This window comes from Myotis myotis, unplaced genomic scaffold (assembly GCF_014108235.1).
Source record: "Myotis myotis isolate mMyoMyo1 unplaced genomic scaffold, mMyoMyo1.p scaffold_m19_p_3, whole genome shotgun sequence".
In the NCBI taxonomy this organism is placed as follows: Eukaryota; Metazoa; Chordata; class Mammalia; order Chiroptera; family Vespertilionidae; genus Myotis; species Myotis myotis.
This window is the reverse complement of record NW_023416335.1, coordinates 182,017,561-182,139,469: the sequence shown is the minus strand read 5'-3', so window position 1 is coordinate 182,139,469 and position 121,909 is coordinate 182,017,561. Positions and strand designations below refer to the sequence as shown.

Genomic DNA, 121,909 nt, shown 5'->3' with positions numbered 1-121,909 from the left:
CATTGCTGTATGCATCGGAGGTCCTAAAATGGTTGGGATAGTGCAATTCTCGGTGGGTGTTACTGTTTGTTTTGAATGGGTGTTTGTGAGAAAGTGTCTCACAGGCTGTGTGTTATGCAGTCATTCCCACAAGGAAATAAAACTTGGGCCTAAAAAGTCAATATTTTGGAGATAATTACATATGGCAGGAGATTCTGTTGTGTTTTCTTGTTTTACACCCTTCTTTGGACTTTCCCTCTCTCTGGAGCAAAGGTAGGGTGTGGAAACTTGTGAAGAAGGTCCAAGGAGTTTAGTCAACCAGCCCGATTTAGTGCTCATGTGATTGAAAAATCGTCGACCTCCCTCTAATTTTTCCCCCTAAAGGAAAATAACCAGTAGCCAGCCCAGTCTCATCACTCTTTTTCTGGAACTACTAGTTGAGATTTGGGTTTGTATTCTTGCTTTCATGTCACTCTCCAGGCTGTGTTAAGTTTTCCTCAGTATAAGACATTGCTTCCAATTGGCACATACTATCTGGCCACAGCTTTTAAGGCCAGAGGTCGATCCCTGACCGAAAGTGAAGTAATGCAAAGTTGTCCCCCTCACGCCTAAGACAAAAAGATGAGCTGGACAGATTAGATTCCTTGCTTGATACTTTGAAATCGACCATCTGAGAATTGGAGACAATTAGCTGTAGGGCCAAGCAGAAGATTTCACCTGAGAGGTTCATAAAGGCTTCTTGCAAGATGACAAAGAAGTGGACAGAGGGATTGAATGGCAGAGGACAGAAGGAAGTGGAGAAGCCTGAGACAGAGAGATGGAATTGAGGGAGTGGACCCAGTCTTGTCCTGAGACCTGATAATTCTTCTTCTTCTAGATTACAGTCCAGATGTACCCTTTCAATATCACTCCCATCCTTCCAGTCCCTTCCCCTGGTGTTTACAGTGGTTATCTCTGGAGCCAGACAGACTTTAAATGAATGATTTGGGGGTAATTCATTTGAATCTTGACTTCAATGTTCTTAACTGTAAAATAAGTACAGTTAAGATCATTATTTCAGATTTTATATTATTCTTAATGTACTTAAAGCTTTTTACAACCTCACCAACCTCCTTGATCACACTTTATTACTCAAAGAGAACACATAGCAAATATTCAACAATTTATCAATCAAGATGAAGTAACTGAAGTTGATTTTCATGCAGCATCCCTTAGTAGGGAAACAGCCACCTTTCTGGATTATTACCATCCCCTTATTGAACTAAAAACAGCCTACTCACTGTAGCCCAGCAATGAGTTGCTGTTGTTATCCTAAAAACTAATAGGTTGGACCTCATATTACTGGAATTACATTTTATGATCTACTTAGAACTGAAATTTCTTCCTAAGGTGACATTAAGTCTAGAAGACACACTTACAGATTATTGTGATTGCAAGAATCTTTCTCTTTATGCCACCCATTCTAAGGGCCTGTGTTTGTCATCTCTGTGCATTGCATTAATATGTTATATGAAATTCATAACACAATACTCTTCTTTAAGGCAGCAAGTGAAGATAAAATGTGAATATGTACATGCCTGTATGTGTGTGTGTGGGGGGGGGTCACACACATGTACTGAGGGATTGGAGGATAGATTGTAACCTGTGAAAGAGGGTTAGCAGTATCCTTTGATGGATTTAAACAGTTGAGGATTCTGTTTTTGCCTACAAAGAGTTGATGAACATTTGGATATCTGAAAGAAAGAGATTAAGAATTTTTTAAAATTGATTTTTGCTTAGTTAGTGTTGGAATAAAGCCCCAACTACTCTGAGCCAAAGAGCAAAATATCTAGATATGGAAGAGCTGGTCTGAATCCATCTGGCTCCAATATTTTAAAGGTCAACAGCCTTTCACTTAATAATAACTGATCTTCTGTATAAGTAGTATATACTGTAGTCCTTTCTAAAAGAAAAAAGGGAATAAAACAACATTAAGCAATGTTGTACTGTTGCTGTATATAACCAAAGAATCTTTTGATGTAGTGGGAAGATTAAGTGATAGAAATAATGGTCTGAAAACAAAGCTCTCTGTCATTAATATGTAGTGTATAATTAGAGATGGTCTTCAATGGTTGGTGGCACTCAAGTCACAGAGGGCGTTCTTCTTACAGCCAATTAATGTAGCCAATGATGGATCCCTTGATCACTGTCAATTTGGAAAGAGGGAATAGGTGTCCATAGTGTTAATAGCTAAGGGAAATTTGCTACTGCCCACATAAAAGGAAATAATTTTAACACTATGTAATAGATATAGATGAATATATTGATGATGACAATGCTTGCAGAAAAAAAAATGAGAAGGTGGAAAGGGTAAATAATCATCACAGATAATATTTACCTTCTTCCCATATCATGAACCATCAATATGGAACCTACCAAACTGGTCACATTTACATACTATGATCATTTGGAAATATGAATTCAAATTCAGTAGAATAATGTGCAACTGACTCAATAGCTAATTCAAATGTGGAAAAAAGAAAACTTTGCATCTTTGTGAAAACATTTCCCCTAGATCACATTATTTCTGATTAAACCAGAAAACAAAATAGCATTCAGAGTCCCTGTTTATATCTTCTCAGTTAAGATCCAGTTCATTTAACCATGTGTCCTTTACACTGGAATTAAGACAGTTTATTCAATGACATTGAGAGGCTTGTTTTAGCAATTCAAGATAAGGTGATGTCAGGAGGGATAGGAAGCCTGTGAATGTCACCTTCAGTATTTTATGGTTCTGTATTATGCATAATAAAGAGAAACCAGGGTGGTAACTTAGGCAGATCAGTGATTCCTAAACTTGGCTAACTATGAAACTCACCTGGAGGCACTTGCTAGAAATAAAGAATCTGCCCTTTCATGGTAGTTTGAGACAGGTGAACCTAATACTTGAGAAAAGCTGTTGTAAATGATGTGTAGTTACTAAAGAAAAAATTAAATCTAAGTGACAGGGTATATCCTCATGCTACTGTGTCTTATGCTACGAGGCTAAGACTAGAAGATGGCATTTAACTTTGGATAATGGGTCAATAAATGAATTAGCATAGCACTATAGATCCCAGAACTCCAAAGAATGTAGTACAATATAAGGGATAAAAGATCAATTGGAAGACAACCATAGAATTGATTGATAAACCTTGGGGGGAAGTCTAGACATCCAGCTATTTAATTAGATCTGTAACAAAATTTATTGCTATAGCTGTTGCACTTAATGAAAATTTCCATGAAGCCTATATATAAAATGATTGATGTGCATGACTGTGGCAAATGTGAAACAAAATTGTCAAAGCAGGGTAGGTAGTGTCTCAGCAATGGCTGCTGACTTATAGCTATTGATCAGTCCTGGTTGATAGCCAATGGCATCATAAGTGAGAGAATAATCATCCTCTTTAATCAAGAAAACAAAAGAGTAATTTATTATATAATATCAAGCCAATATATTTTTCACAGTAGGATAAACACAATATAGAAAGTGAAGAGAATAACCCATAGTTCTAGGTAAATGACTAGTTGTGAAAATAATCAATGGAAATTAACTATGTCTATTAGAGTCTTCTGGGGCTAGGTACTTGTGTTACATGCCAAGGACACAAAGACAAATGAGACATGGTCCCAGATCTCAAGTATGAATTACTAAAAAGGGTCTTCTGGTATCTAATCTAGACCTAAATTAACTTTTAAATTGATCATAAGTAGTAGCCTAAAAATAGAGGACATACAGTCCTTTAAGAGAATCCTTCTCTCTCAATGATATCAGTAGCCTTGTTATTTTCATACAAAGTTTTGTGCATTTACTGCTTTTAATAAATATTAAGGAATTAAAAATTATAAAATTTGATTTGATTAAGGCTGGCCTTTTATAGATATAAACCTGCTTAGTAAAAAGTTATTTCAAGATGAGTAATTTCTATATTCAATTGATCATACATACATATGACATAGCAAATGATTAAACAATTTAAAAAATCATCCCTGACTTTATTCATTCAATTTAGTCTTGTAAATAAATACTTAGCCTATTTAGGTGATTAATACTTATAAAGGGACCTGCTACTACTATGACGAAAGAATGGAAAATATGTTTCTCAGTTTTGTGTAATTAGATATGTGTCTGCTGACGTTACTTGTATGCAGTATAATTTACAAATAGCATGCGGGATTATTCTATGGCTAAATCCCCATTTCTCAGTGAAAATGAAGTATAACAAGCATAATGTAAATTCAGCCTTGTAAAACATTGCACATCAGAAATACTTTGAAGAGATTGGTGGAAATCTTAGAAAGTATTTTCAAGATCAAATTAATAGTTACTGATTCTGTTCTGCTTACCTTTCTGGAAACAATAAGAGGATTTTTCTCCAAATTAAGTATTATATATAGCAAAAATGGTGACAATTTAAGCTGAATATCAGAGAACACTTTTGTCCATCTTGTGGAACTTATTTTAGGTAAACATCAAGCCTCTATATTCAGGCAAATGCCCGCTTATTCGGGATAGACAGTATTACAGGTTTTCCAAGAGTGGATACATGGTGCAATACACTGAACACAAGACCTAAGGGAAAGGAGCATAAGCTCTCCTTTGCAATCAATCATAATTCTTCAAAATTGTACAGTGCATGAGATCTTCATATGCCAATCAAGGGTATACTAGATGGGCACAGAATTGTAGTAGAAAGCTTTGGCTGCTAGCATGATAGTGAAGGTGACTTTTAGTATTTTAGAATTTATTAATTTACATTTAAGAAAACATAAGATCAATATCCCATCAATTTTTAATGCATTTTTAACATGCACGTTATAATGAGAAAACATTTTTGATATACTTTCTACATAAACATTAAATTAGAGCAGGAGCAAATAGATACACGTGTGACATCACTGGACTGAAGCACATTTATCTCCTGTTCAACTAAGGCCTATCTATTTTCCTGAATCTTGAATAATGTGAAAGTTTAGGGCTCAGGATCATAACCACGCCTAATGATGAATTGAACCATAGAAAGCTTTTGCTGGCCTGCCGCTGAAGGATTGGACCTAATTATTCTGAACTTCAGTCTGAAAAAGGCACACGATAACTGATATCTTACTAATGCTCTCCTTACTAGACAGAGAAACATGGCAACTTGAGTATAATTTTTCAAATATTCAAACTCCTTTCATGAGCTTCCTAGTGGAGGCTTTGGCTTTACGGAGCTTCTATAAATGTGATAATTTCTTGGTGACAGGAATCAATTTAGATAAAAAACAAAAAAGACTGCTAAAGGAAACACCAGTGTTTCTAATGTTAATGAATACAGAAGATATTCTCACATGGTGGACAATGAATTTGAATGTTTCATTTTCTAGCTGTTTAGAAAACTTGTCCTTTTATTCTCTTCCAGTAACATCTGGGGACATCAACAAAAAAGGAAAATACAGTCTTACAAAATGAGTAAAATAATACTGAATACTCATTGTAACTTCTATGCCTGAGAGATATTTTAACACTTAAAACAGCTTACATGTTTTTATACAACTTTAAAGGTAAAGTGGCTTAATCATTAAAAAACATTAGTAATGAACATATTAGGCAGTTAAAAACACAAACTAGGAAAAAGTCACTAGAGGAAATAAAATATTCATTGGTAAAGTGACATTGTTACTAGTTACAAAGTTCTATAACATAACAAAGTAAGTTTTATAAAAATGTGTAAAAGTTTATGATAACATTTTGCAAAGGCCAAGCTGATGATCCATCGAGTAGGTTATGACCATGTTATTTTAAATAAGTGTTAGCATTTTATGACATCCCTTCACATGTCTGCACGAACAAAAGAAGCAAATACTCCATCTTCCCGAGCCAAGAGGCTTTCTGGAGTGTCATATTCTAAAATATTTCCTCTCTTCATCACAATGACTAGGTCTGCCGTCAGAATAGTGTGAACCCGATGCTGTGAGTGAAAAGAATACAGGTATTTGTTACAAATTTTGGGGCACAAGTGGCAGCAATGTATATGAATACTTCACCAATTATTCAGGGACATTTATTTACCTTGGGGTGAATTGTTAAAATACTGGCCAGTATGGCTGTGTCTTGTATGGGATGTATTAAATTGATTGCAGCTAATATAGTAGTTTCACCCATTTTCATGGAAGGATAGTTTCTATAAGTAGGCTAATAAATGTTTTGTCAAATAATTAAATAAGAAGAGCCATCATGAACCAATTGAGTTATAGCTTAGACCAAAATTATCTCTTGTGTGGAATCAACTACATCTGTGGGCTAACACACAATTGGAAGAACTCTGGAAAGTGGTCAATTCTGGGAAGACAATATGGAAAAGTCCATTCTGGCAAGCAGTATTAGAATGGATTATTCAGGATTTCAGACATGCCATCTCTTAGTCTTTTGAGATCACTGCCATCACTTGTTCTGTCTTTCCACATGGCGCCCTTTGGCGAGAAGCTTACGTGTTAGTAATTAATAATAATAAAAGCTACCACTTATTGAGCATATATTACACATTCAGTGCTCTACACACATACTTGTTAATCATCAGAACATTCCTCAAGTATGGGTGTTATCGCTCTTTACTTTTTAGGGCAGACCATTGGAGTTCATAAAGATAAAGCAAAATCAGGCGATCACAAAGGCGTTAGCAGCAGAACCAGCATCAAAACCGGGTTTAATTTCAAAGTGTGAGATATTTCCAACCGGCCACCAAACTGCTTCCTAGGGAGTATCTGGTGGGCTGTTCGGCTGCCACTGTTAGCATATGGTTAAGAGCACAGGTTCTGAAGGTAGAGTCGGCTTATATTTTGGTTTCACCACCTGTTAGTTGCACAATCTTGAGTAACAAACTTGATTTTTGTATGTCTCAAGTTTCCTATCTATGAAATGAATAATAGTACCTGACTCAGAGAATGGTGGTGAGGACCAAATGGGACAATTCATGAAAAAAAATTCAGCACTGTGTCTGACACATACAAGCAAAAAATAAATATCAGCAACTGTTATTTTTTATTTTTAGGATTTACAAGGGAATAATCTCTGCAGTAAGCCTTTCCACTATTCTTGCTTAGTAAGTGCTATCCAATAGAAATATAATGTGGGCTACAAATGTGAGACCCACGTAATTTTAAATTTCTTGGAGCCACATTTTAAAGGAACAAATAGGTAAAATATACTTTAATTATATACTTGAACCCAATATAGTCAAAATATTATTTTAACATGTAACCAATATGAAAATTATGAATGAGGTATCTTACATTTTTCTGTTAGTACTGTTTTTGAAATCCAGTGAATATTTCACACTTATAACAACTCTCAGTTTAAAATACTCATATTTCAGATGCTCAATGGCCACATGTGGCTAGGTGCTACCATGTTGGACCTGGATCATGCAGGTCAAAACATCAGCATGTTGATGGGAGTGCTAAACCTAGAAATACCATCTGTTTAGCTGCTACATGGGCTTCCAAAGTGCCTTCTCCTAACAATCCAAAGGCCAACCTAAAGCTGTCTCCAGGGGCAAAGGCCTATCTTCTGCCCTGGACCACTTAGATGGGGGAGTCTCAAGGTTCATACGTTCAGAAAATCTAGGAGACTTACAGCTAGAGGGGAAAGGAAACACGTATATGAAGTGTGATAAAGATGGCTTAGAACATGCATCACTATTTTCAACATCCATAGACAAACCTATCATTCACTGAATATCGGTAGCTAATGATATAACTTAGGGAATATCACTAATTGGAAGATAATGTTTATTTATCTTTGTGAAAGGAACAGAGACATTTTCATACTCACACATTTAGAAAAAAATACACTTAATACTGTTTAATATATGCTGTCCATTTTCCCTCCAAAAAAATTTAGTTCTTCAATAACCATATTACAGATGTTAAGGAAAGAATTTGGCTGTTTCCTCTTTTTTTCTTCTTCTTCCTTTTTTTTTTTTAAGAGTTTGACTTCTACATCCATAATAGAATATTATAAACATTGCCTTGATATTCTAAAATAATGTTTATTTTTCTAATGAAAACATTAAAAAACTTGGCCAATGAAAATAAATATATCTGGTTTTTAGTCTATTAATCCAAAAAATTGTTTGCTTGACAAAGTGTGGTGTCCATTGCAATAGCATTAAAATTTTCAAAATGCTCCACAGAAATTAATCTAATTAAGAGTGAAGCATGAGTCACTTTCATAAATAATGCCATGCACTCTTTTGGTGCATGAGGGCTTCTTTATAGAAGCCAGAGAAAGTTATCTTAAGCTGTTCATAATTTTCATTGGCAGAAGACAAAATTAACAGAACAATTTTTAGCAGGGGAGGAAAAATAGTTACTTGTAATAGAGCTGAGGATCATTCTACAAGGGGTCCCCCACAAGTGGGTCATGCTCTGTCTCCTATGAGTCTGTTAAGAGGAGTTGGTCCCACAGTAATTTGTTCTCCCCATAGTTTTCTGAGTGTCCAGCGGAGAGAACTCTAAGTATGAGTGTCCGGTGGAGAGAACTCTAAGTATCCTGGTAGCCACCTCCACACTAGTGGTCTTGAAATGAAGAATGAATGAAAGATATATAAGCACATAAAAAGAATTCAGTGAATGTAGCAGATCAGAAATGAAGTAAGAACATTTTTTCATTTTTTTTTTTTTTGGTGGAAAATACAAATGATGCTCAAGTAATCTTCCGGGTGTAGATTAAAAGGAACCATCTAACAATACCATGCTTCATGCCAAATAGAGAAAACTCGCCTTTTGAGTAGGCACGAGTCTGTTTTTCCCTCTTTATCTGCCCATCTAGAGAGAACAGGAAGTGCTTTCTCCTATCGCTCCACTGAGAAAATTATTGAAAATATTATGGAATCTTTTTTCAAGTTAGCCAATTCTCTCACCATTGAATTGTTCACACTTTTAGTGTGAATGAATTAACCAGGCAACTTCTTCAGAGCAGGAGGAACCTTGAATTTACTGGGGGAGTGAGAGAAAATGGTTGTTTTTTTTACTGAGGCCTTGTTTGAAGAAGATGGGCCCTGACAGGGAGTCATTTCCTGCCACCTTGAAAATGCCATGCTTCCAAGGGTGCTCTTTCTCCCATGCAGCATTCACAAAGAGGGCAGCCTAAGCAGGCACTCCATGCATAGATCAGCAGTTAAACTTAAGTAATTATTTAAATTAATGCATCTTCAGGAACATGCATGGTATTTTTAAGGACACGTACAGAACGTCTCTCAAGGACTAGGGAAACGGGTCCTTAAGACAGAGGTAAGTATGGTTCTCGGAGTTTTTGTAGACACTCTCTCTTGCATGTTCACATTTCAATACATATACATGTCCCTCATTCAAACTGAACATAACAGAAGGACCTGGTTGGGCTGATTACTGGGACAGTACCCTGTAGTGAGTTCCCTCACCACATTCTCCCCTTGGAATCACTGGGTTAGCCTTGCCTGACTGAGGGGATGCTGCTAGGATAGCTACCAGAGAATGGGATACTTGGCAGTAGCTCGTGATGGTCTACTTGTTGGTCATCACCAAAGTGGAAAAGAGGCCATTCTTGTTGGCAAGCAATTCTGGAACCGTACCACACTCCACTAAAATACCCTCAGAAAAGACTAAGACAAGGCCTGCGTCCAAAATAGAAGATACACGATGCTGGAGAGAAAGAAAAGTGGAAGGAAGAAAGAGAATCAGCAAGAGAGAAAATGTCCAGGTGATTGATTCATTTACAAAATAGTTTGTGTTAAACATGAAGCTTAAATATAAGCAAGGATCTACCCATCTGCAGAGAAGAGAGAAAACCATGGTCTATTGTGAGGAAGTTATAACATGGATTATAAAGAGCTTAGCAATTCTTCAATTTGGTTGGTGCTCAGAGAAAATATTGTCTCAGCTGTGAGGTATCTTATGGCCTTCTTTAAAAAAAAAATCCCCAAAAACACAACAGTTAAGAATAGAGACCTAAAAATAAGGTGTAAATAGTAGCAGAACTGGCAATCAAAGTTAAGAATTTTGCTTCTGAAACTGCTCATCAGACCATCAAATTGTGGAAAAGAGAATTATTCCATATGAACTACCACTGTATCTAGTGAAAAAGCACAGGCCGTGACCTGCTGGAACCTAGATTTGGGATGCTCTGGCATTGTAACTTAGGGTTGGTGGGTATATCAGACAAGCTAGAAATAACAATGCAAAGGTTTTCAGAGCATAGCAGGTTGTCTGTTTCTTTTTTTTTTTTTTTGTAAAGATACAGAAACATTAGCAGAGAAACACATAATTCAATATAAGCATATTTTAATTGCTGAAAAATAATGATTATTGAATCCTGGAATGAAAACCAAAGAAGAATAAATCAACTCCATCTCCCATACTTACAGCTATTGTAACAACGGTGCGGTCTGCAAAAGCTGTCATTACCACTTTCTGTAAAATGTTTTCCTGCCAAAAAATAAACAAATTAATTCTGAATTTTTTCTGGACTACTTCCTCTCACTATGATATTTGGTCCCCAAGAACAATGCTTCCACAAAGCCCAAACTCTCTAGGAACTCCCACTCCTAAGTCTGTTGCAGAAGATATAACAGGGAGCAGTCCCCGAGAGCAACTTCATGCCAGTGTCTTCAAAATGCAAATAAAACTCATCTGATCAATGAGAATGACTGATCGGTTTACGACCAAGGAACTGAAAGAGGAAAAGGAAAGCAATTGAGCATGGAAATGCTCACTTGAGTTACCCCACAAGTGGTATGTGTTCAATCCCTGGCCTAGGTGGTTGGATGTCGTCCTGTGCACAGAAGGGTTGCTAGTTTGATTTTGGGTTAGAGCGCATGCTTGGATTAAGGGCTCAGTCCCTGGAAGGGGGCATTCAGGAGGCAGTCGTTCAATGTTTTTCTCTCACACTGATGTTTTTTTTCTCCCTCTCTCCTTCTCTCTCTCTAAAAACCTATTTAAAATGTTTGCTTTTAAAAATAGTTTGTATTCAAAATTAATAAAACCTTAGAAAGGTGTTACCCTTTGGGCCAGAAAAAGGAAAAATAAAACACATGCTCCAAATTTGAAATTCGTTCCATAAAGGAATATTCCAGGAAGGGAACATTTTTATTTCCACCCCAAACTGCTTTTATCTTTATATATTAAACGATGTTTTGGTTAAAAATTCTACCTGTCACCTAGAGGTAAGCTTGATTACCTAACTTAGTCTTAATGTGAAGAAGTTCTGTCTTACAATCTTTATTGCCAGTTTATTCTCATTCACATTCTCTCTCTGTTTCCCTCATCTCTATTGAGGCAATATTATCCTGTTAATAATCTCAATATTGTAAAACCTAAGTAATTAATACTAATTTTGATGTAATTATGCTTATTTAGTGAAATGGCTTGATTAGAAACTACTTTATTGCTTTAAATTATGTTAACTTTGAGAAAATATACTGTAACTTTGTGTAGCTACTTTAATTGATTAATCTTACTTAATAGAAAGAAATGATGTCAAATTAGCATTTCCATAGATAATTGGCTCCTAATCTTGTTTCACTTTTCAGGGTAGTTTTACCCAATCTAAGCAAGAAAATAACATGAGGCTGTGGATGTTTTTTATTTTTGTTCTTTCTGATGCCAAACTTTTAATATTAAGTTAATTTTTATAAAAACATTGATTGCTAGATCATTCAGTTTGTGATTTAATGTGGATTTTTTTCCACTTAATCACAGCCTTCTAGAAAGATCTTTTTTGTATATAATTGACATTTTAAAATAACTTCTTTCTAAAGTCACATTGTTAGTATAAACACATTGAGAAGATCATTATCAATTATAGCCCTTAAGAATTCTAGTGAATCTTTCTTCAAATTACTTTAAGAAATTAATGATTGGCTTTGGTCATTAATAGATTATATTAACTAGAGATTTGTATATTTCGTCTTTGAACTTTCATCATAATACTTGAATATAGTACAGTATGCTCATCTACTGAGACCTAGAATTTTACTACTTTGAGAATTTAACAAAAAGTAATGGCAAATTTATTTTGTGTTTATTGGCAATAGGAGCACCCTTAAAATTAGCATCCGTGTCTCTTATTATAATTCTCCATGTGCTTTTATCATCTGGTCAAGCAGATAAATGAAATGACACTCAAAATAATAGGACTGAGGATTCAGAACCTAATCAGTAGAAAATTGTAATTTTCATGTGCCTTTCTTCAAGTCATCAATTTAAAAAGCTTAGATAGTGCACTCACTGTGGCCATGTCGATGGAAGCTGTCGCTTCATCCATGATGAGAATGCTGCTCTTACGGACAAAGGCTCTAGCAAGGCAAAACAGCTGCCTTTGTCCAACACTAAAATTCTCCCCACCTTCAGTGACAATTGCATCTAAATCAGAGGAACAAGCAAGGATTTAATTGAAGAAATGCTACTATCATATTCCTTGGGTAAGGTAGTGAAACAGGGGTTATATCCTATAATAGCAAGCTGGATTTTACTTTGTACCACTGCAAGGATTTCATTTGTGAAAAGTGAAAAGAAATTTTACATTGGATAAACGAATATAACCCTGGGCTACCCTATTTTTGTTAATAGATGATGTTACCTTCATATAGTAGGATATAAAATACTGTTAAACATTTTGAAGAGTGGAAAACCTTGGAGATTATTTAATTATACAATATAATAATCTAAGGAGATTATATATACAAGAGGCTAATATGCAAAGTGTCCCCTCGGGAGTTCGACCAGGAGAACGGGAGTTCTATCACTCGCTATGATGTGCACTGACCACTAGGGGGTGGTGTGGAACATGGCAGGTGACCAGTGGTGGCAGGGCACTGAGGCAGTGAGGGAAGGAGAGGGCGGGGAGGCGAGGAGGTGGGGAACCTGATCAGCCCTTATCGCCAGCCAGGCCTAGGGACCTTACTTGTGCACAAATTTCATGCACTGGGCCTCTAGTTCAATATAATTATTTAAGGCCCAGAGAGTTGAAGTGGCTTGCCCGAGATCACATAGCTTAATTGTAGTAGAACTTGACAAGAATATTCTCAACTCCATATCCATTTAAGTTCCATTATACCATCCAATTAAATGGTAAGCTTCAAGTGCATAAGGTCTGGGTTTGCTTTTGTTCATCAATATATCCCCAGCAGTTACCATGGTACCTGACATGGTAGCTGAATAAAACACTGTTGCATGGATAGATGAATGTTATAGACTCTTTATTTTTACCATCCACATTTCATAAAATGGACTGTTGTGGGTTTATAAGAAATTCTTTTTCCAAAGTATCCGTTTTATTGCAATTCAAACATTTTTTAGTAGAGTGAGTTGTGTATGTGTGTGTGTGTGGCGGGGGGTGGGGGAGTGTCGGGGTGTCAATTTCCACTGATATATTCTTGTTGCATCAAATTCTTTTAATTTCTCATGCTTGGAGACTATATATTTATTCTCCAAATTTTAATTTACATAACAAACAAAGAAGAAGCCGGAGATAATGAATGCCCTTCACCAGAGTTGGCCTGAACCTGATATTTATCAAGCATTTGATGTATTCTTTATTAAATCAATGTGCATAAACAACATTCAATTAAATAGTGTAAATAAAATCCCATTGCTTACGCTGTACCACAACCCCCAAACACTCTACAGCTTTCATATTGGTGAAGAAAACTATAAAAAATATGTAATTGCTTGTCTTTCTGACTATAAATGGCGAAGAGGCTGGTCTCTAAATACCAAGAGAGAAGGGTCTATAAAGCATTATCAATTTCTCAAGTAGACTTTCTGGGCTCTCCAGTGGAGACATCAAAGATTATGGGAAAGTTCATCCAGACCCGTGGAATTACTACCACTGTCTGGCACTGGCAAGGTCAACAAAATATCCTTAAAGACATGCTGTCTCAATTTTTGTTTGCAGGATCCCTTTTCCTTGGGACATAGAATCATAAAAAGGTATTGGTTTTTTTTTTACTAGGTCCTCCTTCCCAAATGGACTACCAATAAATATAGTTTTATGTTGTAGGTTGATTTCATTAAAATGCAATGCCAAAACTACACAATCAATTTGGCAACTATATATTATGTATTAAAATTAGAATATCAACCATTATCTTTCCAATTTCTTTCTTAAATGAGTTCAGATTTTAAGAAAGTACAAGTCCAAAACTATAGATGTTTATATTTATGAATTAAATACTCTATTGTGAACTCTCCATTGTTCCATTAATCATGTTGTTCTTTCATTATCCACACTGTTGTTTTGTTTTGTCGTCAGTTATTTGCCAGAATTGTACTACCTCTGGGGCCAAATTTACATAAGTGGTTGAGTACATGTTTCATCCTTTTCACAAGTGGCTAAAACTGATATTGTAACAGTGTAATAGGAAATAGTGTCTTTAAAAAATATGCTATATAAATAAAAGGAATATGCCCTCTTGGCAGCAAAGAAAATGGCAGCCAATGTGGAGAAATGCCTGCTCCTAAATGACACCAAGCACTCTTTCAACCTAACAGTCTCTTCAGTCCTCTTACCCATTTGCTGAGGGTAAGTGATTTGGTAGATCATGTGAACAGAATGACCACCAGGAAATATTCTGGTTGAAGTGGCCTGTGCCCACCAGTGGTGAAAAGGCAATAAATGTATTAATTAGAATACTATGGAATGTTCACATGGAACAGAATGTTATAAGGTTCTTCCTCTTGTGCCACCATGAAAAAATCATTAGATTTTGAAGTGTTCTAATGACCTTTAGAAGATTACTTTAAATATAAGGAGATTGACACTAGAATTATGTAATTTCTAGCATAAATTGTAGATAGAGGTATGTAGTATTAATTGCATATTTTAAAATATAAATGTATAATTTAGAAAATTTACCTAGACCTCCTGGTAGAGATTTGACCATATTCTTCAACTGTGCAATTTCCAGAGCTTCCCAGAGTCTGTCATCTGTGCATTTGCATTCTGGATCTAAATTAAATCTGTAGGGAGAAAAATCAGTTAATCAGTCAATAAATAAAAATAAACACTTGTATATGTTTGTGTATTGTTGTTACCTTAAATGTAAGTTCTATTTGTTTTGGTTGCAGCTGTATCCCCAGTATATACAACAGTGCTTAGGAAAGAGCAGGCATTCAACTTATATTTAATAAATGAATGAATGACCTTAATGTTATGACAAATGACTTTTGATGATATAATTATTAAGTTTATATATATGTATATATGATATAATAAAACTCATTATTTGAATTCATCCACTTTCATATTATGTTTCATGTAACCTGAACAGTGTCTAGCAAAACAGTCCTACAGAAATTATGCTAAATACACAAATCTATGGGGAGCATATAAATCTATTAGCTTTCTCAACTCATTGTGATGTACCAAGCACAAGAGTAGTAGTATATTTACTGAGAATAAATATATTCAGAGATATAAATTTACTATGGTATTGCTAAATACATTGATACATCCAGAACTTTAAATTAAACTAATGTTACAGATGAATATTGAGCAATCTTACATACATTTTCTCTTCAAGACAAGGAGTAATTAGAAAAAGGAAGTGACAAATTACTTCTTTGTAATTAAATAAATGGAGAAGGAAAGCAAGAGAGAACATAGGATAGATGAAATGAGAGATATAATCTTGTGGATGATGCCATGGCAAACTTTGGAGTCAGACAAACTTTGTTTGGAATCACAGTTCTACCACTTACTACTAAGTGCATAAACTTGGTATATACAGCTTCTCAGGTCCAAAATACTCATCTGTGAAATAGGGCTGATCATATACAGGGTGGGGCAAAAGTAGGTTTATAGTTGTTCGTATGGAAAATAATATGATAATTAATAAATGATAATACAAGAACAAACTCTGTATTTCTTGTACTCATAGTTGTAAACCTACTTTTGCCCCACACTGTCTATATTGGAACAATATTTTGAGGATTTAATGAGACAACATATTTAAAGTGCTTAGCAGATAGTAGATAGATAGATACATCTCCTCCCATGCCCCTGGGAGGGAAAACACAAACCAGGAATAAAGAAGATTGTAGCAGCTTCTTAAAAGCAATTTTGGCTGAAAAAAAAATTGTGAGGGATGAGGGGTCAGGGGCGGGAATCAGGGTACTAACCAAACTGAATATCTGCTAAGGTCCGGTCAGACACACAAGAGATAGGGAGGTTATTTGTAGGGTGGAAGACCTAAGACTTGTCTACCAAGAATCACTGCCTCCAAGTCCAGAAGAAAAAGTGACATTTATATAATCAAATAGAAAGAGAACTAGAGACACAAAAGATTGGCTTCTATAGACTAATTTAACAACTCTAGGGTTCTCTAACCCAAATTGTTGGACAGATATTTGATTATAGTATATTGATAATATCATTTCTTACCTACCTGAAAAATAATTCTAAGAAAAACTCTCCTATGAGCCAAAGGGTAAATCCTGAGGCACACAGTTTTCTGTTGAATATGTAACCTACCTAATAGAACCACTAAATAGTATTGGATCTTGCAGAATGATTGAAAGTCTAGAACGTAGTGTATGCAGTGGTAGTTTTGAAATGTCTATCCCATCAATGACAATCTTTCCTGTTAAAGAGAAACAAAAATGACACACATTTATTAAAACCACAAGGAAAATAATATTTATTAGCTTTAAAAATTGAAAGTACTTTCCTGGTTCAGGGTTGAAATTCCTAAAAATTCCTTTATCCTGGTTCCCTGCTTTATTTTCTTTCATAGGACATTCTATATACATTTATTGATCTTTTTTAGTGTCTTCCTCTCCCAACTAGAATATAAACTCTTTGAAGACAGGGATTTTTGCCTGTCTTTTTTTCTTACTCCTGTATTGACTGGACAGTTCAGTGTATTACAAATAAAAAATTAAAATCTATGACATAGATATCACATTTTAACGAATATCTCCATAGTGTGCATAGACTTATAGAGGCTTGTGCAATCATGCTGTCCTTTCCTCAGACTTGATAGATTTATCTTATCATGTCACTTTGCACAAAAACAATATGGCCCTATAAGAGGCACGTGCCTCTCATGAAGCATGGCAACTGGAGTCCCTTTTCCAGTTGGCTTTAGATTAAAAAGCAGGAAATGTGGTTAGCTTAAATTTTCCTTCAGAAATATTATCTATTAAAATCTTATAGTCTAATGATATTTAAAAGGGAATACGTCATTGATAGTCCATATAGGCCTGAAATGATGTTTCATAATCTAATACATTCAGTCATAACCATAATTTTTTAATGAAAAGTGTCAATCATCTTCGGATCATATAATTGACTTACACTGAAAAGCCCAACAGAAAATCTTTAAAGTATCTGTGTATTATTACTAGCCATGGAAAGAGCAAACTGCTAACCCAGGGGCAGATACCTAACTTGTTTCTGAATCTAAACCCCAAATAGATAGCAATTACTACAGCTCAACTTTGTGTTCATAAACTGACCTCTTTATCTCAGAGAGCTGTTGTGTAGATTAAATTAACTAATATAAACTGCCAAGTACAATAAAAATGTGAAGTACTATCATCATTATCATAATCATTACAGACAATTATAGTAAGCTCACTCTGGGGGTGATAGTAGAACACATTGCTGGATCCTCTTTCATTCAAGATGGTTTATGTGCTGGCCTATTTATAGGCCACTTGATAGACTAAATAATGTGACATATTTTTTCTAAAGTAAAGATTAAATTATTTCTGTGTATCATATTATAAATAATTTTGTGGGTGAATAAATATTTTTGTATATTGTCAACATGGGCTTGGCACCTTATAGCAAAGATTGACTCCTCACAACATGTTCAACATTATTAAACAAGGTTATGAAGAAGACGATGATAAAAGTCTTGCACCAAAATGAAAAATGCAGGTTACTTTATCTCCTTGTATTTTTTCCTTTGACGGAAATAGATTTATTTTTAGTCTGAGGGAAACAAAAGTCTTTCCCTCTCCCCCTTCCTCTTGAAATGCCACCTCCGTCTATTGCTATTCAAAATGGGTGGACTTGTGTTCATTTTGTCAGCTTACTAGAATTTTTTAACAACTATATCTAGAACTGAATTTGGAGTTAATAGTTTTATTTTTCCAATTGTACATTTTTTTTCTTCACTTCTGGGCTGTTTAGCTGGGATACATGCCTCAAAACATGGGCACAAAGTCCTTATAAATGTTTGGTTTTTATTTCTGTAGGATTAGGTAAATTGATGTTGCATTTTTTAAGGGAAAGGACCACCTACCCAATAAAAAAATTTAGAAACTCACCATCAAATATATCAACCATTCTGAAGAAAGCCAGGGATAATGATGACTTCCCACTGCCAGTGCGACCACATATGCCCACCTAAAAAAGCAACTGTCACTCAGAGAGAGAGAACTCAGACAAATAATAGAAAATGGGAAAAAGTATTTTTAACTCAGACAAGATACCACAGTGAAACTGCAATTCTATTGTAGTACTTACATTAATACTATCATTCTCCTTTATGAGTGATCATTATTTAAATAAAAACATGGAGTCCTCAGCAAATCTTCAGTAATTCCATTCCAACTCTTTTTTATTTATGTGTAATTGTGTTGTTTTTCTTTGTGGCTTAATTTTTGCAATGGTTATATGTTGGTCTAATATATTTTTTTCTTGTGATGATTTTTATAACAAAAAGTAGAATGAGTCCATTTTTTTCTGCATACTTGCTCTCTTTAAAACAACTAAAACAAATCATGTGGGACTAGAGCTAATACAAATTTAAAAGTTCTCAAGGAGATGTCTGATATGGCTATGAGCCAGAGGCAGAAAACATGAAAAACACACCTATTGTTGACTTTCCTGATCTCATGGAAGACTAATGAATGGCAGGCAATATGACTGAGAGAACATATATTTTATCCTGACCCTAACTCTCCTTTTTTTAATGTAGATAATTTGACATGTAAAGTGTAGATAATATAATGTGAGCTAAGTGAGAATATACTTTGCTGGAATGTCTAAAGAGCTTAGGTAGTAACGGAGTGTCCATCAGAGGGTTTGTAAATCAAATGTCAGTGAATTCCATACCTTTTGGCCAGGTTTGATGTAAGCTTTGACATGTTTAAGAACAGGTTTCAGATTATTTTCATATCTGACACACAGATCATGAATCTTGATCTCCCCTTCCTGTGGCCAATGCTCTGGGACTTGAGAAGGATCTGGGGGGTACAGGAAGAGAGAGGGCGAGGGAGAGGGAAAGAGAGAGGAAGAGAGACAGAGAGGGAGAGACATACACATTTATACATATGAAAATATTTTTTTTCTAAATTTGAAGTAATACTGAATGGAGGGAGTTAATGGGGGGATATCTATAATACTTTCAACAATAAAGAATAAATTTAAAAAATAAAATAAAGTAATACTGAGCCAAATTTTGTGGATTTTCAAAATTAAAATTAAAATTGAGTAAAGGCTTCTGGATTAAGAACTTTTAAAACAGTTGTTTTTTTATTTGTTTGTCTTTGGAGCAACTGTGTCTCTTCAGCATTCCATTATTCATTCTATTCAAGATAATTCATCTGTGAATTTATTCATTTGTTCACTCCACTGTTCATCAAACACTTGAGTGCTTAAAATGTGAGGGTTGTTGTGTAAGGTGTTGGAAATATGGAGATGAAAGACATGCCTCCAGGTGCTCACTGTATCCAAGTAACTCAGCATCTACAGTACTGCATGGAGAGACCCATGAGGGAGGCCAACTCAAGATGTTATGGGAGCACAGAGGATGCCATCCCATTCAGGAGGGTTTCAAGAAGAGATATGATGGGGAAATGTGTTTTAAATATATATATAGAGAGAGGAGAACAAATATTAAAAGAAAACATAGCCTGTTGGCATGACCAGAGTAAAAGGTGTATGGATGGATGATGAGAGATGAGTTGAGCTGGGTGAGCAAGGGTTGCCTAATGAAGGGCCTAGTGGTCTATATGGCTAAGTTATCTAGATTTTGACCTTAAAGACCTGGATAGCTATTGGAGGATTTGGGCCAAAAAATGCATTTTAAGCATGAGGTTTGCATTCAAGAAAGGTTATTTCCTGACAATTCCAGCAAAGCTAAGAATCTCAGTCAGAATATTAAGATCCAGTTTCTTTACATCTCAGTTAATAAGGTCTTGAAAAAGAAAATAGGATCGTGCATGCTTTGGGTTGGTAATTAATATAAGTCAAAATATTTGTATGATTCTCTTTAAATATTACTAAACAATATCTATTGAACTCTGGCTGTATCCAAGACATTTTGGGCCTAAAAAAGTCTTATTTTGTCAGGAGTACCTAATCAAGCAAAGTCAAGCTGAGAGGCAATTCTCTGGACACTGAAGTGGGAAACAAAAGCAAAAGTAACAATGTGTCTGATACACAATATTTGAATAGAATACATATTTAAATGAATCAGAATAATATTTCAAACAATACCCATGGTGCCTTCATAGTTCTCAGACTCCATAGTCAAGAAACTGTTCACTTTCTTCACTGCCCCCATCTGGACCTCCAGGTCAGCCAAGTTCCTCACAACCCAATTCAAATAGTTGGTTATCTATGTTAGATGACAAAAAAATTATCATATTTAAAATAAATTATCAATTTTTTCAATCACTGGATGTTTGGAAATAGAATGACTTGGACAGTTAGTGTTCATCATGTGGCACAATTCATAAGTGGTACAGGAGATCAGAGACCAGAGAGGATGCCATGGAATAAACTTGTCAAAGAAGGTGTCTGTTCTTCTTCAAGGGTCCTCAAATGTCTCTGTTTTGTGAAGTCCTGATTTCCATACACAATGGATAGTGATATGTACCTCTGTTTGTATTTACCTAATTTATGTTCACATTCACTTTAGTGTCCCTAAATGGGTTTTGAGCAACTCAGGACAGGGATCCCAAGGAGCCTTGGGGATGGGTTTGAGGAGGTTCTAAAACTTGGTTCACAATATCAGAAATAAATCCATGCTGTCCTAAAACTCTGGTTTAGGTCCAAATCTGCTAATATTTTCAAGATGTCATCTTTTTGTGAATTTCAATGTTATCCTCTAATATCCATGAATAAGAGTTGATAACAGCTATGGAAAGTACCTCCAACACTGCACAAAAAGAGAGATTTTCATCTGTACCTACCGTAAGTGCATACAGAAGACCTAAGCCCACCATACCAGAATTGGAAGACATGCTAATGCATGCAATAGATGCAGTGAGGACAATGCAAGCTCCCAAATAATCCTAAAAAGAAGAAAGACAAAAATGTTAAAATATTTTCCCAAGTTCTTAAACCAAAGGTCTCAGTCAATTTAGGTGATCACCAAGAGAATATGTATCACTCTGATGTGTCATGTTAAGAGAAGGCTACCTAAGTTACAAAAGAATTGCAACTCACAATATTTGGGCTGAAATGGGAATGATTCAATGTTTTCATTATATCCATGCAGATATGGGTTCAGAGAAGTTAAATAGCTTCCCAGAAGTTAAGCTGCTATTTTTACCACTATTATCTCCAGCAATAGTAATAATGCTAAGTACATTATAAAGGTTCAGTAATTCTTTATAGAATAGATGCCCAAAGAAATTCATCCCTTCATAAATCTTTCACTGAATTTTTATATGAGCCAAATATCTTCTAAATAGACTTCTGAATTTTTAAAGACTCTTATATAAATTATTTAATTCTCCACCAATCCCTTTTCCAGACTTTAATAGTTGAACATGTAAAAACATGAATATGGTGGGAAGTTCAATACAAAGTGTTATGATATTTCAATCCCCCATTTTGAACTGTAATACGATTGTCTCCTAAAATGCTTTGCTATGCATAAGTTTTAGGGGTTTTTTGCTTTCTTAAAGTGAAAAGCACTTTTACTTTAAGCCATGAACTACATCATTTAGTTCAAAATTATCCTTAATTTTTTACTATTTCAATTGTGGAGGAAATATTCATGAAACTCTGTGTTCCTTGTTATAAAGAATAGATATGAATAGGACTAAAATAGAACAAGGCCACATTTGAGATACTAAACAACAAAATAATTATTGACTCCAGGCCTAATATAAATATAAAGGAAATGAAAAACATTATGCACTCAATCTCTTTCTCTATCCCTGTTAAATTTAGTTTACTATGGAATGTTTATATCCTGGATTTTTCCATTATATAGAACTAAATCATAGATTCAATTAGATAATAATTTTAACTATTTTCCACTGAATTAAAATGGTACTTCTGAAAACAGGTAGGTAGCCTTATCCTGGCAATAGATTCAGCAAGAGAAGTGAAAATAGATGAAGGAAGGAAAGGGGAAAGGCTGATCAATAGATTAGTCAATGGATACTGTCTGGCCTCTTCCACATGGCTAAGGTTTTCAAAACTACTTGTAAAGGTTTCAATATGATAATCAGACATTATTGTTCTAATTATTAGTCCAGTAAATAACATATGCCCAAATGTACACATAAAGATAATGTGTAGAGATGTTTTTGACACTTTAACAATAGGCATAGCTTTTTGAAATACATGCATTTATAGCAGTTTTTTTTCAGAGGAAAGACCAACATATGAGAGATTAAAAGCTAATAAGTCTGCAGCTTAGTGTCTATAACAAAATTATTGTATTTATCAAAAAATATTCCTTATCTTTTTTTTCAGAAAGTGCTATTCATGTTGTATTTTAGTTATACCGATTAGATACTTCCCTGCCCATTTCTAGATTATTATCACTGCCCAAACATTTTCATTTATGGAGATTTTTATAGGCACTTGATAAGAATTTTACCTTGATCAGCATAAGAAAGGAAGCTTCTTTGTATACAATATTTACCCAAAAATTTCAGAGCAAAATCACTAAATTTTGATCACCTCTCTTCAAATAGCACAGGAGTATAAAAGTGTGAAATTGATAGACAATGCAAGAACTTATGTTAGCTTTCTATTTTCTACTTCTTTACCATTAAACTTATCAAGTTTAACGAATTACCAAGTGACCCTATCATTATACCTCCTCTTCTCTCTTCAAAAATATGTCAACAGTAAAATGGCTTAAAGGCAATAAATTGAAAAAAGGTAAGCAGATGGTCTGAATAACTCACATATAGGAGAGCAAACACTTAGGAATCACTAGCAGCATTTATTCTACTGCTAAGGCCTTACTCATCCTAACCAATCAATTCAACGGAAAACACACCTGTGGTCAAAACAGTACAATGGAATGAAAAATTCAATTTAGGAAATAGAAGTTACTACCTATGTGAATTACCTACTGTCAATGAGGGCCAAATCACAGAACATTTTATCTGTGTAGTGATAAATCACAACTTCCATTGAGTTTGTGAATTTGACACTCTCCTCCAGAAGGGAAGACTGATTCCCATGTCAAAAGGGAGGCCTCTTGCCCAACTGGCATGGCTCAGTGGTTGAGCATTGACCTATGAATCAGGAGAGGAGGTCCCGTGCTCGGCATGCCTGGGGTGCAGGCTCAATCCCCAGTGGGGGACGTGCAGGAGGTAGCCAGTCAATGATTCTCTCTCATCACTGATGTTTCTATCTCTTTCCCTTTCCCTTCTTCTCTTTGAAATCAATAAAAACACATTTTTTAAAAAGGGAGGCCTCTTGTCAGATTTCTAGTCATTCCATGACATCTACCTACATATAGATTATAGTAAAAATTTTAATTTTCTATAAAACAGACTTGTAAATAATTAATAGCCACATAATAGCTTTCCTTCATGTGGAAGTCTATGATACCATTGAGAGGGAGAATATATTAGGGTCTCCCAATTACAAGATAAGGGCACACCTGTGTATCATGGAGTTAGGAAAACACGAAGAGGCTCTGTGCTGTTTCACACAATATACTCTGTGCAAGCTCACTCTGAAGACTATTTTCCCTTTAGCCTGTTGATTCTGAAGGCTTTTTTTTGGCTTCCTGATATGAATTTTCTTTTATCCTAACGCCACACAGCAAGACAAAGCCTTGGAAAGACAGCCTTTAGATAGAGTTACACAATTTTTGCAAATGGAAACACCGATGCCAAAGAACTGGAACTGTTTAGTGCAGAGGGATGAAGAGAAAACGCTGTGCTGAACCAAAGAACGTAAGCGGCATTCAAAGGTTAGGACGTAGTGACACACTCCACACAACTGTGGCCCACTTCCCTTGGCACCCAGAAGAAAAACACTCCCTTCTGTTGCCAAAGCAACCTGGGTGGTCACAGTCTAGCTACTTTCTCTCCCGCCAAATTATTTTATTCTTTCTGACTCTTGTCCGTTATTGATTTGAGTGTGTTTTGACCTTTTCTTTTTCCAATTCAAAAGGAATAAATCTTCAATAGGGAAAACTATTTACTCAGAGAAAGGGAGTAACGTGTGATCATCTTAACTCTTACTTAAGACCAGGAAAGAAGTGAAAGCCATGTGTTAAAAGATGAATAAATAAGTTAGATTGTAATAAAAACTTGTATGCGGCTCAGGGGTCTTCCCAAATTCAACAAAAGGTGTTTTTCCCCTGCTTTCCCCCCTTCCTTCTCCTTGAGATGTTCTGTCCATCGAATTCAAGTGGCATCGCTTTGGAAAGTTAGAATAGGGAGTGAAGAGAAGCCAACGAGAAAATTAGCCACAGAAGCTTAACAAGTTTTCTCCATCAAGGTGATGGGTGCATGAATTAGAGTTAGTGCAAGCCCCACATCTGTGTCTGGAAATCTTGCTTGCCTCTTCTCATTCATGCCCAATGTCTCAACCCTCTTCGTATCATTTTAGTTGTGTTTCTGCTCTGGAAACTCCCAGAATCTTTGCTATAAGCAGACATTTTTTTGTTAATTTACTGAGTAATATGGCAAAAGGGTTGGTGTTAATTCTGTGGAGAAGAGCAATGCAGTCTCATTGGGCCAAATAAAAATTTTCATTACTTATTCTTGACAATGACTTACAAGGCAGCATGTGCAGAGCTGTGGGGTTCAGAGGGCAGTTCACGCCTTGGTCTCTAAGGTCTTGTACCCCAAAATTCATATTTCTGACACAAGATTCATTTATTTCAAACTGAAATGGTGCCTCCAATTATATGGACATGTCCACAGGAGCACAGTAGTCATGAGGTTACTTATATGTGAACAATTGGGAGGCATGTTATTTCCTAATGGGAGTCATCCACTTAATTTATTCAGCCCTCCTACTGTGGCACATGTTCTTGGATTGTAGCGTTTGTATTCAAGCAACCATTTTAATAGTCTAATATTCCAGCTATTCTAGTTCTAATGAAAACTCTCAATGTACTCAGAAGCACAGGAAAAGAGTGAACCTGACAGGTTTTAAGTTGTAAACCTGGAATTGTCTGGAGGTGTGCGGCACGCACACAAACTTATTGACACATATATACAATTGATAAAGAAGACAAATGACTCACAAGGGACTTTGGACTTCTGTCAGCTGATATGCCTGAAACTTTGCAATAAATCAACAACTTTCTTACCAAAATTTACCTTTACTCATTAGAAATAGAAGCAATTTTTTTTGGTACTGGTGTAAAGGAGAGTTCTGGTAATGAGACTAGACAGCAAATCTTGAAAATATTGCAATACACAGAAAACAAAGAAAAGACCAAGAACAAAGGTATCATCAGGTAATAGAATAAACGGCAGATTGTGCACTTCCTATTGAACTATCAGCACTTTCTTCAGGTTTCTACAAGTAGAGCTAGAATTCCTTTATATTCAGGTAGGTCAGACTGCCTTTTCCTGTTGGGGTTAAAATAGTGGGTTGTGATTCAAACTAAACTAACTCATTCGGAATCTGGCTGCTGTTCCTTTCTATTTTCTGCTGACTTCCCTTTCTTGGCAGTCTAAAGGCTCTAATATCTTATATTCTGGCTATGAGAGCAGAACATATGGTTTGCTTGAAGATTCTTGTTAAACACTTGTCCATTAACCTGACAGTAGGAAGTGCTAAAGAGCAGAAACAGCAGTCAAATCAGACCCTCACCTCAAGTCCAAAGCAAACATACTTGCCCCCTAAAAAAATATTTGATCTTCAAGTTTAGGAAAACCACATACAAAGGTAACTATTAACATTTTTCCTTATGAATTTGGGGTCTTCTTTCATTAAGCTATTTCATCATTAATTCTGTTATTCAGATATGAGTTATGTTCCTTAAGAGAAAACAGATTTAAGTAAACAAATACAGAGGTTTTAAATAAAGATTTAGGTTCTGGCCCAGATTTAGAAATAGTGTTTTGGTTTTGTTATAAATTCTAACCAACACGTTATATGTCTTGATGAAGACATTTTGCCCAGCCCCCACAGCTACCTGGAAGGAATTTTTTATCACCAACTAATGCTTCTATCTAAAAAATGTGAAATAAAATTGTGTTATGTTCTGAATAGTTTCTATATAATCACTAATATACTGGCAAAGAATTTCTGTAAGTTAGTAAGAAATCATGACAGCTACATCTTATGGTGGTAGGGGGTAGGGGAATAGGAGAGGTCCTAGATTCCATATCAATCTATACCCACCCATCAACAACTCAGATTTTAACTTGGGTTCTTTCATTTCAACCTTATCAAATTCCCTTTACCATCTGCCCTCTCTGGTCTGTTGAGTTTTGAAAGAAAGCGTGCATATGATAGGGATGCTCACTCAGCCGAAGTGAGATTCTTACGATAGCACAGATAAACCTCCTTTTTCTTTTTACAAACTAATATATAATTATTATTTTTAAAAGACTACAGACAACTCATCATTACCACTAAAGTAGCTCATCTGTACTGCAGATACACAGACTAGTCTGCAAACTAAGGCTGACCCTTGAACATCACAGGGCTTAGGGGCACCAACTCTCCACACCGTGGTAAAACTGCATATAGCTTTTGACTGCCCAAAAACTTCACTACTAATAGCCTACTGTTGACTGGAGGAAGCCTTGCTGATAACATAAAGTCAAGTAACACATATTTTGTATATGCATTATATACTATACTCTTATAGTAAAGTAAGTTAAAGAAAAGAAAATGCAATTAAGAAAATCATTCGGAAGAGAAAACACACTCATAGCACTTATTTTTAAAAATTCGCACATAGTGGATCCATGCAGTTCAAGTGCGTGTTGTTCAAGAGTCAAATGTACATTCTTTTCCCTTCTTTTTTTTTTGGTCATTTTCCCCCTTTATTTCTTAATTCAATCTTTATTGTTGAAAGTATTACATATGTTCCCTTTTCCCCCCATTTGATCCTCTTTTCCCTTCTAAAAGTTGTGTCTCTTCTATTTCCTACTCCATACTCCAGCTGGTTGGCCTATGAATCACTCACCAGAGCAGGTACTGTTTCTGTTCATTTATTCATCCATCCACCCATTCATCTAAAAGACTTTTGTTGACTGCATTTGCTAGTCACTGAACTATGGGTTTTATTGAAATAATCCTAATATCCCCATGAAGAACTTATTCCTATTTTATAGATGAGGAACTGGGACTCAAATAAATGGATTAACTTGCCAGATCAAGTCTGTAAATGCCAGTGCCTGTGCCTGTTCTCCTACTTCATACAACACAAGGAGGCAAGAGAGGATTAATTGCAGTTTTTTACATTTTGTGCTAACGTGATCCTCTATAGACTTAAAACATAAAAAGTCGCCATCTCTTCCAGGCCTGTCAAGCTGAATGAAGGAAATGAGTACATTTGTTCGCTTGTCAAATTTGCTCTTTTGGAAAAAAATTGTAGTTATACAAACATTTGCCACTCCATTAACTTATGTAATCTAGAGACTAATGAACACAGAATGAGTTTTTGCTTTGGGGCCTATTTGTCTTGCCATTAGCTAAAAAATTATGACACATTTTCTTTGCAACATAAACAAACCTGAGTTATTTTTAAAATCCAGAAAATGTGAAGTTAGTGCTGAATCTCAGTGGCAGACTAATTTTTACAACTGCCTCCCTCTTTGCATCAGGCCTCTTCTCTGTTTGGTTTCCATTTCGAAATCATGAAATGAACGTACCGTTCTGACCTCTAGCCATCTGTTGGCGGCTGAGAGAAATAAGTAGGCAATGTTGTTTGTGTCCGTCAGTTCCAGCATACGTTGCTTAAATCTGGTTTCATGCCTGCAGAAAACAAGAATATTATCACGGTAGCCACACATCAGGAGAAATAATAAAAAACAGAAAAACCAGTCACACTTACTACTACACTATTGACTCAACAGAGTGACAAACCAATGGGATGAAATGACTAGTAAATGACTCCTACTTCAAAATCAAGGCCAGCTGCTACTGCTCTGGGGTATTCTCAGTAGAGATGGTGTGGTCCAGTTTCCTTCATTTCTCAGACCTTTGCTATGAAAAGGAATCTTTCTGATCACAAAGTGCTATTAATAATCATTTCATAAATTTCCACATCATTATTGTAGCCAAGGTATAAACAAAGTTGCAAGGGCATTACACAAATTAGAATAAGTTGTACAAAAACGCAAAATGCTCTACCTATTTTTATTGCATTTATTTCACATATATATATATAAAATTTATTTCAGAGAAGGAGAGGGAGAGAGATATATTTCTATCATTGATCAGCTTCCTCCTGCAAGCCCCCTACTGGGGATCAAGCCCACAATCCAGGCATGTGTCCTGACCCTGTGACCTGGCCTCCTGGTTCATAGGTTGATGCTCAACCACTAAGCCACACCAGCTGGGCTGTTTTACTTTTCCAAATGGCACAGTTAGAATTGGGTGGGAGGTGCTGGATGAGAACCAGACAAGATGGAAATCTATGCACTGTAGCAAGTAAATATATATACCTTAATTTCTCTTTTTGCCTGGTGTTTCTGGGAACCAAAAAATGAAAGTGGAATGACATGAAAAAGAAATAGGGTCTTTGGAGATGGATGATGTTCTTAGAAGAATTATATGATTTAAATAAGATATCTTATGCCTCAAAGTTCTAAACTATTTGTAAGGATGGTCATTGTGTGGAAGGAAGCCTTACCCTGTGGTAATTATAGGGTTCTATGACACATACAATTTAGATATTAATCCCTGACCAAATTAAGGTCATTCTTGGTGAACAGCATAATCAGACCAAATTCTGTATAACTTGTATTATTAAGGAAAATAAAAATCTTATCCATATGATCATATGAGCTACTCTCACAGCAGCTCAGGCTACATGGTAAGAAATCTTTTCTAAATCACAAAAATAGTCTCTTTTCATTTTTAAATTATTTCCCCTGAATAACAGAAACAACGGAAAGCTGGATAATATAATCAAAATAACTGATTTGAAGGTTGGAGAAAATGCCAAAACAAAATGTGGTTTATTCACTCTCTGGGTCCATGGCTGATCTTACATAGATCTCCTGTCTACACATTGTGTTTGCAAGGAATGGTCAAATTTTATCTGACAGCCCGGCAGTGATTTCTGATTGATAAAAGACTGCCTGCATCAAGTCCCCCCCATCGTTCAGATCAATTTGTAAAACTTTATAATAAACCATCACTCTGTCAAAGAATGAAGAAGTCTGGGTGGGGTGTTCACTTGGCCTGTGAAACCATCCATACAGGCCAATATAAAGCAGATACTTGATACCTGTCCAACTGACCTGATCACTCCAACATGCCAAACCAGATAAATCAGATAATTGAGTCAGACAGTAACATCTGATCTAAAATAATCAAAGGATTCTGCAATCAGAGCCAAATAATTACCTCACTTTAAGTTATGTAGCCTTGACCCAAATGCCAGGCACAGAGGACCTGTGCTGAACAGCAATACACTGGGACAGGACCAAGCTGTACTAGGAACACACCTACCCTCGTGATGACCCTTTTAGAGATGAGTAGAGTGAATATGTAAAAGATAGGATGGTTCATAGGATCATAGAATTTACTGAGATAGTGAATATGAACTGTAAAGAGATCTACCCACAGAAAGGCCATTTTTTCTATACTTGCAATGGTAGGCAGATTTCCACCCATTTATTCAGAAACATTTAGCAAGCACCAACAGATTAGAATATACATATGAACAAGACATGACTTCGGCCCTTGGGGAATCCACTGTTTGTGGAGGAGGTAAGGCATTCACAAGTAAGGATGGTGCAACACAGAAGCTAGTGATAAGGGTCCTACGTACAAAATGCTACATGAACATAAAAGAAGACGATGCTTTACACTGTCCAGAGGATCGGGGCACCAGGGAATGGGGTGGCGGGTGGGAGAGAAGAATTAAGCAAGGTTTCACGGAGGACTGCAAGGATGGTTTGAGTGAGGTTTTAAGGGATGAGCTGAGTTTTTCAGGTGAACAAGGGAGGAAAAAGCATTGGAAGTAGAGGGGACAACAAGGTCAAAAGCAAAGAAATAAAAAAGCCCTCAAAGTTCTCAGGGGCTCGAGGGAGGGTGCTCTCCGTAGAGCACTGTGGTGACAGAGAGATTAGAAGTGGGACCAGTTGGACCAACGCCAGTGGACTACATTTGCGATGAACATCAAACACTTCATTCTGACAGTGTTTTGTCTGGGGCTCTTCTCTTCCTTTAGTGCGGGGACATTGTTTCAGATACACTCTTAAAGAGTTTGTAAATGGACTTGGCAACAGTCTGAAGCAGCAGTGAGAGGGGAGGGGTGGAAATGCAGTGAACATTCTTTCTGTGTGTTTCTATTTGGCAAGAAACCCTCTGTTTTCCTAATGGAAACTTTGACACACTCAGTCTGTATCTTTTCATCCACATCCAGCTCATCTTCTGAACATTCTTAGACCTTTATTCTGTCAGACAAAAAATAATAGGAAAGGTCACTGAAATCTCAGTCTAATTTAACTGTGATACGTTCGTGGTGAAACTTCTTGAGGGAGTTGACTGCTGCATGTGAGTACACCACGAACTCTGAACGCAGGGGAGGCAAAGCAGTCTAATCAGTAAAGGCTAACTTTCCAAAGGAGCTGAAGGCTCTGGGGACTCTGGGGAGCTTGAAAAAAAGGAAGAAATGGATGGAAAAGAATGTGTTTGACTCTTCGCCACAAGTACCAAACACCAAGATCCTACAAATGTGTTCATGCTAACAGGACCATCCCCACATTTTTAAAACTCCCTTTGGTTTAACAGTGCTGATATCTGTGGTATTCCGTATTTACTTTTAAAATGAACACTGCACGTTCCGAATCTGGACGAACAGGACGCAGGTACTTTTACACAAAAGTTAGGTTGTTCTTTGTTTTTGCCAGTCATAACTTCAGCCTTGAAGGTTAACAGGTACTATGTTTTGTTCTTCTAACAGCTACCTGGGATTTCCTCATGTAGAATTAGGAATAGTCATGCTAAATTCTGCTTGTGTATCTAGTGAAGAAGGTATATGAAAAATCTAAGCCTTGCCTCTTGGTCAAGTTTTTCTTTCATGCTAAACTTTTAAGATGCTTTACCTGATTCTAGTTCTCATCCCTCTCAGACAATAACCCCACCTTGTTCTTCAGGGAGAAAATAGAGGCTGTTATATGTTGAACTCATCAACTTCTTGCTGATCCACCTAGCATCTTGCCGATCCACCTAGCATCTTGCCTGAATCCAGTCACTGCTTGCCCCTGCCTACCATGTGATCCGACCCATTTTCTTTGTGATATTTATCTGTGGTGGAAATGAGAGGCTATTGTAGTCTTTATATCTCCACAGTAAGAGCAGTACCTTGCATGTATTCAATACTCAAAAATAAATGAACTCAAAAGGACTTATTAGGTGAAAAATGTAATCTTTAATATGGTGTACTTATGAGCACCATTGGTCAATGCTGGCTACTATTAGTATATACATTTTGTCTTAATATAGACATTCAACATCAATAAATAATTTTGCCATCTCCAATAAAAGTGATTGCACACTCTGATGGGAAAAATATACTGAAAAACAACTGCAAAAATATGAATGCTCAATGATGAAACCTATTTACCGTATGTGGAAATTCTGTGGTATATGTTGTGGATGATTGTATGTTTATATTCCACTTTTGGACTAATATATATGTATTTCTTAGGTTAGAAAAATCTCTGATTGAAGTCAATACACATTTTCATTTAAGGTTGCAGAAAGATATAATACTTTTAGATGTCAATTTTCTAGATTAAATGATGCCACCACCCTCTTTTATGACTTACTTGAACAGGAAAAACAGGGACAAGTTTTTTTTGAGTGTTAAGTAAACACTCTTGATCAAAAGCTTGGATTATTACTCTGTTTACCAAACATTAAAAGAAACTGATTAAGCCCAGCCGATCGATGATTCTCTCTAATCATTAATATTCCTATCTTTCTCTCTCTCTCCCTTCTGCTCTCTAAAATTAATAAAAACATATTTCTAAAAAGAAATTAAGTCCTAAATAACTCTGATATCATATTTCTTTTATTATTACTAACTAATACACTTATTTTAACATTTTTGTTGGGTGCTTCTTTACTAACCACTGATTAATGCTTTACATGCATTATATCAGTTAGTTTAATGATCCTAAGAAACTAGCCTGGTCTAAATCACACAGCCAGTATCTCTCCAATGTGGTGCTTTATTCTTTCTTTATTCTTGTTAAATTTCAGATGCTTAAACTAACTCTGATCATTTATTGCTTCATTTTCTTCTAGTATAAGACAAGCATCATGCACACAGTGGACATCCAAAAAGTGGTAGCAAGCATTAGTTATTTGTAGATAAATATTTGTGATGATGTGGTCTTTTTTTATCTGTGAGACTTAAAATCAATTAACAAAATGAAAACACTCACCTAAATGCCCGAATGGTGGTGAGTCCTTCAGCTGTTTCTGAGAAGTGGCAAAGCAGAGGAAGCTGGGTACTATCATCAAGTTCCTGGAGGTCCCTAGAACAGAGAGAAGTGCAAAAATAAACTTCACATGTCTTCAGGATCAAAGACCACCATACCATGTTCATTCTAAATTAAGGTTATTATCTGTCATTGTAACTATTTTCCTCTAGCGCCCAATTAACAAAAATTTCAGCAGCTTACAGTCTAAAGAGGAAGAGAAAAATGGGTATATAATGAATATGGGTCCAAGCTAAATGTAATGTGTTGTACAAAAATATCAGCTTTGTATAACAGCTAAAGTAAACTTCTATGGGAACACAGAGGAATGAGCAATTAATCTATACAGAGGAGATGGGTAATTTTTTTAGAAGGTTGAATTTAGGCCAAACCTCAAGCATAAGGAGGGTTTTTAACCAAACAGACAAGAGAAGAAAAGAGCAAGCACAGAAGACTAAAGAACCTGGCAAGTTCAATCTGGCTGGTGCCCAGAATCCTTTGGGGGTATTGTAGTGGGAAAAGGCTGTATAAAAAAAAAATGGGTGAGATTAGAGTATAGGGGAGCCTGGGTAGGCTGGAAAAATCACTGATGACTAGAAATAAAGTGATCAGAGCTGTACTTAAGCAACAGAAGTTGGGAGACAAGTGAAGGATGAGAGACAATGAGTGAGTTAGGTAGTCTATATAAGAGATGTTTTAAAGTTCTAAATTAGTGTAATGCTGGTTAGGTTTAAAATGGGGGAGCCCTATAAGTCAATCTACTAGTCTATATACTGAGTGGCCAGATTATTAGGACCACCCCATCAGTACAATGAAGTGAATAGTTATGCAAATAATAACAATAATAAAATCTTGAGAGTATTTGCTTAGGAAGTTTTCAATATTCAGTATTTTTGGAAGTGTCAATGAAGTACTGATGGGGTAGTCATAATAATCTGTCTGGTCATAATAATCTGGCCACTCAGTATATGTATGTATGTATGTATACACACACACACACACACACACTCTAGAGGCGTGGTGCATGAATTCATGCACCAGTGGGGGTCCCTCGGTCTGGCCTGTGGGATGGGACTAGAACCGGCTCTCCGACATCCCCCAAGGGGTCCTGGATTGCGAGAGGGTGCAGGCCAGGCCGAGGGACCCCACCAGTGCACAATCGGGGCCGGGGAGGACAAGGGAGGTTGGCCAGCTGGAGAGGGACCGTGGGAGGGCTCCAGGGCATGTCTGGCCCATCTTGTTCAGTCCCGATTGGTCAGACCCCAGCAGCAAGCTAACTTACCAGTCAGAGCATCTGCCCCTTGGTGGTCAGTGCATGTCATAGCAACTGGTCGACCAGTCAACTGTCCACCCCCTGGTGGTCAGTGCATGTCATAGAGAAAAACTGAGTGACCTTAGCATATCATTAGCATATTATGCTTTGATTGGTTGAATGGCCGACCAGATGACCCAGATGACTGGACACTCAGCATATTAGGCTTTTTATATATATATATATATATATATATATATATATATATATATATATATATGGCATTCAATGAATGCTTGGTGGACAAATGACTGAATTAGACCCTTTTCATAATGATGAACAATCATGACAACTTTTCTTTAAACCACATAAGCTAGCATATCTACAAGATAAGCTGAGTTATACCACATGTTTCAAAACATTCCTGTCTTTTCTTTTCAGTCTTTTTTTCTGCACTTCTCTAGGTCTTTGGGGTGGAGAGAAGTAGAGTAGAAGCATTGACATTCACCTGCCAGAGTCAACTGAACTGATTACACTATTACACAATCTTTGACAATCAATGCACGCCATTCTGGGCTCTCTGTTTAGTCCCACAAACAAATGCAAAGTCTTTTTTGAGTTTCTAAAATGGATTTGCTCACTTTAGAAAGTGCAGATGAAGGGAAAGGAAGGAAGAGGGGAGGAGAATGAATAAAAAGGAATGTAAATAATCTGCTATTTTTAAACATAAAACTAAGTGGCTATTTGTAATTTTGACACAAGCAACAGGTGGTCACTACATTGAGGTTAGTAGTGAAGTAAAAAACTAGGAAAGAGGAACTTTTGTTTATAGGACTACATTTTGTGAATAAAGGTGAGAGTACAGTTTGGTCTTGTCATCTTGTAGGCAGTAAACACAGAGCTAACTAAACATTAGGTCTTTGATTTTAGACATTCAAAATGTTGTAGTATTTCCTGTAGTGCATCCCCCATTTGAATTATCCTTGGTGTTTACAAAACAGTCTGTTATGCTGCCTGAGCTATTCAACATGGGTGAGTCCTGCAGAACCTCAGCACCTAGGAGGGTCTTTTTTATCTGTGAGACTTAAAAATCATGGTCATATTTGCTATCTTTCAGAGGATTTCAAATAAGAGTGGTTTATAATCCATTATCAGTGTTAATTCTTTAAAAGTGATCATCCTTTCTATATTTTAGTCACTACCAATGCTAACAGATTATTACCACTTATAATGAATAGAATTTGCAATTCAAATGAATGGACTAGGACCATTTGCCTAGACTCTATACTCAATTTGTATTGCTAAGGGGTGAAAAATAAGTATGTGACTAAAGTTAAGTTACGACTGTTTACTTTAGTGGTGAGAAAGCAAGGATAGATTTGGAAACAGCTAGCAGAAATGAAGTAACTAAACGTTTTTGCCCCTCCATCAAAGTGGCATGAACAACAACACCAGGGACAAAAGGAAGGGTGAATTTGATGACTAGCCTCTCCCTTTTGGTCTGAATTTGCTATAAGAAAAGGGGATGAGGTTGGAACTGAAAAAAACCCCTCTAGATTTAATACAGATCTCTAACATTTGAAGGACCCTAATTCATACCCTTCAGGGAGAAACTATATAGTTTTTAAATTAAGAAATGTTGTATGATGTTTTCAGAGGTTCCCAACTACAATCTTGCCTTTTCTTATCTTTCCTGATTTCTTCTTATACTTCCCTGCCTCAAGTCCTACAAAATATGTTTAGTTTACTGAACAAACTTGTTTTCCTTCCTATTTCAGCACTTAATATGCTGTGTCTTCCCCCAAAAACTGTTTCATAACAGTTTCTTGTCATGCTGATCTCTTCATCGGCCCCATGGCTCACACAATTATTTGCAACACAGTAAATGCTTAATAAATGTTGAAATAATCTGATTACTGCAATGATATAACATTTACTGAACTATTTATAGCAGGGCTTCAAAGTTAAACTGGACATTTCAAAACAACTGGTACTACATTTCATTTCACCATTCAATATCTCAGCAAATGACTAATTGCATATTAACAGAATAATTTAAAATCCTTGGTTATCATTTATTTGGCTGGATATTCAAATGCATCTATATATATAAAAGCCTAATATGCAAATTTTCCCCTCAGGAGTTCGACCAGGAGACCAGGAGTTCAATCACTCACTATGATGTGCGCTGACCACCAGGGGTGGCACAGAACGAAAGAAGGCCCCAGCCAGCAACTGGCAGCCAGGGAAGGGAGGCCCTGGCCGGCAGCCAAAAGAAAGGCTCTGGCCAGCAACCAGAAGGCCCCAACAGCCCTGATCGCTGGCCAGGCCTAGGGACTTTACCCATGCACGAATTTTGTGCACCGGGCCTCTAGTGTTAAATGATCTAATCTGAAAATTTCCAATCTCTTAAAGTTACAGCATTCAAGATTATCTAGTTGTATAGACATCAATCTGTTTTATATCTTTAATCTTTTTTTTTATTTGTACTGTATTGTTTTACAGAAAATATTTTAAGCATTTTTAAATCTTTTACCTTTTTCACCATTTGGGAATATAATAATATTAACTCACTTATTCTTTGGGACTATGTTGGATTTTGTAAGGTTTTTTGGCAATGTCATGTTCAGTAAAAGGACCATGAAATAAAAAATTTGACAGTCTGTGGACTCAAAATTTAATAGATCAATCCAGATGTTAATATATGTCCAGGGCTATGTAAGACTCAGACAACCCATTACAGAAACAATTATAATATATCTCCAATGTCAGGATAGGCTTCATCATGCTAAAAATAGGTTTCATTTCTAAATTCCATACCTTATCTTGAAAAACACTACAGTAAATCTGGATCACAATACGTCAAATATATAGGCTTTTGAAGATGAATAGAACATTGGTTAACTTACTTAGAGGCCACTCGGAAGTATTTCTGGATAAAATAAAAGGCAACTCCAAGAGGCACAATAGCAGCCAGGAACACCCGGGTAGCATAAGAAATCATGCCAATGGCAGACAGGCAGAGCAGCGTTGAGCGAGTGAGAGATTCCAAAGTTGGAGGGATGTGCTATTATGAAGGTAGGTTGAAAGAAAAATGTTTTAGCTCAAATAGGCATTAGTTATAATGCAACATATTCATTTTATATTGTGATGTTATTCAGTTAATTATGAAAGTAGCATATAAACATTTTCATTGTAAGCAATTCTTCACTCCAACTCTACTTACTTCCCATAGTTTAGTATATTTATCCATATATCTATCTACTTGTCATTGGTCAGTTATTATCTACCTACTACCTATCTACCTACCTACTTACCTACCCATTTATCTTGTGGACTTTATATAAAAAGCACTATACTATACATCTTATTTGTCCATGTACTTTTTAGTCAGCTGCATGCATCAAGCATTCTTTCTCTAAATTGAGGGTAATTCAGGTGTTCCTAAGGCCATTCTGGAAAATCTGAAGAGGCAAGGGCTGAATTTGGTGGATTCTTTCTCTACCATCCTAAGGGGTCTGTTCTTGGAGTTATGTAAGCTGAGTTTGAGGTCTTTAATTTCAGGACAAACTTCTAGAGGCCTAAGAACCTAAGACTAAACTGATTATCCTGGAATTTTCCTAAACTACCACACCATCTAAAGCTTCTCTCATTCAAGAGCCCATCTAATAAAAGTAAAGGACATCTAAGACAGCTTGGCTTTGTATTCTTTACTTCTGGGAGACACTCCACACTAACTCAACTTTTACAAACTCTACTGTGAATAACGATACAACATTGATCAAAATCATTCCTTTTTATACTAAAGAGTTTAAATGTTAGTTTATCCTCTGCTATTTCTATTTATTTCATGCTGGTTCTCTAAGTATTCCCTTCTATATGCATAAATTGTTTTCAATTAAAGTTTTCCTTAAAGATTTTATTCTAGAAATCATCTAGGTATATAATATTGATATAAATGCAAATAGATTTTCAATTAAGTGTTATAAATCCTCTATTGTTGAGAGGAATTATGGTTTATCTCAAAATGTTACTTAGCTTACACTAAAAAAATTTATTCTTGAACTTGGAACTAACTCAGGCACTCACCTGATCAATGATATTTGTATCAGCTGAAAAGCGATTGAGAATCAGTCCCAGGGGTGTGGTGTCAAAGAACCTAGGTGATAAACAGATTGAAATGTATGACAATACAAAACTATTTGGAGCCTGAGCATTGTGAATAATAGACAGACATCTTGGAGTCATGAAAATGAAAAGGTCCCTATTCATTTGTTCAAGGACTGAAAAAAACCTTTAAGATTTCACATTTCACTTAAATTAAAAATGCATGTATATTTTTATATGATAGTAAAAAATAATTCCTTTTTACCTTATTGGTCCAAGGATTATCTTATTGAGGAGATTGTGGTGAAGATTTTTGGCAGCTGTGAGGCCCATCCATTCTACAGTAAGAGATGTAACAAGGCAGAGGAAAATACCTGCTCCACAGAGTATGCTAAATCTAGCCACATAGTAGGTCTAAGAAGCAACCAACACACAAAAACACATGAAATTATCAACTGAGGTTTTTTTTTTCTTACTAGAACACCAATATCAAAGTCAGACAGTATTGTCAACTTCATTATCTTTCATCAATTTAGACAGTTGAAGGAGTGCAATTTTTGAGACTTGGGGCAAATCCCCACCATAATCCTAAGGCCGAGTTCCCACTTGCTTCTTTCATTCTTTTTCAAAGTTTGCCTAAGGACAGATGACGTGTCTGTTTTCAGGTGTGAAATATCCTTGGATTTCTATACTGCAGTGTTCATTCTCTCTATCCCTAATCTCAGAAGGAACAGCTAATTCACTGGTATGGGTGGTTAATATCAAATAACATCAGAAAAACAACAGCACAGTCCCATATGTATGTTACACACACACACACACACACACACACACACACACACACACACACATTATCTATATATATAAAAGCCTAAGTGACCGTTACGACCGAACGACCGGTTGACCAGTCGCTATGACACGCACTGACCACCAGGGGGCAGACACTCAACACAGGAGCTGCCCCCTAGTGGTCAGTGCACTCCCACAGCCACCCTCCTGTGGCCAGCCAACCTCCCATGGTCCCTCCCTGTATTCCTCCCTTTGGCTAGCAGGCCCCGATTGGCCTGGCCCCAATCAGGACTGGGCAAGAGAGCCCCTACTGGCCCTGATCACTGACTAGGCCTACAGACCCCACCTGTGCATGATTTCTCTAGTGTGTATATAATTCCTTTGAATCTAAATCCAAACATCATCTTTAAATGTTTCTTATTATAACTTTAAAAATAAAAGTGATGATAATAGATCCTACTTTGACAGGTCCTGTTCTAATTAACTTAGGGAATCACTACAACAGTCCTATAACATTTGGGCTATTAGTATCTAACTAGATAAAAAGGTATCACTGTTCATCTCAACCTTTCCTGGATGACTTAAACACAGAACCCACTGTACCTGACCGGCTTTCCCAGTGCTGTTGTTTATAGTGTACTCCGATGTCCACATGGCCAGCCAGTAGTCTATAGCTACGATGACTGAATGCTTCAAAAGCTTAGAGAAAATCATCAGAAAGAGCAAGAAGAATCCTCCAGAAGTGAGGTAGCACCAACAGGTTTTCCATGGCATTTTAGTCCTGAGCCTCATTACTGTGGACATGTTGTCATCCTCATCTTCCTCCTCTTCTTCCTCTGCAGACAAAACACTTGTTTAAACCTCAGATAGGCAATGGGTAGATAGAATTTGTATTATCCCATAATAAAGCATATAAAAATCTCCCTCAGCCAGTTTGGCTCAGCAGACAGAGCATCGGCCTGCTGGCTGACTAAAGGGTCCCGGGTTCGATTTCGTCCAAAGGCACATGCCCAGGTTGTGGGCTCAATCCCCAGTAGGGGGCGTGCAGGAGGCAGCCAATCAATGACTATCTCTCACCATTGATGTTTCAATCTCTCTCTCCCTCTCCCTTCCTTTCTGAAATTAATAAAAAATATATATATTTAAAAAAAATCTCCCCCAAAGTTATAGAAATACAAGTATTAGGCTGAGAACATTTAAATGCTTTTGGCAGGAAAAACCTTATTTCAGCTCTCTCTCACACAGCACAAATGTACTGAGACTCACTATGGGAAATTCCTCAAGATGCCTGTTGATTGATTACATACAACTTTTCTTCACTCCTACTCTTTTCATTTTCACTATTCTGTATTTGATTTGGCTCTTTCCCCCCTGCAAAGAGGCTTATTCCTCAGTGGCACACTCATGCGTCAATTGCCAAAGTAAAACACTCCCATCCTATTATCCATATGAATATTTCAAATGTAAGGGAAAAAAAAAATTTACCTTCATCTTCATCCTCCATCTGGGCTTTGGCCTCTCTCGAATACATGGCTCTTCGGAGAGTTTTTCTCTCTAAGGTTGTTTGGTCAGCTTCCATATCCTACAGGAAACATCAGGCTGTCACTCAAGGAGCTCACAGCCACAGGAAGGTTTTGACTTGCCAATCAGTGACCCACAGTACCAATCGTTAATTATCTTTACCATGTGGGCTCTGCTCTCTCTAGAGGTCCCTAACTCCTTCCATAGGAGCAGTGTGGGGCAATGCCTGAGGTTTATAGGGGATGCTTCAGAGTTAAAGGCACAGAACAGGACGCCTGGAAAGGTAGTAACAGCATGATGGAGCTGACCCCAGGGACAGGGACACTTGCTTTGTTTTTATATCACTTTCAGATATTCCCTGTAGTTTCACTAACTGAAGGTTTACCTATGTTAACATATATCTTCCTTAAAAATACATGTTGTTCTAGCCCCACCGGTGTAGCTCAGTGGTTGAGCTTTGACTTATGAACCAGGAGGTCCGAGTTTGATTCCCTATCAGGGCACATGCCCAGGTTGCTGGATCAATCCCCAGTAGGGGGCGTGCAGGAGGCAGCCAAACAATGATTCTCTCTCGTCATTGATATTTCTCTCACTTCCTCTCCCTGAAATCAATAAAAATATGTTTTAAAAAGTACATGTCATTCTAGACTGGCTAAAGCACTACCTTTCCTACACTGTTATTGTGAATTATTGAATCAGAATGAGTTTCCTTAGCATCTAAGACAGCTGCACAAAAGATAGAGCGTTCAACAGGAATTAAAGGAACATAGGCAATTTTTAAGGAAATGGGAAATGAGGGTGCTTAGGTGCCTAGCAGTTTAGGAGAAAAACCCAAGAGGGGGAGATATGCAGAAAGATCAAAATCAAACTGAATTTTTAAGGGTTGCTCCAGACTAGCCTCAAGAAAGGAAGAGCGTTTCATTTTCTCCACTCGTCTGCTTCCAACACCCTTGTCCCGCTGGCTTCGGAACTGGAGTAGCATTGTGTTACACTGTGGATTAAATGAGCTTCTGCCCGACATTCTGGGAAACTAACCATGTCCCCGGTTTCTGTGGGGAAATGCATTCTGAGTTCCAAACAACTGACCCACAAACTTTTGCAATCTATGGTAATTTAAGGGTTTCCTGTATATGCTGAGACACACACACACACACACACACACACACACACACACACACACACACAAATCAGCTTCCTACATCAATAAACCAACAAACCTTTGAAGTGATCAGTCTCTAGGTAGCGATTTTGGTTTGGGGTTTACTTATTTATTTAGCCTCATACGACACCTGTGATTTAGGAGACCTGCTATTCTAGATGGCTCTCTTGCTTCCAGAGTCTTGGTTAAAAAAAAAAAAAAAGTGAAAGTGTTTCCTGAACAATTTTTATTTTCCAGAGACAATTTGACATCAGCTTTTTATTTTGTATGATGATATGAAAACCAACACTTGGACATGAGATCAGATAAAAACACAAACTTCAAGAGGACCCAATACTTTGGGAATAGTGTAATGAAAAAATTGAACCTGCACATTGAAAAATAGAAGATTTGGGTCTTGTTCAACCTCCACACAATGTGAGCAAGAAATTTAACATCTCATAGACATTTAAAAAAAATCTTTAAGATCATGTTTCTTATTAGAAAATGCTCATATTAAGTTCATTACAGGCTAACATTTTTTAATAGTGTTGATATTTGGATCAGGTAGTAAATATGAATTTAGATTCATTTATCCAATTAATATCATTGAATGCCTTTTATGGGTCAGCTCAAGATGAGGGCTGGGGGCTAGGGGAGGAAACATCAAATAATGCCAATTATTTAATCTTAATCACATGATGAAGATAATGGTTGATGTCATCCAAGCTAGAATTTTAAATAATATTTAAATTAGCTAAAAAAGGTCTTTTCCTTCTCTTTATTGTAGTTTTCATTGCTATTTCTTTTAACACTAGTGACCAAGTGCACAGATTCATGAACATTGAAAGGAAATTAATTAGAAGGTGGCCGGTGGGGTGGAACTGGGCGAGAAGGGCCAGATACGCCCTGGAGCCAACCTCCCATGATCCCTCCCCGGCCAGCCTCACCTGGGGTGACACCATGGCTGGAAGGGCATCTACGGAGTAAGTGGGGTCCCACCGGCAGGTGGAGGCCCTCAGCCTGGCCTGTGGGGATCGGGCCGAAACTGGCTCTCCAACATCCCCCAAGGGGTTCCGGAGTGCGAGAGGGCACTCTGCAAAGTTGCTATCGTACAGGTGTGGAACACAAACACAAGTGTGCAGTAAAAAAGATTCAGGGCCCACATTGCCCCAGCAACAACATAACCGACGGCCAAAGGTAGGATTGCACGACCCTGTGAGGAATCAGGCTCCCTCCTCTCTGGTTTCAGGGTGTGTCACCTGAGAACTGCCACTGCCAAGTCACTGCAGCTCAGCAGCTCCTGCATTGACCGTTGGCCCCCTGGTAGTCAGTGCACATCATAGCTACCAGTCGGGCTGACACAGGATATTAGCCTTTTATATATATAGATATTCTTTTCAGTTTACCCCCTTAACCCTTAAACTGGCAGTTCTGCCTAATGTTCTGAGACTGGATGTTTTGGGGGGTCCTTTAATTTCACCTTCCTTCTCTGCTTGCTCGATCTGTTCTGGCTGTAGGCCAGCCTTTCTCAGCCTTGGCACTATCACCATTGGGGCCCAGTAACTCTTTGTTGTGAGGATTGGCCTATGTGATGTAGATGGTTAGCACCGCCCCTGTCTTCTACCAACTAGATGCCAGTAACACCTGCCCGCCCAGATGCAGCAACAAAAATGTCTCTAGATGTTGCCAAATGTCTCCTAAAAGGCAAAATCTGCCCTGGTTGAAAACCAGTGCTCCAGGCACACACCCTGTCCTGCCACGTAACAAATTAAACAAGAAGCTGTTTTAGAAACACTTCCCCAAGGTGTTCTCCTGGTCTTGTCCCACAGTGTGACTCTCCCTGGCTGCAGATGAATTCAGGTGTCTGCCCTTCCCCAGGTGGCATACCCTCCCTCCATTTCCAGATGAGGACTCTGAGCAGGTGCATGGTTCATTTTGGCTTCTATTGGCCACCAGTCCACCTCACAGCTGTCCACACCCTAACTTGTTCCATATCTCCCTCCACTGATTTAGAAGCTTGTAATGTGTCTTTAATTATAGAGCTATGCTATCTCAAGTGGTCATTTCATTTCTAAATACAACTTAACAGACTTTCTTTCTGGCTTGCTTAACAGTATTACCACAAAATCAAGCCAAGAGCTCTCTCTCTCTCTTTCCAGATCTTCTTTCCAAAGTAAACCATAAATGATCCTACTCCTTAAGCTTACATCATATTCTTTTCTTCCTGGCATCTGAAAAATTATCATTTGAAGCTATCCCAAGTAAATTCATAATCAAGCTTCTCACAGTATAATTCCTATGCTGGCACTTGCCAGTTGTACCTTGTAATTTTTTTTTGCAAATGTCTTTCAATTATTCTATGATTTGTCCTATTCTACTTAAGGATATTTACATATATCATTTCTTCCTTTTGATATTTTTGGCAAATCCACAGACACGGCAATCTCAGCATCTGACTTTTTGGTTTCCTTTCTCTATTGAAACATAGGTCCTTTTATTCCTTTATAAAATAATACGTTTTAATTTCTTGATATTCTCAGAAATTTGCTGATATAGATTTCATTTTATAATGTTCATTCCTGGCTAGAGGTACAAAATTCTGGACATTGCTTAGGCCCAACTCAAAAGATAAGAATTAAAAAATTCACTAATTCAATTTATAATTTCGCCTTTCAATCACAATTATTCTTTTTAAATGATACTCAATCTGATTTTCAATTCTGTTATTACCTTGTTCAATGTTATATTTATGTCATACATAACGTTATACTCAAATTATTATATATGGACCTAAGTTAAGTCAAATTAGGACCACTTGTTATACTGTACAACTGTGAGCAAGTTACTTAGCCTCTCTGAGCTTCTTTTCCCATCTGTAAAGGTGAGATGGTATTTTTTTCCCACTAATTTCTCACTCTATTTTTTTTCTGATTTCTAGAATTTTGTGCTAGTTAAATGAGATCATGTAAAAGGGGCTTTGTGGTCTTTAAAAGCTATACAAATGTAAAATTTTATTGTTATTTCTTTCTGATCACCTTCCTTCACTCCCAACTCAACCCTATCCAATACGTGCTTTACAACTTCACCCACAGCTCACAGATATTCCTTTTTCCAAAGGTATCTTGGATTTTGTTTTGCCCATGACCCTCCACTTAAAGGTAGTGAATGAAAATATTCTCACATTACAGGTAAGAAAAGTAAGATATACATAACTAACATAAGGTTATATCATGCTTCAGCAAATAGTTTAAGCTTTAATCACACACATAATTGTAACATGGTTCAAATTCCAATAAAAATTTTCTAAAAACCTGTCAAAAGATATCATTAGAATTTTATAGTTTCAAAGTAGCCCATTTGTTAATACATATAAATATGCAGTTACTTTCAAATGAGGATTTCAAATGAGGACCATTATCAAATATTAGACATTAAATGTAAGTACTTCTTTAAAATATTTTTAGTAATTATACAGTACATTTCTCACTCTTCTGAACTGGACTCTGAACACTTCCAAACTGTGAACAATTACCTTTTCTAATTCTTGATCTTGCCGGTTCATAAGTGTTTTCCAGTGTTCATAAAGCTCGACATCTTTGGTTTGAATGTCCTTCAAAGTCCCTTCTCTTAGGACACTTCCATCTTTCATGGCTATGATCTAAGGAAAGCACATATTAGCACAAAAAGCCTTAACTGGCCAGAGGAATCACCTTGATCTCAGAAAGCACTTCTTAGGGTCCCTGTTTATTAAAAGAACTATCATATCAAAATTAATGACACTTCCTCTGAACTCTCACCCAGTCAGCATGTGTGAGATACTGCAGTTTGTGAGTCACAAGAACGAGCGTCCTCTTGTCATCTTGGAGAAATTTCAAAATCCCTTCCTGCATTAAGTGATCACTCAAGTGAATGTCCAGGGCAGAGAATGGATCGTCCTACAACCAGTAAAACAGGGAGAAGGTAAAAATTTCTATACCCTTTATGTAACTTAATTCCTCTAGAAAGTAGAAATACAAATAAACAAAAGACAAATTATCCCTCAAATATAATTTTAAAAACAGACCCCATATAACTTTAAATTGTCAGAAAAAATAAATTAAAATGAAGCTTTTATTTTTTATGTTGGACGTTTAACCTACAGAACTGTAAGATAATACATTTGTATTTTTTAAGCCATTAATTATGGCAATTTGTTATACCAGTGAAAGGAAACTTATACACTGATCAAGAAGAAAAGTGCTGCCTTAAAGATAAGCAATCTGTCCTCAGAGAGAGTCATCAAGTGGAACAACAAATCAATGTTTCTCTCTCCCTCTCTCCTTTCTCTCTCTCTCTCTCTCTCTCTCTCTCTCTCTCTCTCTCTCTCTCTCTCTCCCCCCCAAAATCAATAAATAAAATTTAAATAAAGAAGCTATTAGAGATTATGCAAAATAAACCTATAATGAATGGCTAGGAACACACAATAAGTTGACCCTATGACTTGTGTTCCGTGGTTCTACAGCTGAGATAAGTAAGGGTCTATAAATTGAAGGCAGTGAAAGGAACTAGGATAGAATACAATACCAGAAGACCTTGGTTTCTCAGATTTCCAAGTTACCTGGTCCTCAGGTGGCTCAGTCATTAACTGATCCCAAAGTTCAAGAAGTCATTTCTAGTTGGGGGTTCATTCATTATGAAAAAGATTTACAATTACACAAATTACTGCCAGAACCTGCTATGGCTTTTAGAGTGTTGGCTGGAGACTGGTATTCTTAGGGAGATTAACCTGAAGTGAATTTATACTATGTCCAAATTCTACTCCCATCCCCAGTAATGGGTCCAACTTAGTGGGAAACTCCAAAACCAACCTATATTTTGAAGAGGCTCTCAAGATGGGTGAAGTGAAAACTTTAAAGGAGGTCTGGAAACCAGGTTTATAAATAGTTAATAATTGTGCAGAAGGAAAAGGCAGGGAAGGATGCATTTACATAGTCTTCTGGTCTCTGACATACATTATCTATTTGTAAACTAAGCTACTTCGACTTCCTCCTGCTGGAGGAATCAAACAAGAACAAATGCATAATCAATATAATCACCTAATTTTATTTGTGGATCCACAGGTAGAACCAACTTAATAACCCTGGATATACATGATAAACATTCATGAAGCTTTTTTAAGACAGAGACTCTAGACCAGCCCTTACAGATTATGATTGAATGGGTCTAGCGGTGGTAATAAGATCTTTATAGTTTTAGGAAGTTTCACAGACAAATTTGAGTTTCCTGAGCTGTACACCACTGGAATGGAGTGCCATGCTTATATCCACCAGGAATGTATTTTCCAGACCTTTCCTTGTCAGAAAATATAAACAAGACCTATGATTCTGTCCAGTTGATCCAGCACCATTCACACTCCCTCATTAATCATCCTCGTGGTTCAGAAACTCATATAAGCAACCATGTGGGCACCTCAGTCTCTTGGACATCAATATAGGGTCCCCATGTCTCAACCTTACATATTGATCTGATTTGTACTGTGACGATTTGTTTCTCTTAATTTTCTATGATTTCACAAGTTAAATCATCTTTTCTTAAATTATTTGACTTATCCTTTAAAGACTCATTTCCAGAGGGAAACAATGAATAGAAATATAAGTAAAGGCCATATTCTCACCAAGAAGACAATGTTGGTATTTTGATAGAGAGCTCGTGCCACACAGATTCTTTGCCTCTGACCCCCACTCAGGTTGATGCCCTAGGGAAGAAATATCCATAAATATCCACCTTTTCATTAGTAAATGTTCTGCTGGATAAAAATTCCTTAAGTACAAAAAAACTCTTAAAATAATGGTAACTTACTAATTAAATTGTAATTAGAAAAAAATTTCTTTAAAAATCTTAAAATAATGGTAATTTACTAATTAAATTGTGATAACATTGATGAGATAAAATGAAAACTGTCTAGTGGCCAATACCTGAATTATATTAAGGTAATTCCTGACTGATAACATTAAGCCCCCTTTCATTCCGATACAGAGCTCTCCTGTACAAAAGCATTATTAACCAAAACACTGATGAGTGTTGAAGACCACAGAAAATTCCTTTTTTTTTTCTTCTCATTTTGTGAATTGTGTCTGTAGTGTACTGGTAAATTTGATATTATAAGTTTTATTCAACAGAACTATGCAGCAATATGCTTTTCTAGTCAAGTGTTGATTATAACATGTTTAAAACCTAGTACAGTAAGTCCTCACTTAACATAGTCCACAGGTTCTTGGAACCATGACAAAATGACAGACTAATTGATGTAAACAAGAGTTAAGTTCCAAAAGCATCTCAATGGCCCAAGCCAGTTTGGCTCAATGGATAGAGCATTGGCCTGCGAACTGAAGGGTCCTGGGTTCGATTTCGGTCAAGGGCACATGCCCGGGTTGTGGGCTTAATCCCCAGTAGGGGGCATGCAAGAGACAGCCGATCCATGATTTTCTCTCATCATTGATGTTTCTATCTCCCTCTCCCTTCCTCTCTGAAATTAATAAAAATATATTAAAAACAAAAACAAAAGCATCTCAATGTTATAACAAAATGACAATGAATGAAATGATGCTGAACAAAATGACAAAATGACATTATTTGAAGGCCTGCTATGTTTATTGAGCCCTTGATATATGTCAGACTTGTGTGAATGGCTTTACATTCCTTATTTCTTTTATTCCTCACAGTAATTCCAATGTGTAGTATTGTTCTCATTTTACACACATAAAAACTAAGGCTCTGAGAAGTTAAGTTCATGCTCTTCAATACTAAACCATAGTGCAATAAATACTCATTACGAATGCAGACTATAGCTCTTTCCCTGCCACTGCAGAGTTGCATAGAGGCAGAGGGCTTGGTGTGTTCAAGATATAGCTCCCCCCATAACCCACTGCCATGGCTGAGGAAGGTATTGCTGCCTGAGGAGTAATGGGTGTTAATAGTTAATACTGCTTTAAAAAAAAATACTGCTTTACAAGGAGTGCTGAAGACCACCCTTATCCAGGATGGCCTAGCAAACAGAATTCACTGCAAAGCTGGCACAGCCTGAGACAAATGCCACCTTTGCGTGCTTGCATCTAACTGTGATGAGCCTAAGAATGTCAAGTTGGTGGAGGCCATTTGTGCTGAACACTAAATCAACCTAGTTACGATTGACAGCAACAAGCAACTAGGATAATGGATAGACCTCTGCAAAATCCACAAAGAGGGGAGAACCCATAATGTGGTTGGTTTCAGTTGTGTGGTGGTTGAGGACTACGGCAAAGAGTCTCAGGCCAAGGATGTCATTGAGCAGTACTTCAAATGCAAGAAATGAACAAATAAACTTGACTTTTTTATTTAAAAAATGCAGACTACAGAGTCAGACTAACTCCAGCTGCACCACGGACTCTGTGATTGGGCGAGCTCTTTAACCTCTCTCAGCCTTTGTTAGCTCAGCTTCAATATGCAGGTAGCATATAAAATCTTTTGCACAATACTTGATGCCTATAACAATTTTAGCCAACATTGTTATAAAGATTACATAAAGGTATAAATATTGTTCATTTGGTCAGAATAGTAAAACATCAATGAAAAACATGTTTACACATACTCAAAAAAAGAACACTTTAACAAGAGTAAATCAATGTTGACAAGAGTAGAAGAAGTTGTCGAAAGCAATCTCAGTTTCCAAATCACTTTAAAGTAAACTTCAAGAAAGTAAAAATACATTTGATCAAAGGCAGGAACTGCTCTATTTTCCTTGCGAACTCTCGAAGTGGCCAGCACAATGTTAAGTATATGGTGGTTATACAATAAACACTTAAGAGAGAGTGAAATCAAAGAGCTCCTGTATTCCTGATTCTGGAACTTGTCACTAGGGCAACATACAAATTTTAACCTCTCAGATTTTATTATGCTCCATTAAAGATTACAGGAAACCAAAAGACTTTTCTAGATTTTTTTTCATCATTTAATTAAACTATACATAGCTCACCCTCTCTCCAATTTCAGTTTGGTCTCCAAATGGTAGTAAGTCAATATCTGGCTGAAGAGAACAGGCATCTGTGACGGCTTTATACCTTTAGGAGAAATGATGTTGAATTTTTAGAACACTATTAATATGCTGCCCAGAAACTAAGTCCCAAGTTCAATATCTTGGAAGCTGAAATGGGCCATTTATTGAGCATGTGGGTACATTAGCCTCTCTCTACTATAAGTATGTGGATATAGAGATAAATAGGTGTTGGTTCTCACTCTTACAAAGCTAGTAAGTGGAGAACAAGACTGATACAGAAACATATAATAAAAATGTACCTTGTTAGGTGCTCCTGGAATACATAGGAGGAAATGACTCACCATTATGAGAAGTTAGTGACATCTTTGCAGAGGAAGCAAGGTGTAAATAATATCCAGCAAGATGAGTCATAATTTGTCAAGATATGAGAGAAAGGAAGCTTAAAAAACTGTACAAAGATGAATGAGTTTACGGTGCATATGACAGACAACAGGAGGCTCACGAGGACTAAATCATAGGTTTTGGGTGGGTGTCTGTGCTTAGTAATCATACATGCTGAAGGAAGAGCAAACGGAAGATGAAGATTGACAGTATTCAAATTTATCTAAGGCTGGGACTAGAGCTCGAATGGATTGGAAGTATAGGGAAGCACAGAGTTTGAAAGTGTTGGAAAAAATACCAGTGGTTTCATTTTCTCAATCATCTAGTCTTAAAATGTTCAAGTCATTCTTGATTCTTCCCCCTTCTTCTCCCTGTTCATATCTGACCATTCTTTTTCTAGAATGATTTTCTGTCAACCACCACTTTTCTAGTCACCCCCAGATGTAGGCAACAAATACTACATGCTTGGGTAATTATTCTAACAATCATCTAAATGTTTCATTGCTCTTAATTCAGATTCATCCCACGTATCTGTCATTACACTGCCAGATTAATATCACATTCACCTTATTATTTCCCTTTCTAAAACGTGCTGTGCCTCCTTAGAATGCACACAATTACATCCAATTGTATTTCAGGGCTTACCACTACCTTGTCTCAGCCTTCCTTTACAATCTAGTTTCCCACTGTCATTATTCCCTAATTCCTTTCTGTCTGGTCCGTTCCCAGGCCCCAAACAGACCCCATGCCATTTAGGTTCTTCCTCCCACCTATCTATTTCCTCTCCCCGCCCCCTTCCTCATGCTTCTCCCCTGACCTAATTCTCCTTAACTTTCAAGACCCAGCTTTGGGGTCTTAAGACACCCTTGTGAGAGTGGCTTAAGGAAAAGGTCATAGCTTTGAACACTCCAGTGATATTAAAAGATCCCACAGTCTCCCTCTTCTTTCCAAAGTCAACATTCTTTCTGTTGCTCAGTTGGGTTTTTCCTTTTGCTTACCAATAACCTCACCACCACCACCACCCCTCCCCACCGCACATACATACACACTGCATTTTCGGCTGTTTAATTCTGGTGTACAAATTGTTCTCGGTAAATGTACATAATGGCCTGAAACTTCCAATGAGACTTCTCTTAAAAGAGTTGAATCAAAAGATCTGGCGATGCCAAGCCAGTGTGGCTCAGTGGTTGAGGCCACAGTTTGATTCCTGGGTTGCAGGCTCAATCTCCAGAGTGGGGAGTGCAGGAGGCAGCCAATCAATGATTCTCTGTCATCATTGATGTTTCTATCTCTCTCTCCCTTCCTCTCTAAAATGAATAAAATAAAAATAAATAAATAAATAAATAAATAAATAATACCTGGTGATGCGGTTGGAAGGAGGTCAAGCAGAGAGGAAAGGAACTCCCTGTGCAAAGATTCCAGACACCGTGGACCAAATATAAGGGTTCGAAATAGTTGCTCATTTTAGTTCTAGATTTTATACATTCAAAATTACCTCTGTTTGTTGAAAGGACTTCCAAAGGTAATATTTTCTTCTACTGTTGCATTTAATAACCAAGGCTTTTGAGCTGCATAAGCCACAGAATATCTGCTCCTACTGGAAAATGGAAAAGAAAAACAATACAACAAAATCACGCAAGGCTGCTATACTGTATGTGTATTTTAGTGTAAGCAAGTGAAATAAAGGCCAATAAAATATCGCAAAAACAGAAATGGAAAACTCCTAAAAGAGAACATTTTAATAACCACCAACTTTATTAATGAATAGTTAAAGATTCCACTTGAATTCAAGGGACTAGATTTTTATCAAAATGTCACACAATGTGTGAAATTTGATTTTGTAATGAAAAAAAAGTGTTTTAAAGTAGAAATTATTAATTAAAAATTTATTTTTTAAAATGAATATAGTTTTTAAAATAAAGATAAATAACAGTTCACTTTCTCACAGCCACAGATATTTTAATTTGTATTAAAAGCACTTTACATAACTATACATTTTATATGTAGACCTTAAAATGTGAATTGATACTATAATTATAGTGTGTGTTTGTGGCTTAATCACATTAACACATTTAAGGCAATAGATAATACATATTTCAAAGCAAAGAATACTATCTTAAGGAGTCCATTTCAATATTGAAATACATATTTCAATACATACTGAAATAGTGTATTTTTTAAAAATGATAACCCTCTCATTTTTAAAAATGATAACCCTTTTTTTTGGCTTGCATATTCTACCAGATCTATATCTCAGAATTTAATTTGCAATAATTAGGAAAATGCATGTGAGTTGAAGGTAAAGAAGATGATGGGATTGGGGCAGGGAAGGGGTCACTCGTCCACAGTTAGTTCATGATCTGTAAGTACTAATAAAGAAATTAAGGTTAAAAGAGAGTAAGGTTAAGAAAAAGAGTAGTTAGATATGCTCAGGGATTATCCGGAAACATTATGTCTAGGAGTTTAGAAGACATAATATACATATGCTAAAGGTCTTTTAGATAACCATATATGCAGTAAAACAGTGGTTCCCAACTACTGACATGTCTGCTTCCCCTTCCCTCAAGTCTTCTAAGTGATTTTTTTCTTTTTGAAATACCTGAAGCACTTGGCTCTCTATCTCTAGCTTATTCACAGATTTCAACACTGTTTAACTCATAAACAATATACATATTAATTCTTGAATTTTTACTGAATGTAGTGGGTGACATTGGTTAATAAAGTTATATAGGTTTCAGATGTACAATTCTATAATACATCATCTGTATAGTGCATTGTGTGTTCATCGTCTAAAGTCAAGTCTCCTTCCGTGACAATTTATCACTCCCCCTTTACTCTATTCTACTCTCCCCATCCCTCTTTGCCATTTTATGAAATCCCAAACCCAGTTTGCTAAGAACAGAGAGTTTCAGCCAAAGTTGAGACATATGTGACTCACTGAAGGAAAACAGTGGACACAATGGACCATTTTGGCAAATTAATTCTTTCAGCAGCCTGCAAATGTTGGGAACCACTGCTATTGGAAATATTCCAGCGCATTTTAATAAATAACTTTATACATCACCAGAATGAACAAAATGAATAGGAGCAAGAGATTATCAAGTAAAGTCCGAGGAAAGAAGTTATTCTTATTAAATGGAGATTAAAATAGAAATAATACCTTCTGGTTGCTTCAAAAGAAGGTTCAGATTCATTTACACTGCAAGTATGGCAAACAATGTTCATTAATTATGAAATATAAATACAGAATGACTGTCTGCACATATCAAGTAAGAGATCAAATAAACATTGGACACATAAAATAGTTACATTTCCCAAATGGTTTTTTATATTAGTTTCAAAGACAAATAAGATAAATAATATTTTTAATGTCTTAATTGGTTAGAAAATAATTACTTACTTAGCTTCCAAAAGATGGATACCATTGTTCTTTTCATACAAAATTTGGATTCATACAATGACCTGGGTTCTAGCCCCAATTCTGCTCCAACTAGTTGTATAAATTTAGGTAATTTCTCTAGAATAGTTTTCTAGTCTGCATAAGAATTCAATATCTCCGAGGCTTCCTCATCTTTAAAATTTCAAATTTAATCTATTTAAATTCCTAATTAGTTACCCTAAGGCCACCAATCTGGGGAAGAGTATTACATACATAGTATGTGCACTTGAGAACTACCTGCAGTTCAGAGTTACTGGAGCACAATGGTGAAGGTGGGTAGAGTGGCAGGATATGAGTTTAAAAAGTTAATTGGGAACCAGGTCATGAAAGATCCTGATGTAGTATGCAAAGGTCTTTAGAATATTACTTTTTTATATAATAAAATAAATTATAACACATAAATAATCCGATTTGCATCTCAAAAAGGTAAATCTTGCAATGGTGTGAAGAAAGGTGACGGAGTTATATTAGAGTGAGTAGTTCACATAAATGGTAACTACTTAAACTAGGAATATTAAAACACACATAGAAATGTCAAGGACAGACATAAGAAAAGTGATTGGTTGCATTTTGCAGGCAACAGAGAGAGAGAAAAGAATTTAGGTTGAATCTTTGAGTTCTGTCTTGGGCGTCCACCAACTGATTTCAGGGGTGGGGACACCCCCCTACCAAGGTACAGGAGAAGCAGGTTTTGGAGATATGAGATATGTGAGCTTGCTTTGGATGTGTTGAATTTGCAGCTTCTATAAGGCTTTTTATAGCTGCTGTTCAGTCTTCAAAAGAAAGATCTTGGTCAGAAATGATATGTTATTAGTATTTTCAAAGTAGCTGAAGTCAAGAAAATAATTTAAGGGCTAAGAAATGAAGAGGATCCTACAGTAGACTGCAGAAAAACTGAAGAATCAGAATGTTTTTCCCATCTTTCATCTACATTTCTATTGCAGATCCTGGTTTTTTGACACATTAATCTTGGCTTATCCTTAAAATGTAAGTTCAAGTATCATTCATTTATTCATCCTCCTATTATTTTTTCTCATAAAACCATGCACATATTTTTCTTGGCCTTCATAAAAATCGAACCAAATAATTAATTATGGAAGTATTTTCTTATTTCCTCAGGGCCTTTGCTGGCAAACAGTAAACTTTATGAAAATAGGGACTGGCTTCCCTTGTTCAGTTATTTACCTCCAACAACTAATACAGTGATTTGCATGTTATAGTTGTGCCATACATATTTTTAATAAACGAATAAATGAAAGTGTCATGGAAATCAAGACACCAGTTGGTTTCAAGGAGTGATCAATGGTGAATAGTTTCAAAAGCTTTGGAGAAGTTAGGTAGGACTGAGAACAAAGCACTTAGGCAGGCCTTGGTGAGAACTTTTCAGCCAGACTGCAATGCACGGAGTAAAAGGAAAGTGAGAAAGTTAAGTATGGGCAGATTCCTCTCTTAAAAAGAGAAATGCCCATTATTTGAGAGATCAGCAAGACCTTTTTTTTTTTTTTTTTTTTTAAAGAGCATAATGAAATAGCAAGAAATTAAAGACATATAAGAAAGAAGGGTTAATTTATGTAGTAGTGTCCTGAATTAGACAAGACAGCATATAGTGGATCTTCATTTCTGAAGACTTCTCCTTGCAGGATTTATGTATATTTTCCTTTAAGTGTAAAAGTTAAATATCATATACTAGTTTCAGAGGAAGAAAGAAAAGGTAGATATATATCCGTTTGCTGGTAGTCATCTCACAAAAACAAATAAAAATTACCCTGTTCTTTCACTAACATTTTCCAGGAATAATGACATAGTCCTTAACTTCTAGAGATCACCTGCTCTAACTCTTTCTCATAGCACATGTTTAATCAAATTCAGTTGTGGGAGGTTATTTTTATATCATCCAAAATAGAGTTAGCTATTAATTCCAACATCAGTTCATATTTGATTACATGAAAATCACTGGGTACACATCCAGACTCATCTTCCACCATTCAGTGTGGTAGTTACCATCACTGAAGGCAACAAGAGAAAGCAAAGAGGTCAGATGGAAAATCCTCTTCTGAAAAAATGGCATACGATTTCACTTCTGCACGCAGAATTTGTGTGTATTTTTCTTCAGGAGTATAAGTTAAACCTGGTGTTCTAGCCACTTCCAAGTATCATGGTTGATACCTTATGAAATGGAAATAGTGACTTTTACAAGCCTAAAACAGAAATAGTATTTGGAAGAAGGAGAGCTAGATGTGGACACAACAATGCTATGTTCTCTCTGATCCAGAAAAGCTGACACCATGTTTCATCATTCCCTCATGCCAGGTCAAGTCACATCCAAAGGAGTAACTCCTCAATTCAGGAGTCTTAGAATAATTGATCCATGATGACAAAGCTGATTAATGGAGACATAAGAAGGTGGAACATCAGGACAGATGGGGTCTGATAATAGGCTGGCTGATGGCATGGCGAGTGGAAAGGGAAAAGAAAGGGAAAGCAGAGATAAATGATGGTTCCACTTCACATGATTACCACCACTGTTATACATTCTGGACTCCCTCACGGGAACCATCCATCAGTTAAAGCTTGAGTTCTAGCTCCTACGACACAGGTAGGAAACCATTGTTTATCATGACATTTAGGAAAGGACAACTGGCAGGCAGAATATTTGCTCTGAAACAAGCAAAGAGCACACCTCGATACAGGAGTAAGAACCCAGGCATTCTGACAGTCACTTCTTCCTCTCTTTCACCTTTCTCTTCTGGGCCTACAAGATGTCAGACTAGGTCAAAGGTAGCAATTTCCAAGGAAACATCTACAGATGTCTTTGCTGTGTACCAGGTTCTAGCCACGTAGGCATGTCCTGCATGAGCAGCAGTACCTTCTTTCCTGCCCAAAGTAAATATTTAGCTCTGCAAGAGGGCAGAGTACTTTATTGCTCATTGCTCATGCCGTTCTATGAGGACACATTTAATTCATACAACCAGAGATACAAGCAATGATGCAACCATGACAGCAATGCACTGGGAGCCTTACCATAGCATTTAGTTTATTGTTTTGCTTTTTTTTATTTTTTAAGCTTTAAAAAATATCAAAAATCTAGTCTTCTGTAATAAAGTACTTCTTTTATCATTTGCACATCATCAGCCTATCAGTATTGATAATTTCTAAATCAGCCTTGTTTTCATAACATTTATATGCCTTTCCTTATTGGACAAGTCACAATAGCTTTTTTTCTGAAATGAAGAGTAATTACAAATAACTCTTTTAAAAAAGGTCAGTATTCTCTAAATATTCCTGATTAAAAATATGTTTTATCAGCTATTAAAGATACCGTGGAGGAAAATTAAGTACTTTTTGTAATGAAAGAAAAATGGACTAGTGTTAGCTTATCCAAACTTTTAAAGGTTTAGTTTCTAAGTTGTGTGTGTATCTGAGCCAACACAAACATGTTTTAAAGAAAATGTTTGTCCTTCTGCCATTAAGAGATGGGATTACTGTCTATTAAGTATTCATAAAAAAGATGACTTTTAAATTATGGAAATTATATAATTACTTAGAATTATCTTAAATCCTTTCTTACACCTTCACCATATGGGCTCTTTCTCTAAGATATAACCTTTTATTAGCTTTTTAAATTAGAATCCATGGGAGAGATTTCTTTCCCCCAAAAATCTTAACCTCTATTGATGTATGTTTCTATTTTTTATTTCCCTCTTTGCCTAGCTTTCATGAAACTCAAAGTGGAATTTGTGGCCCATATTTTATAATGGACTCTGGTGCATGCATTTCTAACTATTAATTTCTCAGATTTTTATTTAAGCCTTATTTTCCTTTTGATACCTTTATCTCTTTTTTAATATTTATTAGACTATGTAATTTTAAATATAATAATTCACAACCTTTATGAAATGAGATAGGATATCTTACTTAGGAATGCAAAAAATAAATAATTGGGTTGTGTAAAATACTTTCCTGATTCCCATATCATTTATTTATCCATTAAAAAATTGTAATAATTCTTAAAGATGACATTGGGAGTCAATTTGGCCCAAGTAGAGCTGGAATCTTTTTTAACACTGGAGAAGACTAGATAAGGAGAACATCCCAGAGGTATGAAAATAGAATCTCAAGTTTTTTCTGTCACCATCTCTCATTCTTTCTCTCTGTTTTAATGACAGTGAAACAAGGTAAAAACAAAACCCAAGTAAGTTGATCATGACTGTACACATCACACAATATAACTAAATCCAGGAAGACCTGCTTTTCATGCAAGATGGAAGGTGATGGTGTCAGGGCAAGCACTGCCTGGTGCCTGACCTTGGGGATCGACAGGAACTTGTCATGAAGCAAACTCCAGGTAGCCATTATTTACCAAGATCTCTGCTGAATATTCACAAAACTGTTTCATGTACACTATCTGTTAAATGTGCCCAACAGAAATAAAATGTACACTCAACATTTCTCAGCCTTCTTTTGCCAATAATACCAAAAATAGGATTTACGAGTTCTATTGTTTCCAGTTCAAATTTCACATCCAAACATTTCCTTCTCTTAATTGGAGTTTAAAATAGAATCTATTCTTAAAATGCCCTTAAATAGTCTTTACTTATTCTTGAGAGATGTCTGTGTATGTGAACAGCAGACTAAGCCACAATAGAATGCAGAATGATGGGTACAAAATGATATTAAAGAACATCTGTAGGTAGAGAACAAGGTTTCCGGTCTTGGCACATCTGACATTTGGGGCCAAATAATTTCTCTTGTGGGGTGGGAATGGGGGTTGTCCTGTGCATTGTAGGTTGTCTGGCCTCTACTAACTAGATCAGTAGCAGCTTAATTTCCCTTTGTGACAGCCCAAAACATCTCCAGACATTACCTAATGTCCCCAAAGTTACACCTGATTTAGAACTGGTCAACAACCCAATTTCTTAGATAAGCTGTAAGCAAATTGTTCATAACTGCTTATGGGGAGTCTACTAGGTAGATAATACTACAGTTCTGAGGCACTTTATTACTGCCATGTGCTTTGAAGACACCAAGCCAACCATTCAAATATCCAGAAGAAGCACCATGCTATATACTTCCTTTTTCATGCCTTAAAGGGTACCCAACACACTAGTCTGATCTATTTATATCTCTAACTAGGTACTTCTAGTGTCTCATTTAAATTGGGTGTGAAGAGGAGTGACTGATTTCGCAGCCCCTTCTGAAGATTCTGGAAAAGATTACTTCATATTGCTTCTCTGAACATTGAACCATTAAGGCTCTGTTTGCATTTAAGCTTTATACATAATGCAAGTTTTCCATTCCTTCTTTTATTGCACGCTGAATTTTTAAATTATTTCTTTGTTATCCCTTTAATTTTAAAAATCTATCTTTACAATCTCAATCTTACATTTATCTCAGCAACATACTAATTTATACTATTATAAACACTTATAAAATTGCTTTGTAATTCTTAATTTATGACACTTAAAGTTTCCATAAATTTAAATAAACAAACAAATAAATAAATAGCTGTGCTCTGACTCCTAACATGGGACTTCATTGCTTTAATCTCTTCCCTTACAGTGGTTCTCAACCTTCCTAATGCCGCGACCCTTTAATACAGTTCCTCATGTTGTGGTGACCCCCAACCATAAAATTATTTTCATTGCTACTTCATAACTGTAATTTTGCTACTGTTATGAATCGTAATGTAAATATCTGATATGCAGAATGTATTTTCATTGTTCACGACCCATAGGTTGAGAACCACTGCCTTAGGAGATAATCAGATGTGTGACAGAGCAACAGACACTAATTTAAAATGCACATACTTGCTCCAGTGAACTTTTCCTTCCAGTGCCTGCATCTCGCCTAGGATGGCAAGGAGAAGAGAAGACTTCCCACATCCCACTTGGCCCACAATCATGGTTAACTGACCTAGAGAAACGAACAAAGGATAATAACAGAATGAGGTGAAATTCTCTTTGTAAAATCAGACCGAAATACATTTAGAAAAGGTCAACATTTCACAATCAATGGCTCAGTTTTGGTCTCCGGCAATAAGGTATTCTAACAGCTCCTTTCTCTAATACGTAAGTTTTTTGAAAAAGGAAAGAAAAATTAAAAGATATAGGTCTTGATTTATTATTTTTCAAGCTATAAGAATAGGTAACATTGATGAACAGAGAGCATTGAAATCGTTGCCTAAATAATTTAGATTAGTTTTAACTTTATATTTCAATTCATCCAGGAAAAAAAGGCAGTTCTGACTAAAATTGATCACTGGGATGAGTGATTTGGGTTGTTAATAAGATGTCTTCTCCAATTTCTTACATTGATTTGCATGTATAATTGAAAAATCCCAAGCTACTGACCATCAGATGAGGTAAAAAAATATTTCTATTCAACTATTCAGACATTTTAAAGACAAATTATTGTATATTTCAGCCTTGAATGTCTTGAAAACTTTATCAGTCCTCCTTAGGGGTAAAAAAATAATAATTTTCTCATAAACTCTTTCTTTAAATCCTTTCTCAAATGAAATGAGAAATCAACAACCCCACTATTTAAATGGGTCCAATCAGCAAATGAACTGACCACAGTTAATTTGTACAGTAAATAACTTGTCCAAAGATCTACACTCAGTAGTACAAGGCAAGTCTTATCATTTCCAGTTATTCCCACAGTGATACAGTGACTCATGAGCTCCATGGTGAAAATAATGTTTATGAATTTTTAAAATCTTTTTGTTAAGCTCAATTATCCTGGAAACCCATGGTTGTGATAATTAACAATCACAAAAATTAGTAACAAATGATGCTTACCTGTTGGAATTCGAATATTTATATTGGATAATGTAGCTAAGCCACTGCCCCATGAAAAGTACCCATTTGTGACCTAGAAAATAAGAATACAAAAATTAAATTATAAAATTATGTAAATATGTAGTGTTAAAAAATAATTCCAATTAAAATAAATTTTCTTTACAAAGCACTGGCAGACTTTCAATACAAAATAGAACACACAGTGGTGAAATTCTAACGCAGAGTTATTAATATTTAAGAGTTATAAGTGAAAAACAAACAAGAATGGACATTAAAGGAGGCTCTCTGAATTAATGACATTATGAAGAATGCTGAAAATTTGGGATTACTAGGCCATTTTCATGTGAGCAGTCTTAAAAAGCAATCCTCCCAGATATTTTCCAAGTAACACCCTTCATTTTTTTCTCACTACTAGGCAATTCCTAGAATCTTGGTGATGCAAATTAAAGAACAGAAATAACTACAGCCCCAGCTGGTTTGGGTCAGTGGATAGAGCTTCGGCCTGCAGACTGAAGGGTGCCTGGTTCAACTCCAGTCAAGGGCACATGCCCAGTTGTGAGCCTGATCCCAAGTAGGGGCTATGCAGGAGGCAGCTGATCAGTGATTCTCTGTCATCATTGATGTTTCTCTCTCTCTCTCTCCCTCTCCCTTCCACTCTCAAATAATTTGGTTGGAATAATTTGTAGTTCTTTCTTTCTTTTTTTTAAATGTTACCTGAGGAGAAAGGTTTTCTAATAAATGAGTTTCTTGAACTATATGGATTCATTGTTATTCATTGAAATGAACAAAAATAGGTACAGATACAGAGAAGCATTGAACAGACTCAAACTTCAGTGGAAAGACAGGGGGCGGGGGTGTGTGTGGAAGAAATCAATCAAAGGACATGTATGCATGCATATAAGCATAGCCAATGGACACAGACACTAAGGGGTAAGGGCATGTGCTGTGGGAGAGGACTCCGGGGGAGGTCAATGGGGGGAAAAGGAGACATATGTGATACTATACTTAATACTTTAAACAATAATAATAAAAATGAGTAAAGAGGATAGAGGAATAAAGCACAGAAATAAGGCAACATTGCTTGGGGGTTTATGTACAAACCTCAACAACCAGCAAAGATCACAAGACCTTAGAATTATCCAAAGCAATCTATTTCTTTTATTTTTGTTATTATTTTATTTTGGCAATCTACTTCTTTTAGCAGGCTTCAAGTGGACTTGGTAGTTTTAATAGTTACAATAATGGGTAACAAAAGAGGTATGACAGAATCCCAAGATTAAGAAGGTGAATAGAGAGTTGAAGGTAGGGAAAATGTCCAAAAAATTAGGGAAAATTAAAGTATGATATACCTTGCTCATAAATTAATATTTTGCTTCAAAACCACATATTATGAAATTTCTAAACACATTATTTTTTAGAATTTTGCAAAATAGATTGATAATGTCTAAATCATTACAAAATATATCCCTAAAAACATCTTCATAAAACAACTTGAAGAGTGAAAAAGTTGTTTAAAAAGGGTAGATTGTGTCCTTCCAAATAGGTTTTCTCTAGCTTGCAAATGTGTGGCATTTATGTATGAAATATCCATCGCATAGATATGCATAAAATTAGTCCTAGAAAGCGGGTGGCAGGGAAGGGCTAAGTTATTGATTACTTTACAAATATTTGCTGAGCATGCACTCTGTCTGAGGCGCTGTGTTGGAACTGATGTAGGCTACAAAGAAGGTATAATGCAGCCTCCCTAACCCTATGGATCCTATTATCAGGAGAGTAAAAAAACAATGGGTAGCCCTGGCTGGGTGGCTCAGCTGGTTGGAGCACTGTCCTGTACACCAAAAGGTTGTGGGTTTGATCCCAGGCAGGGAGCATATTGGAGGCAACTGACCAATGTTTCTCTCACATAGATGTTTCTCTCTCACCTCTTTCTCTTTCCCTGCCTCTAAGTAAGTAAATAAATAAAAAATAACATATCCTCAGGTGACAATTTTAAAAAATCATGGACATAAGTGTAATATAAGACACTGGGCTAAGTAATAAGCAGATGGGACAGACAGTAAATGCAATAGCAGTTCAGAAAGAAAATCATTTATGTCTGAAATGGGTAAAAAAAAAAAAACACCTGCAGAAGGGGAAGCCTTTTAACCAGTTTTAGAAAAGATATTTAATTTTAATGAAGGCCTTTCTGGGTAAAGAACTACAATAAGAATAGGTGCAGAATCAAAAACTATGAGACATATTATGGGAATAATAAAGGTGGCTGCGACAGGGGTTTCAGATACTTTGCCTAAATGACAATCAATGTTCAAAGAAATTATACAAACTCGGAAGCTGAGGACTCTTTCTCTAAGAGTATAAGCAAGGACGCTAAAGGAGGTGCAGACAGAGATGGTTTGGAAGAGGGTTAGCATGGAACCGAGAGGCCCTGTATGACAACCTTTATGCATCCAGTGGATTTAGAGTGAAGGTTATCTGCAGAAAGAGGGTGCAAATGGAAAGATAGGAGAGGGGGAGAGAGTGGTGACTGTTTAAGAGCTACTGTAGATTATGGAAAATAATGCTGGTGAGAGGCATGCAAAAGAATTGCCAAGAACTACTGAGCATCAGTTGAGGTTGGAGATAATAAATCTGTGGTTAGGCCAACTTGGACCATTTTCTTCACCGTACTCAGCAGCCTGCGTAAAGCAGTGCAGGACATGAGGTTGGGACTGCTTACAGAAAGGTGCTGAAGGACTGGGAGAAAACAAAGGGGCTCAAGTTACTGGAGGTTGAAATGAGGTTTTAAAACAGTAACAGTGAAGGTGAAGGCCTAAGAGAGCTGGAGGGTAGGGATCTGATGTGAGTGACTGACTGGTACTAAAAGGTTTAAGACTTCAGAGGAGCAACAGCCTCAGGATGTGGCCAAATGTGAGCACAGGTGCCGCTCTGGAAGTAGATTTAAGGGATTTCTGGACTGGGATACGAGAAAGGCTGCGTACTTGGAAGTTAAATCTCATCCATGCGCGCACCAACTAAGGTAAAGAGATGAACTAGAAAACAGATCCCTGAATCTCCAAGGAAGGAGGGAGTGCAGCTAACACATAAACCTTTGCAAAGGTTCATGAAAGAATAGGTGCAAAAATGATCATCATAGAAAGATTTATGACAGAAGGAAGATGAAGGCAAAGCCAGTGTTCATCACTCGGGGATAAGCAAAACACAGCGATGCAATAGTGCAGGTAGGAGGAGCACGCCATCATAAACCATTTCAGGAAACTGAAAGCACAAGATGCTCAGGACAACACTACCTATTTTACAGGATATGAGTGTGTTTAAGTGCAAACATCGAGCACATAACAGCTGGTGCCACAATGATGAGGGGAAGGAGGAGAGAGATGAGAGCGCACAGCAATGTGTGTGTTGGGGACCTTTAGAGGGACTGACATTCTTTACTTGGTGGTGGCTGCATGGCTGTTTATTTTTTCATTTAATGGTACATATATGTTTTATGTACTTTTTCTGTTATATTTCACAATAAAAATATTTCAAGAAGATGAATGAGTTATTACCAATTTGGGAATTATTGCCATAAGTAAATAATTAATTTGGGCTAGAAGGTGGGCTTGAAACTGTAGTGGCCATTCAGAGGCATAGCAGACTCTCTAGCCCATTTATAAAGGGGGTTTCTGAGATTTTTTTTTTTTTTTTGGTAGATTTTTTTGGTTTGTTTTTTATTATTTATTTATTTACTGGTGCAGGAAGTGTCAGCTTTGGGGGGAAAATAATGGCCTCCTGTTTTTACACTCAAAATAAGAACAAATTTAAAAGGCACATAGAAAAGACGTATTTTTAGATTCCTACTATCTTGAATAGAAAATGTCAATTAAAAAAACTAACCCTGTTTCCTTATTCACTAATGCACTTAGCACAGTTGAAAATTAGCAGCATAGAGGATCCTTTCTAGTCTCTCATTACTTATTTTTTCATAACCTAGTACTTCACACCCTACTTACACATTATAATTGCCTATAAAACTACTAGAATTATTTTTAAATGGTATACATGTGTTTTATATATATTTAAAGCTTTCTAGGATATTCTAACATATAGCCAAGGTTAAGAGTCACTACAGTTCTTTATAATTCACAGGTGACATATTTTATCCTCAAAACAACCTTATTGAACAGGCATCTCCACCTCAAGGTGGACAAACCATGGCTCAGAGAGACAAAGTAATTTTCCCCAAAGTCACACATCAAATTAACAGTAGAGGTGGGGCTCTCATAGGCTTATTCTATCCACTAACACATTTGCTCAAGTTTTGTAAGTGCTTATTGTAGGATGGGTATTGTGCCAGGCAATAAGGAATAAGAGAAGAATTAAGTAGCTTTTTATACACTCCACTGAGCCTCCCTCGCTCTCTGATTGGCTGGGCAGTGCAGGGAGTTGGACAGTCTGGAGCAGCCAAAGCAGCTAGTTTTCTAGAAGGGCTAGTTTCCTGGACTCTGGTGGCTCCGAAGTCCAGAGGCTTTGACTGCTGCAAGCATCTGTTCCAGTCTCTACCCAGCACTGACCCCTCCCCAGGGCTTATCCAAACTAACAGTCCTCAGTCTGTATTACTCTGGTAGCCTGTCCTGCCGAAGCACATGTGGCTGGGAGAGTACCCACAGCTGAGTTTAAAATTAGGTCAGTGTTGGGAACCTGGGGAATGCATGCAGCTCTGGTCTAAACTTTTCCTGGTTGAAGATACTTACTATCTCATTTATTTCCTTAAAAACTGGATTTATAACACTGGTGTTCTCTATAAATCAATGTACTTGGTACATAAACATAAGCATATGAAGGGGATGATGTTGGATACTAACTTCTAATGCTGATTCAGAAGAAAGGCTCGTTCTCACGCTATGAGAACATACCACTGAGGCAAAACTGTGGTTGGGAGGTCAGGAAGAACTGAGAATTCTAAACTCATCAGAATATTTTTAAAAATGTTATAAGATTAGTGATCATTGTAAAGAGGCTTTAAAAACACGTTTCAGGACACATGAGCTGAACTTCACCATAACATTAATGTTTCTATTCGTGTAAGAATCCAGGAAGTAGAATAACCTTTATTGCAATGTCCTCTGATTCTGCAGGACGTAGACGTCGTGTTGATTGCTCATGGCTGTCCAGGTGATATCTTCCAGGCTGTTTCCTGTTTATAGTCTTTGGCTGTTGCATTCCAAATGGAAAAGAACACAAATTGAAGCTTTATGAAAAAATTGAGGTTTGACTGAACTCACATTGCTACTCCTCCATTTGAATTTCAAGAAAAAGAAACAAGTAAATGTCATACTTAAATTATTTCACTGGTTTCTCCCTCCCCCCGCCCCCCCAAAAGGGCAAATTATTATGAAAAAGTGTTAAGCTATAATTTTAAGTTTAATTCACATCTTTTAAGAAAAATGAAAAAACACAAAAATATGTGACTTGCAAAACGATGGAAGTTAAAGTGTCAAACCCCAAGCTAGGTTTTGGATATCTTTTCTCCAGCTATTGGATGAATACACCAAGGCAATAAAGAACTGTGAGTCATGTCAAAAGGCACACAGACTAATTCAGGTTAAACCCAAATCTACTTGTTAGGCTACCAGGCTTGTAAACGTTCCAACAGTACATTTGTTATTGCATTCGGAATCATGAGGATTTTGAATCTCAAACACTCACTTAAATCAGATCGGGCTAACGTCACCTGGGGATCCATTGTGGACTGAGAAAAGGTATAAAGAACTAGGATGTTTTCCCCCAAACATGCATATTATTTCATAAGGAAACCCCACAAGCATTGTAAAGTGATCTGGTCTTTATCAAATACTAGAGGCCCAGCACACGAAATTCATGCATGGGTATGGTCCCTAGGCCTGGCCTGTGATCAGGACCATCTTCTCCAGCTGCTGGCAGCTGCCCACCCCCCCCGCTGCCACCCACACCCGGTTCCCCATTTGCCATCTTGCACCCGAGGTGGGCCTGGTCCGGGATATACTTCGAGCCCCTGTAGGAGGCTGTGATCCCCCCTGGGGGAGGCCTGTTCGTGGTAGGTGCTTTTGTGTGAAATTTTTTTCAGGTAAGGGATGGGGCATGGGCCCAATGCCTGAGAGAGTTCCAGGGGGCCAGCGGCACTATGAGGGTCTTCTGGTCCTGCCCAAATGTTCACTGCGTGTATTCACTGGAGGATTCTACTTATAGGGTCCTGGGGCGTGACAACCCATCCCACAAAATGGTCCCATTCGATTTCACGTCGCATCACCACTGAGGAGGGTAAGATCAGGTGCTTTAAGCAGAGAACATGGAATTCTGAACAGGGTTAGAATTCAGCAGCATCAGGAGACAGGTTTCTCAACAACTCACACCAACACCTGCTACCTTGCTGATGGCTTCTCCCTCCCCCTCAAGGAGTAGGTGGGGAGGAGTGAGGAGCAACTGACTGCAGCTATGGGCAGACCTGTGTCTCGGCTGTTGGGAAAGAATGCCAGCCAACTGGCCCACTCCCCACCGCCACCCACCCCTGGTTCCCCATTCGCCATCGGGCAATCAGAGCCTGCTGGGGGGAAGGGAACTGAGAGGTTGGCCTCTCCCTGCACCTTGCTCACTGGCACTCCCCCTATCCCCCACCAGTTACCCTCTGTGTGAGGGCAACCAGTGGGGCAGGGACATTGGCCTGGCCTCGCCCACCCCCAGTTCCCTGTTCCCCATCGGGGGAAGGGACCTAGAGGTCGGCCAGCAGGGCAATCAGGGCCTGCAGACTGGGGCAGCTCCTGCATTGAGAGTCTTCCCCCTGGTGGTCAGTGAGAGTCATAGCAACCAGTTGGTCTGCCATTCCGTCGATTTGCATATTACCCTTTTATTATATAGGATTACAGCATTGTTCTTAGTCAAATGACTAAAGCATCTATAACAGGGGTGGGCAAACTTTTTGACTCAAGGGCCACAATGGGTTCTTAAACTGGACCGGAGGGCCGGAACAAAAGCATGGATGGAGTGTTTGTGTGAACTAATATAAATTCAAAGTAAACATCATTACATAAAAGGGTATGGTCTTTTTTTTTTTTTTTAGTTTTATTCATTTCAAACGGGCCAGATCCGGCCCGCGGGCCGTAGTTTGCCCACAGCTGATCTATAATAATAAAAGCATAATATGCTAATTAGACTGGACATCCTTCCAGACGTCCTTCCAGACGAAGCCGGGCTGCAAGGAAAGCCTGGGTCCTAGGTGCCTTCTGGTGGCTGGAGGGAAGCCGGTGCCGGCAGTTGGGGGGAAGGAAGGCCTACTCTTGCACAAATTTCGTGCATCGGGCTTCTAGTCCATAATAAAGATGCCAGCTGTCATTGAATAGTCTTCAGGTACTTAAGATGAACCTAAACTATCATAACTAGAAATTTGTTATTCTCCAATTTTGAGTTTAATTTCAAGGGATAAAGACAATTGACGAAAGAGAAGGTAGAAAATTCTGATCTGTAAGCCTCTAATATAGAAAAGTTTATAAGCTCAATAGTTAAATACCTTATAGAGATTGTGAAGGCTAAATAGTAATATACTTTAAAACTGATAAACTACATATAAAAGCAAAGAACTGTTAAATTTGGAAGGGGGTCTGGAATTATAGATTTAGCTTTTTGAAAAATTCATTGAGCGTTACTATCAGAATTAGGAATGCACTCAAAGAATCAGTAACTTAATCCAAATAAGATACTGTTCTTCCAACTTCCATCATTGATATATATCAACTGCATCTCACACCATCAACTAGGCTACATGCAAATAAATTCACAGATTAAAAAGTCGCTAAGAAGAAGTATCAGTGTTTTTGTCACACAGAAAACACTCAATGCATTCTAACTTAAAAAATAAAAAAGAGTGCTTATGAAATTTTATCTTAGTTTTGTTTTTCTTCTCACAGTCCTCACAGATGGCCCTATAAGAACACTGTAGGAGATGCTGTAGAAAGTCACTATCATTTAAGCTAAATATATTTTCCACACAAGACAGGTCTACACCTATACATACATTTAATGTTTTCTAGAATAATTCTATAGTAGTCTTGCCCCCAGAGGTCCAAAAGGAATGACTTCATGTTCTTCACAAAACTAAGGAGAGGGTGGGAGGAGGAGATGTGTTGACAGAGATTTGAGTCGGAGCTCCACAGATGTAATTTGAAGAGACTTTGGCTCTAGAATGTCACTAATTCTCCATGGAGATTCTACAGCCAAAACCACTTAACTCTAAGCTTTTACAGAATACATAGCATCTTAAGCGCTCTCAAGAGGAGTTTCCATTAGTGTTATTTTCAAACACACAGCTTTTTCAACTCCATTTTTAAAAGTTTGTCGTTTGTGGTTTGGCCCATCAGCCGTGATGAATGACCCTGAAAGACATCAGAAGTCCAGTCTGGTTTCAATAACCCTGAAGATATTAGATGCATTTGAAGGGGATTCTTTTTTCATTCCAAAAGTCTTTTCTCTGTTCAATTTTTCTTCTATCCCTCATCTCTTACAAAAGGTTCTTCAGATTTCCCTAACCCCACAAACTTGACCTCCCACATCCCCTTTCTTGAGGTCATCTCACCCTGCTCTTCCTCTACAGCTCTGAAAAGAGTTCTTTGGTAACCTCCTATCATCCAAAATGTGACAAGGCTCTTCTAATCAAATGCTTCACTTTCCTGCTGCCTCAAAATGTAGACGCTTCATAATGTGTTCTTGTCTTTGTGTTCATATCCACACAGTAGCAAACAAGCATTCTGAGGCATGTCCACAAACATGGACGGTGATGCCTTCTCAGACAAAAGTCACACCTGCTCAACAAAACAACTTAACAGAGAGTAAAAAAATAACTTCAGAAACGCAGAAAAATAACAACAAACCTAAATACAGCCAACTGCTCATCTTAACTGTTTTCAGTATTTTTAAACATGATGTAAAGAAAAATTTAAGATTGATTGGAAAGCCTCAATCAATTCCAGTCAGGAGACTGCATGTGCATTTTGGTTTGGTTACATATACGGTAAATCCATTCATATTTTTCTCTCAGAGTAACATCAGTAACTAATATTAACTTACACCATAACTCATTTTAGAATAACGCCTTTCTGTTTTACTGTTATGAAAATACATATTAATTTTAAAGTCTTTAGAATTTTTCAGACATGCCTTTCAAAAGTCTAGTTCCATTGATTTAAATATTATCTAATTTCTAATGACTCATATCTTTACACCTTCAATTGCTGACTTCTCTTCTTGGATGTAAATATATATCTCAAGATCATCATGTGCAAAAATATACCTCTTGATTCCACCTCAACACAAACTTACTCATTTCTCAACCTCTGGATATCAGTTAATGGTCCACCATCTACCCAGCAGTCAAACCAATAACCTGACTCACCCTTGAGTCCTCTTCCTCCTTCATTCCCTCCATGCAATCTATTAGCAAGTCTTTGTAAGCCCAGCCTAAAGAAATAAATTTGGTCACTTCCTCTCCAGGTCCCACTGAAACGCAATAAAAACTAATTTCAAACATTAATTTTGTTCTTATTTTATAAAGACCTCTTTAGTGATCTATCTGCTCTACTCTTGTCTCCATTGACTACTTTCTACCAAGTAGCCAAAGTGATCTTTTAGAAATATAAACAAATTAATATCATTCCCTACTTTGAAACTGTCTAGTGGTTTCCTATTCCATGCTAATAAAATCCAAATCTTTCCATATCTATAAGACCCTTAATCCTTGTTCTTACTTTGTCCTTTCTCTTCCTCCTTTACTAGGCTTTGCCGTAGTGCTCCTCTGCTCCTTGAACACACCACATTAATTACTACCTTGAGGTCTTTGCATGGGCTAGTTTTCTGCCTGAAATGCTCTTTCCCAGAGTTTTGCAGAACAGGTGCCTACTCTTCATTCAGGTATCATCTCAAATGCCAGCTATCGAAGGGACCTTCTGGGAAATTACCACCCTGCTTCAAGTATCCCAGTCACTCTCTAATCATTTTATTTTCTTTCCACAGCAAAAATTATCTCATTTTTTTTTACTTGTTTAACATCTTCTTCTGCCTTAAGAAAGCAAACTCTGTGACAAGGTCAATCTTTTCTGCCTTGTTCATTGCTGCATGTATAGGTCTTGGCATGAAGTACAGGGTAGTCAGTAAGTGGAAGCACAGGCAAATACATGTCATATTACATGTATTACATGACAAAATAATATTGACTGTATTTCCAACCGTTATGTAGATACTAAGTATTTGTGTAATAGATAAGTAAACTGGTTAAAGACTTAAAATACTCAAGTTTTAATTCTGGCTCTGCCACTTACTAATTTTCTGACTTTATTCAAGCCATATCACATGCAAACTTAATATATTAACCTGAAAAAGAAAAATAGGTGATGTAATGTAGTGTTAAGTGAGTCAAAAGACATAATGCATCAGAAAGCACTTTTTAAACTAAAACGTGTATTACAGCTAAAAAGTATTATAAGAATATGGTACAGTTGTAAGCTGATTTTGTATTATTTTTATATAAAGCTTGGGGTACAACCTCTCAATTTCCATTTGAATTGAACATGTGCTGTCTTGGGAATATCAAGTATAGCATAAAAAATATAGTCAATAATATTATAATAACTATGTACAGTGCCAGGTAAATACTAGATTTATTGGGGGGAACACTTTGTAAGTTATATAAATGTCTAACTCCCATGCTGTACACCTGAAATTAATATAATATTGAATGTCAACTATAATTGAAATATAAAAAATAGATTATTAAAATAAAATAAAATCATGTGCCAAGTCTCTTGGGAAAATGTTTTGATGACTTATAAAGATAGGCCTCACACATTTATTGACTGATTTTAGATGTGTGAGATTTGTTATAGAAGCAGGTCAATCATTTTTCATATAGATTAAAGTGAAGCTTACAATTTCTTCTCAATGCACCCATTTTAAAGCATTCATTCACTATTCAGAAGTTTCAGTAACAAGAAAAAACACTTACAACTCCAGTGTGCTTCTTACAGGACTCAAAAGGAAGAGAACTTTCACCAGTTCGCCAGCTGTCATCACCAATCTCATCACTAAGGAGAAACTCATTCAACTTTTGAACACTGCAACAAATAAACAAACACAAAGGGTCAAAAATAAGGCCACCAATAGTGAAGTTCTACTTAAACAAACTCTTCCTCTCACTAGCCTGTTGAGCAAGCAACTTAAAATCATGTCTCCAGACCAACGGGAAATTCAACTCAGATAAACGAGCATCCTAAATTGCCCAGGAATGATGGATTCCCGGGACATAGCATTTTAGTTCTAAAAATGGAAAATTTTCAGAAAAAAACAGAATCAATCAGTCACCTTAAATTGGTCAAATTACCTTTGCACATTTTTGTTTGGTTGGTTTGGTTTCATTTTTGGTGGGGTTTTATTTGCATTTGTATTCCTTGTCAAAGATAACAGAGTTGGAGAGGAGCTTGAAACAGGGTGGTTAAAAATAATATGTGAAGAAAGTACTCATTATTCTAACTTTACAAATGAGGGGAAATAAGTACAGAGAAGTTAAGTAACCTGCCTAAAAGCATTTAGTGTTAACACACAGATCTGGCGTCCATGGCCACTATGCTATCTGGTTTACATGTTATATATTACACCTATTTTCTGAACCTGGTAAGGAGAGGGCCTTTTAGAGAGCTGGTACTCAAAATGTTGGCCAAGGACCAGCAGCATCAACAACACCTGAAAGCTTACTAGAGACAGAGGACATCAGGCCCCACTCCAGACCTGCTTAATCAAAATATATCATCATCATAATAAAAGGCCAAGAGGCATCACGACCAAAACGACACCATGAGGTGCATGGAGCACCTCTCGGACCCTCCCCCGTGGCCCACAGGCTCCAATGGCAGCAAGGCTGGCAGTGGGCAGGTGGGCGGGGCATGCACGGGTGGGTGGGGCCGCGAGATTTCACGTGCTGGGCTTCTAGTGTTGTAATATGGCCCCCAGATGCTTTATACAACATTACAGTTTGAGAAACCCTACTCTAGAAGAGTAGTCTGCAAACTTTCTTCAGTATGGTCTGCTTAGGCTGGGCACAAAACTCATTGGTGCTCCCATCCCTCCTGCTCTAACTTTTCAGACCAATGTCACAGGATTAGAAGCAAAAGGAAAAAATCAAAGAAAACAATAACAAGATTGGAAAAATCCTCCTATAAAAAAAATAGTACACTAAAAAAGTTCTGTGAAGCTGCAAAAGAAGTGTTCCTTTTAGCATTCTAGAATGGGACAAACTGGCTTGGCACATGCAGCATCAACCACAGGGAAAATATTGCCTTTCATAGGAAACTAGAAATTATGTATTTGAAACAATGGTTTCTTTTAAATTTTTTTTTTCATTTGAGCTTGTAGTCAAGTTAATTGCCTCCAGATAGGACGAGCTAGTTTGATTTTCTGACAGACTAATAAAATGAAGAAAAGTAAATTTAATTCAGTCTGTTGCCCATGACCTTTAAACCCTTTATGTTTACATGCCATAGAAACTATTTCCTCTCATGTTTTCAACATAAAGGTAGATAAAAACTCATTGGGGCAATCTATTAGCTTCCAAATTGTATTTGCAGGGGACTAAAAGAGATAATTGGTTAAGAAGAGCTCCAGCTGAATAATATTCCATTGTATGTAAATGCCACATTTTGTTTGTTTATTCATCCATTCATGGTCACCTGGGTTGCTTCCACTTTTTGGCTATTATAAATAGTGCTGTTATGAACACGGGTGTACAAATATCTATTCAAGCTCCTACTTTCAATTCTTTTGGGTATATACCCAGAAGTGGAACTGCCACACTATATGATAATCCTATGTTTAATTTTTTTATTTTTTTTTTTGAGGAACTGCCATACTGTTTTCCATGGTGGCTGCACCATGATTCTGGAATTCTTGACTCACTTAAACATAGTGATATGACAATATGGATGAACCTTGAAGACACTATGCTAAGGTAAATAAGCCACACACACACACACACACACGCGTGCGCGCGCGCGCGCGTACGTGCACACAAATGTATAATTCCATTTATATGAGATACTTAGAATAGTCAAGTTCATAGAGACAGAAATCAATGGTGGTTACCAGGGACTGGGAGGAGAGGTAAATGGAAAGTTATTATTTAATGGGTATAGAGTTTTGATTTGAGAAGGTAAAAAATTTCTGGAGACGGATTGAGGTGATGGTTGCACAACAGTATAAATGTACTTATTGTCACAACAGTACACTTAAAATGGTTTAAATGGAAAATATACATATGTATTTCACTACAATTTAAAAAAATTTCAGAGCCCAAAAAGAAAAAGAGCTTTGATTTGTGTACTCTTTTTGAGTCATTGCAGCAAAGCCTGGCCATACAGACTTTTAAAAAAAGTATTAGAAATACCTTATGCAATGGCATTTTATTCATTTTAATGGCAGTTGTTACTTCTTTACTTTTTTTCATCAAGGAATAATAGACTATAATATTACATTAGTTTCAGATGTATAACATGATTATGTGATATTTGTATATATTTCAAAATAACTGTACATCTAGTTACACCCATCAACATACACACATACAAATTTTTTTCTTGAGATGAGAACTTTTAAGAACTATCTTAAAAGTAGTAGTAAAAGACCTTCTTTCCTCTTATAGATTTTGTCATTCTATTCTTAAGTTTTGAAGAGACTGGATTTTAAGGATTAGTCTTTCATCAATCAAAAGACTACCTCAAACAATCTCACCCTCTGTCTTCTCACACAAAGGAAAGCACAGGGCCAGCCCAGGTTATTTGCCTTGGTAACTCTAAGTCCAGCAGCTCCTTGCACATACTACTAGATGAATGTTTGTTGACTAAATCAAAGAAGGAATAAATCCATAGTTCAGACATTTAAGTAAAGTTGGCTGATTCAATTCTCCATTTCACTTCTCCAGTACCCATATAAATCTTACTGAAGCTTTTATGGAATTAATGAGCCTCATTCTTGCTGAACATCAAGAAGCAATGGTCTCTGAGCATAACTGGGGCAGGGGAGAACTTTATAACACCCAACTTTGCAACTCCAATTACAATGAACAATTGTCTATCTCTCCATTGTCAAAGGTATAACATAGTAATTCCTCAAGAAATGTCTGGTGAATGAATAAATGGGTAATACAACAAGCATTTCCTGTTCATATGAGGCCTTTCAGAAATCAGAGGCAAAACAATGATGAAAAATGCATGAATCCTGACCAAGGGTGAAGTAATTTCCACCATGCTGCCAGGATTATATTTTAAAAATCCAAATCTGTTCAGACAATTCTCTCTTTAAAATAACAAATGACACCCCTAGCTTTTCAGCATCCTTAGCATCATCTACAAGCTAATCAGGATTTTATTCTCCAGCTTCATCCCCTAACTCCATATCAGATCCTTTCTCCAACTACACTCAACTACTTTCATCCCCTGAATGGACTGAGATCTCACCTACTTATTCACCCTTTCCCCTTGCATACATTGCTCCCTCACATAGAACATGTTTTCCCCTTTCCTTCAAATAACTGAGTCCTACTAATACTTTAAGATCCCATGAAGGATTCAACGCCTCCTTTAAACCTTTACTGGACAGACTATCTGCCTTGTCTCTTGATGAGCTTCAATGATCCCCAGATATAGGCCAAATGGAATTCTGTGTAGAGCTCTATAATAGCATAAGGTATTGTATTGTCATTGGGTTCCTCTCCTGTTCTCTCCAATTAGACTGTGGACTTCCTATGGATTTATCACTACCTTTCCTCTTTGCAATCCCCAGTGCAATGTCCTTAAAGTGCTAACAAGTGCATGTAGACCTACAGAGATATCTCTCTGAGGTATGGAATGGAGATTAGTAAAATGGTGGTAAATTAGTAAAATGGGGATTTTTTAAATGCTTAAAATATTTAGGCAATGTGCTGGGTACTTTGCATGCATTATTTCATTCTCTCAATTGCCAGAAACAGGACCTATTAGTGTGCCCATTTGATAACTGAGGAAGCTGAGACAGAAATACTAACTAATGTGTTTGAGGTTAAACAATGAGTACTCCATGGCAGTGCTAAGATTTAAAAAGTAGGCATATTTGAGGCCAACCAATTTGCTATCCTGCCTCCATTATCCTTATAGGTCAGTATTTTATTAACTTCCCATATATTTAGATAATTTGTAAACACACTTAAGGTTTTAATTACACTGCTATTTTCTCACTTTTCAAGTTTCACTTTGAGTATTTAGATACAACCTGAGTATTGTATACAGGTATCACATTAATTGGGAATAACTTTTTTGTTGCTGGCAGTTATTTTTCTTGTAGGAACTATGACATTTTTGTAAACAGAGACCAGGTCAAAGTGTACGCCTGCTCTATGACAAATATCAGTAACAATTTACTTGATTGAAGATAATTGCAATAGATGAGCCAAGCACACATTCCTTTGGGAGGTACAGGAGAGAAAGGACACGAAGTTATTTTCCAACAAAGCAGAGGATTTGTTTTGCACATTTTCCCCTTGGCAAATAACATCTTTGGACATAGATGTTGCATTATACATCAAATAACAGCAACCTAAATTCAAATTATTTATGAAGGATATAACATATCAACTTACATTTTCCTCCAGAAAAGCAAAACACATAAATTACTTCCTTATAAATAAAACAAAGTGGAGAACTGAGGCGAGCATCCTGAAAAATCACTCTTATTCCAGTATCTTATTTTAGATAATAGCGACTTTTCTTACTTTTCTTCATATCTCACTCTGTTTTGCAAACTTAGACTTAGACACATCATTCTAAAACGTCCAGAAAACTCAAACGGGAAGGAGAAATCCTGAAACATAACTTCCTCTTTCTTCCATTTTATTATATGAGTACATGGGGTCCCACCCAATAAACAACTTGAAGAAATTTTGTCTAAAAGCTAGACATTTTTAGAAGAAAGCATAGAACTTTCCCATAGCAAACAAATTTAGCTGGCATGGAAATTTCCTACAGTAGAGACTTTATAAGCCTCTTACATGTACGTATAACACAAATTGGGAATAGGCTGCACCCCATTCTAACCCAAAGAACTTCTGAACGCATTTAAAAATGCAGTGAAGAACTTAGGATTTCCACAGTCCTAAAGAAGAGGTTTCAAAATCAGCTGACCAAAGTCCCCGATTATAAACAGGCTGTTCAACTCGCTGTGGGCCAACTGGCATCCAAGGCCGGTCACGGGTTCCCAGGCACAGAAGATACGCTGAGCCTAGTCAACAATGGGAAAACACTCAGTTGGGTTCCCAGAACCAGCACACAATGGGAAAAAGCACTGGCCTCCTCTGTGGTCCGCTCATCTCTGTAGGACCCACAAATCAACCACGGACGCTCATTCTAGAGAAGCAAGTTGTGTAAGCTGATTCCATTTGGCCTATGGCTTGGAAAAGCTGGAGCTGAGCCCTGAAAACACACTGGTCTTTATCAAACTGGCAAATGCCTTTTCCCTGGGACATGGGGACGAGAGAGTGCTATGCAGAAATGCACAGGGAATATTATCCACCCTCAAAATTACCAGGATTTACGAACAGCAGGATTGTATACTATAAACTCAAGGACACCCAGAGATTTTTGTTTGTTTTTTGTTTTCCATATCAATTCTTAACATCCTTTTGGTGTAGCCTCCTGATTTCAGAGGAGTTATTTGGTATAGCTTATCAACTATTTTCTATCTTCACCTGCAGCAGCACAAAATCAAATTTCAATTTAAAATGCAACCATGAAAGGGACAGCTATTAAATGGAGAAAATGAAAATAAGGACCAAAATAGCAGACTCTGGCCATTTATCAATTTTATTGTTTGAACTAGCTTCCCTTCCAGAGCACGGCCTAATTTGGAAGCGGTGCTACAAAAATCAGTCAGTGATCTGTACAAGTGTTTTAGAAGGCAGAACAATAAGGAAAAATAATGAGGGCAGATGAGGCCTGAGAGCTGGAACTTTAAACCCAGCTCCAGAATTGGTTACTAATGTCATATCTTACAGGATTGTATTGAAATCATGTTAGGATACTGTTGTAACCAATCAGAACTTGTTTTAGAATAAATAAGTTATTTTAAAGTTATTTGGTATTGATGTTGTTAAGCCAACATAAACTATTGCCTAAAAGTCAAGATTGTGATATTTTAAATATTAAATATTTGTTTTCTTAGTAATACACAGACTTTGGGAAAATTTGCTCATTTTAAAAGACTTTACAAAAGATGTTCTACATTGCTATCAATGGAAACACCATGCCTTGTCTATTTAAGACCTCAATTTCCAATATTCCTTAATTTTGCAATATCTTGGCATTTTTTTCAAAGGCCTAATATAAATAAAATAACTTTTTATGAAACATGCTGATGTTTTATAAAGTTTATAGGACCTATAGCAAAAAGAAAACAATGATTTGAAGACTGCCTTGTGTACAATGAGGATTCACATATGATAGACTATGGCACATACAGTGTCATATAACATATGGTTTGGTAACATATTTATTATATAATACAAGTAAAAATGGTGGGGAAATAATCATTATCATATTGCATCTATTTTTATAGTTTTGCATTGTGAGAAATTGTGAATCTGAGACAAAATTACACTGGTTAGAAATACTACAAAAGCATATCTCTTATATAAAAGGCCCGTGGCCATAACGCCGTCACGCCGTCATGACCAAATGCACAGCAGCTCTTGCGGCAGGCAGGGTGGGGTGCGAGCTACTAGCGGCCGAGAGCTAAGAGTGGTGGAGGGCGGGGCAGTGAGTTACTAACAGCAATGGGCGGGGCGGCCAGCTGAGGCGAGCAGAAGCTAGCAACTTGAGCACGATTCGTGCGCGCTGGGCCTCTAGTTTAAAATGAACATAATACTGAGTAGTTTTATCAAGCCTTTCCATTTGCAGAGACTGTGAGCCTAGGATTTATTTTTTTGAGATTATGAGGTGATGTGTTAATGTTGGTGAAAACATAAGCTGATCCAGCTTCACTGGAAAACATGACGATACTCATAAAAAAATCTTAAAATATGTACACCTTTGACCTACTACTCTTTCAATGGAAAACAACATAGCTGCATTCATCAAGGACCTTAAAAGTGTACATGCTATTAGAACTAGTATTCCGAATTATAGAAATCTAACTTAAGAAAATAATCAGACAAAAGTTTAATAAAGGTAAATATAGATATTTACTTCAATGTTATAAATATTATTTATATTAGGGAGAGAACAAAATATTCTAAATGTCCAATAAAAAGGTAGTCATGAAATAAATTATAACACTTCCAAACAATGGAATAACACATAATCAGTAAACATCATGTGTTATGACCTAAATGAGGGAGAAAATAATAAAAACAGTAAGTAAAACAGGAGTCAAAAGCTACACTTTTTTAAGAGTGGTGAGAGTGGACATCCTTGCCTTGTTCCTGATTTTGGAGAAAAAGCTTTCAGTTTTTCATCATTGAGTATGATGTTAGTTAAGGGTTTATTATCATAGATGGCCTTTAATATGTTGAGGTACTGTCCTTTTATTCCAATCTTATTGAGTGGTTTAATCATAAATGAATGTTGTATCTTATCAAATGTTTTTTTCTGCATCTATTGATAAGATCATATGATTTTTATCTTTTCTTTTGTTAATGTGGTATATTACATTGATTTCCATATGTTGAACCACCCTTGTGCCCTGGAATGAACCCCCTTGATTATGATGTATTATTTTTTGGATATACTGTTTTATTCAATTTGCTATTATTTTGTTTAGAATTTTTGCATCTGTATTTATCAGAGATATTGGTCTGTAGCTTTCTTTCTTTGTGTTATCTCTGCCAGATTTTGGTATCAGGGTTATATTGGCCTTATAAAATGTGTTAGGAAGTATTGCCTCTTCATCAATTTTTTGGAAGAGTGTGAGAAGGGTAGGTTTTAAATCTTCTTTGAATGTTTGGTAGAATTCACTGGTGAAACCTTGTGGTCCTGGACTTTTGTTTTTTGGGAGGTTTGGGAAGTTTGTTTCAATTTTCTCACTGCTGATTGGTCTGTTTAGATTTTCCAATTCTTCATTATTTTGTCTAGGAAGGTTATATTTCTAGGAACTTATCCATGTCTTCTAGGTGATTGAATTCGGTGGCATAAAGTTTTTCATACTATTCTTATATGAACCTTTGTATATCTATGATGTCTGTGGTGACTTCTCCTCTCTCATTTCTGATTTTGTTTACAAAATCGGGGGTATTCAGCCATATGAAAGGATGAAATAGTGCCATTTGCAACAACACATGTGGACCACGAGAACATTATGCTAAATAAGTCAGTCAGAAAAAAACTAAGCGCCATATGATTTCACTCAGATGTGGGATATAAAACTGAAACTTGTGAACACAAACAGCAGTGTGGTGGTTGCCAGAGGGAATGGGAGGGGGGAGAAAGGAGTCCTAATATAAGGGGAGAGGAGATTTGACTTTGGGTGGTGGGCACATAGTACAATATACAGATTTTCTAACATAGAAACCCACACCTGACACCTATATGTTCATGTTGGCCAGTGTCACCCAATTAATTTAATAAATAAATATTTTAAAAATAAAAAAAAAGATTTTTACATTGATTTTTAGACAGAGAAGAAGGGAGACGGGGAGAGAGAAAGAGACACATCAAAGTGAGAGCGAAATATCAATTGGCTGCCTCCTGCATGCCCCCTATTGGGGATTGAGCTTGACATGTGCCTTAACAGGGAATCAAACCAGCAAACTTTTGGTGCATGGGACGATGCCCAACCACCTGAGCCACACTGGCCAGGGTTGGAATAATTATTTTTATATTAAGTACTGAAAGGTAGCATATCAAAATTTTGACAATAGCTATCTCTGGACAGTGATTTTACTGTTGTATTTATACTATCTCAAATTTACTACCATGAGTGTATATTTTTTTTATAACCAAGCAAAGAATTCCAGACATTGCAATGCATACCTTATGATGGCTTTCACTGCAAATCTGACCACTGTGGAGAGCAGGAACAATGGAGTGACCAGGATATGAAAGAGAGACAGCGAAGCAAAGGCCTCTGCAGGTTGTAGAAGTTTCTTGCTGGTGTATGCGTGGGTCACAAATGTCTGTGAAAGAAGGGATTTCTTTAGAGAAAGCTGAAGAAGATTTCACAAATGCTTACATTAAGTTTCACAAACCTAACCTATTCTTCTATGTCAGTATGTCTATTGCAACTATGAAAACAATTACTTCATCCAAATTACCCCTTAAGAAAAATAATAGTTGTTATTGGTAGAACACTAATGGCTTTCATTCATTCTAACAGCAACCCTGTGAGAAGGGTAAAACAGATTCTGTTTACAGATTAGATAACTGACTTCTGTTAAATTACTGAGTTGGGAGAAGAACAGTGAGGAGAAACCAGGGTTCTTAACAACCATCCAGGATCTTTGCAACCAACACAAGATTTTCTAGGAAAAGAAGAGAACATCCCAGGGTTTTCAGGTCCTTATTGTGGACTTTTACTAAAACTGCCAACATTAGTGTCCAATGTAGGCACACTTACATTTCTAAATAGGATCCTAGCTCCCGGGTTTGTAATTTAAGTTTGAAATATAATGTAACTATTTGACATTTTCTGGTTGTTGAACTAACACCATCCTGTTATAAGAATGTCCAGAAACCAGCTCAGGGAGATCAGAACAGTTAGTTCTCATACTGATAAAATTGCTCCCAGAGCTCATTTGGCAATGTCCCAGGATATTTTTGATTGTCAGGACTTGGGTGTGGAGGATTCTAATGGCAATTAGATAGAAGCCACGAATGCTGCTAAACATCCTTAAATGGGCCCTTACAACAAAGAATGATGTGAGTCGAAATGTCATTAGTGCTACAGTTGAGAAACCTTGGATTAGAACTATTGCAATGGAGACGGCAAAATAACTGGTATAGGTGAGGTAATATTAACTCCCACCCACACATTCTTGTTTATAAATCATTTCTAAACACTGACTTTGCTCCATGTTTAAAAGGAAGAAAAAGTGTCTTACAGCAAGAACAGCTGCTATAGGAATTGCTGCATTCATGAAGACTGTGGAAAGAAATAAAATACATTAGATTCATTGAACTGTGAAACATTTTCAGTAAGCTTAATTAATAATCTATTTATCACTTTAACTTTCCTTGAAGACAAAAAGGAAAAATTCATTAAATAACATCATGTCTGGAGTCCACAAACATTTTCCAATTGGTATTTCCTTGTTTGCAGTTGTATGAGTTCCTACACATTACTCTTAATCAGAAAATGTTTTCTTTTTTTATTGAAAATTTATTTTTTGTGAAAGGTTACAAACAGAAAAATTCATAAAAATAATCCTTTAATGATGCAAATTATTAGAATTTAATAAATGTAATATTTATAAACAATATTTTGTTTGTTCTCCAAAACTAACATAAATATGTGAAAATTGGGTTATTATACAGATTGAAAACAAGAATTTGGCATCACTCCAAGTTCTCCAGCAGTGAGATTAATTTTCACTCATAGGCCTTTTGCTTAAATTAACTTCATATCCTAGACTCCCTGCTTGTTTAAATATCTCTTCAGGAATATATTGTACTATCATTTGATAAGCATGATATACATAACTAAAACTAGGGAAATTCATATCTTAGGCTTAAATACTAGCATTTGGAAGTAGTAATAAAAATAAAAAGCCAAGTTAATGATTTATAATTATATTTTCTATAAACTATAGCATTTTTAGGACTGAGGATCAAAAGATTAAATCAGTTGTTGTTAGAAACAGGCAATGGCAGAGCGCGAACTAGAACCTAGTATTCTTGGCACTCAGGAGAGTGTCCACCCAAAAATTATCATTGGCTCTCATGACCTGATCTCATGAACCATCCTTACCACTGTACACAGAATCAGCTTGTGTTTTTGCAGGTCCACACATGACTTAGTTCAAGCTCTTAACCACCCAGAACATAGTACTTAACCAAATCATAAAACTTGGAACCAAATCATAACTGGAACTTTCCACCACCAACTCATGAATTCCTACTCCCTATCATGAATGCATCATCATACATTTTTACCTACATGACTTCTTATTTTTCTCTTCTATTATGATCTCTTCTGTCCCCTCTCTTTTTATATCTGACTTTCAAAAACCAACTCAAATCTCATGCCTGGAGACAAATTGGGTTAACAACCCACCTCTGCTTTTTAGTAGCTAGATGATTTGGAGAAAGTTCAAGTTACCTAAGCTCTATTCAACTCAACCTTTAAACTTATAAAGTGGAGTTAATAATGGAATCTAAATCTTTGGTTGTTGTGATGATTAAATGAGATGATATATGCAAAGCCATGTATGGAAATAATTGGTTGAGTGTCTGAATATATTTTTGTTGTTGCTATTATTACTAGTAGTAGTGGTGATGGTGGTAGTGGTGGTGGTGGTGGTAATAGTTTCATCATCATCCTAATTATTATTTCTGGCTGCATCCATGCTCCTATGAGAATTTCAGTCCACTGCAGAGAGGAACGTATTGTGGGGGCTACCAGTTTAGTGTACTATTATACACTAGAGGCCCAGTGCATGAAATTCATGCATGGAAGGGGGCCCTCAGTCCAGCCTGCACCCTCTTCAATCCAGGACCCCTCGGGGGATGTCTGACTGCCGGTTTAGGGTCTAAACCGGCAGTCAGACATCTCTCTCACAGTCCTGGACCGCTGGCTCCTAATCGCTCACCTGCCTGCCTGCCTCGTCGCCCCTAACTGCCCCCCTGCCAGCCTAATCACTCCCAACTGCCCCCCTGCCAGCCTGGTTGCCCCTCATGGCCCCCCCGCCAGCCTGGTCACCCCACTCAGCCTGCTTGTCCAGTCGTTTGGTCATCCCTCACTAACCCCCCTGCCAGCCTGGCTGCCCCCACGCAGCCTGCTGCTCAGTCGTTTGGTCATCTCTCACTAACAGCCCTGCCGACCTGGTTGCCCCACACAGCCTGCTTGTTCAGTCATTTGGTGGTCCCTCACTAGCCCTCCTGCCGGTCTGGTCGTACGCAGTCATCTTGTGAGGGGGTGAGGGTTAATTTGCATATTACCTCTTTATTATATAGTATGTAAGTGGATAATCAATCATTCTACCTTCTAGAATTTTGATATCATATTAGTAGCAGTACACAGCTGGAAGACAAATCTCATTCCCATTTCCTTTCTAAAGCATTTGGGCTAGAATAAATGAGCTACATATACCAAATATTTCCTCTAAATCCATTTCACAAAAGAAGTATTTATAATCTTTAAAAAATAGTTTAGAATTCAAGAGGAAACCATATATAAAACTCCCAAACTTTAAGATGTTAAAATTCTTGGGAACAATAGAGATGAGCAAAGCTGACACACAAACCAAATCAAATATTAGTGGGAGTATTTTGGCTAAGTTCATAAGAATTGTACTAACATAAACTCATTATTCTTGAGAGTACTCAGTGTCACTCCTTCACAAAAACTACAATATTTTGTAACAATTATTTTTTAAAAATTAGAGTTGAGAATGAAAGTATTCTATATTTAAAAGTTCTTGAAAATGTATTGAAAAAGATATATTGTTGATATAGTTTGGCTTCTTTCACTTGAAAATGTTGACTTTTTTCCTCCTCAATTTTCAAAAATGGCATTTCAAATATAATCTTTAAGAAAATATAGTACCATAAGCTCCAAAGAGACAGGCAAGACAATCATAGGTAATTTTTAAAAGATCTTTGTGAATAAGAAAACAATAATATATACAGTCAAATGAATTCATATACATAAATTTTTACTGAAAATACAATCCATCCCAATGTAACTGATAAGAGGGTTTCAATGACTTTTACTACTACCAACACCATCCTCATTTTACAGATGGAGGATTTCAGGTGTAAAGTAATAAGGCAAAGGCCCATAACTTGTAAAGAATCGAATTCAGCCCTAGCTGGTTTGGCTCAGTGGATAGAGCATCAGCCTGCGGACTGGGGTGTCCCAGGTTTGATTCCAGTCAGGGGCATGTACCTTGGTTGCAGGCACATCCCCAGTGGGGAGTGTGCAGGAGGCAGCTGATCAATGTTTCTCTCTCATCCGATGTTTCTAACTCTCTATCCCTCTCCCTTCCTTTCTGTAAAAAATCAATAAAATATATTTTTAAAAAAAATCAAATTCAGGTCTACTTGACTGTAAGCCTGTGCTCTCCCTACTCTTTAATTTAAATTGCCTTATGTGGTCAGTGGCTATTGGACAGTACATATGTAGAAAATAAATGGGCTTCCTCTGATGACTAGAATGTCTCAATGATCACAACCTAAATAAAATCGACCATGTGTACAACAGCAACTTACTAGAGAGTGATGTATAAAGGGCAAAGGTTTTGAGACTGGATAGTTCTTTCATTCTTGTTTCTTCTACACTTTTGCAAAAGATGTGCTCCCAGGCGTACAATTTAAGAAGTTTGATGCCTTTCAATATTTCATTTGTTTTCTTCAGTCTCTCAGTGGAATAATCCTATAAAACAAAAGAACACAACAAACAAACAAAAAACAAAAATGCAAGCTACACTCAAGTGAATCAGAGAAGCCATCCATGCCATGGGCAGGGATTACAGAGATTTTGATTGTTGCTTCGATCTCCCACTACTTATGGCTGTGAAATACCTGGGAGAAGTAAACTCTCTGTGCTTCAGACTCCAACTTTAAAATGAAGAGTTGAATGAGATGACCTCAAATTTCTTTCCACCTAAAAGCTTTTATATACTTTTTGGTTTGGTTTAAATAAAAGCAGCTTCTTAACTTTGACATGATTTTCTTGAATGTCTACTGATAATATATACATAAATTTATGAAAGTGATAAAGAGGCTTCCAATGGCTTCCTTTTAATATCTAAGTCATTTCATTATCCTCTCAGCACCCTGACTCACACTTAAGAGAAACAATGAATATAAGAAAAGTTAGTTTGCTTCTCATTCGAGAATGTGAGGGTACAGTATTGTGTGTGTTCACATTGTGTCTTCATAATACAATTATTGAAACCAAGCATATTATCTTTAACTTCAAGAGATTTCTAGGTATTTCTTCATAAGCTCCTGTTGAAGGCCTAAATTAGACTTACTGGTTACTAACAACTTGGACTAACTGTAGAGAAATTTGCAGCAGATACAAAAACCTAAAAGGAGGTTTCAACCTCCTCTACCATCAAATATTGGCTTACAATGACTTAGTAAGGCACAATGATCTGTGAACTATCAAAGGGTTTGTAAAGTGGCAAAAGGTAGCTGGAAGGAAGCAAAAGCAGCAAATAGGCTGGTTTTTATTCACCTTTTTGTCTCTTTGGGGGTCTTACATGCATACCCAATGACTGTGAGTGAGTGCATGAACAGGGTATGAAAGGCTAAGTGAGAGATGCTTGAGGATGGTCATGTCTCCTCTTTGTGCCCTCTTCCACATCTTTCTGTATTCATGTCCTGAAGTAAAGAGGGCGGACCGCTCAGACAAAAATAATGCGTAACCTCATCAGGAGCAGCAGAAAAACAAGTGATAAAAATCACTTGTGTGACATGCAACTTGCTAGTCACTGTAGAAACACAACTTGGGAAACAATTCCATCAGTGGCATCATCCCTACATTTTATGCCTGATTTACAGATAGACAGTCTTGCTCATATTTAATCAAACTTTATTTCTAAACATGCTGTCAACAATTTTATTATTTGCAAATATTTCTTTAAAAGAAGCCAATTCTTACTGAAATAAAATGATTTCATGGCAAATGGAAGCCAGAAAGAGTCAATACTTTGGCTTTCTCTTCCTTGCTAAGTGGACCACAAACATATTCAGCCAGAGCAGCTGCCACTGAAACATTTCAGTGTAACTCCATAGAGCATCACACGGTTTGATTCAACCCTATGGAAACTGAATTTCAGAAGCACTAGACCTTGTTTCTTGCTCCATTTCTCCCACATCAATGATTGACCTCCAATGGCCTCAAAATACACTTAAGTGTATTCTCTAGGCAACTGATCTAGAAGAAGAGCTCAAGCCTCATCCCCTCGTGGCACTTAAAAACATCAGGAACTGTGATTCTGGTATTTTAAGTCTAAAACCATCAGGTCTTAAATTTCAATCCACTTTTAAAGATTATTTTGTAATACAGAAAATACGTAAAGAATTGAAATGAAATATAATGCTTTCCAAAAAATCCTGAGTGGTATGCATTCATTTCCTGTATTTTAAAAATAACACAGTGTTAGATTTTCCTAATGAAGTTTCCAAAAGAGGTTACTTACAAGAGTGCTCTTTTGAGCCTCTGCCAACTTTGTAGCAATGAAGTACTGAATTGGCGCAAGGAGCACAATGACAGCTGCACCAACCAATGCGCTTAATCCAAGTAAATTATAGAGCAGAATCACTCCCATTATGATCTAGGAAAGAAACACAACGAAAAGGGGAAATGAATGGGGGCGTGGGGACCACTGCATGAAAGGAAATCTTTTTAAGTGAAAATATAATATTTCTTAATTATTATATTTAGTTTATTTGGAAGTCAACTCGACTGTGACAATGGGTTTTACTATGATTTATTTGGGGAAAGCTAAGTAGTAGGGCTTTATTTTTAGTACGGTGATCTGTACAACTGGTGTCAAACCAATTTATTGCATGCAGTTGCGTAGCGGTCCCATGATGCTTCTGGCCTTCTAAAGCAGTCTTCAATTTTTTAAAAGAACATTGAAACTTTTCTCAAAAGTGTTGTCACTCACCATAAATTTGATATCCCAGAGTCTCTTGGGAATGCACTAGCTTTCCAAGGTGGGGAGGGAGGAAAGTAGGGGGTAGCATCATAAAATGTGAGTACATTTACTGAAAAGAAGCCAGGCCTAACTAAAACTGAAGATGCTAAAGTTGGTGCCCCATCTTATCTCATGGCCTTTTTAAAGTTTATTTCCCAAAAACCAGAGCAGACCCACTTAGCCTATTCTTCTGGTGTGTCACTTTCCTCTTCTTCCTTATTTTTTCTTGAAAATATTTTTTTCCCAGTACTTCAGTTTATCACAGTTCAAAATGTCCAACTAATGGACTGTATCCACGCAGTTAAAGCATTTAACCCATCCTGTATGCCAATGATAACAGCTTATTGTGGCCTTCTAGAAGCAATGGAACATGTTCACTGCCTGACCAATTAGGCTCTTTGGGAATTCCAATCAAAACAAAAATTTCAGAGGCAGCCTGGAATTTTTAGTGCACTGAATTATGCCACGTAGGCAGTTGACCTATGTATAAATACATCTTGATGAGATGAGACAAAGCATATTTTAAATCTTACTTTGTGCCAAGCACTGTGCGTGTATGATGTACACTTTTATTTTACTTGGATTCCCATTAAAAATAAAAAATCAAACAATGAATATAAAAACTACCCTATCTCCTTTGTAATTTTATGTACTTTAATAAAATGGAGGTACAGAGGGACATAGATGACAGACTGCATTGAGTAAGATCTATAGTTTAAGCTCTGTCTACAGGATACAAACTTGAGATAATTAAAAATATTCAGTATCACATAGAAGAAAAAAACGGAATACATTTCTTTTGCCATTTTTACCCCCAAAGCACCCCTGTATCTTTACTAAAATGCTTTGTGCCAAACACTGTTTTCCATCGGAAATAGCTAAATAGCCCTATGCTTGTTGGTATTCTGACTACCTTTTACATTTTGACATTTTATAACACACCAGCTATTGAAACTACACAATGAACTTAAGTAATTGTTCTAGTTTAGAAATGCTGTAAGAGAGTTTGTCAAAATGAAAGGGATCAAGTCCTGGCTCTGTGATTTGCATAAACTTATGCAGTAAGAACTGTTACTGAGGGCCCATAAAATGTTAGGCACTGTGCTAAATGCTTTACACATTTTAACTTAGTCTTGACAATTCCAACAACTGTACAAGGCAGATGCTATTATCATTCACATTTTACAGTTAAAAAAAACTAGTATTTTGAGGTGTTAAACACTTGTGCAAAAATGGGGCTTTGGCAGATACTTGAACTCAAGCAATATAATTCCAAACCCCTTTTTCTTAACCTATGGCATAGCATTTCTGAGTCTCGGCTTCCTTCCTAGAAGAAAGGTATAACATTAGCACATTCAAAAAGTTTATCCTCTGCTGAGATTAGTATCTTACACTCGTTTTGTTTTACTTCCTCTGCAAATGAGAATCTTACTTATATTGATCTACCTGAACAGGCATAGCCCATAGATTGGGACACAGGAACAAGAACCACATGAGTTGATTGGTTTCAATGGCAACCAAGTTATTGATCTGTCCCAGGGTCATCTCACCCATGGATAAATTAGATGTAGAGAGCCTAAGGATTTTATTGTATATCATGGCCTGAAGAAAAAAAAAAAAGAAAGAAAATGTACGTGAAGCTCTACATTTAGTACTCAACATTATGCTTTTTTTTTTTTTTTCATTTAAACATAACATTTAAAAAAATGTTAAGGGAAAATAAAACCTATAATGCCATCTTAAATCAACTATTATTTTCATTTTATTATAGTTACTTTTAGTCCTCAACTAAAGACAAACTTCAACTAAAGACAAACTTATTTTTTCTAGTGATATAATCAAAACATATATTCAAATTTAAACATAAGGACTAGAACAGGTAGAAGCATAGATCAGTAAATGTAAAATTTCAAAATATCTTTTTTATATATTATTATAAAAGTTATTTTTAACTCAATGGGTTTATTAATTAGCTCTAGTTTCTTTTATTAAGTAGGTCCTAGAAGTGTTGATATTACAACATCAAAGTGAAAATGACATGCAAAAACAAAACTGAAACCACTACACTTCCTATCACTGGATGGCATGTGGCATTTTAAAGAACCAAAGATCATTCAAAGCTTGTACATACCAGCAGAGCTCCACGGAGGTTAATGCCAGTCTCTATGGTTACATAGTAGGAAGCCTGCAAAAATGTCCTTTGCAGAATAAGGGCCAAGAAAAGAAGGACTGCTAGAACATAAGCATTTTCAAGAAATTCCTTTGATGAGACGGGTTTTAAATACTTGTCCTAAAAGAAAAAAGACATAAATTAAAATGAGTCTTTTCATATACCAGTTCTACAGTTTGCATTCATTAAATGATTTTTTTAACATAAAAATTCAAAATCCTTATAATACATTAGTGAAATGAGTCTCAAAAGACAATGTGGGGTTTTCTTCACCACATCCACAAAAACAAATATAAATCAGCTCAATGCATAAGATCTCAAATGGATCACTATGATAGCTGGAAATGTCTGATTATAGAAAAAAAGATACATTTTTATTTTTAAAATATTTGAAGACATTTTCTGAAAAGATGTATTCTACCTTGGTAAAATGGGAAGTAACGAATGAAGATGGATGTTAACTGAGACTGTAACTTAGAAGTAAAAACACAAAACTGATGGTCAGCAAGACCAATGGAACAAAAATACAATTTCTGCATCCTTATCCTATATAGCAGGGGTCTTCAAACTGCGGCCCACAGGCCACATGCAGCCCACCGAAAACATTTATCCGGCCCGCCGGGTGTTTTTGCCGCCGCTGCCTGTCCTGCTTAGCAGCCGACTCGTTCCAGGCCCGCAGGGCGCATGTGTGGAATGTCTGAGGGACAGTGAACTGGCCCCCTGTTTAAAAAGTTTGAGGACACTGCTATATAATAAAGAGGTAATATGTAAATTGACCATCACACCCTCACACAAGATGGCTGCCCCCATGTGGTCAAAGATGGCTGCCACAAGATGGCCGGCAGGGGAGGGCAGTTGTGGGCAATCAGGCCAGCAAGGGAGGGCAGCTAGGGGCAACCGGGCCAGCAGGGGAGGGCAGTTAGGGGTGACTGGGCCAGCAGGGGAGGGCAGTTAGGGGGGACCAGGCCAGCAAGGGAGGGCAGTTGGGGATGGTTGGGCCAGCAGGGGAGCAGTTAGGCATCAATCAGGCTGCAGGGGAGTGGTTAGGTGGTGATCAGGTTGGCAGGCAGAAGCAGTTAGGGGCAATCAGGCAGGCAGGCAGGTGAGCAGTTGGGAACCAGCAGTCCTGGATTGTGAGAGGGATGTCTGACTGCTGGTTTAGACCTGATCCCTGTTGGTTGGTTGGACATCCCCTGAGGGGTCCCAGATTGGAGAGGGTGCAGGCTGGGCTGAGAGACACCCCTTCCATTGCGTGAATTTTGTGCACTGGGCCTCTAGTCCTATATAACAAAAGGCTACTATGCAAATTATCTCTTCAACCAGTAGTTTGACCAGGGGACGGGGCTGGCCAGCCAACCCCCACAGCCTCTCATTGAGCTGATCCCACCCATGCACATATTTGTGCACCAGGCCTCTAGTCCTACATAATAGAGAGATAATATGCAGATGGTCACCACACCCTCACGCCATCATGCCATAATGGCTTAGACACTCAACACTGGGGAGAGATGAATGGGGACCAGCCAACAACAAATGAGCTAGCAAGAGAGGAATGGGGACCAGCCAGGCTGTGGCCTGGGAGAGGGACAAGCTGCCCGCCCTGTGGTCGTGGACGCCAATGGCTGGGCTGTGGCCTGGGAGAGGGACAAGCTGCCCACCCCGTGGTACCAAGTGCCAGCGGCTGCGCCTGCACCTGTGGCCCGGGAGAGGGACAAGCCACACACCTTGTGGTCCTGGGCACCAGCAGCTGTGCCTATAGGCCGGGAGAGGGACAAGCTGCCCGCCCGGCAGTCCTGGGCACCAGCGCCTGTGTCTGCGGCCTGGGAGAGGAACAAGCTGCCCGCCCGGCAGTCCTGGGCACCAGCACCTGTGTCTGCGGCCTGGGAGAGGGACAAGCTGCCTGCCCCGCAGTCCCTAGCGCCTGCGGCTCAGGTGAAGCCGCCTGCCCACGGTCCCCTGTGGCTGCAGCCAGCCCGGGCAAAGCCGGCCCAGGTCTTAGGTGCCCTTGGCTGGCTAGAGGGAGGGAAGCCTGGGTCTCAGGTGCCTGCAACTGAGAAGGGGGAATCCTGGGTCCCGAGTGCAGAGTGAGGCAGAGGCGGTTAGGGTTGATCAGGCCAGCGGGGGAGCAGTTAGGGGTGATCAGGCAGGCAGTCAGAGGTGGTTAAGGGTGATCAGGCAGGCAGTCAGAGGTGGTTAAGGGTGATCAGGCAGGCAGAGGTGGTTAAGGGTGATCAGGCAGGCAGAGGTGGTTAAGGGCGATCAGGCAGGCAGAGGTATTTAGGGGCAATCAGGCAGGCAGGCAGAGTGGTTAGGGGTGATCAGGTAGATAGGCAGGCAAGCAGTTAGGAGCCAGCAGTCCTGGATTGTGAGAGGTAGTCGGACAGCCCCCGAAGGATCCCAGATTGGAGAGGATGCACGCCAGGCTGAGGGGCCCCCACCCACATGCATGAATTTCGTGCACCGGGCCTCTAGTTTCAAAATAATTCTACAGAATTGACTTTTTCTGATTTTCATTTACCTTAACTTATATTAATGAAATAAATAATAAAATATAAAATATATAGCTTGGCTACTGATTTCACCCCATATGACGCTTCCAGTGACAAAACACAACTTTTGAAAATAACTATTTTAGTAGGAATATGACTTAATAATCATACAAAACTGATTTGTTTTTTGTTTGTAACAATAGCATTTAATAATTTGTATGTTAGAACTAAGCCCTGGCAGGTGTGGCTTAGTTTGTTGGAGCATTGTCCTGTATACTGAAAGGTCGCGGGTTCCATTCCTAGTCAGGGCACATACCCTAGGTTTGCGGGTTCAATCCACAGTTGGGGTGCGTACGGGAGGCAACCTATCTATGGGTGTGTTTTTTTCTCTCTCTCTCTCTATCCCTTCCACTCTCTCAAATCAATAAAAACATGTCCTCAGATGAGGATTATAAGAGAAAAAAAAAGAAGTGAGGGAAAGGTAATACTCGAATAAGTACATCATGTCAGTGTGAGCACTCCTCATTTTTCATGTTTTAAGTCCACTAAAATTCTACTTTTGGGCCCTTCCACTTTTCATGTGGCTACATAAAATGTGTAAGTTCTGTTTCTTTTCAGAAAAACATGTGGCTAATATATGTAAGGCAGAGGGATGACAGAATTCTATGTGAAATTCTATGCATGTAATTAGGCTAGCAGGGACAAAACATCACAAAAGTGCAAATATCTACTTCAATAATGATTGAGGATTAATACATGCAAGGAACTGGACTAAGCATTGTGGTACCAGCATGAATTGTTCACAATCATTCTGTTTAAAAAGCCGACGTGCCCTAGCCGGTTTTACTCAGTGGATAGAGCATCTGCTCATGGTCTAAAGGGTCGCAGGTTCAATTCTGGTCAAGGGCACATACCTTGGTTGCAGGCTTGATCCCCACCCAGTCAGGGCACATGTGGAAGGCAACCAATCGATGTGTTTCTCTCACATAGATGTTTCTTTCTCTGCCTCTCCCCCTCCCTTCCACTTCTCTAAATATCAATGGAAAAATATCCCCAGGTGAGGATTGACAAAAGAAAATAACAGCTTAAAACCTAGGAAGATAAGGGTATCCATAAATGATATGCCTTATTATAAATAGCACTACGTCAAGAGCCTGTGTAAAGTAGACATTGTGTTAGGGGAGTAACAAGCAGAGTCAAATTCCAACTAAGATAATCAGAAAAGGCTTCCCTGAGAAGGCAGCACTTACTGCAGGATTTGAAAATGCATAAAATTTTAAAATGTAAAGAAAAAATGACAGGAAATTAGACTGAGAGACTAGAAAAGGAAAATCAATGCATCTGCACTAGCATTTCCATCTGTGTATCTAGGGAAATTAACTCTGCCCTTAGAAAGAAACTAGGAAATTCATGATGCAGAGTTTATTAAGAACAGAAAATATAAGATTATAAATTTATAACAGCAAATATCTAATACTATATAGCCTCCAAAATAATAATATAATATCTAATAAAAATATCATAATGTGATGTGCCCTTATTATTGTGTCTTTAATATATTAGAAAAAGAAAATGTACATACTGAAAATCACATTACTAATGTTATTGGTCATAGGCCTCTAGAAAAGTGACTCAGCCACCACCTCGCATGCACCCATGCATGAAAATTCTTTAAAGGATTGTTATAAAGATCAACTAAAATAACTAATGTGAAATTTCCAACATAGTTCCTGGCTCACAGTAAATGCTTATTAAAATTTTATAGGCTCTGAATCTGAGAAAAGATTTTGTTGACCATATCCATTCAATTAATAGATAAATGCACAATATGCTCCGCAAGAAAAATTAGTTATTTCTTTTTTTAAAAAGCATTGAGTTCTTTATAAATAACCCTGTTTGAACTACTTGTAAAACTGCATTAGTAAAAAGTAACAATGACAATGAAACCCGCCAATAATGTTTCCTTTCAAAAGTACCATGAACTTACTCCTGTTGTCTCATCCTGGGTTTCATTCACACGCTGCACTATTCCAGAAATACAGAGTGGTCCAGCAAAACCCAGTAAGTCAGCAAGATAACGGAATGTGCTACTAAGTAGAATTGGACGTCCAAAAGCTCTGTACATTGCCAGCCATATAGATGGAGTCCGATTTGGATGATCTGCTACTTTTTTCTGGAAAAAAACAACAAACAAAAAATAGATGAACTTAGATAAAATGACTAGCACATCAATTAATCTTTGCCACTATGGAAATTTCTTCCCATTTTTTTATGTTTATAAATAACTGTTAATGAGTCCCTTTCAGTATAATATGCATGATTCTGTATTCTTGCATTCTATGTACTGAATGCATTTTAATGTAATAGAGGAAATGAAGAGTAACCAGGACAGTTTTTAAATGGCATTGTATTATTTTTAGTTGTCAAAGGATGACCCAAAATTCTTAAGGCCAAATCTATTTTAATTCCCTTCGATTTGATTTGGAAAATGTAGCTCTGTCATGAATATACCAAATAACATTGTATGAAAAGAAGATAGTAATGTATAAAGGCAAGGTTACTGACAGGCTAATCAAGGCTTCTGGAGTTACTAGATCATAAAAGATTCTCTTATCAAATTATTATAAGCTAAACAAAACAGAAGATCCCAACTTCAAATTGTTTCTCCTCCCATCTCTGTGAATGGTAGATACTTTTAAAGTTATGTTAGACTTGTGTTTTCTAGTTCTTCCTTTAAAAAAATGCAAAATAAAAAGTGGCATATATGCTTAAGCCAATTCATAGTTTCATAGATCTATAGTTGTGTGTTGAAAATATTTTAAGAGCTGAACAATCATAATTATCTCTTGGAGTAAAGGTGAATAAAGTTTTTTCACTGTGGCAAAGAAGCTAACTCAACACAATAGAGTTCAATTGTATTTCATATTCAATTTCCTGTTAGATAAATAAAATTTTATTCTTTTTTTAAGTTTTTTTATAAAAAGAATTAATTAACACACCAAATTCAAGTTAATCTGTGTTATAAGAGTATTAAGAACTGTAAGTTGTTCTTAGGCTATATTGTTAATCTTTACTTTAGCACAGTAGTTTAAAAATATTATGCAATACTTTTCCCAGAGGTGAAATCAAAGAGATGACTCGGGTTTATTTGTAGTAACCATTTCCTGAAATATTAATTTCATAATACACATGTTTGACACAAAACAGAGGTCATTTTCATCATTTACCATAATCCTTTGTTTATCTTAATTTTAAACAGCCAAAAACTCTATAACTGATTCCCCACATCCTATTCCCTTCCAATGTTGGTTGTGTATGCTCATATTTTTAATTACAATAAAATTTGCACATTATTGCAATATAAAATACATTTACCACTGTGGAGAGTATGCAGGTTGAAAACAAACTGAAAAACATCCAAGATTCCTACATTTATATTTTTAAAGCAATTATAAATATGCAAAGAAAGTACCTGAAGAAACCAATTTTGGCTGATATATAGCTTGGTACATGGAATAAGTAGAAGTGCCCCTTTATTTGATTTATTTTCCTAAGTTTGAAATTCAGCATCCAAATTTTAGTTAATAAAAAATTTTAGTTTCCTAAAGTTAGTTATTAATGGATATAATCTATTTTCTCTTTAAATAACAAATATTGACAAGATACTTGATAAAAGACAACAAAAAGTCCATGAATTATTGATTATATGGTAACAATGATTAGACATACATTATTATTGAACTTAATTCTTACCTTCCACTTGGTCCCAGAGAAAAAGAGTGCTCTCTCTATCCCTGCTCATATATTGACTGGGCAGCTGACACAACATACAAGTGGGGCAAAAGTAGGTTTGTAGTTGTTTGTATGAAAAATAATACAATTAAGAAATAATAATATAAGAATAAACTCTGTGTTTTGCAAACTTAACAACTGTAAACCTACTTTTGCCCCACCCTGTATTTCTGGTTGATCCTCAGCAGCCCAATTAACATGACTCAAAACTACTGGGGAAGACAGAGAGAGCAAATCTATTCTTCCTTAACCATAGGTATTATTTATGCTTAGAGCCTTTATGTTTAATAGGTCTATTCCCCACAATTATCATGAAAAACAGATACTGTTACCTTTTGTTCTTCATATGCATCCTTCAGGCAAACATAATTTGTTACCGCCCTCATTGCTATTGGTAATTTTCCAATTGCCTTCAGATCAATAGGCTTTTTATGAGCAGATATGATAAGTGTGTTCATCCACCAGTATGTTGCTTTGGACAGTAAATTTACAAACGGTTGAAGAAATCTCACACCAAGATCCTGGAGGTCTTCCGGAGGTTTTACTTTCTGAGGAGTCATGAAGAATACATATCTCTGTAGCAAGAAACATTCCACAAAATAACAACCCAATTCGTTTTCCATTTGTTAAAAATAAAATTTAAACCTTTCCTACATTTTCATTTCAAGAGGCCAAAATTTGTATTTGCATACTTTTGTCCATCCATATCTGAAATATTCTTTAAAATATTTCCCTTTGGATGTGACTCAATTAACTAATTGAATTCCAGAATTTTATATTTAACCCACTTGGAGCCACTTCTAAAAAATCAATTATCCCTATAAAAGATAGTTATTACAGTGCTAAAATTTAATCATTCATGCTATCCTGCGAGAAAGTCAACTAAATGACTTACATTGTTTAGATTTTTTTAAATGGGTTATCAACACCATTGTTGTCATTCTGTTAATTTGTGGCCTGACTAACATTATTGCAACATGTATCTTGCCATTCAGTGCAAATTCAAAGTGCACTGGTAGAAAATAAATATTAAAAAATCAGTCACTAGTATGTCACAATATAACTGGAAGCATTAGGTTCTGGAAAGTACCATAGATTTGTAATCATAGACCAGATATGAGCCTTGACCATGCTACTTGGATATATAGCAAGAGTTAATTCTATAGCAAAGTTTTTGCATCAGTGAAATGAACAAGCTGGATTAGATCTTTTCAGTTTGAAATTTCTGATAATACAGTAGTTTCATTAACACAGGCTTGCTTTGAATCAATCATGGATGATGAAGCTTTTGAAACTTCTAATGAAAACAATTTCATCTATAATATGAACTAATCATAGTGTTTAGCACATAACAGGCATCCAATCAATATTTTTGAATTAATAAATAGATCCCAGGGTCAAATTGAGTTTTCTGAAACATTAATGGTCTAAAACTTAATGATTAGTTCAACTTTATGTTTATACACATAGATGACATACATTTCTTCATCCTCTTAAACACAAATGATTTCTAGCTGACTTCAATCTTTAATATTAGGGTCCTGAATTCTAGAAGCTAAACAAAAAATCATTAGATACCTACTCTGACCCGAATGACATTGATCTCCACAGCCATCAGGAGTCCATTCAAGATGACCATTATGCCTGTGATGCAGAAACGCAGATCTGATAGTCCCCAACCAGACTGCCAATGCTTGACCAATTTTATGGTTTTTGTAATAAAGGCCATTACCCAATACAGGAATAGGGCTGAGAAAAGGAAAAAGAAACAGATTCAATCTTTCACTGATATTTTTCAAAACCTCACTGAAATTTCAATATACATATAATGCTTTTTAATAACAAAGACAATTTTAAATATTCTATTTCCAGATCATTTTATTTGTTGAAAAAACATGTATGCTTTAGTGAGGTATGGTAATGATTTTAAAATGTTAGTGCTTCCTCTTTTGATTATATGTGACAGATGTACAAACATAAGGAGACATATAGGTAAGGATAGCCTACACACTTCAGAACTTGTGTAATTCTGTAGACTTAAAAATTTACTTTATCTTTTGGTCTTGTTTTTTAAGAAGCCTTGCTTATACGATGAATTCACAAGTTATTTGTGTAACCTAACCAATAGATAAGTGCCTTGCAACTCCCAGGGATATGTCTAATAGTGCTACCTTGGAATTATTATGGAATCCATAAGCTATGTCATCGGTTTACTGCTTTACAAATCAGCATTCAAGTAGTGACCCTTCTCACTCAAAATGGTTTAAAACACCACACACAATCCGAGCGCAGAGAATAATAACAGTCCTACAGAGCAAACCCAGGCTGCAAGTAGTCATGTCAGAAGGATAGGGATCTACACCATCACAACCACAGCCAGAATTTTGTAGCAAATATGAGATGGAAGCAGAGATGTTCCTAGAAATCTGTTGTCAAAGGAGAATATGAGGGAAACATGCTGAGAAGGCAAAGATTTATTAAGACACAGGAAACAATAATTATACATGAAAAATGATGAATTATAGTACATCAAAATTAAAATTTTATTGGAGGTGGAAGAGGACGTAGATAGGATAAAGGTGATGGAAAAAATAAAATAAAATATTTAAAAACTTAAAATTTTCTGATCACTATATTTATTAAGTAAATGAGTGTTCATGCCACAGACTAGAAGGAAAATATTCTCAAAACATGTATCTGATGATATACTAGTATCTAGTATATACAAAGTACTCCTACAACTCAACCATAAAAATACAACCAAATAAAAATTCAACGAAAGATATGAATAGCCACTTCACAAAAATAACAAATGGCCAGTAAACTCATCAAAAAGTGCTGAACATCACTAGTTCTTAGGGAAATGCAAATTAAACCCACAATGTGTTATTAGTACATACCCACCAGCATGGCTAAATTACAAAACTAAGATCATCAAATGATGGAGAGCGTGTGAACAACTGGGATTCCCACACACTGTTAGTGCGACTGTAAAATAAGCCACTTTGGGAAAAGATCTTGTGGCTTCTTACAAATATAAACATTTTCCTACCTACCCTATGACCCAGCAATTTTACTCTTAGGTATATATCCAAGAGAAATAAAACAAAGAGAAATAAATCCACAACAAGGCTTGCACATGAATGTTTATAGCTGCCTTTTCCCCCCATGATAGCCAAAACCGGAAATGGTCCAGCTATACATCAACAAGAATATGAAAAACTGAGGTATATTTATACAGTGGAATACCCACAGTTACAAGAACAAAATACTGATTGATACTACAATATGAATGAGCCTCAAAAAATCATGCTGAGAGAAAGAAGTCTTACACAAGAGTTTAAACTATATGATTCAATTTATATGAAATTCTAGAGCAGTCAAATCTAATCTATGGCAGGGGGAAAAATCTGATTAGGTGTTGCTTTCGTGGAAATGAAAATGAGGACTGAATGGAAGGATTACCAGAAAACTTTCATGGATGATGGCAATGTTCTATATAATTATAGGTTTACACAGGCATCTATGCATTTAGCAAATAAAGATTTCTGTACTTCAGTGTGTAAATTTTATCTCCCCAAAAGAACTTTAAACAAGTGTTTAAACTCTAGTTAATGATATGCATGCTGAAATCATCAGGGGATGACACATATTAATGTCTGAAACTTTATTTATTTTTTTGCAACTTACTTTAAATACATCAAAAATAAGATGTGCTGATCAATGAAGAGGGACAGAAAGATGTAGATATTTGATAAAATATAAAAATATATATATAAATTGAAGAATCTAAGTAGTAGATATATGAGTATTTGCATAATTCTTTCTTTCAACTGTGTTTGGTATGTGATCTTAAAATAAGTGTGATATTTCTAGGTCCAAATATTTCTTTCCTAAACTAAGGAGAAAGTTAGACTATTTTTTACCTCTTCCAGAAATATGATCAAATTATGCCTAGTACCTACATCAAAATTACAGTCAGATTCTGATCACATTTCCTTCAAAATATTATTAAAATGCACTTTTCCTCTCTAATTATGTCTTATAACTCTTTTATCATCAGTTTTTCAGAAACTTAATGTCTAGTGTATCGAATTCCCAATGCTATGTATATTTTTGCTGTTGCCATCAGAAATTTCACTTTTGGGGGGGCGTCTTCATAAAGAAATTACTGTAATAATATCTCTGTCATTTTGTACTAAAGAGCATTCTAGTAATTCAGACATTGATAAGCCTTCTAAATTAATATTTATCCTGTCTACTTATTTTTATTAGATTACCTTTGCCCAATCAAATAATGCAATACACCATAAAATTAAATAATCAATATATTCTTATCCATTTTAAATTTTAATGTAAATCTTATTTACATTAAAATTTAAAATGTGTGAAAAAAATGTGTGGTTTAATTATTACTTTTCTTAATTTCTTTATCAGTCAATGTTATGTTCCTCATATACAATCAAATGAAATTTATGAACCTTATAAAACTGTAAGCATTCATTCACACCCAAACACATACAACTTATCTATCATTTTAGGAGATTCACAAGTCCCTGAAGCCTGTCCATGATCCATACTCTATCCTTTCCTCTTAGCTCTGTTTATGAAAGTGTACACCAGCGAATGCTAAGATGGGTCAGAAGATTGAATATAACTAATTGGGATGAGTTATGTTATTTCAACCTAAGGAAAAAGTAAGGGACATTTTAGACAGCCTCTGATTTCTACAGGACAGGGAGGCAAGAGAAGCTGAAAAGATGTTAGGTATGATGAGGGGCTGTGCTTCCTCCTGCACATCCCACTGTGGGGATGGAGCCCGCAACCCACCCCATAGTGGGCATTGCCCTGACCCATTGCCCTGACCAGGAATCAAAATATGACTTGCTGGTTCATAGGTCAAGGCTCAACCATTGAGCCATGCTGGCCAGGCAGGACAACATCGTTTTCCGCATGCTATGAAGGATACTCTGCCACACGGTGCCCCCTGATACCTTGGCAGAAATTCTAGGAAGAGCGTGACACTCCCACAATATCAATGGAAGCCTTGAACCTTCTGAAAATGCCTCAGGACTCCAAGCCTAAGGCAGAAACACGTGGAACTAGATGAGATGACTGCTTCATGGGACCATACAGTGCAATAGCTCCTTGCAAGTGCTCTGATTCTCAAGAGTACAGCTTGTGCAAGCCAGAAGGCCAGCACATCCCCTCCACTTTCCTCCTGCCACACACGAACATTTCATGAGGGGTATTTAGTGGAGAACAGAGGTCCTGGGGATATGATGTTTTCACAGCCTAAAGCAACTCAATTTATCTTCCCCTCCACCTTTATTGGGAGACTACAGAAGAATGAAACGTTGTCGTTTTTCCCACGTTTAATTCTTCCCAATCCCAACCCACGCTGATAGGAGTTTCTATAAGAAAAAGGGAAAACAAATAGCAATTTTGGGGGGTAGGCGGGCACTTGATCATACTTACCTAAAAGTAATTTAGGAAAATTTGATGTCTCAATGTTATGATAATATACTATTGATGTTGTAGTGGCAACAAATCCCATCACGGCCGGCATGAAGAGGTGGAGGTGCCGCGACGCCCGCCGTCTATGGAGAGCGGTACAGTGTCAGTGTCTACAGCTGATGGCTCCAGATAGTCTCTCATTTTGTTTCCAATTTCCTCCTTAAAACTCTCTTTTAGCAATCAGAGATTTAAAATACAAAATACAGGAGTAGTTGCCAAGAGAACATATAAGGAAGATTATATTGGGGGACAAAATTCTATTGAAAGGATCTACCTTAACATGGAGGGCTGAATAAACACAGCTAAACAAGACCTTAAAATGTGAACAAAAGCATATATATAACTGCTCCAAAGCTAAAGGGAAGACCTGCTGAAATATTTTTAACACCTATAGCAAGTAAAAACAATCCACTGGAAATAAACTCTAATGTGTGTGAAAAGTATGTTTATTTTTTGATAGCTTTCCTAACCTTTGCAGTGATTTCTCCGTTTTCCTTAATTCATTGAATACATACGTGTTAGCTGGTCCAGACACTGTATTAGATTCTAGGATGCAACAGGACACAAGACAAGATACGGTGTCTGTGGTCTGTGATCACAAAATTTGGAGTTTATGGAGGATAATAATAGTATATAGAAAATTACAACCCAGGTGAAGGGACTGTGAGCACATACAGAGCTAGAGTCTGTGACAGAGGAAGCTTTGTAAAAAAATTGGACTTCTGAATGGAAACTTTAAGAATAAGAAATTATTACCCAGAGGAAGAGAGAGGAGGACAGTTCCAGGCAGAGGGTCTAGATAAGTTCAAGGGTACTACAAACAATGCAGTGTAATTGCAGGGAGAGGAGGCTTTGTTCTGAAGACAGCAGACAGCTTCAGGTGGATCAGAAACATGACAGGACAGATTTGCATGGTAGACAGCACTCAACTCCTCTTGCAATAACAATGCCACACAATGAAACATTTATATTTTCTCAAATACTTAAATATTTTAGTATACAAGCAGTATAGAAAAGAAAGTAACTTGTTTGAGAGTGAGGGAAAGAGAAACACTTGGGAAAGTCACTTCAGAAGAGGTATGGTCGGCAATGGAAACAAATATAAAAAGGAATTCACTTGTCAGGGAAGTGGTGGAACAGCACTTTAAATGAAGGAATAGAATGTGAAAATACATAGAAGCATGAAACAGTATAACATGTTCAAAATTCCAAGTAGTGTAATGAGATAGGATAAAGGGCTTTGTATGCTATGTAAAGAGCTAGAATCTAATCTTGCAAAAAATTGAACTATTTTAATAGGTAAGTGGTACAGTCAGATTTAAGTTTTAGACAGTTCAATCTGTTAGTAATGGGAATAATGGAGCTGATAGGGCGTGTGCAGGTTTGAGGTGAGGGGAAAGACTTGGAAGGAAAGAAAGCTGTTAGCAAAGCATTGGTATAGGCCAGGTGAGGGATGATGAAACCCTGAATTAAGATTTGGCAGCAGAAACATGGAGGAAATAATACATTTGCAAAAATATTAATTGTTAAAATGGACAGGACTTTAATAGAGTTTCACAATGAGGGTGATGGTGATGGAGATGTAGAGAATAATTCCCACGGTGCCTAAGTGGATGGTGGTGTGAACAAATAAGATTTTAAGAAGATGAACAAACTGGAGAGAGGAAGCCAGTAAGTTTCAGCAGGAATGTATGGACCAATAAACATGCAAAGCAAGTTGTCTAATAGGCAAGTGTATGTAGAGATTTGTAACATGAGCAGTGATGAATTTGGAATCATTAATATAGACATATTAATGAAAGTGTGATAGCGTAAAAACTGGCTTAAGAACGACCCACCACTTTTGAAGTAGTTCAAAGTGTTCAAAGAGAAAAGGTAGAAAATAAATATTTCATCAATACAGAAATTAGGAAGTACTTCTAATACTCTTTAATTATTGAACAAAAGAAAGAATTTTAAAAGTCACTTAATATTTAAGATATTTTAAAATGATCATACTACTTATGAAAGCATATGAAATGTTGTAAAAGCTATACTCAGAAACATATTCAGTAATAAATAATTATAATAAAGCAAAGAGTGAATGAAAGAAGTTAGAAAAAGAATGATAAAACATAATTAAGGGAAGCAATAATAAAGGATGAATAAAGATACCAGTAGCTACTATAAGGTTTTACATGTACTGTGGCATTTATTTGTGTCTTTTAACCATTCAAGTTTTTTATTAGGATTACTGTCATATTGTTAGTGCTCTGCTCACAAAGTTGTCTGGGTTGCAAGTGGTTTTCCCAACCCTAATCTTCCCTTAAGCTCTATTATTTTTAGAGTGTGATTCACTGATCTCAGTGTTCTGTGGTAGCATATGCATCTCATTATAGCGGAAAATCTTTAGTCAGGAAGTTAGGGAAAAAAATTTAAAAAGTGTACATCATGGGGGACAAAAGAATAATTTCAAAAAGGAGAAAATGATTTTAAAAATCCCAAATGAAAACATAATAACAGTGAAGATTTTAATACACATTTTTAGAATGTAATAGATTAAATAATATAAAAATAATAAAGATACAAGATTTCAGTAATCCAATCAGTAAACTCAATAAAATTTCATCTCCTACAAAGAATATATCAAGTATTTTACTATTTTGAAAATATTAATAAATCCCAAAAAGTATTCATTTAACATATTATATGTTCTTATAATAAACCTATCAAGTTAGACTAAATAGCAAACTAAAAATGATTCCTAGACCTAGGAGAGTATCTACACGGGAATCATAAATTATTTATATAGAAATAAAAAAAGATAACACGTTACAAATACCAATGCAACAGATAAGGATATTTCAAAAGAAAAATTAATAGTTTTAATATCTGTATTACTATAAAAATTAATTACTCAATTAGGAAGGTCTTTGCATTGTTTTGCTGATTATAATGAGCATAAGTGATATTTTAAGTAAAATATAGTTCATAAATATTTTGTTTTAAAAAGTAAAGAAGGAAGGAATGATTAGCTGCATCAAATATAATAACTATGTTAAGGAGGAAAGAGTATATATTAAGATGTTATTAATGTTCATTGGGTTTCTTGCAGAAGCCGTTTCCAGAATAGGACAAGGCAGGAGAAAGCAAACTAAATCTATGGTTTCAAAAGTAACTGGCAGATAGATGGCTTTGGAGAGGCTTGGATATAAAGGGTAAGGGGAAGACGGCTACAGCTGAAGAATGGGAGGAACAGGACAAGATCAAAGGTTTACCTCTGGTTGTTTTTAGCATGGATCTCTTGTATCACTACCACTTTAAAACAAGGTCCAGCCATTAGCATATGCCTTCATCATTATTAGTTCAGTCTCTCTTCTAAGTCTCTGACATCAACTATGAGGCTGGAAAGAAGTCATCCTTGCCTATGTGATGTCAGGGTTTTAGGAAATATTGGACTAACCAATCTTCCCCTTTATACATACACAGAGGAACATGTCAAGTTAGTCTATACATATATTAAGGGAATAAAATATGAACACTAGAATTGGCTATGCTAATACAATATAATACAAATATGCCAGGGTGTTTTAAACAATTATCATTAAGATAACAACAGCCAATTAAGCTTCTAAATGCTTGGAGACGGCATATCTAAGAGCCTCTGATTTTTCTTATCAGAAATCACGATGTGCACATATATGTAAAGAACTCTCAGACGACATTACAAAATAGTTGGCTCTGTGTCAGAAGTTTAGAAGTTTCATTCCTTGTTAATTACAAGAGCAAAACATAAACAGATGTCAAGGGAAGTTTTACTAGATAAGAAGAAAATGAATGCTTTTTTTGGAGCTTTCTTTTTAAAATCTTTAAAGGCCCTTTCATATAAATTCTTCATGAAAGGTGTACTATTTAGCATAATTTCATAAGCAAAACTTTTCTATTATCTAAGTTTATTTTCTGTTACTATGTGATAAAAATATTTTCCCTACATTATGTTCAAGTTTATAAATAGAATTCATTATATTCTAACTGCCTGATATAAACTTCTTTTACAAGAATGACAAAATTCCTTCAAAAGTCAGGGTTTTATGACAAACCCTGATTTAAAAATAATTTTGTGCTGTGCCTCGATTTGTAGCTATATCCTAATAGGTTCTTGGACTCCTTTAATGCCTGCCTCACCTATATTTGCTTCTTTACAAGGTAAATGGAAACATCTGAGAACTGGTTATACATTTATTTGTAAATAAATAGTTATTAGAGCTATCTGTCAATATAGACAATCTTGCTATTTATACCTAGTTTGGAAGACAAGGTAAACATCAAAGTGTTTTAAAGAATAGAACTTTCTGTCAGGGCTACATAGATGAAGGAGCAAAGAGACAGAAAGTACGTCGATGCATACAAGCCACAGAGATCTGTACTTGTATTATCAAAGAAATTATGTAGCAATACAAAAATATGGCCAACATGCATGCTCATCATAGATACTGGGTGGCAGCTGTTGTTCCTAAGTTATGACCAAAAAGTTAGGCTTGAGATGCCATGCTCTTAGCTACTACCCTTATCAATACACTCTCTTGTATGCATAGTGTAATCCCATTAACTAAGTCAAGTCACTTACGAATCTGTAACTATCCCCTCTGCTATTTCACAAACATGCACAAATAGGAGAGCAAACGTCAGAATCCATCTCAGGTTATGTCCAGGAAAGTGAAGCCATGTGTTGTGATGAATTTGTACTTTTGAGCTTTGACTGCCCCATCCTGAAAAAAGAAAAAAATAAAGAGATAAGTAAAAGGATCCATTATAATCATGGAAATAATTAACATTGTGATATGCTTTGGGGAGTTCATTAAACCTAGCACTTTCTAGAGCAGTGATGGCAAACCTATGACACCTCTGACACGCGAACTCATTTTTTTGGTTGATTTTTCGTTATTAAATGGCATTTAAATATATAAAATAAATATCAAAAATATAAGTCTTTGTTTTACTATGGTTGCAAATATAAAAAAATTTCTATATGTGTCACGGCACCAGAGTTAAGTTAGGGTTTTTCAAAATGCTGACACACCAAGCTCAAAAGGTTCACCATCACTGTTCTAGAGAAACAGGGGAAATCTTGATCTATTTTCATTATATTAAAAAAAATAATTTCAAAATTATTTTTACAGGACTGCCTAGGTCAGTGGTTGGCAAATTGCGGCTCGCGAGCCACATGCAGCTCTTTGGCCCCTTGAGTGTGGCCATGAAGTTTCAATTGCACTGTACATGCGTACCCGCACGTGGTATTTTGTGGAAGAGCTACACTCAAGGGGCTGCAGTTTGCCGACCACTGGCCTAGGTTAACAAGTTAACAATTATGGCATTGTTCAGGAATATCACCAACTGAGTGACAGCATGATTATTTCTTATTGATAGGTTTCTGATTCATTCAAAAGGAAAAAAATTAATGATAGTATTAATAAAACAAGTTTGGTGTCTAAAGCCTCTCAAAACACAGGATCTATGAGAAACTAACAAAAAAAGGTCATATGTGATGATGAAATATAGAACTCATTAGTTGAGTCAACTCTTAATCATATGCATATAATGTGAGAAAAATGAAAACCTATGACTGGGCCAGCACTATTCAACAGTGGTAAAGTATTTTCTCTAAGAAAGCTAAAGTCTTGCTCATTGTTGAGCTTTAAGCAGAATCAAGGGCCTGTCTGGCATGGCTCATCAGTTGAGCATCAACCTATGAACCAAGAGGTCACAGTTCAGGTTGCGGCTGGATTCCGAGTTAAGGGCATGCAGGAGTCACCTATTCCATGATTCTCTCTCATCATTGATGTTTCTATCTCTCTCTCCCTCTCCTTTCCTCTATGAAATCAATAAAAATATTTTTTTAAAAGAACAATATAGGGAAAATCAAGATGGCGGCATAGGTAAACATTAGAAATTGCTGCCTTGCACAACCACTTCAAAAATACAACTAAAAGACAAAACATACATCTTCCAGAACCACAGGAAGGCTGGCTGAGTGGAAACAACTAGAAGGAAAGGGAAAAGCACACTGAGACTCAGAGGAGGTGCGGAAGTAAAGTGCAGAAGTACGGAGGCACACACAGAAAGGGCTGGCAACTGAGGACACGGTTGTCTTTTTCAATCAGAAGGGAGTCTCAAGCTCCGGACTGCTCTGAACTCCAGTTCCGGGCGAGTCTCTGGGGACCCAGACTCATACGGGGGAAAAACTGGACTGTCTGGCATTGGTCGGAACTCGAAGGCAGCTTTCTCTCAGAAGTGCTTGCAGCGATTACTGTGGGACACTGAGACCCAGGGCCTCGTAGGGTAGGACTGAGGAGCAACCATAGCTGCTTGCTCCGCCCTGTTGATCCCCTGAAACCCCGACCCACTCAAGCTGTGCACAGAGGCTTTTGCATATGAAAGGGCTGGCCCTTTGCAATCTGAAAATTACCTAACAAACTGCAGCTGGGTCAGAGAGACCCAGAACTTCCAAAAGAAAGCCCAAGGCCCCACAGCAGCTTGCATTGCTTCACAGCTAGGCCTCATCTGGGCACCTCCAAACCCCAAACAAGGAAGAGGAATCTGCAGATCTCTCCTTAGCTCCTGCTGGGTAGCTTCAGGCAGAGGCTAAATTAGCACCTCCTTAGAGATCCAAGAGCAGTGTATCCAGTGGTCAGAGTGGGACCATCCAGATTACAACTCCTCAGATCCATAAGGGACACACTCAGGGGGCAGACTCCGTGAGCAACAAAGCCCCACTGAAGCAAGTCTTTCCCCAGAAGGGTGTCTCCAGCACAGAAGTTCTCCCACTGCAGACACAGGTGATTCTCACAGCCAATTGGCCTGGAGGTCGATTCCTGCCAGTGATACCTACAACAATCAAGGCTTAACTACAACAAGACTGTGCACAAAGACCACAAAGGGGTACACCAAGAGTGTCTACCTCAGGTAATTGGGGAGGCTGATCCATGGGGCCCTATAGGCACCTAGCACAGAAAGCCACTCTATCAACACAGGGAAGCATAAAAAATGCAGAGACAAAGAAACAGGTCACAAATGACAGAAATGGAGGAAAGAAAACTACAGGATATAGAGTTCAAAACCACACTTATAAGGTTTTTCAAGAGTTTTCTAGAAACTGCCAATAAATTTAGTGAGACCCTCAGGGTTATGAAAAAGGACCAACTAGAAATTAAGCATACACTGACTGAAATAAAGAATATTATACAGAGTTCCAACAGCAGATTAGAGGATTGCAAGAATCAAGTCAAAGATCTGAAATACAAGAAAACAAAAAACACCCAACTGGAAAAACAAAGAGAAAAAAGAATCCAAAAATATTAAGATAGTGTAAGGAGCCTCTGGGACAACTTCAGGCATACCAACATCCGAATATGGGGGTGCCAGAAGAAGAAAGAGAGCAAGATATTGAAAACCTATTTGAAGAAATAATGACAGAAAACTTCCCCTACCTGGTGAAAGAAATAGACTTACAAGTCCAGGAAGCACAGAGAACCCCAAACAAAAGGAATCCAAAGAGGACCACACCAAGACACATCATAATTAAAATGCCAAGAGCAAAAGACAAAGAGAGAATATTAGAAGCAGCAAGAGAAAAAATGTCAGTTACCTACAAAGGAGTACCCATATGACTGTCAGCTGATTTCTAAACAGAAACTATGCAGGCCAGAAGGGAGTGGCAAGAAATATTCAAAGTGATAAATAGCAAGAACCTGCAACCAAGATTACTTTATCCAGAAAGCTATCATTCAGTGTTGAAGGTCAGATAAAGAGCTTCACAGATAAGAAAAAGCTAAAGGAGTTCATCACCACCAAACCAGTATTATATAAAATGCTGAAAGGTATCCTTTAAGAAGAGGAAGAAGGAGAAAAAGGTAAAGATACAAATTATGAACAACAAATACACATCTATCAACAAGTGAATCTAAAAATCAAGTGAATAAATAATCTGATGAACAGAATAAACTGGTGATTATAATGGAATCAGGGGCATAGAAAGGGAGCGGACTGACAATTCTAGGGGGGAAGGGGTGCAGGGGTGCGGAAAGAGACTGGACAAAAATCATACACCTATGGATGAGGACAGTGTGGGGCGGGTAAGGGCAGAGGGTGGGGTGGGAACCAGGTGGAGGGGAGCTATGGGGGTGGGGAAAAAGAGGAACAACTGTAATAATCTGAACAATAAAGATTTAATTTTAAAAAGAACGAACAATATAGGTTCACCATTAGCTCACCATTGAAAAAAAATTTCATTACATTTTAGTAAAATTTTGATGGTTTCCCTCAAACAACTAGAGTAATGCCAACTCATATGTGGTATACTAGGAAAAAACTCCACATCGTCTCATTTTGTCACCTTTTTTCCTAATTTTTGAATGCAGAGAAGTCCTACATGTGTCAAGAATGAATGTATTGGTCCGTGAATAATGCTGCAATGAATACAGGAGTGCATATGTCTTTGCAAATAAATGTTTTCAAATTGGAAACAACTGAAGTGTCTATTGATAGATGATTGGATAAAAATATATGGTACATATAAACAATGTAATACTATTCAGCCATAAGAAAATATGAAAAACTGCCATTTGTGACAATATGGATGGACCTTTAGAATATCATGCTAAGCAAAATAAATTAATAACCATAAATTTCACTCATATATGGGATATAAAACTGAAAGCAACAAATGAACAAACAAGAAAAACAAACATCTCATAGACTCAGACAACAGTGGTTACTAGAGGGAAGGTGGTTAAAAGAGGGTCAAATATATGATGATAGAGAATGACTTGACTTTGGCTGATGGGCACAGAATACAATATACAGATCATTTATCATAGAAATGTACATTTGAAACCTATATAATCTTATTCATCAATGTCACACCAATAAATTTAATTAAATAAATAAATAAATTTAAAAATGAGTTTTGTGCCTGAAATATTGCAGGAAGAAATTTCTTTATGAACAAACTAGAGGCCCGGTGCATGCAATTCATGCACTCAGGGGAAAGGGAATCCCTCAGCCTGGCCTGCGCCCTCTCACAGTCTGGGAGTCTTCAGGTGATGTCCAACTGATGGCTTAGGCCCACTCCCCATGGGCCTCTCCCGCCACTGCCGCTGCACTCACCAGCCATGAGCCTGGCTTCTAGTTGAGAGGTGCTCCCCCTGTGGGAGCGCACTGATGACCAGGGGGTAGCTCCTGCATTGAGCATCTTCCCTCTGGTCGTCAGTGTGCATCATAGCGACTGGTTGTTCCACTGTTCAGTCGATTTGCATATTAGCCTTTTATTATATAGGACTAGAGGCCTGGTGCACAACAATTTGTGCACTCGGTGGGGGGGGGGGTCCCCTCAGCCCGGCCTGTGCCCTCTCGCAGTCTGAGACCCCTCGGGGGATGACCACCTGCTGGCTTAGGCCTGCTCCCTGGGGGATTGGGCCTAAGCTGGCAATCAGACATCCCTCTGGCAGCCCAGCAGCCCTCAGGGGATGTCCACTTGCCAGTGGGGAGCAGGCCTAAGCTTCAGTCGGACATCCTTAGCACTGACAAGGAGCCAGGAGAGGCTCCCACCACCACTGCTGTACTGACAGCCATCAGCCTGGCTTGTGGCTGAGCAGAGCTTCCCCATGTGGGAGCGCACTGACCACCAGAGGGCAGCTCCTGCATTGAGCATCTGCCCCCTGGTGGTCAGTGTGTGTCATAGTGACCAGTCATTCCCAGTCTTTCTGCTGTTATGGTCAGTTTGCATATTACCCTCTTACTATATAGGATAGAGGCCTGGTGCACGGGTGCCGGCTGGTTTTCCCTGAAGGGTGTCCCGGATCAGGGTGGGGGTCCCCACTGGGGTGACTGGCCAGCCTGGATGAGGGGCTGATGGCTGTTTTCAGGCTGGCCACACCCTCTTTAGGGTAGGGGTCCCCACTGGGGTGCCTGGCCAGTCTGGGTGAGGGGCTGAGGGCCGTTTTCAGGCTGGCCGGTGACTAAAGCTCCCAGCCTCTCCTTTTTTTCTTTTTTCTTTTTTCTTCTGGGATTTATTTACCTTCTATAATTGAAACTTTGTTGCCGCCACTGGAGCTGAGAGCCTGCTCTTGCTCACTCCAGCTCTGAGGCCACGGCCTGCTGAAAGCAGGTATCTGGGTTTTGTTTAGCTTCTATAATTAAAACTTTGTTGCTTTCAGAGCTCAGAACCGGGCCATGGCAGGCGGGGAACCTTGGCTTCCTCCATCACTGGAGCAAGCAAGCCTCCTGCTCGCTTCAGCTGCGTGGCTGTCGGCCGCCATCTTGGTTGGGTTAATTTGCATATCGTGCTGATTAGCCAATGGAGGTGTAGCGAACGTATGGTCAATTACCATGCTTATCTATTATTAGATAGGATGAGATTCCCTGAAGCATTCTTTGAAAAGAAAATTGATTCATGTCTTATTTGTTCCCAAATGAACTTACTATTAGATGATTAGTTACAGTTAACATGTTGTTGTTTTTTTGTTTGTTTGTTTGTTTTAGTGAGATGGTACTCCTGTTGATCTCACAGCTTCTGATACATCTTGTTTAGGATTGTCTCTTCTGTTAGGGAACCTTATTAATGGAGTATGTAGCTTGACTACCTGCACGACCCTGCTAGCGGACACCATCTTGCTGCCCATCACGACCCCGAGAAGGGGCAGCTTCCAGGGCGCTCAAGCCGCAGTGATAACCAGAGTCCAGTTAACATGTTTTACTAAAATTTATGCCATAAATTCTTGCAGGCAAGCCCTGTGTCTTTTTGCAGCATTATATTTTTCCTCATACTTGATACCACTGTGATTTATTTATGTACTCTCACTAGCTCAAATAGCCAATATTAGAGATAGTCTGGATTTTTCCCATTGACAATGTTCCCTCCAATTCCACTTGATTTAAATATCTTTTTGCCAGCCTTTGTGTTTGATGCTAGAAATACAGATAGGAATGTTATAATACTTACTCTAAAGAACTTAATTGGATGTCAAAAAAAGAATTATTAATTATAGAATTACACTTTAAAAAAAGATGCTCTAATTTTGACCAAACACCACTCTTAATGTCCTACAGATAATACCACATAAATGACTAGTATTCTATAAGTGGCCACTGTAGTCCCAAAATATTGGTTGAACATGAAAAAGTATGTGTCAAGAGTATGTTGGCCTTTGCATGACATGATATGCTTTAGTAACAGAACTTCCCTTCCAGCTCCAGGAAGAGTTAGTTGTTCTAGCAGGTTAATTCCTAGGAAAATTTGTTCCTATATCTGTAATTGGACTTACAATGTGGTATATAGCAGTCCTCCCTTATCCTTGAGAGATACATTCCAAGACTCCCAGTGGATGCATGAAACCAAGGATAGTACCAAACTATATATATTGCTTTTTTCCTATACATACCTATGATAAAGTTTAATTTATAAATTTGGAAAAACACCAGGTTAATAAAAATGACTAATAATAAAATCAGACAATTTTAACAGTACATTGTAATAAAAGCTAAGTGAATGTGTTCTTTTTTTCTCTCTTAAAATATTTAATTGCTCTGTATTCACCTTACCATTTAAAATAAGCCTTTTATGACTTCTCTTTGACATAGTTGAGCTTTCTTACTACTCTTGCACTTTGGGGTCATTATTAAATAATTACTTGAACACAAGCACTGTGATAGTGTGATAGTCACTGAGGTGGCTAAGTAACCAATGGCTGTGTAGCATGTACATCATGGACACACTGGACAAAAGGATGAACTACATTCCTGGTGGGGCAGAATGGGAAGGCACGAGATTTCATCATGCTACTTAGAACAACAATTTAAAACTTATGAATAATTTATTTCTGGAATTTCCCAGTTAGTATTTTCTGAGTGCAGTTGACCACAGGTAAGTAAAATCGCAGAAAACGAAACCATAAATAAAGGGGGACTATTGTCATCATTTATCTTAATTTTGACACATCTGTTTCACTGGCTTACTCCAGTGAACATTCTAGGCAAGTACTGTGCTTTAGTCATTTTCCATTCTCTTTACCTAACATAAAGTAAGACTCAGCAAATGCTTTTGATTTATCTTGTATAATTATCTTTTTCCTCTTAAAAAAAAAAAAAAACCTGTTGCTGCTACTTGATGTCCATTTCTAAGATGGCATGTAAATTCTATTTTACCTACAGAATGTTAGGTAAAAAATAAATAAATAACTGGAATACATAATACTTGCTTGTGTGTATGTTGTTGTTCTTTTCTTATAGAGTTATATATCACTTTTCATCTTGGAGAAATTAGTCAACATTATACCAAATCTCAGCCATTAATAAGACTTTTTCATAAACATTAGGTGATGTAATATAGAACAGATTACTTACCAATAAACAATATTGGAAAAGTGATAAACAACAGGAAGACATGAGGAACTAGGTTGAGGGCATCCACAAAGCAGGTATTTTCCAAAACACCACCGTAGATGTTATATGAAGAAATGTTGTTGCCACAGAATGAAAGGCTCATTTCTTATGATATGGTGTACTCTAAAATGAAGATAAAAAAGGAGAGCCTCTTATTATTAAACTTTCCATTCTAAAATTATAGCCTTAAAAGGTGTTATCTTAAGCCCTAAGAAACACCATGCAATGTCAGTAGAGTTATTCACAATTCACAGAGGAGGATACTGAGGTTCAGAGTGGTGAGTAACTTGCCAACCAATAGAGTAGCTGGCATCCACACCCAGGTGCCTGACTATGAACTATGTTTGTCCAGTTGTATCACACAGCCTCCAAACTATTTTTTTTTTAAGAAAATAACTTACCTAGTCTTATTAAAATAAGTAGCAGCTTAAGACTTTAGCCTCACTGAACTTTATTTCTTTTCCTTGACTTATGTAAGCTTGGATTCTGAGCTAGATTATTAAAGGCTGGCAAAGGTTTGAATAACTAAAATAGTACTATTTTTCTCTCCTCTTTCTTTGATTTTTTTTTAAATCAATGGTCACAAATAATATTTTTCTCTCAAAAAAAAATAGTGTTACATAGGAAAGATTGGCTATAGTAGGTAAATTATTGGAGAAACCAAATTTCAAACAAAAGTTTTATACAACATTATATAAATAGAACAACTAGTTAGAAAGCCTATGTATTTACAGTCTAGTAAAGCTTATATGGAGTTCCTCTCACATATTGTTTTGGTAAACCTTTTTTGTTTTTATTAATCATTGATATGCTCTCTAGTTGAGACTTTTCTATCTTAAAAAAAAAGTCATACTTAAAAAAAACTCAAGATAAGGTTATATACTTGGCAAATCTTTATCAACTGTAAGATTCCAAGCTGGATAAAAGAATTAAAAATAACTTAAGATCTTTAAAATAACAGGAAAACAGAAATTATGATTTATAATTATGTTAGATTATTTCTGATAAAGATAAAAAACAGAAAAAAAGTAATAGTAGCTAGTAATGAAATTTTTAATACACATCATAAAAGAAAACTTTAAGTACATTCTAAATTGAAAGACATGTATAAACTGTTTTATTTATTTTAGCTGGTTTTATAATTTTATTCAAAATGATAATATTCCAATTGGCCACATTTATAAACCTTGACATTTAATCATTATTACTGAGTCAGATGCTAAAAATGTATCTGAATTTGCAAAACTTCATTAGCTCTAAGGATAACCTGCTTAGTATTTAATCAGTCCTAATACCAACCAATTAAGTAACTTTTGGATACATGTGACTGTGGAAAAAATTATCAGAGAAGTACAAACAACCTGAAAAAGTCAAAGAACATTTTCAGTCCTGTACCTGCTATCTGGGATACTAGACCATTAATTAATTAATTAACTGTAAAAATACTCAGAAGCTGATCCTGTGCTAGACAGTAAGGATCCAATAGTGGACATGACAGAAACAGTCCCTATGGTCTTAGACTGATAGGCTACATCAACCCCAACAGTTCTTGGTATTACGTAAAGGTTATGGTGTAAAAGTCAGAGAAATATACAGTAACATTATCACACGAAGGTGCATACTTCAGATTAATAAAGCAAAAGCTTTAGAATGGTTTCTTCCTTCTACCATAATCTCTAACCTCAGACTCCTCCTGGCTCCCAACCTGTTCCCTGTCTCTCACCACATCTCTCCTTTTGCCTTTTCACCTGCCTCCTCTTCCATCCTCTCCCTTTGAATGTGGCACATTCTAACTGCCAGACCAGCCGTGGGCAAACCACGGCCTGCGGGCCGGATCTGGCCCGTTTGAAATGAATAAAACTAAAAAAAAAAAAAAAAAAAAAAAAAAAGACTGTACCCTTTTATGTAATGATGTTTACTTTGAATTTATATTAGTTCACACAAACACTTCATCCATGCTTTTGTTCCGGCCCTCCGGTCCAGTTTAAGAACCCATTGTGGCCCTCAAGTCAAAAAGTTTGCCCACCCCTGTGCCAGACCATACTACAACACAACAGGGACAAAAAGAAGGAAGGAATGAACTTATGATAGATACATTGAAAATCATTGTGTTTAGCTTACAAGTTTTTATTCAACCAGGATTTTTAACTAATTCTTAGATCTCCAAATATCATTCAAGGTTTCCCAGCAGAACCCAGGTTAAGTTAAAAAGGGTTTGGGAAGGGTACAAATTGCTGCTCTTGCTGGCTAAACTCTGATCCCTGACATCTTCAGCCCCGCCCCTTCTGGATCTGTCTAGTTCAGCTAAGCACTGACAGAGGCCCAGCATCAAGGAGGAGGGAGAGGGAAGAGAGACCAGACAGGAAGACAGGACATTTTTCTCCTCACCAGCATAAAACCATGGGAAGATGTTCAAGTATTTGTTTAGGACAGCTAATAGAGTCAGGGAACGTGACTAAATGAACTTTAAAGACAGACATCTGAAGTGAAATTTTGTGATAGGGGTGGTCTGCAGAGCAAAAACACAAAAAGAAACTACTCCTAGATGACCAAACATGATTTCATGTCAAGAATTCTACTCTCGGTATTCTTATTCTTTGAAGTGCATTGTATGAGAACTACCCTCAGGAGTTAAAAAAATTTGGATTTAGTTGACACATGTAAAGTAAGGGAAAACTAGTACTCTTTCTTATTCATCCAGCAGAGAGGGTCAGCTCTAATGTAGTAGCAGTCCCTGAGAATTTAACATGCTGGAAACATCTAAAGAAAACACACCAAAAGCAATATTAAAGCTTTCATTCTTATTTACACAATAACTCACTCTTCAGTTATTCAGAGATTAACTAAATTATGAGAAAGGAACGTTACATATTAAATAATTTACTTAGGACTTTATCCTTATCTAAGGCATTTTCAGGATCAGATCAACTAGTTATGAAAACAAATATAAATACCGTCTTGAAGTTATTCAGCCGATGGGTCATAAAACATGAGCTCAAATATGTCTGTCTGTTTATCTATCTGTCTATCTACCTATCTGTCTATAAATGACAGATCTGAGTGGGAAAATCACTACCAAAAAAATGACCACTGACTTCGGATTCAGTGCCTGAACTGAACGCACCCATTGAAGTTCTATCCCAAACCAAAGGAAATGTTGGCACTACTCCGCAGATAAGATTCCTTACACAGACCCGCCAATGGTGTTTTGTTTTGTTTTTAAATCCCAAACTAAACAAATAAAGCAACAAATAAATACCTTTGCTATTGCCTTGATGCTGCTTCAAACCCCTACTGGCGCACTGGCGCTACCTTCAAAACACCGGCTTCCTACACTGTCTTAAGGGTAAATTTCAAACCGGGAAGCAGAACTCCTAAAAAACAAAACAAAGAATAACAAAAATTAAGCAGATAGAAAGCTACTTCGTGAAAAACACAGTTAATGTCTAAGAGGGGGGGGAAATGAAATTAACTCCTTACACGATCTCCAGCGGGTTAAGAAGGAGCCGGCAGTTTTGCAAGAAACGCTGGAAACCTGATCCCCACGCCCTCTGGTCTCGGGCTGGGGCCCGCTCCCTGATCCTAGAAATAGCCACCGGGAAGGCAGAGCCCCGCAGAGTGCGCGGGCGCCTTCTGGTTGGCGAAATGTTAGGTCCAAACCGACGGCTTAAAAGGTTAAATGATATTAATGTAAAAGACGTGGGCTCACTTACTCCGAAGGCAGAGCTTTCCTCCCCTATCCGAAGCCCGCAGGGCGCGCAGTGGATTATTTTTAGGGTGGTGGGAGATCAGCTGCTGCCTCCTATCGAGTTTCTAAATTGCACAAACTGTTCTGGGCTGGGGCGGACGCGGCGACTCAGAGGCAGGAAACTGGGCAGCAGCCCCGAGCGCAGCGCAGCGCCGGCGACTGGAGACCCTCCCCACCCCCGCTCGGCCCGGCGCTCGGCTCGGGAGCCGCAGACTTGGGGCGCGCGGTGCCGAGATTTTTACAAACACAAGTACTGTGCGTCCCCCAGGCTTCACCAGACACCGAAACTTGCACTCTGTGATGCAATGATTCACCGGAGTCTGGTTTTTAAACGTCAAAATACGCGAGGCATTCGCTTGCATTTTTCTCCCCCGGGCTCTGTTTGCGCCCTTTGATGGATCACACAAGAAAGCAGATTTGGGGGTTCACCATTTCCCCCCTGAGCGGACCGGGGTAATGAAGGGCTCATTCCAGGCAGGAGAACCGGCCACCGGGGACGTATTATTGGTGCGTGCGAACGTTTTACAGGAGCAGGGCAGGCTCCAGGCGAATGGTTGCCCCAGGCGCCTGGGAACCTCGGTTCCTCCTGGGGACCATTGGCCGCTACCGGAGGGCCACCCTTCTCCTGCGCCCCAAAGTGGGACTTGGGCTCCCACGGCTGCACACACAGTGCTCCCTATTCGTGCTCCCCACCCGAGTTAGAGAGATCACTTATTCTTCAGAAGATAACGTGTTTAAATCACACCCACTCCACAATAACTCCCGACCCCCAGGACGCCAGCCATCAATTTCCTCCTAGACCACCTTCATCAAGTAACACGCAGCTTTCTCAGAGACCAGTGCTCAGTCGGCTTGAAGGAAGCACTGTTTTCCCTCGATCTGGTAACTGATGGTCAGGCAGGCGGGCGGCTGCCTCCCTGGCTCCCCGCGCGACCCCTCGCCCAAGAGGCGCCGCTCCAAGGCCACGGCACCCGGAGCTGGATCCCCGGCCTGAACCCTAAACCCCGGCGGCCTCCTGGCCTCTCCGACTGTGGGCAGAGACCGATTCCCGCCCTGCCAGCCCCTGGGGATCTCCTCAGGGGCGCCTCACTCTGGAAGGATGCCGCCTTCCCAGATGGGTGCCTGGCTTTAGTCAGCGACTGAAACTGGAACCCGTGGCCGCTAGGGGTCTGCAGGGCCTCGAGGGGCCGCACCAGGGAGGGTCCTGGGGCTCAGGCCCTGCGGCCTTTAAAAGCTTGGCAACTAACAGCACCCCAGAGCTGTTTGGGGCGACGCAGGCGCACAGGGAGAAAAGACAATGCTTCAAGATTGGGGATCCAGGTACTGGAACAGGGAGCTGCAAATAATCCCCAGATACAGGCTCTGAGTGTGACTACACAAAATCAAGTTTATTTGGTGATTTAAAAAAAACCATTATTAAGATTATTTATAATGACAAATGCTCAATGTAGAAACTTTGGAAGATATAGAAAAGTATAAGGGAGGCCAATGAGCCCCCAAACTTATAAAACCACTGAAAACATTGTTATATTTTAACAAAAACAAGCCGTATAGTGCAGTGCTTAAAAGAGTTGGATGCAGAAGCTGGTCTGCTATCAAATCCTGCTATCCCACTTGTTACCTCAGAGACTTTGGACAAGTTGCTTCATCCCTCTGTATATCAGTTTCCTCAACTGTTCAGTGGTATAAATTTTTTTAAAAATGCTTTATAGGTTTGAGGTGAGGGTAAGTAATACAATTCCTTTCAAGTGCTGAGAAAGTATCTGCCGTTCAGTAAAAGCTAATATTTATGCTATGGTTATTTTTTTTTCTATGTATGTTTTATATTGTTGGCAATTACAAAACAATTTATCTCCCTACAGTATCTTTTAAAACAATTATTTCCCGCCCAGCCAGCGTGGCTCAGTAGTTAGGCATCGACCTATGAACCAGGAGGTTACGATTCAATTCCTGGTCAGGGCACATGCCTAACTGGATCCATCCCCAGTGGAGGGCGTGCAGGAGGCAGCTGATCAATGATTCCCTCTCATCATTGATATTTCTATCTCTCTCTCCCTCTCCCTTCCTTTCTGAAATCAATAAAAATATATTTAAAAAATTTTAAGAACTCTTCCTTTAAAAAATAAAATAAAATAAAAACAATTATTTCCCAATGGTATTTTTAAAACTTTATAGAAATCATTTAAATGGCTGCATAGTATTCCATTGTGTGGCTCTCCCAACATTTTAAACCCATCTTCCTATTGTTAGGCAAAGAATTGCCAAATTTTCACTACCATATATAATTATATGATAAATTATTTTTATAACTTTTTTGTGTCAGATAATTTCTTTAAGATACCTTCTCTGAAAAGCGATTACAGAGTCAAAAGTAGTACTTATTTTTAAGGCTGAGGATACAGAATGCAAAATTACTTTCCTAAAAAGTTTGTACTAATTTCCCCAAACTGTATGAGATGACCTATGGTAACAGAGTGAAATGCTTGGCCTCTCTGACTCCATCTTGTTCAAGCTTGCTTTGTTCCCAAGGCCGTTAGGTTAATAGCTTCTTGCATATGGACAAAACAATCATTAGAGGAATTCTGATTGTGGCATGAGTTTTATAAAAACAGCCCCTTATCAGAAAGAGTGTCTCCCAAGGTGATAAGGGAACTATGCATTGTTTACCAAAGATTTTCAGGAACCTCCAAACCACTCACATCAACTAGGGCAGTGGTCAGAAAACCGCAGCTCTCGAGCCACATGTGGCTCTTTGGCCCCTTGAGTGTGACTCTTCCACAAAATACCATGTGCAGTATTTTAAATATGAGGGAAGCTTTTCTCAACAGGTTTCAGGAATTCAGAAACAGCAAAGCAAAGTTAGCCTTTATTAAAAAAATCTCTCAATACTACTGTAACAGAATTAAATTTTTCTCCCTTTAATATTGACATTGGCAACTTTGAAATGCAATTGCTGGATTTAAGAAACAAAGAACTGTGGAGCTCAAAATTTGAACGTCTTTGTGCTGATATAGAAATATTGGAGAAAGACAAATGTGAACTTAGTTCACAGCACAAGTGGTCTGCTTTGAAAGACCTGGAGAAGGAAGATATGTTGATTTTTAACACCTGGAATAGTATTCCTGAATCATATAATCAACTGAAAAAACTAGCGTTTGCTGTTCTTTCCTTATACGGGTCTACATATTTATGCAAACAATCATTGTCAAGCATGAACCTTATCAAGAGTAAATTGAGAAGTCATCTTATTGATGAGAACCTGGAATTGTGCCTAAAATTAAAAACAACATACAAACCTGACTTACCCAAACTTTCCAAGGAGATGCAAGGCCATTGTTCACATTAGTGTTTGTCAGTCATTGTCATGATTTACTTTTATGGGTATTGTAAGGTAAATTGTAAGGAATTTAATTTTATCAACAAATAATATCATTATTAAGTATGATATCAAGTTTTATTCAACGTACCTATAGTTTAACTAAGACTTAAAACTTTAAGTAAAGTTTATTAAGTTAATTTTAGGGAACGTTGTGGAGTGAAAGAAGATGTAGTGCGAGGATTGAGAAAGGTATGTTGAGATGGTTTGGACATATAGAGAGGATGAACAAAAGGAGATAGATGAAACAAGTATACAAGACGAGTGCGGATGGGAGACTTGGAAGGGGTCGACCTCAGTGAACGTACCTCAATCAGATTGAGGACGTTTTTAGCAAAGGCCAGCTCAGGAGTACCCTAATTAAGTTAATAACAATGTACCTACCTTTATAGTTTAAGTTTAAAAAATTTGGCTCTCAAAAGAAATTTCAATCGTTGTACTGTTGATACTTGGCTCTGTTGACTAATGAGTTTGCCGACCACTGAACTAGGGTCAACAGACTAAGTACAATCTTCCTCCGACCCCTCCTGGCACTCAGGTGTCTGTGGTCCTTAATTACCTCTTGCCCCTCCCATTCCCCCTTTCCCTTGAACTCTGTACTTACTTAAAATGAATTTGAGGAACCATTAGGTCTTCCATCTTCTCTACTGGTGCCTTCTAAATCAATAAACCTTTCCTAACTCCAAACTCTGACATTTTGAGTTTTGGCCTTTTGAAGCATCAGGCACACAAACATTGGACCGGTAATACTATTACACTTACACCTTAACTAGCATGGGATATTATTTTAATCTTATAATTTGACATTTAACATACAATTCTTTGTTATATGTCAAAATCAATGTGTGTTTTTTTTAAATATTCATTCATCTTTGTGTTTCCTCTATTGTGAACAGCTTGGCCACGTACTTGTACACTGAACGAAATTTCTTATCATTTACACGAACTTTTAATAAGAGAAGGATTTTAATCCTGTTTTATATATATGACAAATATGCTCTCCCAGTTTGTTACTTTAAAAATTGATAGTAGTTCTGCCTTTACAAAAATCAAAACAAAACAAAAAACCACAATAGTTTTCATACACTTTGCAAATGTATAAAATGTATAAAGATTTATTAGAGCATACCCATTTGCTAGATCTCCTGCTGGACACATAGGTCAGTGATGAGTTAGACCTGTAGGGTCTCTGCTTTCATGGTGTTTCCCTGCAAGGCAGCAATTCTCAACCTTTTTCATCTCATGGCACACATAACTGATTGCT

General features: G+C 37.3%; 1 protein-coding gene and 1 pseudogene across 7 annotated transcripts; one reads left to right on the top strand and one right to left on the bottom strand.

Annotated features, from left to right (window-relative positions):
• Nucleotides 1–3,403: 3,403 nt before the first annotated feature.
• Nucleotides 3,404–117,417, bottom strand: ABCC9 (ATP binding cassette subfamily C member 9). 7 transcript variants are annotated; one of them, XM_036299899.1, is made up of 42 exons: nucleotides 117,235–117,417; nucleotides 116,781–116,895; nucleotides 116,205–116,281; nucleotides 113,483–113,644; nucleotides 105,711–105,852; nucleotides 101,066–101,187; nucleotides 97,170–97,336; nucleotides 95,920–96,162; nucleotides 93,783–93,968; nucleotides 89,268–89,426; nucleotides 88,583–88,738; nucleotides 86,636–86,770; nucleotides 84,696–84,858; nucleotides 81,368–81,408; nucleotides 80,301–80,443; nucleotides 71,264–71,372; nucleotides 65,347–65,451; nucleotides 60,259–60,331; nucleotides 59,266–59,371; nucleotides 53,180–53,218; nucleotides 51,515–51,616; nucleotides 49,618–49,702; nucleotides 47,281–47,361; nucleotides 45,425–45,562; nucleotides 45,160–45,285; nucleotides 40,451–40,547; nucleotides 39,569–39,801; nucleotides 38,442–38,590; nucleotides 38,159–38,228; nucleotides 36,979–37,136; nucleotides 32,782–32,874; nucleotides 28,027–28,129; nucleotides 21,169–21,270; nucleotides 20,471–20,591; nucleotides 19,085–19,215; nucleotides 18,295–18,373; nucleotides 16,490–16,598; nucleotides 14,873–14,976; nucleotides 12,245–12,378; nucleotides 10,381–10,443; nucleotides 9,487–9,660; nucleotides 5,815–5,948 (listed from the first exon to the last, which is right to left on the bottom strand). In XM_036299899.1, the coding sequence occupies exons 4-41, from the start codon at nucleotides 113,622–113,624 to the stop codon at nucleotides 9,523–9,525; spliced, it is 4,647 nt and encodes a 1,548-aa protein (XP_036155792.1). In that variant the 5' UTR covers nucleotides 113,625–113,644; nucleotides 116,205–116,281; nucleotides 116,781–116,895; nucleotides 117,235–117,417; the 3' UTR covers nucleotides 5,815–5,948; nucleotides 9,487–9,522. The 7 variants fall into 7 exon arrangements, with proteins under 7 accessions (XP_036155794.1, XP_036155792.1, XP_036155795.1 ...); XM_036299902.1 differs by lacking the exon at nucleotides 116,205–116,281 and having other exon boundaries at nucleotides 95,920–96,135; XM_036299897.1 differs by lacking the exon at nucleotides 116,205–116,281 and having other exon boundaries at nucleotides 117,235–117,416.
• On the top strand, nucleotides 48,537–48,957 carry LOC118651091 (annotated as a pseudogene).
• Nucleotides 117,418–121,909: the final 4,492 nt, after the last annotated feature.

Coding starts and splice junctions, on each gene's coding strand:
- ABCC9 (XM_036299899.1), bottom strand. CDS start 113,624: ATGAGCCTTTCATTCTGTGGCAACAACATTTCTTCATATAACATCTAC. Junction 80,444..81,367: donor CTATAGCAGCTGTTCTTGCT/GTAAGACACTTT, acceptor CTTCTTTCACAG/ACATTTGTGACCCACGCATA. Junction 20,592..21,168: donor GTCTTCTGTATGCACTTACG/GTAGGTACAGAT, acceptor CATCTAACATAG/ATAACCAACTATTTGAATTG.